Source organism: Cydia strobilella, chromosome 9 (assembly GCF_947568885.1).
Source record: "Cydia strobilella chromosome 9, ilCydStro3.1, whole genome shotgun sequence".
In the NCBI taxonomy this organism is placed as follows: domain Eukaryota; kingdom Metazoa; phylum Arthropoda; class Insecta; order Lepidoptera; family Tortricidae; genus Cydia; species Cydia strobilella.
The window spans coordinates 9,670,289-9,789,103 of NC_086049.1; the positions used below are offsets into that span (position 1 = coordinate 9,670,289).

The following is a 118,815-nucleotide window of genomic DNA, read 5'->3' on the forward strand; positions in this document are numbered from 1 at the left end:
GCAGTATAGTTCCATAAGTCTCGTGAAATAGGTATTGAAGTAGAACTGTGTCACTTTGTACAATTGAAAAAAAAAAAATTGTTAATGATATTATTTTCAAAATTGCTTTCTTGGGGTTCGATATCAAGATATTACGTATCATTTGTGGTATATTATACAAAAAAAATCAGTAAGGTATATCGTAGCTGGAGGATACAACCTTGATATTTTGGTGTCAATAACTAAACAAATTATACCAACTTCATCAGTTGGGCGCAAAGGCGCAGTTAAAGGGTTAAAGAGGTATTTCCCGTTGGATATATGAATATTACGTATCATTTTATGATTAATATGTACCGTATCTGCAGTATAGTTCCATAAGTCTCGTGAAATAGGTATTGAAGTAGAACTGTGTCAGTTTGTAAAATTGAAAATTAAAAAAAAAAATGTTAATGATATTATTTTCAAAATTGCTTTCTTGGGGTTTGACATGAGGATATCACGTATCATTTGTTGTATATTGTAAAAAAAAAAATTAGCCATATCGTGTCTGGAGGAGCCCAAACTTGGTATGTTTCGAAAATTCTTTTTGTTTTAATTAAAAAAAAATGCCCGAAATGTAATGATGTGATATATTTTTAGAATCGCCTCAAAAAGCCCTTTCGTATGATACCACACTCGATAGGTTTTGAAAAAAAATTTTTTTTTCCATACAAAAAAAAAATGTTTTACCACCCCCCAGCGAAATTTTTTTAGGAACTGCGGGTCAAAAATTTTGTTTCGACCTCTAGTATGCGTGTGCCAAACGGCTAACCTGTACATCGATTTGCGGTATTCCTTTGAAATTGGGGTCGAGCGGCTTCCGCTATAAAAAAGGCCATGCGGCTCGCGAAATCGTCGCACCTAACCTTCGAATAGTCGAGCATCTGCAATCCGCTCGCCTCCGATTCGATTAAAAGTCGACTAAAAATGGGATTACAAGTACCGGTGGCCGGATACGTCTAAAGCGAGGTTTAGACTAGCAAGAACTTGCATGCAATTTACGTTACATTGCCGACTACTAAGGTAAACTGCATTCAAAAGTTTGATCAGATACCGCAATGTAACGTAAATTGCATGCAAGTTCTTGCTAGTCTAAACCTCGCTTTAAGTGCATAGCAAGCAAGAACTTGCATGCAATTTTCATAACATTGCGGTATCTGATAAACATTTTGAATGCAGTTTACATTAGTAGTCAGCAATGTAACGTAAATTGCATGCAAGTTCTTGCTAGTCTAAACCTCGCTTAAGAGGCCGGTGTCGATTTTAGTCGCAAAAATGTAAAATTGATAGATTTAGTCCGTGAAATTTTACACCTTTTGTTACCTAATTGAAATAACAAGTACTGGTTTCTATTAGCACGTCTTCTTATCTTACCTTTCATCAGATCAGTTTTTTGAAAACAGACTCACTAAATTAGTAATGTTTGCTTTTCTGATGGACGTTTAGGTAAACGCGCGTAAAGCACTGATTTTGTCGCTCTTACTTGTAAATTTCGTAAAGTTTAGACTGCTAAACATGGTAATTTTATATTACACATATCGTGTACTTGACGTTTATCACACTACATTTTTATTATTATGACTTTAAATGAAAGTTAGACGAAATCAATTTTCTCCAGAAATTTCTTCAAAACAAGTGACAATTTCTCTGAAAATCGACTTAATTTCAACGTAATTTTGATACTTAAACAATCTACAACATTTGCTGAAACTATTCTTATACATCAATTTGTATAATTTACCACCATGATTTTTTGATGAATTTTTAAAAACTGCCCCTTCTCTTCATGCATTACCGGTGACGCACGCTCGCGACCTCACTATTAAAAGGCAAGATGAGAAGACGTGCTAATAGAAATCAATACTTGTTATATAGATATTACGTAACAAAACGTGTATAATTTCAACGACTAAATCTATCAATTTTACATTTTTGCTCCAATATCGACTACGGCCTCTTAATGCTGGGCCTCCACATCCTGCTGCAAGTGTTGGTAGAGCACGGCCTGCCGCCCGCCGGCGGCCATGCGGCCCGCGAAGTCGGGGCGGCGCGAGGGCCGGGGCGCGGCCAGCAGCGCGTCCAGCACGCTGCGCGCCGCCCACACGTCGCCCCCGCCCGCCCCCGCCCCCGCACCCGCACCCGCACCCGAGCCCGCACCCGCCCCCGCACCCGCACCCGCCCCCGCCCCCGTCGGGGACAGCGGCGAGTCGGTCGTCGCTCGAATTACGGATGCGCGGTTGTCACCTGAAAGGTACAAGGTACGGCGGCTTTAAAGTAAAGTACGGCTGCGGCCAGTGAAAATGAGCTGATTAAATGGTGACCCTGAAATTTACACACTTAGGGTCAGTTGCACCAAACCGTCCGTCACCGTTAAAGCGTTCGCAAATTTTTTATTGTATGGGAATTTTCATAGTACTCTGTTGAGTGATGTTGATCAGTCTGTTAAGTGTGGTTGGTGCAAATGGCTCTTAATGCGTTATTCATAAACGCATTAATTACAAGGCTGAATTAGTTTATGAATCGTTTGTCTTTATCTGTTTGTTTTTGTGTTCGTCATTTTGACTTATGTATTTGTATGAAAGGGATAAAACATAAGTTCAGGCTCGTAAAGTTTTATGAATAAGGAGTTAATAAATTCCTACACACGTATCCGTGTCTCAGCAACGGGGGTAGTAATAGTAGAGTATTAGTAGTTGAATACTGACTGTCCTGGTGGTTGTGCGCGCGGCACTCGAGCAGCGTGCGCAGCAGCGCGCGGTGCGCGGGCGAGGCGGAGTGCGCGCGCACGAGCGCCTCCAGCTCGCTCCACACCTGTCGCCACTGCTCCTCGCGGCGGCTGCTCGACTTCCCTCTGCGAGAAGACACATCACGAGTTAAATCGAAATCAAAAATCACTTATTTTATTACACTGCGAAAATTCAGGACCAATTCAGAAGATTTTTCCTTCCTCTTTGACTCAGGAAAATACAGGTTTGTGTTTGAATCTGTAGGTAAAATTTAAATATAGAAGGTAATGAGGGAATTAAATAACAAATTAGGAATACATGATTTCCCCCGAAATAGGGAGTATTACTGCAATGTTCTGCCGCGGCATGCAGGCGCGATACATATAGCGCCTTAGGTATTCAACAAAACAGCAAAGCACATTACAGCAAAGTGGACATTTATATACGCCGACGATGTAACCTGATCCCATCACCTCATCACCATGTGGGAAGAGAGAGAGACGTATTAAACGGATAAAAATCAGGTCAGGGTTCAGAGTCGTACCTCAAGTTTGAAGGTAGTTGTGCAGTGGGGAACTCGTGTCGCGACTCCATTCCCAACAGCGACAACAGCACGCCGCGGCACGTGTCGACCTCGTCCTCCGTCAGTGTCTCTTGCACCACCAGACGGGTCAAGGGCTCCATCACCTTGGAAATAATACGAAAATGAAAGTTTTTGATACACGCTTGTGTCGCTGACTGTATTTTTCTTTCAGCAGGCAACTAATAATACTCAATGAGACAAACCCAACAAATCCAAAGACAATTAGGTTACATTTTTTTTTCACATCAGTCCCTATTATGAATACCCTCCTCTGTCCATAATCAGATCAGCTCGATGGTACGATCCAACCACAGTGCGACCAAAAATGAGATGCAAGTGTGTGCGTAAATTGTCTATGTGAGATCAAAAATAGTGATGTCATGTTAATAATCTATCGGTGTTTGATTACTTTATCGACTACGTTTTCAAATGTGTTGTTCCCTTTGTTTCTTTTATCAATTACTTTTATTTTTATCTGACCATTTTTGAGTTTGACAACGGCCGCGGATGGCCGAGAGAGTATCACAGTAATTTTTAAGTTGAAAAATATGAAGAAATCAGGAAGAAGACTATTAAGTTGGGACAACAACAGAATATTTATGTGGAGTCCAAGTTTCCCTGTTATTGGCACGCAACCTCATTATTAAATTTATCGTTAAACATGTGCACCTTCATAAAGGTATAACAATCTTTATTATTTGAAGTCAGTTATAAAGGTTAATATGTTAATGATATCTTGTGAAGAAATAATAAAATTACATAGCTATTTATATTAGTTAATAAAGTCAGCTCAATCTAATAATGTGAATAGACCCACTCTATTTAGCTTGCAAAATTAGACCCGAACAAACATATATTGCGAGTTAAATAAAACCTTGTAAAACAGATAATACGTATACATAGAGGACATGGACAATATTTATTGAACGGGCAGACGTAATGCGTAAACCCTTTACAGGCCTGAATTGAATTTATTGAGTGACCAAAGGCTCGGCTCGCGTGTATTATTTAATATAATTAATGAATCGTTGGTATACATACTTACATTATCCTATTCTGTATCTATGTATCGCAGGGGCGACATCTGTTCAAGCCTTTCAGTGTGCCTCCTCATTGGTTATCAGAAACCATTTTCACTGTAATAATTCATAATGCGATCGGTTTCACGCTAGGAGGATATAACCAAACGGAGTAGCCATTAACAGGCGTTCCACTCTGTCGAAAATAGTCGGCCAATGGTCATACACAATTATGGACTGACGTTTATCTGACATGGCTATTTTGATGTTACGTATACATTTACGTTCCCCTCCCCCGCAAAAATTGGCAGACTTTTTTGTACAGCAAATTACAGACGTGGCGTCTCCGTTGGTCATATCCTCCTAGGTTTCACGTTTCACTTGATTTTTCACCTGTCCCGTTGTGTATCTGTAATCAAATCTTGCAAGTTAAATTTGACCCACTTCCCGGTTTCCGATGAAGCTAAAAATTTGTATATACATATGTATACAAAGTCGGGTGACAATGCAATATTAAGGTACCATCGAGCTGATCTAATGATGGAGACAGGAGGTGGCCATAGGAACTCTGTGATATGATAAAACAACGCAACCTACTCCTATTGTAGAATGGGGTTTTATGTATAGATGGATAGCGCCATTATAGCTTGCCCCGTTTCTCTAGGTTTGTTCTATGAGATTTGGCTTAAAGGGCCTGGCATCCAGGCCATAATATTAAAAAAAAAACAATACTGACACAATTCTAGGCATTGACAGGGCAAGCTATGCTGGCGCCATCTGTAAAATACATCAACCGGCCAATTTTATTGTCTCGATGAGTATTAGCTGCCTGTGGAAAGAAAAGTACAGCCAGCGATAAAAGCTTGTACCAAAAATTTCATTTTTACCAAAAACTTTTGTATTTGATTTTTAGGGTTACCGTGCCCACAGGGTAAAAACGGGACCCTATTACTAAAACAAAACTCCACTGTCCTTCTGTCTGTTGAAAATTTCACAGACGATGTATTTCTGTTGCCGCTATAACAAATACTAAAAAGTACGGAACCCTCGGTGGGCGAGTCCGACTCGCACTTGTCCGGTTTTTCATATAAAGCCTGACCAGTAATATATGATCATTGTCAAAAGGGCGCTGTTATTCTCATGTATAGGGTGACAGTTCAGTATAGAATGAAAAAATTAGTTCCAGTGAAATTCCGCAACATGGCGCGTGATCATATATACCTGGTCAGGCTTTAATAATAAAGGCCCCGGTATAAAAGAACCGGTCCTCTAAAAAGTATTTTATTTAACATAACAAGTGGCAACAGATAGAAAATTCGATCTCTAATCTAAGGATAAACTGTAAGTACTACAAAGAAGACGACGATTCATAAAATTATACTTACGATGGGCAGTCGTTAGCGTGTTTGGCCTTGTAACACCGCCATCCAGTGGTTCGTCTAGGGATTCAAGTGTTAACGCCCATGGTGGAAATTAATTTTGCTACTATGTGACACATACTGCCTTTCACTTTACCAAAGATAGAAACTCCGTAACAGACAGATACAGTCTAAGGAAAAAACGTGCCTCGAAAATCAAGAAAATTTGATGCTCGAACCTTTGGCCTACTCTCAAATAGATGGCGTTGACGGTTTCGTTTGCTATTTAACAATTTTAACGTTATCAGTGAAAGAACATGGGTCAAAATCATATAAAAATAATTAATGCGAATAAAAAAAATATTTATCCATATATAAATACATTTTATGGTATTTTTATACATCTTCATTTTTAATTGTAATCGTGTGTCGATAGATGGCAGTGAATTTACTGTGGCTACAAAATTTACTATGACAGTACCGTTCTATCCTATTATATCCTCTTTGGTTTTAGGTACTATGAGCCCTCCTAGCAGGGAAGAAAAATGGCCACTTTGATTTCGTCTTAGCGGGGAATAAAAAGCGCTTTTCCGAATAGGTGATGTGACTGATGTGAAAACGCCGTACCTCAAAAGGAAAAAACGAAATCCTTATAGGATAACTTTGTTGTCCGTCCGTCCGTCTGTCTGTCAAGACCCTTCGGGAACGCGTGGAGATTACGAGTTGAAATTAAGACCATATGCACAGGTCTATGGTCCCTTGAAGCTGAGCGCTTAGACTAATCTTTTTAATTTATATCTAGAGTAGACGAAGATGACTCTGCAGCGATTTTGATAGGATAGATTGTAGTGTTATTTTAAACGTCAAACTTCTAGGAAATTATGACGTATAAATAACAGTTGCACAGTATATGCTATCAAAATCGCTGCAGAGTTATCTTGTTCTAACTACCCTATTACCTTTTCTTAATAGCAAAATGCTAGCTCTTAGGATATATAGGGCCAGTGTAAACCTAAACTGTAGATGTGCCTCGGCCGAGGCGGCGCGCGCGAGGTACGTCTACACTGGCCGTTTTGTGCGCGAGGAAATTTCCTCGCGCGTATGCTCGCTCTGTGTGGATCCGATCCGGCATTTAAAATAATTTATTACGATCTCTTGTGTGTGTCTAGTGTATTCGATTCGTTATTTTGAATCTGCTAGTTTCATACAATAACGGCCCCGGTATAAAAGAACCGGTCCTCTAAAAACTATGTGACATTGACGTCACAACTGGCAACACCGTGTCGTAGAGAAATCGATCTCTACGACAACTGTTATGGAAACAAGGAAGACGTCAATTCGTAAAGTTAAACTTACAATGGACAGACGATCGCTAGTTTGGACTGGTAACACCGCCATCTAGTGGCGTTTTTGTTAGACGTAAAAACATGATAGAATCGTGCCGCGTGCAAAACATTGATTGATATTTTTATTCCAGTGGATCGACTATTTCTTGTCGTTATACTGTCCCGTCAGCTAGGGACATAGTAGCATAATCTAGTTGGTTCGAAGGAATCGTACACCACGATTTAGTAACCCTAACCCGGTTTCTACCAATTTACGGAAAGGGTTTATATCTTCCACAAAGAAAGAGTAATTATGGTGACTATAATCGCCTTAATAACCGATTTTAGAGAGTGACCCAGGATAACGATACCATGGAGTGTCGTGCAAAGTCGATTAAATCCAGGGATAGTCCCACAACACGTGTCGCCAGCGACGTCGCGGCACTACTCCCGACGTGTGTCGTGGGACAATAATTGTCTCTAATCTATCCGTGGCTTAACCCTCTAACAAAGTTGTCAATGCCACAGACTACGCACTTACGCAGACACCGCATTATGTAGCATTTACAAAGAGCACAAGGTCACCACACAGGTGCAATTTTACTTGTAAAGTGCTAAGATCCGAGTATTGTATTCTACACCATTTTATAACATTAACAACCCACTAGCGCTTAGACAAATCATTTTAATTTATATCTACCCTATTACCTCTTCTTAACACATTCGCGTAGTTTTTTGTTTCGTTTGGCCAAGTTTGGCCTATGACACATGACGTCACTAGGCGTCCGCGAACGTGTTATTAATAGCAAAATCCACTTATATAGGATCTATTTCTATGTATAGCCATTTAAAAATAGTAACCAATAACGGCAATTACCATTATTAAGGAAATAATTTAATATTTATTACAATCTCTTGTGCAGGTCATAATTATTTTGAATTTGCTAGTTTCATACAATAACGGCTTAACGGCCCCGGTATAAAAGAACCGGTCCTCTAAAAACTATGTGACATTGACGTCACAATTGGCAACACCGTGTCGTAGAGAAACCGATCTCTACGACATCTGTCAAGACTGTCAACGACGAAAACATCGATTCGTATAAAATTAAACTTACGATGGCTAGTCGTTAGCCAGTTTGGCATTGAACACCGCCATCTAGTGGAGTTTTTGGTAGACGTAATAATATATGATTGAACCGTGTCGCGTACAAAAAATGACGTGACGTCCAAATAGGTAATAATTATTTACTTTTCAACACACCAGCTCGTAAAGGCTGTCTTTATTCTTCAAAAACGGATGGTAAAGTATCATTTTATCTACAAGAGTGCCAAAGTAATATGAATATGTCAGAAATTTCGAGTTGCTTCTGAAAAAAAAAACAAAATTTGATGCTAATGCAGGTGTGTCTCACTCTGCGATTTCGTCGCGTCGCTACAAGTACCTGCGGCCGCCTCAGTTTTGAGGTTTTTCCGTAGTAATTGCCGCGCACCGCCACGGAATGCACGCCTGCACGCGCTTGCGCCGGCTTGCGCGTAGTAGACGCGTTAATATTAGGGAGTGAATCTTCTGTACCTAGTACTATTATATATTCTGTGGCTAATGTAGGATTGACAGGGGAAACCTTCGTAATGGCGCCATATGTAAAAAGCTTCGAACTCTTTTATTCTAGGGTCGATCAAGTATTTCTCGTCGTTGTTCTGTCCCGTTAGCTAGGGACAATAGTAGCATGCCTAGTTTGTTTGAAGATATCGTACACCGCGTTTTACTAACGCGCTCAGTTTCTACCAATTTATGGAAAGGGCTATACCTATAACTACCACAAAAAAAAAGTGTATGATGACATTAATTGCCTTAGAAACCGGTTTTAGAGAGTCACCCAGGAGAATGTAACCATGGCAAAGATTGACAAGAAAGGTTGATTAACCCTCTAACAAAGTCAATCAATAGGCGGGTCCACACAGAACGAGCCGCCTCTCGAGGAAATTACAGCGCGAAGCAGCTCGGTCTATGTAGACGTACCTCGCCCGCATTGCCTCGGGGGAGGCAGGTCTCCACCGACCGAGCTGCTTCGCGCGACAACTTCCTCACGAGGCGGCTCATTCTGTGCGGACCCGCCTGCCGCCTGATACTCACGGAGCCCAAGTTGAAGACGAGCGTGGAGGAGATGGTGAGCGGCCAGTAGGTGGTGTGCCGCTGCAGGCGCGCCTTAGCCCGCGCGTTGGCGCCGGCGCCGCGCAGTGGGAACAGCCGGTTCTGTTGCATGAGCGCGCCGAACTCCTTTATTCTGAAAAAAATAATTAATCGAATGTTAGGATGCATCTTTTCTTAAATATATTATATTAGGCTGGGAAGTATATCCTCTCAGGCGCGGCTAGACGAGAGGTCTTTAATGAAATTTCATACAAAGTGGCAGGTCTAGGCCGGTGGTGGCAAATATTTGTGATGCTGTATCATGGCATTCAGCCGTTAAAAAAAACTATAAACAATATTTTTGGTTCGTAATGACATTCTGCCATTACGCTTTTTTTTTCTTTTTTGTATTTCTTTTTATTATTGAATAGGGGTGTTAAAGGATAACCTATTACAATACGACATGAACAATCATCATCATCATTATTTATTATTATTATTTCATTGCATGTTTGAGAAATGCACTATACATACCTCGGCGTGAGATGTGTATTCAGCCGACAACCCCTTACTTCCCGGCCTCTGTAGTAATGTACTATTACAAGCTTTTTTTAGTTTCACCTGTCCCGTTGTCTGTATGTAATCAAATCTTGCGACTTTCTATTATTGGGTGACGATGAGGTGCAATACCATCGAGTCAATCTAATGATGAAGGCCGACTGTAGCTAAAGGAACTCTGTGATAAAACAACGTGACCTTATTATGTCTGGGTTTATTAGAATTGTCTCGATGCCGATGCGTATTAGTTGGCTGTCGAAAGAAAATTACAGACAGCGATAAAGCTTGTAACAAAAAATAAATATTTTACAAAATACTTATTACTCCGAGGAACCGAGTGCGTTGCAATATATGTTTAAATGGAAAAATGTATCTTGATATTTACGCTTCACGCCAATAGGCACGAAAGCTCCCTTGCGCATAGCGTCTGCCATGTAATAGCCGAAATCGAGAAATAAAACTTCAACTCTTCATACTATACTAGTCAATAACCACCACTCAGTGCTGCCCCCAATAGTTCACACACACTGCCATTAGCTTCAAAATGTCTACTACTATTCAATACAAGATGGCGCTAGTAGTAGATCCACAGCTGCCAAGGGCCTGACACTCTTTGATAGAGAAACATAGTCCTATTGTGATTCCTATAAGAGGACAGAGGAAATAGTGCCATGCTTTGTCCTTATCACCGACCGGGTGGCATCATAGGTAGGAGGCGATGGCGAAATACCGAAATTTATAAGTGAAAGAGAAAAAATGCTGTGCTGCCCAAATTTTATATGAATATTCATTTTCTTACCCCCGGTTGCTCGTCGGCGCGTCTATAACTATTTGTATATATTATGTCTATGACAGCTGCCGACCTGTAGCGGGGGGTGGTGTAGTACCTGTAGTCGGTGACGCGGCCGCCGGCGCCCTCGGACAGGGCGGGCGGCTCGTCGTAGGGCGCGCGGCCGCCCAGCGCGCCGATCCACAGCTCGCCGCCCTGCGCCGCCAGCACGTGCGAGGCCGACCTGCCGCCACCCTTCCTGTAAACATGGACGATTAATCATTAAACAGTGTTATTTCAGTGAGACGCAGTGATCGTCACCGGTCATCAGACATGGCGGAGGGCCGCCGCGCCGCGCTACCGGCGAGTCGGTTCACCTGGGCACCTCGAGCGTGACGGAGCGGCCGTTGAGCAGGAAGTTGACGAGGCAGGCGGAGGGGCGCGACGCCACGTCGGCCGGCGTCACGCGCCACAGCGGCCCGCCGCACCCGCCCGCGCCGCCCTCCGCCCCCCGAGGGGTCCACCACCGCAGCACTACCTGGAATGCGCACCACTATACTCAACACATACCCAACTTGTCAGTAGAAAAGGCGCATAATTCAAATTTTCTATGGGAAATCAACCCTCCGCGCCTACATTTTTTTAATTTGCCGCCTTTTTCTAGTGACAAAGTGGCCGCGTCCGAGATACATGATTGTTAATTGTAGATTGTTAACCGACCGACAGGTGTATTATGGATGGCCTTTTATCCGCGTGATAAAATAAATATCAGTTTTCAATACCTTGTGATTGAAAATAAAAGACGCTGTCATAATCACGCTCCCACAGAAAATATTGTATGCTAAACTTGTCAACAGACTTACAGATTCCGTGGCCTCCGCAGCTGTTTGTGCAGCTCGCAGTCCGGCGTGGGCCTCAGCCGAGTGAATAATTTCTACGTCGTAATTTGCGCTGGAGCTCGCGTTTTGTTCTTCCTGTAACAATAACAATACAGTATCTTAACGGTAACTAAGACAAAAGGTGTCAAATTGTCAATACAATGACAATATAACTGTAAGGTAACTATATTTATTGCTAGAATTAATACCGATCTTATTGGGCAATTTAAAGATTCGTAATCAATAATTAATAATATTTTATTTATTAAGGGATAGTCAATTGACTCTTTGGACAAGTCACGTGGTCTGTCACGTGACTTGTCCAACGGATCGACTGAGGGGGTAGACTGGCGGGAACAGCCGGTTTAAAAACACAAGCGACCACCTGCCACCTGGGCAAGGCATTCTGTCGCGAGCCTTGGAACGAGACGGATCTCTCGAAAGAGCGCTGTTTGATAGTTATAAGAAGGATTGGTGGATGTATGTTAGTGGGTAATATAGTGTAAGGAGTATCAGGAAATATATTTGGATAAAAATGTATGTGATGTTTTTATCCTGACCTAAGGACCCCAATATAACTTAGAAATATATTAAAAGTGGAAAAATTCACTGTCTTGGGTGGGACTTATTTCTAAGCTTAATAGCATCGTTCGCAGACGTTTCTGCTTAAAACAAAATTCATTTAGTATGGGATGACGCATCGTTACTGGTAAATTTCCAATATGACTTGGCACTCTGGTAGCCGTTTAAGAAGTTTTATAACACTCTTACGGTAGATGTCGCTAGAGCCTCTCTAGTGGCTAGTGGGTGGTATGGTGGAAATATTCGCTGCATTGGGTACGGTCTTGGTGGCTCAGATTCATGGTAGAGCACTGTACTATGTATGGTAGAGCAGTGGTCGTGGGTTCAAGTCCCACCCAAAGTAGTTTAAAGTACCAAAAGGGCGTGACTTTCGGTTTCGCGCACGCCTCCCAAATGTCCGAAACACCTTTGTTCCGTTCTGTGATGGGTAAAGTAACATATAACTGAAACTAAGTAGTCAATGTTTAGTACCTACTACCTACTCAGTTATTGTCGTATATATCAATATTTATTAACTTTAAAAATGTTTATAGTGTAAATTACATGATGTGCATGTATACTACCTACTCAAAAAAATAAAATAAATTAGAAAACAATAAATAGAAAATTTAACAAATACTCCCAAAAAACGATAAATCAACAAAAAAAGTAAATCGTAGTGAGCGTATTTTTTTATCGCATGATTGTGTTAGAGACACTTCGATACTATTTTAATTTTATTCTGTTTTTACACCATATTAGTGTCGCTACTCACCTCTAGGTGACGTTAGTAGTGTCCTAAATCCTCCTTGATTTTAAGACTAGCTTTTTCTGTTATTATGCTATTTAACCAAGTAAAGCGATTATATGGTACGAACCTTTCGTAAAACGAATAATCGATTATGAAAAAGGGAAAATAGTCCTTACCCCAGTTCCGGCAACGCTCTTACTAAGTATTTGTATGGGCTGCTAGTGTCACATACACCAATTATATTCTGTTGGTTGCTTGACATAATGATATTAACTCACAATATTACCGAAAATAAACACTTTATTGATACGAAAATATTTAATGAATGATAGTGCTAATGAGGACACGCGTGATAGGTTCTATGATGAATGTGTACTGAATCGTATTTTATTGCTTTACGCAATTGTAAGTAATAGGGGGTATAACTGCAACGTTCTTTCACCATTCACCAGGGTGCAGCACTAACCTTTTTAGTAAACCATAGAGTAACTTATACATACTGTGCCTTTAACAGTTTTTTTGACAAGTTTTCAGAGATAATAAAATATGACATCGATGCATCAAGGCGGTTTGTTTACAAAGAACCTAACGGGAAACGCGAATCCGAATTTTCGCTATTTGCCTCTTTATCGCTCGAATATGCAAGAGTGACAGAAATGTTAGATAACGAAATTTAGATTTCCTTGTTTCACGATAGACCCTCAGATTGTGGTAGTGGCGCCCCCTAAGCAGAGTTTCGCGTAATATTCCCTATTTTGCTGAGATGGCAATGTGTGGTATAATATACCGTACAGTATTTGTGAATGTGTTAAATATGTTAATCTGGGTAACGGTATTTCATATAAATATTCATGGTCAGTAAATGATTGAATTGATTAATGATAAGGATGGTATTCCATTCCACCTGTACAATTTATTTTTCCAATGTGCATTGCCTCTCACTCTCTATTGAGCAAAATGTGAGACGCAAATACACATTGGACAAATATATTGGACAGATGGAATACCATCCTAAGTATCTAGGCTAGGTTCTTAGGCCTTCACCCGATGAGGGGTTCTTGTCCACCACAAATAATTAATATTTTGTTGTATTACAGAAAATTACATATGTGAAAATTGACTTAACAAATAACATCATGCAAAATAAAGTTATTTTCTTTCTTTTTTTCTTTCAACAATAAATATATGAAATTTATATATGTAAAACAAACACTTATTATGGTTGATAAAAACTGACTTATTTTGTTGTAATGAAATATAACGAATTGGAATTGAAATAAAAGGCTTTTTTTATTTTATTTTTAAGTAACTAGGTGCCCCTCCGTAAAAAAAGAGAGGAGCTTAAAAAATTGCCATTATGATCGTCTAGTTTAATGGAACAATGGTCTAATAGACCATTGTGAATTAGAACCCGCGAAGTGCATGAAATCTGTAGTCTAGTATAATTTACAATAAACAGTTGTAACCATGAATCGTTCCCAGAACAGCGCCATCTATTGGCGTATTCTGGAAACAAATCTAACAGTATCGTGAAACTTAAAGGTTATATGAATGTTAAACCTTCAAGAAAAGAGCGTACCACTTATCTTCAGGCAATTTTTCAGCTCGTTTACTTCCTACATCATACAAATATGAGCAAATAGTAGTTTATGTGACTGCTACATATCATAATGTAAGCCATGAAAGGCATTAAAACATCCCACGAGAGTACAGTTACATACAGTCTATCAATTAAAACTTTATTGCGTGCTCTTACTTTTATTAATTTTCCTGACGTTTTGAACGTGACATTACGTTCTTGGTCGCATGCAGAATGGCGAGGAATTCTAGACACTTGCACTTGGTTTTGATTATTCGTTTTAACGCTTGAGTGTAAAGTTTAAAGCCCGGTTCACATTTGTCTGACGTGTCGTGTTGTGTGCATCAGACAAATGTGAACGCAACCATATTAAATGTATGAAACCGATATGCGTCACGACACAACACAACACGACACGTCAGACAAATGTGAACCGGGCTTAAGTTCGCTTAATGTATGGAGACGCGCGCGAGAACGCAACATGATAACGAATAAAACCGGCCAAGTGCGAGTCTGACTCGTTTCGTACTTTTTTTTTAAAAACACTATTGATTTATAAATCTTAGTGGGAATTGTATCAGGATGTAGGTTGCACCTATTAATGTAAAAACCATTCTCTTCGTTTTATATTATCTTCCTATGTCTGTTTCTTTCCCCAATAAAGAAAAAAAAAAAAAACAATTTTCGGTGGAAGTTTGCATGGTACATCATAAGAATGGGGAACCCCCAAAATTTATCGTTTTTTTTTCTATTTTTGTGTGAAAATCTTTATGCGGTTCACAGAATACATCTACTTACCAAGTTTCAACAGTATAGTTCTTATAGTTTCAGAAAGAAGTGGATGTGACATACGGACGGACACGGGTTTCGTTTTTTACCATTTGGCTACGGAACCCTAAAAAGGAAAATGGAGTTTATTTAGAAAGATAACTATTGCAGGTGTGGGAAAAAATATCACGAGCCTCTTTGTCCTTCATGCTTGCATTGAGGGTGCTGTTTGCTGGTGGTGGTGGTGGCCTAATGACAATATGACAATGACATATGTAAAATAATACTGCTTGCACTTGGGGGGCCATAATTCTGTAACCTAAATTATATAAAATAAAGTTTTATTCTATTCTTTCATCTTTTCACTTTAATCTTTACCGACCTTACCGTGCTATGAATATTATAAATATTATTATAATAATAGGGAATATTACGCTTTATCTAACATTTCAGTCACTCTTGCGTATTCGAGCGATAAAGAGGCAGATAGCGAATTTTCGGATTCGCGTTTCCAGGTAGGTCATCTGTGAGCAAACCGCCTTGATGCATCAATGTCATATTTTAATATCTCTGAAAACATGTCAAAAACCTGTTAAAGGTACAGTACAGTAACAAGTGACTTTAGTGCGGTGCGGCATATGTGCGATCGTGTGTAAAAGCCGTAACAGACTACCGCACCGCACCGCGATATTGGTGCGCCACACCCATAAGTGAGAGCGAGAAAGAGAATATCTCGAAAAGCCGTAGTGGTGCGGTCAAAATATCTCTTTCTTGCTCTAACTTATAGCTGCGTCCTTAACGTACGTACGGTGACCACGGTGCACACTATCGATACGTGCGCCGCACCGCACCAAGGCCGCGGTGAGGTGTGGTAGTCTCTAACGGCTTTTACGATAGTCTGTTAAATACGGCTATAATATTTCTTTCTCGCTCTAACTTATAGCTGCGTCCTTAACGTAGGTACGGTGACCACCTTGCGCACTATCTCTTTCACGCTTTTTGGTGCATCGCACAATGACCTTGGTGCGGTGCGGTAATGTGTTAGGCGCTTAAGGTGGGCCGCCGTATGCTGAGAGCGAGAAAGAGATATTTTGACGGTACCAAGGTCGCGGTCCAGTCGTTGTACAGACTTTCAGAAAAGTAAATTTAAAAAAAAACTAAATTAGGTCCAAGGGCCTGACACTCTTTGATAGAGAAAGATAGTCTTATTGCGATTCCTATAAGAGGAAAAAGAAAATAGTGCCATGCTTTGTCTTTATCACCGACCGGGCATTTTGTCATGGTCGGGTTATGGCATCATCAGGAGGCGATGGCGAAATACCGAAATTTATAAGAGTGAAAGAGAAAAAGGATTATGCTGCCATACACGAAACTGTCAATACATGAATATGTCTTTCTCTTACCCCTGGTCGCTCGGTTTCATGCACGAATTAATAAACTAGTGGATGTGAAATGACTCCTATTTAGTATGAAAACCAGTGTCGCTAAACTCACACATTCATAGCCACGTTAAAATACGTCACACACTTACAAAATTGCTCTGATTCGTAGCAACTTTCCATACCAAAAAGTTATTACCGGTGGACATTTCTCGAACGAATATCAACTGTAGGCTACATGAGTGACGGTTTAAAATATAATGTCAAAGCTATATGACATACGACTCTTTCATTATCTCATTCATCTCACAAAAGCTCGCTCAACGTTCACCTAATACAACTACTCAACACCAGATGGCGTTATTTTATATAATTTTAAAATCACTTACTTATTACAGGCGAGAAAAGGGCGAAAAAACCAGTATAAGTAAGGTCTAATTACGCATGGTTTGTTACGGATCTCACGGTCACGTTACACTGGTGTTTTCGAGACCTCTACAGGCCTGCGAGTAGCTAACCGTTGGAACTTCTTTCCATTCGACGATATAGGGAGGGGACAGTGTAATCGGAGTGTTTTATCGATATTTGTGTGTTCAGTTAGGTATTGATATTTCATTACCGTATGTTTTAACACATTTAGATGATACTTTATTTATGATTATAATATAGGTAGTGATAATCGTGATTGTATGAAAAATAATATGTAGTACAGTACAACAAATTTCTAACTAGAAATTTGTTTCTTATTAATTGACCGACTAGGTTGTTAATGTGAACATTAAATATATCTTAAAGTCAAACAGATAAAATCATAGTTCTTTAAAGGTCTATTAACTCGGTATTGCTGTTATTTTGTGATCACAAATCTGCAATTACTTACATAGGTAAGTATTCGTCTTTAACAATATATTTACTTGTAGCAGCATTTAAGGCCAATCTAGACGGGACAACCTGATTAAATTGTCAAATTAATTGTATGGTGTGAAAGCATACATGAAACTGGCTCATCGATCCCACTTGATTTGATTGTAAGATTGTGACCTATCAAATCAGGAAGGGGGGCGGCAAAATTCCAATATTTGACGCTAGTTTGCGTGGTACGGAACACTTTTTATTAATTAAGTGAGGCCGAATGTCACTAATAATTACTAAATTAGTAACTAAGTTTTAGGCGTGTGGACGCTAGATGAGATGTATGGCAATTTTATCCCCAGAAATCTTTCTCTAAGAAATGCTCCTAGCAAATGGTGCTATATTTTTGCGGAAACTAATTTTCTTGCCCAGTAGCATTGATCCATTTATTTTTAATATCGGCATCTTGTGGTAACCTACAATAATTAATAATAAAGAAATAGAAAATATAAAACGTTTATTCATGGCACATTGCATGCATTGTACGCATAAGTGCATTAAGTACCTAGTCTAATTATATTAACGATGAAAATATGATGGGTGTAAAAAACAAAAACGTATGTAAAGGAATACGAAGGTTTGAAAGGTTGCCATGAAATGACCCCGACTTAACTTAGTGCTTGATGACCAGAGCTGCCATATTTACTAAGACATTGATTATCCCAAATAATAATTAGAAACGTGTCTAAAATAATAATTTATTACCGAACTACCAAACATCAAACTTGAAATATCGTAACTTTAACTTTATCGATATAAATATCGACATTGCGCAGCATCTGAGTAGCGTAGTTATTTGACATTTAGGATAGCGAATATTCCAGATAAACGTAAAGAATAGTGACAAAGGATTGTGAACTCTAAGTTCTAACTGATAAAATATAGATTTACTTAACGAACATTCGTAAATAATGCAAAAGAAACAGATTTTTCGTATTTATCGGATTATATTTAAATAAATAACCACCGGTGATAGGAAATACCTCCACGTGAAAGATTTTTTAAACCGCTGTGATTTCTGCAGCTTAATACTGCACAATACGGCATTTTAAATTTAATTATCAATTTTTGTTAGACGAGCGTACGTACGACGTGAATGTCATTCGAGCATGAAGTTTACACAACAACTGAGCATAGTCTGTGCATAAAGTGAGTCGGTCGCTACTAACTGTCGGATAGACGGGAACGCCCACTTGCCATCTCCATCCTACTCCGTGGTTTCATGTCTATAACTACGTGTATATACTATGGTCTACCGCGAAAACCGAAATTCGCAAATTGCGGGGATCTCTCTCTTTTACTCCAATGAAGGTGTAATTAGAGTGACAGAGAAAGATGCCCGCAATTTGAACTCCGATTTGCGTTGTTATAGCCCAGACACGGAATGTCACGGAATGTTTGTAAAATGTTTGTAAACTTCAGTCTCATGAACTCGCGCACCGAGGGTTCCGTACTTTTTAGTATTTGTTGTTATAGCGGCAACAGAAATACATCATCTGCGAAAATTTTAACTGTCTAGCTATCACGGTTCATGAGATACAGCCCGGTGACAGACAGACGGATAGACGGACAGACCGACAGCGGAGTCTTAGTAATAGGGTCCCGTTTTTACCCTTTGGGTACGGAACCCTAAGCACAAGTGTTATAATATCTAGGATTATGAGCCAAAAATCGGTGGAATAAAAACGTCGTTTTGAGCAAGTGTGTTGAAAATATAAAATTATACATTAGCCCTATGAAATTTTAGGCATGAGAGCCAAATGGCAAGACAAGAAAACAACGCGCAGAAACCCAGCGAAGGCCGAAGGCCGAGCTGCGGGAATGAAGTGCTCGCATGCGGATCTTTTCTTTCTACCAAAAATACAACTTCAATACTTTTTCCCTTTAGAAAACAAAATTACTGCACCAACAACAGCACCAACAACTACTACACATCAACAACAGCACATGGATGCCTGAATGAATGAACATTTTATGAATCTTTTTACATGTAATGTTTTGATAGGATACTTTATGTACCCATTTTTATTGCTCTTGAGTTTTTTTTATTTCATTAAGCGTTCAGTCTTAGGCTGCCTGTCCACAGGAGCGGAGCGAGGTGGCGGAGCGATGAGCGAGGAAAAAATCCACCGATTGAATGGCATAAAATCTCCGCTCTGTAATTTTAATGAAATTCTATTGCTGGATTTTTTCCCCGCTTACCGCTCCGCTCCAGTGGACAGGCAACCTAACTTTTAGAACCATACTCTAGCGGCGTTTTGATGCCGCAACGGGTCTCTAGTATCCCCTATTGGCCTGGCATAAACGCCGGGCTTCTAAAAACTAGGTGACACTAAGTCGGTCACCTGACAACACTGTGTTCGAATAATTCGAAATTATAAACTTAAATCTTCGTTCAGTGTTGAATTTACGGTGAACAGTCGTTAGCTAGTTAACCTTGTTATACCGCCATCTATCGAGGAAACTAGGTATTTCTTTCACACATAATGTTTAATACCTGTAGCAATGCGTCAAAATTATGAGAGCAAGCCAAAACAACTTTATTATTATGTCTTACAGTAATATTTTTTTTATGAATTTGTCAATTGATATCGTTAAATTTGGTATAAATCGATTTTTTTTCTCAATTGCTACCTATGACAAGGGTCGTTCTCAAATTATATGAGTGCGAATACTGCGATCAGCCTCAACTCTAAAAAAGTAAGCTCACTTATTTCTCTATGACTCCGTCAAACTTTTCATACATTTGATTTGATGGAGTTTAGACGGAGCCACAAATCTCGAGACCCGAGAAATAAGTGATGTTTGATACATTTGACATCTATATTATTGGTTTTAAAGATACTTAGAGATAAAAATGTCTTTATTGCACATAAAAAAAGAGAACAAAAATCGCTTTAATTGAGGCCCAGTAGGTTCGTGTTCTTCTCTCACTCTCACTGAGCGTGAGCGAGATGGATGTGCATGCTCGGTAACATGGATATCATGTTTTTGAATTTTAATTTGTTAGAAGTTTTAACAAAAAAAAATATACCGGCCAAGAGCATGGCGGATCATGCTCAGTGTAGGGTTCCGTATATGGAGTGTATAGCGTCCATAGTTCCGTAACTTCCGTAGTTACACGTCCGTCAAAATATACATTTTGCAAAAACTCAAAAACGGCTCAACCTATAGTTTTCCTTGAAAGTCTTTACTATGCTTTACTTTCACGATTTTTTTTTATATTTGTTTGGATCCATGGTTCATAAGTTAGATACATTTTTTTTTCTTGCACGGTGATTTTTTTCCGAAAATATTATGTTTATCAAAAACGGTTTCTTGTAGACTCATATTCGTTTTGTAAGACCTATCCAACGACACCCCCCGCTTAAGCGAAAAAAAAAACATTAGTGGGGGGCAAAAGGGCATCAAACATCAAAAAATCATCCCTGCATTTCGTTCAATGTACACTGCGTCTCACGCTCTCATTAAGCAAAATGTGAGACGCAAATAAACATTGGACCAAGATATTGGATAGATGGAATACCACCCTGAGCGATTATGACTATTACAACGTAAAAACATATAGATAAATAAATCGTTTCATAATATTATGATGGCTTGGCATAAAAAAAATATACACCAGGCCTACCAAAAATTCTATTTGAGGCCAAGCCTTAGAAAAATTCGATTATAAAACAACACTGGATGGCGATGGCATACATCAAGTGTAGTCGTACAATTTAACGTTAGCTAGTTTCGTTGTGTTATAACGCCATCTATTATCGTAATCATATAACGTTCAACAGAAGTGAAGTCTTGCCAAAGATAGATATAACTCCGTAATAGATGGATACAGTCTAAGGAAAAAAACGTGCCTCGAAAATCACGAAGATTTGATTCTCGATCAGATGGCGCCACTAGCTTTGGCCTACTCTCGTATAAAGGGCGTTGACGGTCTCGTTTGTTATTTATAATTTTAACGCATACCAGTATTACCAAAGAACATGGGTCAAAATCATATAAAAATTCTTCATTTTTAGTTCTAAAGTATGCCGATAGATGGCAGTGAATTTACAGTGGTTACAAAATTTACTATGACAGTACCGCTCTATCTTATTATATCCTATTTGCGTATTGCGCAAGGATGGTATAGGGACTATAGGGGATATTACTGTGCTGTATTATTACATTAAATAACAATGTTCAATGCAATAAAATAATAATGTGTGTTGCAATGTTCTGTCACCAGATCAGCACAAGCCTTTTTAGTAAACCATAGAGTAACTTATACATACTGTACCTTTAACAGGTTTTTGACAAGTTTTCACAGGACCTACCGGGAAACGCGAATCAGAAATTTCGCTATCTGCCTCTTTATCGCTCGAATATGCAAGAGTGAAGAGATGTTATATAACGAAATTTCGATTTTCTTGTTTCGCGATAGACCCTCAGATTGTGGTAGTGGCGCCCTCTACGCAGTTTCGCGTAATATTCCCTATTGTATGGAGGTCGTCGATCTTGAATATATATTATATTATTAAGTATTGTTTAGATAAGTTACTTTAATCACTGTGCACTGGGTTTCTTTTTCGCACCGATAGGGAATATCACGCGAAACTCTGCGTAGTGGCCGCCACTACCACAATCCATCACAATTTGAGGGTCTACCGCGAAACAAGAAAATCGAAATTTCGTTATCTAACCTCTCTATTACTCTTGCATATTCGAGCGATAAAGAGGCAGATAACTCAATTTCGATTTTCGCGTTTCCCGGCCCTTTGTAAACAAACCGCCTTGATTTAGGAGGATATAAACCAACGGAGACGCCACGTCTGTAATTTTCTGTACAAAAAAGTCTGCCGATTTTTGCGGGGGAGGGGAACGTCAAATGTATACGTAACGTAGTGGTAATAATAGCCATGTCAGATAAACGTCAGTCCATACATTGTGTATGACCATTGGCCGACTATTTTCAAAAGAGGGGGAACGCCTGTTATTGGCTACTCCGTTTGGTTATATCCTCCTAGGCGTTGATGCATCAATGTCTTATTTTATTATCTGTGGAAACTTGTCAATTTAAGGCACAGTATTTATAAGTTACTCTATGGTTTACTAAAGGGGCTAGTGTTGAATTCTGGCGGCAGAACATTGCAGTAATACCCCCTATAGGGCGTTTGACTGTATTTAAAATAAATTATTTTACACCATGCAAGAAATAAAGCACCAGAAGATAAATAGAGAAATGTAGATAGCAGTTATTTTTAGCAAAGATAGATATAACTCCGTAATAGATGGATACAGTCTAAGGAAAAAACGTGTCTCGATAATCACGAAAATTTGATTCTCGATCAGATGGCGCCACTAGCTTTGTCCTACTCACGTATAGAGGGCGTTGACGGTTTCGTTTGTTATTTATAATTCCGTTAAAGAACATGGGTCAAAATCATATAAAAATAATTAATGCAAATAAAAAAAACATTTATCCATATTTAAATACATTTTAACGTATTTTTATAAATCTTCATTTTTAGTTTTAAAGTATGTCGATAGATGGCAGTGAATTTACAGTGGTTACAAAATTTACTATGACAGTACCGCTCTATCTTATAATTATATCCTCTTTGTTTTTAGACACAATTTCAATTTAAAACCCGTTTTAAACTATAAAGAGTAGGTAATTTTATTGTGACGTCACATGCTAGTGTTTCATATAAATTCCACTAGATGGCGCTAGTAGTCACTAATATGTAGTAGCAAATCGTTTTGACAGTTCGAAAAAAACCGGCCAAGTGCGAGTCGGACTCGCGCACGAAGGGTTCCGTACCATTACGGGAAAAAACAGCAAAAAAATCACGTTTGTTGTATGGGAGCCCCACTTAAATATTTATATTATTCTGTTTTTAGTATATGTTGTTATAGCGGCAACAGAAATACATCATCTGTGAAAATTTTAACTGTCTAGCTGTCACGGTTCATGAGATACAGCCTGGTGACAGACGGACAGCGGAGTCTTAGTAATAGGGTCCCGTTTTTACCCTTTGGGTACGGAACCCTAAAAAGAAACTGATTTGACTAGTAATCAAATACCCTATTGTAAGTCTCTGTTTCACCCAAGGGCCTGACACTCTTTGATAGAGAAAGATAGTCTTATTGCAATTCCTATAAGAGGAAAGAGAAAATTGTGCCATGCTTTGTCCTTATCACCGATCGGGTGGCATCATAGGTAGGAGGCGATGGCGAAATACCGAAATTAATAAAGAGTGAAAGAGAAAAAAATCCTATGCTGCCCAAATCTTATATGAATATTCTTTCTGTTACCCCCGGTCGCTCGGTGGCGCGTCTATAACTACTTGTATATACTATGTCTATGGTTTCACCCAATAGTTGACTGGCCCCCTTTTAAATCTACGGATTACCTTCATCGGTATCCCGGTGACAGTGGTGGTGACCAGCTTGTAATGTGGCAACACTAAACGCCCGAGCAGTGTTGCCAGCGCGCTTGCTCTGGAAACTATCACTTCGACGCCCATCAGGCCGTTCCCCATCTGAAACGTATGTGGCGAGCATATTGAATTATCGTCGTTTGGTATCAGGAAGTGTCATGTTAGAAATTATATTTTTTATTTGCGTTTTTACGTAAAGGTACGATTGAACAGGTATGACGCTAAGAAAATAAAAGTTACTGTAAGTCATAAAAAGTACACATAAGATTCATACACGTCCGCACTCCGCACGCCCGAAGAGTCATAGAATTTATTGGTTCCCTTATATTCCATGACTTCTCTTTCCGCACAAATTCTAATTCTGAAGAATGTTTTGTACCAACTGAAGTCAATGGCAAATCGGGGCCTGTGCTTGGTCAAATTGGGATAGTCTCCGTCAAATAGTTATGCCACTAGCAGCCTGTGTCGCGGTGAGTATTTTGGTACCAATACATAAAAAATGTTTCAATAAAATGGGGGTTCTCAAATATATTTTTTATGTGACACTTTACGTGTTCAAATTTTTTGCGACTCGCTTGTAAACTGGACGTAGCTCTACATATATAATCTAGACTTCTAGAGTATAGAGTATAGTAAGAGTAAACCCCTGGAATAAAATATAATTTTATCAATGTTTCTTTATTGTCTTACCTCTGTTAATGGTTGATTATTCACTCTGATTTCGGCTTTCTCTGGAGTAACGTTTATTATTACTAAATGGCAATATTGGATAGGGTAGGCCCTGAAATTTATTAAAGTAGATGTTACATTTACATTTAATGTACATTATTGCAGAGGCCAGGAAACTGCAATTTGTGGATGATTTTCGAGTTCACTTCGTCCGACAAAGAAGACAAATCCACGAATTGCGATTCCTGTCAAGGCATATATAGTGCTTTTCTCCAAACATGCAAGGAAATAAGGTATAATAGTCATTATTTAAGCATCAAGCATCACTCAAATCGAACCTTCATATCAAAAATAATATCCCACTTAAGTCAGTCGATTTTGGAGCAAAAATGTAAAATTGATAGATTTAGTCGTTGAAATTACACACGTTTTGTTACGTAATATCTAAATAACAAGTATTTGTTTCTATTAGCACGTCTTCTCATCTTGCCTTTTAATAATGAGGTCGCGAGCGTGCGTCACCGGTAATATATGAAGAGAAGTTTTTAAAAATTAATCAAAAAATTATGGTGGTAAATTATACAAATTGATGTATAAGAATAGTTTCAGCAAACGTTGTAGATTGTTTAAGTATCAAAATTACGTTGAAATTAAGTAGATTTTCAGAGAAATTGTCACTTGTTTTAGTTGTTTTGAAGTAATTTCTGGAGAAAATTGAATTCGTTTAACTTTCATTTCCTCGAACTCTAAGTCATATAACAAAAAAATAGCCACAACCGAATACAGAACCTCCTCCTTCTATGAAATTGAAGTCGGTTAAAAATGTAATCTGATAAAGTTCAAGTACAGAATATGTGTAATACAAATTTACCATTTTTAGCAGTCCAAACTTTACGAAATTTACAAATAAGAGCGACAAAATCAGTGCTTTACGCGCGTTTACCTAAACGTCCATCAGAAATATAATCATTACTAATTTAGTGAGTCTGTTTTCAAAAAAATGATCTGATAAAAGGCAAGATAAGAAGACGTGCTAATAGAAACTGGTACTTGTTATTTCAATTAGGTAACAAAAGGTGTACAATTTCAGAGACTAAATCTATCAATTTTACATTTTTGCGACTAAAATCGACACCGGCCTCTTAAATTATTTTTTAAGCCGTGTAAAGTAAAAACATCCTTAGTGATTGGGTAATTGGCCAGAATAAAACTTCAATAGACTCGTCCTACAAACCGGAGCTGCCTCGAGCGGCAATCACATCGCGAGGCGGCTCGTTCTGTGTGGCTCGCCTATTGTTTATTTTTAGGGTTCCGTACCTCAAAAGGAAAAAACGGATACCCTATAGGATCACTCGTGCGTCTGTCTGGCTGGCTGTCTGTATTTTCTCCGAAACAACTGGACCAATTAAGTTGAAATTTGGTACACATACGTAAATGAATTTTAAACATGGGGGGGGGGGGGGGGGGGGTTTAATGAAAAATGTAATTTGAAAAATATACAAAATAGCTCTTCACAACAAAGTTTACAGAATAGATCACAGGAAATACTATGAGAAATATGCAGTCAAGCGTGAGTCGGACTTACTTACTTAGTTTTTGATCTGACCCCTACGGATTTTTCACATAAAAAATAGGTACATTGTTAAAAATTGTGTTATGTACGGAGCCCTTGGAACGCGAGTCCTACTCGCACTTGGCAGGTTTTTATGTTTATGATACAATATAATTTACATCTTTATAATAAAACTTACTGTGGCTGAGCAGTGCTCGTCGACTCAGATGTACTAGGTTGACTGGAAGCTTTCTTGTTCTGCTGGATGAGAGCATTCAACGCTATCTCTGCCAGACTCCTAATAGAGTCATCATCTCGTGCGCTCGTTATGCAGATTATTCGACCCCTAAAACAGCAAAGTTAATGTAATGTTAGTGTAATTTTATTGCCTTGCTACTGCTTAAAATATCAACATAGTCCAATATAAAATAACATGTTAATATTTTTTGTACAGAAAGTCACCCAGTAATCCCAGTATATTCCTTTTCCAAGCTTACCTATTTTGAAAAAGTGCTTCCGAGTTTGGCCTAGCAGATTGTGTGGGTGATGGCTCACTTAGGGCTTCAATGGCGGCGCAGAGACCCACGACGTCACCTCCAGCACCACGCCGCACCACGCCAACAAGGCACAAGCCATTAAGGATCTGAGGATTAGTTCACTCACAGTTTACTACTTAGAAGTGAAGTTTATTTTTAAACTTTTATATAAAATACAGATTAACTAGAATATTCAACCATAGAAAGATAGATTAAAGGCATTGCGGTGACTTGATAGAAAAATATAAAATACTTACAGGGCACTACAACGTATCCGGATTAAGCGATATTATTACTCGTAACATAAATTACAGGGTGAGAGGACACTCTCTGAAACTGACACGGACGCAGAGTAGTAGCAAACTCCAGGCGACTCTTCCTATCTAACCGCATAGTGAAAGTGTGGAACAGTTTGCCTGAGTCAGTGATCAGTGAACCCTCAGTAAACTTTTAAAAACAAATTCAATGAACACTTTCAAAGAGGACAAAACACAAGTGGACATTGATGTCCATGTATCAGATTTAAGCTGCCTGTACATTCACATACAATAATAATAATAACACTAATTATGGTATTAACCGAAATAAATGTCACATATTCACCATTACTGCAGACACCATTGCTACTTAGGAACTACATGACATCTATTTTAGTTTTTAAGTTACATAACTCTCAGATACACTATTAGTCCATTAGGAGCTGTTCCTGGGTATTGTTCCATTTATTCTCTGGCATAAAATAAGAAAAGGTAGAATAATCAAAATAATTAGCCAGTTGCTCTCTAGTTTATTCCGTCATGTTTCATTACACAATTCTTCAGGCAGACCAAAAACAATGTGAAGTTACCAGGTAGCTGCATTATCCCTCAAATTAACAGGCCACTAAACTCAACTATTCTGCTGCCCTGTTACGCAGATTTCGTTCTCGTCGTTGCTTTTAGTACGCTAATACGTAATAAATAATTGCTTAGTATAAATTTTAGATTTATCAACTACTTACATGGGTTAAGTTCTGTTGTGCTGCAACCCAAGTATTAAGGATGTGGGCTGCAGAATCACTGACAACAAATCGGACCTGAAATACAGAATATAAAAGCAAATTCAAGTAATTATAAAAAGAGTAATAGCTAGGAGTAAATAACCCTTTTGAGGCTCTGACTTATACACTCAAGAATATGAAACCTTACCAGTTTGCCTTCAGGAAATAGATCCCATACTATTCGGCAGTATTCTACTGCAGCTTCCACACTGCAAGTCCATAGCGACTTGCAAACAGGCGGTAAAGGGACATAGCCAGGGCCCCGGCTTTTAGAGACATCGAAGTCTATAGGATTGTCCGATGATATACCAAAGTATGGCGTATGATCGAGTACGAAAATAGTTTTATGATTTGTAGGAAACATTTTTAGAACATATACGGTTAACCGTTTGTTTTAAGACATCGCTTAATTTATGAAATTTATAAAAATATTTGTTCAAATCCAATGATATGATCCAGTCACTTTGACTTTGACATTGACAATTTTCTACAGCACAGCACAGACTATGTAATGAATGAATGTATTGAATGATAATCACAAAGTGAATGATTTGCAGTGTTGCTATAAAGCAATATATTTCTCGGCCTAATTTCACTAAATAAATTACAAAAAAAAATTGTTGTTGTGTGTGTGTGTTGTGGTTGTGTGAAATCATTCGGGTGTAGTCAAAAAATATGTACATTTTGAAATTAAATAATACTGCAAAATCTTGTTATTCTAGCTGTCAGTTAAAATAAATAACTAAGAGTTAATTCATTGATTAGTCATAAAAAATCTTAATTTAGAGGAAAATATTATATTATGGCAACACCCAATTTTTTAAGCTATTCAAGATGCATTTTTTAACGTTGATTATAATTTAAACAAGGTATACACGATTTAGTCCACAACAAACATCGTTTCTCAATTTGTCACTTTTCTTTTTACATAGAACGAGCGAGATCACTATAGGACGAAATACAAATGACCTCTCGTGCAGAGTCGTTTTAAGTACCGAAAGACATCGAACAGGGGCCATCCCTACGGTGAATGTGAGAGAATGAGAAAATGGTGTATTCGTCGATCAAACCGGGCCACACATCCGAAGCCAGAAATTAAATTAACCACCATTTTGTTTATTTTCGCGTAAATAATTATATTACTGAATACCTTAGTGAACATTTTTACTCGGCCGTATAATGCAGTAATCGATTCATTCTGGCGATGCTTAAAATATTAGGAATGTGCTATTAGCGTACCAGCGACGTCGGGCCCTTGTGTTGATCTTTGCAGACGGCCGCGCCGCTTATAAACGTTACTTCGGCGCAGAGCGCATTAATATCAGAAAACAGCAGTGCAAGACGAAAGGATTGAGAGCAAACGAAGTGGCCCGTTGCGATTCTGTCAACGACTCCTCAGGAAATCCAAAGGGAGCGATCCCCTGGTAGGTAGGTGTAGTGCAAAATTCGGTGGTCGTGGGTTGTGTAATGAGCGTCGCGCGTTGAGTTGCTTCAATCTTTAATCTGTCCAGGAAATATCGAAGAGTCGTGGGCGAGAGTCCCCCGTGGCGCGCCCGGCTAACATGAACCACACGTCTGCTGCGGACAGGCAGCACGACACTAATGTGAATCAAGTGGAAGAGATGGAGACACAAGACGGTCAGTACCACCACTAACTCGTAACCCTGGCAAACTTATCTGGCACGCTAATGACGTATAGAGTAGGCTTAATTTATCATTCAAATGCACTTATATTATTCAGTGGTTATAATGGTCGGATTAACGTCATTGTCACTTCAAAGTAGCTGTTTTGTTCTATTTGCCAGATATAGAGGTTAAGCATGGGCTGTTTATCATTCTGATTCATAAATTTTAAATATTTACACTATACTTAACCTCAAATGTAATTAAACATAGTATTGGTAGGTATGAAAGTGACCATTTGTTTATGTGATGTCCATCTCATGTTCTTGGTAATGGCAACAACAATATTTGATTGTTTACTTGCATTAGGTTTATTCATAAAAATGTACATCTTCCTTTGTTCTAAAATTGCAAGTCGTCCTCTGAGTGCAATACTTTCTAATTTTAGAATTCTTTGTGTTTAATACTTAATTAAACTTTGCATATGATATTTACTCATGTAATATTAATTATCATATCAGATGCATGTTATTGATTTGGTCATATACATTATCCTCTATCTGCCCAGAGACCTATAAAAAAGTCTCCTGTTCCATTCTAATTTGAATCTTTGTTTTGACAAATCAAAATTGCATTTGTCTTGGCAAGTTTTGACGTCTGGGTGGCTAGAGGTTAAAAATGTTATGTTTATTGTATATGTATATTGTATGGTCCATATTTTTTTTTTAAATGTTTGGTCACATGGTTCAGCAATTTTGCCATACTAAAATGTATAAAATGAACTTGACCAAAGAAAAAAAAAAACCTGGAGCATTTTAATGGTTTTATTATATTTTTCCCTATTTTGCTACAACTAAATAAAACATAAACCGGCCATTTTGTTATTTTTGGATTCATGTGTTTTTATTGATTGTATGAGATATCAAATTTTAAAGCAATGTTGAACAATCAGTAAATAATGAGAAAATGAGTCAAAATTTGGCACATACATACATTTGGCAGTAGTAGATTGGTATAGGTAACTTGTCTTGTTCATTGTAGTTTGTGAGTCTTATTGAGTGATAAAATGCAAATTATTACATGAATTTAATACAAATTTGAGAGATAATTCAAATCTATAAATAGGTTGTCTTGTCTTGAGAAAAAATTAAAAGTACATTTTAATAAACCATACTTGCAAATAATAATATCTAAAACTCAGTTCATACCTTACTTCATCTACTCAAATACTAAACTATGCAGTCATTTAAAATAGTTTTCCCACCTCCACATCTATTTGAAGATCAAGTCAAGGCTTCATCTTTCAATTGTGCTGTTGGCATGTGAATCTAAAATGTATAATTCTGAGTACATATTATGTACAAGGTATAAATGGGATGGGCCACTTTAATTAACAAGTCAAATAATAATAATAAAAACTGATACCTGGGGAGTTGGGGACCAAATAGCTAAAATAGAAAATGTGTTTGTGCCAAACACCAGAGAACAATAATTTATTTGTTATATTTAAGAAATAAAGATTTTAAGTAGTGTCCCTCTGAAACATGTTTTTTGCCGAAACCGAAGGTTCGGCTTTTGCTCTAGTTTCGGCCGAAACCGAAACTTCTGTAGACTTGAAATGTCATAAAACCGCTTTTATACACATATTAATATATTAATAATAACTCCTCGGCCGACTTCGGCCACGGCGACTGCTGTCAACTCCGTTGTTGTCGCTGGTGTGCTCGCAATAAGTGGCTGATAAAAGTTCGCAAACATTGCGGGCATGTGAGCACACCATAAGGTATTGCCGCGGGTCGTCAGGCTTTTATTCTATCACGCTTGGCATCAAGCCCTAAACGCCGCCGAGATTCAAACTCTGTTATCTTGGCATTTATTGCAGCCCGCCATTCCGTACGCAGGGCTGCCTGCTGCTCCTATCGCGAGGGTTCTATGCCACACTTATTAAAACTGCATCGACCGTCCAGTGGCGCCCTCATTTGGGGCGCCCTAATTGTGTATTCTAATAAACCAATTAATTTCCGTATACATAAAATATATTAATATTGTTGTCCTAGGTACTTGTTCCCCAACTTTTGGTCTTTGTCACATATATTTAGTAAGTTTTGGCCCAGCCGAAAGGTTCGGCCGTTTTTTGGCCGAAACCGAAACTACGGCCGAAACATGATGTTTTGGCCGAAACCGAATCTTCGGTCGGACACTAATTTTATTTAAGTGTCCATTTGTGAAATTAAGCTCCTATTAAGGTCTTCAGCAATTTTGGAAAAGACACTGGCAACATATGTACAGTCAGCAGCAGAAGTTGCTGAGCGGACGAGGTGTTCAAAATGATCTTGACGCGAGTTTATTGTTAAGAGAATAAGAGCGTGTCAAGGTCATTTTGAACACCTCGCCCGCTTAGCAACTTTTGCTGCTGACTGTATATATGATACAAAAAAAAATCATCTATACTCTAATTACTAATTACAACATGGACTTGTATAAAACCTGGATGGTACTGTGACTGTTATGCCAATCAAAATTGACCCTTATCAATGAGCAAGACAGGTGATCATAAGAGCACAGAATAAATAATAGTACTACCGTACAGAAAGGAAACTTCCTACAAAACCGATGTTTGACAGCGGTCCCGGGTCGAATCATGCTGTCCCTTTCTAATATGGCACTATCCCTTTCGGCTATTTACGGTTGTCAAAATTCAAGTCATTATCTTATCTGTGGTCGTGCACGCAAAGGGACGTAAAGTTGTGCCAACCCTAAGCTAAGCCCTAAACCCGAAGCTTGCTCGAAGCAATGCTAAGCCGAACGGAGCCGAGTTTGCCCGAAGCGAGGAGTTTCGCGTCCCTGATAAGAGTATGGTCTAAAAGAGAATTAAACTAGAGGGCTGTATCTTACTCGCATCAGTAATAACATGTTGACTTATTGTCATGATTGTATTATGATGTCATTACTCCCAACAATATGTGATGTGTCTAGTTTACTTCTATTTTGGCCACACTCAATGACGTCATTAGACAATAATGCCAACATTACAATAAAGCGCCATTTAGACAGTCCACGAACTTGCATGCAATATTTGATACATCTCTAACTACAGAGTACAGTCCCCACCAGATATATTGGAGTGGCCAAGGTGCTCAAAAATATCTGACCAAGCTATTTACACCTTGACAATGGAGGTGTGTTCAGATACTTGTGAGCGCCTTGTTGTTGTTGTTGTTGTTGTCCTAGGGCACCCCGGAGGTGCATAGGGCCTCCACGAGATCAATGTAAACGGGCCCACTGACTATCAGTCCACCGGACGATATCGGCCTGTCAGTTGTTCGGGGCTGTCAAATTTTTGTTCTAACTGACAGGCCAATATCGTCTGGCGGACTGATAATCACTGGGCCCCTTAAGAGGCCGTAGTCGATTTTGGAGCAAAAATGTAAAATTGATAGATTTAGTCGTTGAAATTATACACGTTTTGTTACGTAATATCTAAATAACAAGTATTGATTTCTATTAGCACGTCTTCTCATCTTGCCTTTTAATAATGAGGTCGCGAGCGTGCGTCACCGGTAATGCATGAAGAAAAGGGGCAGTTTTTAAAAATTCATCAAAAAATCATGGTGGTAAATTATACAAATTTATGTATAAGTATAGCTTCAGCAAATGTTGTAGATTGTTTAAGTATCAAAATTACGTTGAAATTAAGTCGATTTTCAGAGAAATTGTCATTTGTTTTGAAGTAATTTCTGGAGAAAATTGATTTCGTCTAACTTTCATTTACACTACTTCAAAGTCATAATAATAAAAATGTAGTCTGATAAACGTCAAGTACAGGATATGTGTAATACAAAATTACCATGTTTAGCCGTCCAAACTTTACGAAATTTACAAATAAGAGCGACAAAATCAGTGCTTTACGCGCGTTTACCTAAACGTCCATCAGAAAAGCAAACATTACTAATTTAGTGAGTCTGTTTTCAAAAAACTGATCTGATAAAAGGTAAGATAAGAAGACGTGCTAATAGAAACCAGTACTTGTTATTTCAATTAGGTAACAAAAGGTGTAAAATTTCACGGACTAAATCTATCAATTTTACATTTTTGCGACTAAAATCGACACCGGCCTCTTAACGAAAATTGCATGCAAGTTCTTGAACTGTCTAAATGGGGCTTAAGTCAAGTGAAACACAGGTATCTGGTTACATTCTCTATTTCAGATTATTTTCTCTAGTTTCCTATGTCCTGTCTTGCTTTGGTAATAAAGGGTCAATTGTAACAAACAGAAAAGTAACAATTAATAATAATAAAGCCATTTATTCTGAACAATATAAATTACAGATGATTGTTTTATAATTACAAATATTATAATATATCTCTCAGTTCGGTGTGCCGTAAGGCATAGGCCTCCTCCAACTGTCTCCATTGGGCTCTGTCTGCAGCAACCCTCATCCAGTATGGCCCCAGAGTCAGACGAATGTCATTTTTCCATCTTGTAATTGGATGTGCTTGCTTTCTAGTAAAAGTAACAATTATACGAGTTCTATATAAATCCATAGTTGTCGTTGAACCATACATTGGTATGGTTAAGTATACAAGTATACATGATTATATCACTATTGTATAAAATACTATATTGCATTATTACACAACTTTTTATAACTGTGCCCGAAGGATAACATCCTTTTTTCTCTACATACATGAGTGACCCACCCTAGTATACAAGCAATCTCACATCACCAGTAGGACTTTGTCTCTTTATTTTGTACTACCACCTGTTTGTGACTTCATCTGCATTGAATGATAATGATTGATGAAAACATACCTTCTCCCAAACTATCTCCATATCAAATTACATCTAAATTGGTTCAACAATTAAGCATGAAGAGGTAGCAGACACACAGACAAAGTTACTTTCGCATTTATAATATTAGTATTCCACCCCCATGTTGGAAATATGAAGAAGGAGGTATCAATCAGGTTTTATAGACTACATTTTAACCTACTTTGAAAGAAAGAGAAATATTTAAAATTTACAGTTATTTGGGTAATATTTTTCTTAGGTACTGAAAAATAACATTAAAAAAAGCTGGCCAAGTGAGAGTCGGACTCGCGCACGAAGGGGTCCGTACCATTACGCAAAAAACGGCAAAAAATCACGTTTTTGTATAGGAGCCCCACTAAAATATTTATTTTATTCTGTTTTTAGTATTTGTTGTTATAGCGGCAACAGAAATACATCATCTGTGAAAATTTCAACTGTCTAGCTATCACGGTTCATGAGACAGCCTGCTGACAGACAGACGGACGGACAGACAGACAGACGGACAGTGGAGTCTTAGTAATAGGGTCCCGTTTTTACCCTTTGGGTACGGAACCCTAAAAAGGGTAATTCATAAAAATGTTGCAAGACCTCTTTTACTCATAATAAGTTTACAGCTGGCTAGTACCATTCTCTATTGTCCAATATGACAACTTGTGGCATATCGTGTCACTAGACATTAAAGAGTATAAGCAATTATTTTGGTCATAATGAATGCAATATTTATTATGTAAAGAATATTTATTATGTAAGGTTACCTATAGGGAATTTAATATTTAAAAAGAGTGCAATTTTATCCTAAATGTCTTTACCAAAACTGGATACTAAAGGTGAATACCCTCACTCCACAACCCCATACAAAATACAAAGGCTCATGAATAACATAAATAATCAAATCACATCTTATAAAATTATTTAAAAAGTAGTTTCTGCTAACAGAGCTCTCATAAGTATGGCTCACAGGCCCGAGTAATGAGACAAACCCGGCATTTAATACAATACGAGTAGTCGTGATTCGTGACCCTCGCCTCGGGGTCATAAAATTCGGAGACCCTTGTGCTAGCAGAATAACGTTATTATTACTTACATATAACACTTGTAATGTTATCAGAACTGCTAAAAGTGTAAGCTGTACTCGCAGAAATATTTTGGGAATAGACCTTACAAAGATGGCCCTGTAGCAATACTGATTCCTATTCTAGTGTTTAGAAGCCTTGCCTTGTTTGCTTCAATTTGCACACATAAATCGTGTGCCAGCAGTCCTTGAATGTATCATTATTATTGTTTACTTTATCACATGTTATCCATGCAATCTGATAAACAAAGTTCGTCAGTTGAGTAACAGTATAAAGTATTGTATGTTACAGTGGAGACCGTTGAAACCGCCACAGATAAAGACTGTGACGAAACGGAGACTCTTCTTATGAAATGGTCCACTGATCAGGTGGTCATGAGTGAGGTTATGAAGAACCAGGAAACAACATCTACAGCTATGGTTGTAAGTATATTTCTAATTATTTTTAAGCATTCTCTGACCTCTCTTCAATAGGGGTGATGACACATGTTGAAATGACAAAATCTAGTGACATAGATAGAAAATAAGCAATTTATCACAATAATGTAAATATTAAAATAATATATGGATATTATACAAAAATACAGGACTTGAAAGTTTCAAAATTTAAGTAATTTTTTAACTTCCAAAAAGAAAAAAAGTAAGGGTACCACTCGATTCCTTACATTTGATCCATAAAAATATTGTACGTCAACTATATACTTAAACGCAACATTTCACCGACAAAAATGCAATTTTCTTGTTTTGTCCATATATTCAAGATGGGCTCTCAGTGACCTTGACGTCACGTTCACTTATCGTTTTGAAAGAAAGAAAGAAAGAAAGAAAAGACATTTATTGTAAAGACCTTCTACAAACAGCGCCACCTCAGTTACAAAAAAGAACTTACTCACTAAACACTTAAAGCTAGGTACAATGGTAGTTATAGAAAAAGGAGTAAGGTAAGGTAACAACAAATTTTGGCGCCGCTATAGTGGCTACAAAAGGACGCCACTCAGCATATGCTCTGGTATAAATAAATACCACAGCGCTGGTTTTCTGTGGCACCCCGGGCCGGAGGGTAGCTTAGAACTATTTGGGATAAATATAAAAATACAAATAATATAAATACTTACTATAAAGATACAGATAGGTTATAGATTCATGTAGGGTAAAATGTTATGATGGTAAGGGTAGGTAGATATTATTAGTATTATAGACATTGTAAGAGGTAGATAAAATAATAACTTTATGTATAACTCTGGTAAAAAAAAAAAAACTAAGTCCGACGATTTGAGAAATCCATGGGACGCAACGAGCACGGCAATTGCAGGCTAAAAAGATATTTTTTAAATTGGAGTTTAAATGTGAATAGTGTCTTAGAGTTACGTATAGGCGGAGGTATGTTGTTCCAGCATTTCGTGGCAGAGTAGCGAAAACTGCCACGAAATGCTGCTGAACTGCCGTGTCTCGGGCAGATAAGTCGAATGGCTTCTCTAGTCGGGCGGGTGGAAAACTTTAATTTGTTGAAGAGGTACAGAGGTTGTTGAAAATGGACAACACCGAAAAGCAGTGACGCAAAATGCAACGAACGTCGTGCATCCATTTTCAACATCCTACCACTATTAATATAGGGAGTCACGTGAGTCCGTGGAGGGATGGGGAAGCAGAAACGGGCGCAAGCATTTTGGATACGTTGAAGGAGCGCCTTAGAGCGAGCTAGTAGGCAACCGTTTATAACAGTGTCGACATAGTTAAGCCTGGATAATATTAGCGTGTCACATAGTTTTATTCTAATGTTTTGTTAGGAGCGTTTCGCGAGTGAAGTACGATTGTCGGACTTTGACTATAATTACTGACTTTTCTGTTCCTGTTAATGCAATGGGTCCCACATAGACACTCGATCCTAAAAAAAAAACCTGATCGATTGATACCATTAATGAAAATTTGTCATCTAGCCTATTTCATTGAACGCGGTTAACAATTAAATGCATAGTGATGGATGCAGCCTACACAATAAAAACATATAATTTTATGCATAATGCTGAGTGGGGTCCTATTCTAGCGTCCAATGTTTTTTATGTCTGTATGTTTCCTTTTCCATATGTAATATGTTGTGGCATTAAATAAATGGATTTTCTTTCTTTCTTTCTTTCTTCTTCTTTCATAATTAGATAAAATCGATTTGACAGTTTTGAATGATTCACGGTTAGTTGCACTAGACTTATATTGACCGGGATATGGACCGTGATTACCTTTTGTATTGCTTTCGAGCTCCCGATATTTCGACGCAGTTACATGCATCGTGTTCACGGGTAACTGAAGATAGCGGGTGGGTGTCAGTTGTCTAGGAAAATCGATTTGTTCCTTTATAATTATTTCGATAGTAAATTAATACATTTTCCGCTAGATTATTCAAATTTGCGCAGTATTTGTTTTAAAAATAAGTACCTACAGCCAAAAGTTGATTATATTTAGTAGGTATATGATTTAGGCGGTTTTTTTGTGGGTTTGCAATTATTTTATATTTACATCATTTACCAATAATTGTATATTTACATGAATTATGATTTACCCTATGTAACTTCTAACACTGATTTAGCAGTGTAAATCGATGTTTTAACTTTATTTATTATTTTTCCCAGAATTAGTATACCATTACGTGACACATATGTATATTAATTTCGTGCAAAAAGAAAAAAAAACATGCATTTAAGGGTAAATACGTGTGAAAATTAGTGTGTTCGGTTTTCTACTGGTTAATTATATCGTTATGTCCTGCTTTTCTTTTGATACTTTTGTTTAATAATAATAACATGACTGAAATGCGTAAAGGAATAAAAATCACAGTTTAAAAACTTAGCAAATATTTTTAAACGCTTCTTAGTTTTTTTATGAATAAACACATTATTTTGCCCATACAGCAAGACACCGAAATGGAAGACGACGAAGCGCGGTCCGAAGCGACCTTCCGCTACACAGTGCAAAACTTCCGCAGCCTCAAGGACTCGGTATTGTCTCCACCCTGCTACGTGCGCAACCTGCCCTGGAAGATCATGGTGATGCCCCGACAGGCACCCTCGCCCGACCGGCAGCAGCAGAAGTCGCTCGGCTTCTTTCTGCAGTGCAACGGGGAGAGCGAGTCTTCCAGCTGGTCGTGTTACGCCATGGCAGAGTTGAGACTCATCTCGCATAAGCCGGACTGTGAACCGTTTTTTAGGAAGATACAGCATCTGTTCTACAGGTAAGTTATTTCATCATTGTTAAAGTGTTAGGCTAAGCGTATCCTGAGAACAGGCAACCCAGTTCCATGCAGCGCAGATTTTGTAAAGTATGGAGCGTCCTATAGTTACGTACGCTGCGGCGCAGGCACGTGTGACGCAGACATGTGTTTGTTCTGCTCTGCGACTCGTAGTGCCGGCACAGATTGCTGCGCGACGCGTGCACGTCGTAACGTATTTTTTTAACAATATTTCATAGTTTAACCCCCACGAAAACGAATTGTTGCCAGAAATCTTAAATTAAATACATTTCCGATTGCTATTCAGAAAATATACAGATTTGCTAGGAAATGTGTCTAATATAATTCATTTCAGACATTACCGGGCGATTTTTGGAAATATATTATATATTTTTTCTCAACAGTAAGGAGAATGATTGGGGATTCTCCCACTTCATGGCGTGGAATGACGTCCTGGATCCGGAGAAGGGTTACATCAAGGACGACGCCATCACCCTCGAGGTGCACGTGACGGCGGAGGCGCCCCACGGCGTGTCGTGGGACTCCAAGAAACATACCGGCTATGTTGGTAAGTGGCTCATACTTGTCACGGCCCCTATCAGGGACTCTCCTGATCCTGGAACGAGGCTGGATGCCTGGATGTGAAATGTCAGGATGAGTGATAAGAAGGCTATAGAGAGGTTTAAACTCGATATTGATAGGTATCATGTTGCAATTTCCAAAATATCAATTAGTCATTTTCTCGAATGTATAAAATTACTAAATCAATGTTTCGTGGGAAGACTGTCTGTAACCCGTTAAGAATACATACCATGTAATAAATACTCCATGCACTAGGCATTCAAGGCACTAAACGTAGAATTACGGTAATAAAGCAAAGGATAATTTAATAACTTGACGTAATATCAATCTCATGAACATATTAGAAAGCTATATGGATATAACCAGTGAACGGAAATATAACAGTTAGTGCTGTCTAAATACGTCGAGATGTGTTAACACTCGTTGACGGTTCGTCACCACAGTGTATATAAATGGTACGATGATTCACCTAAGTTAATGATATTTTTTTATGCTCTTATGTAATTTCGATCAGGTTTAGTACGTTTTCTCCAACATGCTCGGGAATAAGAAATATTACGCGAAACTCTGCTAGGGGAGGGGGCACCACTGCCACAATCTGAGGGTCTATCGCGAAACAAGGAAATTTCGCGTAATATTCCCTATTGAACCTGTTAATTAACCGACTTCCATATCTCAAAAGGAGGTTATCAATTCGGTTTTTTTAATGTTTGTTACTCCATATCTCCGTCATTTCTGGACCGATTTTGAAAAAGTATATGTTTATGAACTACGAATATGTTTGAAACTGCTAAGGCAGTCGTAGTAAGGCTACTGGTGAAACCCCAAATAAAAGTAGTGTAAAAAAATACATAGGTATGCTAATTTTGATGTCTTGCAATATATATATATATATATATGTAAAACTAACACTTTTCTACAGGCCTCAAGAACCAGGGAGCGACTTGCTACATGAATTCCCTGCTGCAGACCCTCTACTTCACCAACCAACTAAGAAAGGCAGTCTACAAAATGCCTACGGAGTCGGACGATAGTACAAGGTAATTATTACCATTTAACAATATATTGGCAATGTAATTTTAGGGGTTAGGTATCCCATGTCGATATTATATTTCTCAATCTGAACATTTTGTGAAAACACTTATTTACAGCATAATACGGATTGGACAAGATGATAATTTAAGAAAACTGACTGACTTGTAACATTTCGGTGTAAGTAATGTAACGATACAACCCGAGCAATACAGCAGTCAGTGCAGCGAGCCGAGCGCGCTCCACTCTGTCGGTTTTTTCGCGAATCCCTTTTAGTGTTACATTACAAGTCAGTACAGGCGGCCTAGCCAAGGTGACAATCGCTTGCGCTTCGCCATCGAATCGCTTTGTGTCTCTCTATCACTCTTCCATATTAGTGCGACAGTGACAGTAGCGTTTCGAATTCGCAACTCTTGATTTCGAAAAATATTCATTAAATTCGTATCGTTGTTTCTTCTTTGGTACAAATTGGATACCTAATTACTATACGTTTTTTTTTTCAAATAGCGATAACTTAGTAAAATATGTGAAGCACAGGTAACCTCCATGTACGACATTTTGAATGATCTAGAAATGGAGCACAAGTGAGCAGCTCGTTCAAGACGAGCGTTCGCCGCGTAGCTGTTGTAACTATAATGTAACACGATTGCCGTGAATACACTAACATTACACCGAAAAGTTACAAGTCAGTCGCCACCTTAATACGCAGCCGAAGTTTGCTGAGGCCTGGCAAAAGGGCAGACTCAGAAATGTATATTACATAGAAATATCTGTTCACCAGATCCGTCGCCTTAGCGCTGCAGCGAGTATTCTACGAGCTCCAGTTCTCCGACAAGCCCGTCGGGACTAAGAAGCTGACAAAGAGCTTCGGCTGGGAGACGCTGGACTCCTTCATGCAGCATGACGTCCAGGAGTTCCTTAGGGTAAACAAAACACAAATACACACACAAATCGGGTTGGATCAAGCTAACTCTGTTTGACATTTGCAATGATGGCAGTATGGATATTTCTAGGGAAAAACGACGTGTACCTATAGTGTGTGGCATGTGACAAGAGCAAATATTCTCTTTAGTAGATACCATAAATAAATTCTTATCAACAAGTTATAGATTTGAAGTTATATCACAAAAAATTACTTTTGAAACCATTTTCAAGAAAATATTAGATATTTTTAACTAACCGAGCAGTTAAAGTGACTCAAAATAATATAATAATTTAGTCATTGTTTGAATTTGAAACCAGTTTTGATACATATTCTTAAATTAAGGTTCTACTGGACAAATTGGAGAGTAAAATGAAGGGCACGTGCGTGGAGGGCACGGTGCCCCGCCTGTTCGAGGGCAAGATGACGTCGTACATCAAGTGCAAGAACGTCAACGTGTCCAGCACGCGCGTCGAGACTTTCTACGACATACAACTCAACATAAAGGGGAAAAAGAACAGTAAGTCACTACCTAATTATTTTATTTTATCTTTCATGTTGATGGGTCTTGTGCTTTAGTGAAGGTATATTCGAGGAATAAAATAAAATACTCCAGAATTGTATACCGTTAGAATGGCGGCCTTGAAAATAAAAGTAGTGTTTCTCTTTCTCTATTACTCGAATATCTCTCTCTATCTATCATCCTGTTGCAACAGGGATAGAGACGGAGGTAGGTTTGCGGTAATATTTTTGTATGCGGCTCAAATAAGGACTAGCTAAGCTGGTGAGATGTATCAAATTGTCAGCACACACTCTTATTCTATTGATCCTTTGAACGCCACGTGGGCCTATCGTGAGTATCGTGAGTTTAGTGAAGGTATATTCGAGGAATAAAATAAAATACTCCAGAATTGTATACCGTTAGAATGGCGGCCTTGAAAATAAAAGTAGTGTTTCTCTTTCTCTATTACTCGAATATCTCTCTCTATCTATCATCCTGTTGCAACAGGGATAGAGACGGAGGTAGGTTTGCGGTAATATTTTTGTATGCGGCTCAAATAAGGACTAGCTAAGCTGGTGAGATGTATCAAATTGTCAGCACACACTCTTATTCTATTGATCCTTTGAACGCCACGTGGGCCTATCGTGAGTATCGTGTGCGACGCGTCATGTGAACCTTTACTTGTGAATGCACGAAGGTTGATATTGGCAAAGATTTATATAACTCTGTATTAGATGGACACAGTCTAAGGAAAAATGTCCTCGGAAATCAAGAAAATTTGATGGCGCCACCACTTTTTACCACCTTTGGCCTATTCTCGACTAGATAACGTTGACGGTTTCGTTTGTTATTTGTGATGTTTTCAATCAAATGGTACCACATTGTTGCTTACCATAAAGACGAAAAAACCTGCCAGAGCGTCCTTATGGCAAGCGACAATGTGGTACCTTTTGCTTAAAAACGACATATTTAACAATTTTAACGCATATCAGTGAAAGGACATGGGTCAAAATCATATAGAAAGAATAAATGCAATTATTTATCCATTTATAAATACATTTTATGGTATTTTTAACCATCTTAATTTTTAGTTTTAATTGTGTCGTGTGTCGATAGATGGCAGTAAATTTACTGTGGCTACAAAATTTACTATGGCAGTACTCCTCTATCCTATATATCCTTTGATATTGGACTGTAGCCTCGCGCGTCAGTTGACGTCTTTGGGGGTTAAAGGCTTATTATTAATGAAGTGTTATGTTTATTTCACACACCTCGGCCGCTTAGCAACTTCTGCCGCTGACCAGTTTACATGATTGCAGTTGACGAGTCGTTCAAAGACTACATCAGCACGGAAATGCTGGACGGCGACAACAAGTACGACGCCGGCGAGCACGGGCTGCAGGAGGCGGAGAAGGGGGTGATCTTCGCCACTTTCCCTCCCGTGCTGCATCTGCATCTCATGCGGTTCCAATACGACCCCATCACTGATAGCTCCGTCAAGTTTAACGACAGGTGAAAGTTTAAACTGTTTCATACAAGTGAAGATCAGAAATATATTAAACCTAACAATGTATAAGACATTACAGATGGGCGCCTGGGATCTGCTTGGCAGCTAATCCCACTAGTTTTGACTCTATAAGCGACGCAGGGGGGAAATTAGGTCTTACTGGCATTAGTCCGGATGGTCCAGTTTTCTTACGATGTTTTTCTTCACCAAAAAGCGACTGGTAAACATCAAATGGAACATGAGTTCCGAAAATCTCATTGGTTCTTACCGGGCTTTGAACCCGCGACCTCGTCTGTGATACTGGAAATTTAGTTCATAAACGGATAAACTGATCCTTCCCCTCATTGACCTCATAGCTCCTATTATCACCTGTATCCTCAATAGCTCCATTTCTTCTAATGTTTTCCCGTCGCTTTGGAAAGATGCCGACGTCATTCCTTTGCCTAAAAAATCCAGTCCCTCCGCCTTCTCAGACTACCGTCCTATTTCCATTCTTCCTTTCCTCTCTAAAGTTCTAGAGCGTCTAGTACATCAGCAACTTACTTCTTTTTTGAACAGACACGCGCTCATGAACCCATACCAATCCGGATTCCGTACAGGCCACAGCACAACTACTGCTCTTGTAAAAATTACTGACGATATCCGGGCCGGTATGGATAATCGTAAGATCACGGTATTATCGCTTCTGGATTTCAGTAATGCTTTCAACACGGTTGACTTCGACATCTTGTTAGGCATATTGCGTTCACTTAATGTATCTCCTGCGGTAGTTGACTGGTTTCACAGTTACTTAGTAGGGCGTCGGCAGCGTATAAAGGCGGATTCCTATCGATCTTCGTGGTGCAACACGCTTGCTGGTGTCCCACAGGGCGGCGTGTTGTCTCCTCTTCTTTTTTCTATCTTCATAAACTCTATCACTTCCAATATTTTGTCCTCCTACCACCTTTACGCTGACGACCTTCAAATCTACTCTCAGGGCTCTGTTACCGATCTATCACAGACTATCTGCGCCATGAACACTGATTTGGAGAGTATTTTAAATTGGAGTAAACGTTACGGTCTCAAGGTTAACCCTACTAAAACTCAGGTTATAGTCATAGGTAGCTCAAAGCTCACTGCCCGGATTGATTTAGGTTCTCTACCTGCCATTGTGTTTGACGGTATTCAGATTCCCTACTCTCTCCAGGTAAAGAATCTCGGTGTCATGATGGACCAGAGTCTCTCTTGGGTACCTCAGGTGAATGAGGTTAGCAGGAAAATGTTTGCTGCAACTGCATCACTCCGCAGACTCCGTAATTTCTTGCCTTACGCCACTAAGATTGCGCTAGCTCAATCCCTCTTATTGCCCATATTAGATTATGCCGACATTTGCTATCTGGACCTTACGGAGGACCAGCTGAATAAGCTCGAGCGCCTCCAGAATCTCGGTATAAGGTTTATATTTGGTCTGCGCAAATTTGACCATGTGTCACAGTTCCGTTCTCAGCTCAAGTGGCTTCCTATTCGTCTTCGCCGTGACTCTCATGTTCTCGCCCTTCTCTATGGCATTCTCTTTAACCCCGCTACACCACCTTATCTCAAAGAGCGTTTCAAGTATCTCTCTACTATCAGATGTTCTCAGACTCATATTCTTGCTTCTCCCTCATCTACTTCTAAATTTTATAATAGCTCTTTTACCTTCAGGGCTGTTCGGCTGTGGAATGCTTTACCAGTAGAATTAAGATTAGCTAAATCTCTCCCCATATTCAAAAATCAGCTAAAACTATACTTTCTATCTCTGCCTTAAGTTGCCATTTTATATATTGTATATATGCTTGTATAAATATATATTATATATATATATATATATTGTATTGTATATTTATTTGTGTGTTAGGTTTCGTTTTAATACTTATATGTATAAGTAGTAATTGTAGTATGTGTGTTTGTGTTTAATAGTCTCCATATTTAGCTCTTTGCACTACCTGTTGACTTTTGTATGAGTTCTACATTTCCTGCTACCCAAAGGTTGTCTGGAAGAGATCGCTTTTTAGCGATAAGACCGCCTGTTGTTACCTGGTTCTATTTTTTCTTTAAATATTTCTTTGTAGTTTTACATGTATGTAAAATGTATAATTTTGGTGCAATAAAGAATATTTACTTACTTACTTACTTACTGATATGGACGCGTGCGATTTTCTATTTCATTTGTTTATACGATATATCAGTTGTCTACAAGAACTTTCCGCTTAAATTAAACCGCCATTTCTTTTGAATTGATTATCGTAAAATTAACCCTTTCTCTATTGTAATAAGGTTCGAATTCTACGAGCACATCAACCTGGACGCGTACCTGCAGGAGAAGCCCGAGACCCCGGCCGACTACACGCTGCACGCCGTGCTCGTGCACTCGGGCGACAACCACGGCGGACACTACGTCGTTTTCATCAACCCTAAGGGTGACGGCAAGGTACGTCAACAGAACCTTATGTCTATAGCGGTAAGGTTTAAAGTCGATAGGCACTCGAGGTGCGGGTTGTATACACGCTGCAAGCTTGTGCAAGCAGGCAACAATCTCGAAGGCCCGTACGTGTCTCCATGAACCCTAATGATGGTGGCATAAGCTAATTAAACCTTGTGTCAGATGTGGTAAGGTTTGAATTCGACGAGCCTAGCAGTAGCTTGAGACGCTGGGCTAATATATGTACTACTGTGCAGGGTGATAAGTTACATAGACATCTGATCCATGTTCATAGCAATAAGGTCTACATTTTATGAGCACCTCAAACTGGGCTGGGTTTTTTTTATTAGTCAATCACAATAATGTTCTGTGCAGTGGTGCAAGTTCGACGACGACGTGGTATCTCGCTGCACGAAGCAAGAGGCCATCGAGTACAACTACGGAGGCCACGACGAGGATATGGCACTCACCGTGCGCCATTGCACCAACGCCTACATGTTGGTTTATATTAGGTAACACTCGATTTCGAACCTTATTTTTTTTAAATCACTAGTGTTAATAAGATACGCCATTCGCAATAAAAATGCGGTATACGGCGTACTAAGTAATGCACACAAGTAGTTAGCAAAAGTTTCGTAAATAGACTCATTAATGGCGTGGCGTGGCGTGTTTGACAGATCTGGACGCACGATATTTTAAATATGTATGCTTAACAGTTTTCAGCATGTTCTGATTTAAATTACGATATTTTCTTATCGCAATAGCTTCACGTAAGGATGGTATTCCATCCGTCCAATATCTTGGTCCAATGTGTATTTTGTCTCGCATTTTGCTTACTGAGAGAGTGAGACGCAATGCACATTGGACAAAGAAATTGAACAGTTGGAAAACCACCCTTAGTCACTTCACGTAGCCGCTGACATGTTTAAATTTTTGCAGGGATTCTCAGTTAAAAACAGTGCTGCAAGAAGTAACTCAACCAGACATTCCGTCTGAGCTTAGCGAGAGACTGGCAGAGGAAAAACGAATTGAGACTGTAAGTACACAGACTTATCGCAGCGTAAGTCCAGTTAAACTTTGGTTTCCTAGGAAAGCGGACCCAAAAAGACGGCCGTGTTTACGGTGACGATAGGTTCGTGACGGTTTTTAGGATAGCGGTGAAGTCATTTCTATAATTATATTATTTAGATTATAGATATTGGGGTTTTTTTTGACCGGATCGACGTGCAATATGAGTTCCAACTCCAACTGGAGCCGAGACTGCCGCGAGGACGACGACATGTGAAATGCACCACGAGATTTAAATAAATAATTATACGGCCGTGGAACTTTCCACTTGTCGTCACTGTAAAGACGGCCGTTTTTCTGCGTCCGTAATATTACGGCCGCTATATGACGGTACCGCTTTCCCAGGAAACCAGAGCTTAACATCTCTTTCTAATAAACACACGTGTCAAAATGACGGATAGGGACAAACGATTATTGTTAAATTTGACAGAAAATGAAAAACGCAAAGCACGTTTTCAGATCCGTCGCAAGGAGCGCAACGAGGCGCACCTGTACATGACCGTGAACGCGGTGCTGGAGGACGACTTCGACGGGCACCAGGGCAACGACCTGTACGACCCGGAGCGCGCGCACTACCGCGCCTTCCGAGTGCGCAAGCAGGCCACCGTGGCCGAGCTCATGGAGATGCTGGCGGAGAACTTCCGCTACCCGCAGAAGCATCTCCGCCCGTGGCCGTTCAGTGCGCGCTCTAATCAGGTTAATATCGTACATTTTCACAAGCTTTTATTATTATTTATTTTGCTTGCAATGTACCTATGTAAGTAAATATGTATGTACCGGTCAAATTTTGCAAGTTAAATTCGACCCACTTTCCGGTTTCCGATGAAGCTGAAAATTTGCACACATATGTAAGTCGGGTGACAATGCAATATTATGGTACCATCGAGCTGATCTGATGATGGAGACAGGAGGTGGCCATAGGAACTCTGTGATAAAACAACGCAACTTAATTGTGTTTCTGGTTTTTAGAGTTAGAATTGTCTCGATGACTATTAGTGGCCTGTGGAAAGTTGCCAAAAACTTAATCATAATTAATCGTCTGATAGATTTTTGTATAGATTTGGAACATTTTCTGCGTCCTTTGCGCTGAGGTAATGTGTTCAAATTTGGAATCTACATTTTTATTTTTTTATACCACTTCGGTGGCAAACAAGCATACGGCTCGCCTGATGGTAAGTGGTCACCGCACAGTGCTATACATATACCTAGTCGGCTCATAAGTTCTGTCACTGGCCTTTAAAATTTAAATTTGGAACTCTTAAAACAAAAACCGTTCTGCATTTGAATTTCGAATCTTTATTAAATATTTGAGTAGTATAATTTTGCAATTTTCTGTTTTCTTCAACATGGAGTGGACGCTTAAAGATAGCCGTACCGCAATAATTGCACTATATCGTTGTGGTCACTCGCCGACTAAAATTTTTAAGCTACTTGAAAATTTAAAATTCTCTCTAAGATTTGTGTATCGTACCATAGAAAGATACAGTGAGGTCTCTAGTTTAAATGACAAGAAAAGAAGCGGTCGTCCGCGTACAGCTAGGACTCCAGCGGTTGTACAAGCAATTAGGGCACGCATTGCCAGAAATCCCGCTAGGAAACAAAAAGTTATGGCCCTCCAGATGGGTTTGAGCAAAAACACGGTGAAAAGAGTGCTTAATCAAGACCTGAGACTTCGTGCTTATAAACGAAAAACTGGCCATCTTCTCAATGGTCGGCTTAAAGCTTTAAGGCTTAAAAGATCTAAAGCTTTATTGAAGAAGTACGCTAAAAATAAGCACCGTTGTATACTGTTTTCGGACGAGAAAATTTTTGACATAGAAGAAAACTGTAATAAACAAAATGATAGAGTGTACGCTCGCAATAGTAAAGAAGCGTCTAATAGCATTCCCCGTATTCAAAGAGGTCATCACCCTTCATCTGTGATGGTTTGGCTGGGAGTTTCTTATGCGGGCGCACTAGTATGCATTTTTGTGAGAAAGGAGTAAAAACTAGTGCCAAAGTGTACCAAGACACGGTGTTGACTAATATTGTGAAACCACTATCCCATACGATGTTTCTAAACCAGCATTGGGTTTTCCAGCAGGACTCTGCTCCAGCCCATAAGGCAAAGTCTACACAAGCCTGGCACGCCTCCAATAAAATCGACTTTATACGGCATGAAGATTGGCCCTCCTCTAGCCCAGATCTTAATCCTTTAGACTATAAAATATGGCAGTATTTAGAGGAAAAGGTGTGCTCAAAACCTCATGCAAATCTAGACTCGCTGAAAAAATCTCTTGCTACGGCAGTGGCCAATATCGACATGAAAGTGGTGCGTGAATCCATTGACGACTGGCCACGAAGACTTCAAGCCTGTGTAGATAATTATGGCGGTCATTTTGAATAAATGTTATACATTTAGATTCTCTAGTTTATAAGCTTTTAACCCTTAAATGCATGATTTTTAGTATAACTTTTTAATAAATTGAAATAGATGTGTCATGTTGTATAAATTGAGGGAATAATATTTTGGATAGCTGCATATTGAGCCACGGACCATCAAATATACGATGCATATATACATCATTATGCATTTAAGGGTTAAACGCTGTACAAATTATACGGAATAAACTTAAACTTTTGATTTTATTTGATACTATGTATATGACAGAACTTATGAGCCGACTAGGTACAGTATATACTCGGTTACAGTTACAAACACATCTCTTAAGTTAGAGGGGTGTGATATGAGTATGAGCTATTATTTAGACAAGTTTGATGTTAAAAATAATGTTGGCAGATTCATAAGAAATATTTATAAAATTGATTTTTGCGCTTCGTCTTGCCCGATGTTTTAAAAGTAAATAACTTATGTGTAACTAATGCAAACAATGAATGATTTAATACAATAATGTAACATTATACGTTTTTCAAAGATTATATATTTCAACAGACTTGCAGACCAACCTGCTTAGACATAATCAACGATCAGCACAAGACCGTAGCAGACGTGTCTGAGAACACAAACCCCTGGAACATCTTCCTCGAGATGCTCCCCCCGGACTCCGGCCTCAGCACCCTGCCCACGTTCGATAAGGACAACGATGTAGTGCTGTTCTTCAAGTTCTATGATCCGAAACAGAAGAGGATCCATTATTGCGGACACCACTATTTACCGATTGCGAGCAAGCTGCCCGATCTCATACCGATACTCAATAAACGTGCTGGTGAGTGTTATATAAGTTACTAATATAAAAGCTGAGATCCTTAAACACTTTCGCGGGTATCATTCACCATTACATTACAAGTTACATAAATATTACGGCTGAAACACACATAGCTCGACACTACCTAAGACTTTCGGACGCTACATGGCCGCCATTCAGAAAAAGAGATTCATTTCGATACCTTTGATCTAAGCAAGAACATTTTTGCGTCCTCATACTAATATAATTATGTATAAGCACATTGCTTAGGGTGTTATTCCATCCGTCTAATATCGGTCCAATGTGCATTGCGTCTCACTCTCTCATTAAGCAAAATGTAAGACACAAATACACATTGGACCAAGATATTGAACAGATGGAATACCACCTTTACATAGATTCTGTCTTCAATTATAATGCTGTTCTTTAACATATATTTTTTTCTATTCATAGGTTTCCCAGCCGACACTCCCCTAGTACTGTACGAGGAAATCAAACCCGACTTTGTGGAGAAGATCAACAATTACAACGATCCTCTAGAAAAGGTATTATTAATTAGTCTATCCCTGTTTCTACGTGTTTTCGACCAACTTGTTGTATTAGTAACATTAGTATTGGAAAATCGATGTCATACCACTTTTTTAAGTTACATCGATGCATCTGGGCGTTATGCATCTTTTAGTTGTTACGAAAATATTTTGCCCGATAATAAAATTATAGCATAACTCACCATATAAGAGTGTCAAATCGCATATTGGTTTTCCATACGCGGATACGCGTTATGATGTCGTATTTAATTTACCTGTGCTTACTAATAAAATGAGTCGATCATTTTACAGTCTAGTGCACTCCAGACGTTAGGAATACAAACACTTTATTCTTGAGTGCTAGTAATTTTTAACAGAATAATTAATGATTATTCATGTTGAAATCTTCTGTACTTGTAGACAATTACTGTTATGTACTCTTTTGTGAACAAATCAAATCAAAGACACCTAGTCTTTCTAAGATGGCTTATAGTCGAGAAATTGCGACGGGTTCCGCCGTGGCGAAGTGGCCTAGTGGTTCATGGCGTTAGCCGCGATAGCTAAAGACCCCGGTTCGAATCCGGCCTTCACCAGGAGGGCTTCGTCACTTTTTCTTTAGTATATGACGTCTATTTCAGTTTATAATTATGTCTTGGTCAAATGCTGTTGATGTAACTTGTATTTGTGGTTATGATGTAATTGTAAATATCTTGAAACAAATAATTTCGTCAGTAGGATGTGAATGGTTTACAGTTTTTAAGAGCAGTATGATTTCAAGTTCCTAAGCCCACTCTGTTATGTGTCGTAGACATTATATGGTACTTGGACGATTGATTGCTTTGTAGTTAACATGTATGGCCGGCACAGGTATGGTACGTGTCATTACACTTATCTTTACACCATAGACAACAAACATAACCATAGCTTTGTAGCTATCACCTACTTTTAGCAATGGAATAAAATATATATAAAATTTGCTTTCAGCCAAATATTCATTGATTGTATAAGATATGTAAAGTGTAATAAATATTCGTGCCACTGAATTTGACAGCTGAATAAGATGGGTGCGTCTCATAATCAGGTATCGTAAACTGCGAGCGAAATCCATTGAAGTACTAGGGTTGTTACTTAGTCAAGTCAAGTCAAAGTACGTCATTTCAATGGATTTCGCTCGCAGTTTACGATGCCTGCTCATAATATATACAAACTCTTGGTATAATTTCAATTTACAAACGTCCAAAACGTATGATACTTGTTTGATATAATGAACTAAATATCTATTTAGAATTCGTATAACGTAAAAATAATATAACACACATTTTAAATATCGTCATTTCGACTAACAGACATATTATCTAACTTCGGTTCATATAACCATCAAGTTGTATAAAAAACCGGCTAAGTGCGAGTTGGACTCGCGCACAAAGGCTTCCGTCCGTACCATTACGCAAAAAGCGGCAAGAAAATCACGTTTGTTGTATGGGACTTATATTTATTTTATTCTGTTTTTAGTATTTGTTATAGCGGCTACAGAAATACATCATCTGTGAAAATTTCGACTGTCTAGCTATCACGGTTCATGAGATACAGTTTAGTGACAGACAGAGAGACAGACGGACAGACAGACAGACGGACGAAGGAGTCTTAATAAAGGGTCCCGTTTTTACCCTTTGAGTACGGAACCCTAAAAATAATATCGAAAATCCGGACAAAAGTGCGAGTCGGACTCGCCCACCGAGGGTTCCGTGCTTTTTAGTATTTGATTTGTTGTTATAACGGCAACAGAAATACATCATCTGTGAAAATTTCAACTGTCGAGCTATCACGGTTCATGAGGTACAGCCTGGTGACAGACAGACGGACGGACAGTGGAGTCTTAGTAATAGGGTCCCGTTTTTAACCTTTGGGTACGGAACCCTAAAAACTAACGATTAAACTGCGGGACTGTGACTTCCCACACTAAGAAACTGCTGCCAGAAAAGTAATTTAGGGTATAAATGAGACCCATAACAAAATACTGCTAGCAGAAAAGTTGGTAAGGTTAGGTTAGAACTGCGATACCCCACACAAAAAAACTACCTGAAAAGTGGGTTAGGTTAGAATTGTGACTCTATACGAAGAAACTGCTACCAGAAAAGTGAGTTAGGTTCACTGCGACCTCCACACGAAGAAATTGCTACCAGAAAAAATGGGTTAGGTTACAACTGCGACCTCCATTCGAAGAAACTGCTACCAGAAAAGTTCGGTTAGGGTAGAACTGTGACCTCATAGATAAAAACTGTTATAAGAAAATGATTACCTATTATGTTTTTCCCGCATTGGGCCAGCGTGGGGCCTGTGCCCAGCAGTAGCACGTATAGGTATATGCTGTTTTTTTGTAAATTATTTACGTTATTTCTTGAGTATATTAAACAAAACTGACATTATGCTTAATAATATTTATCGTAAACGATTTTATACCTGAAGTTCATTATACATTGTACATTTTTTTTTATTATGCATTTCGCACGTTCTTACTGGAACTTATAGAATATAAAATTATACCAATTGAAAATACGTCTTCTGAGCTAACTATTATAAGTTTGTATACGTTCTATTACTTGCCCGAATGAGATGGTGCTATACAGCGCTATATGTTTTGTAGTAGAATTGTCACACTTAAAGTTTTGCCAACAAGAGTTACCGCATAATGTACGGAGCCGTACAGCGTCATCGACATTAGCTGTCAAATTCTAAGAACGAATTAGTCGTACACTTAACACATCTGAACAAACAGTGAATCTTTGCTTTCTGTAATGAATCGACTATTTCTCTGCAGTCTAGCACCATTGAAGTTTAAGATAGTCATAGATCTAGAAGTCTTTTACACATTTAAACTGATAGGAGCTTTGATTCCTTTATTTGAATTAACATTAACGTTAGCGGAAAGGTGGACATGAACTCACGCTTTTACGTTGTTTGCCGTACATTGCTTTGCCGCCAGGATAGAAAAAAAAACTAAAAAATATTGATGTTTGTTGTTAGTACCTAGATTGCCTTTCACTATACTGTCTTATAAAGCTATTACCATTACTATCATTTCGGATTAATGATTCTGATAATGAAGCTATAGGCACATGTTTCAAACTGCCAAAGCGAAAATTACGTCAAAAATGTGCAAACGATGTGCCATTAACGGAGTCCTTTATCCTGATCTTACATATTTGTTATATTGGAATTATGTGCTGATTCGTTTTATACCAATTTTCTGCAGTTGTTTCCTAATATTTTAATGAAACTTCGAAATGCTTATAATATGCCATTCAAATTTTAAAACGAATCTGCATTAAATATCATTTATAGGGCATGCAATGTTGAAATCATAAACACCTTGCAAACATTAACAAATAGCTTAAAAAGCACTAGTTTTACATTTTGTTCGAATTTGAAGATACGAGTCGTACGCGAAGTTACCAAAATCTTTCAAAATTGGTATGAATCAATTGAGGAGTGTCTTTTCAAAAGGGCTTATTTTTGTATGGTGTTCATAGAGAAATAAGCCCTTTTGAAAAGACTATCAATATTTTTGTAGAAGGCGGGTTTTATCAGACTTACCATAATTTTAGCGTATCCAAGCGACTGTATCTTTTAACATAATATTGATTAAAATTGTACCTAATCGTTAACTAGTCGTCGCGTAATATTGCATGCCCTAAACCGTGTCCGACCCGTGCGGCGGGCGGCCTCAAGGCGGCCGTCGCTCGGGTTGAGTCGTGTGCACGCGGCCAGGCTTTGGACGAACTGATGGATGGCGACATCATCGTGTTCGAGCGAGCCGACCACCGGCACGAGGAGCTCGAGCTGCCCACCTGCCAGGACTACTTCAAGTACATCTTCTACAAGGTCGAGGTGCAGTTTGTGGATAAGACGCTACCCAATGATCCGGGGTGAGTCGAAATATTGTTTTGTAACCTTTCAGAATGGTTCACTATGATCGTGCGTGTTGAATTTTATTAAGCTTGTTTTTGTACCAATCATATAATAAAGATAAGGTACCATAACAAAAGAAAAGAAAAAACTTAGAGAAGTGGAAAGGTTGACACGTCGAATCGATTATCTAGAGACCCCGGGCTCAATTGCTTGTCGTGTTTAAATTTTTTTTTGTTTTTTCTTTACATGAATGGTACAGTGTTTCTATTTTATATTGTCTTCTGAAATGTATCTAATTGATAATGTTTCATGGCAAATAATCAGATAAAAAAAACCTTTTATTTTAATAATATTTTATTTTAACCTATTTGAATAATATCAATTAATTATTTATGATGTATATTGTATGTATGTCATTTGAGGCAGCCATTTGGTCTATAAGAGTAAATTTTTGTCCTGCTGGGGGGACGGGATGTCTGTATAGTGATTATGACTAATGAGAGAAACATTTGCAGATTCACAATGGAGTTGTCTATGCAAATGCGTTACGAGCAAATGGCGAGAGCGGTTGGCCAACGGCTCAACGTCGACCCTTACTTAATACAGTTCTTTAAGTGTCAGAAGTAAGTACTATTTAGTAAACATATTTAACTAGGTAGTTTAACCTATATACGAAATCAGACTTCGGTTAACGCTCAATTTAACAAACAGGCTTATTTACTTATTGTGTTAGTATTTACACTCTTAATTATCGTAATAAACTAATATTTCCTGTATCTCTTATTCAGGTTTTTTGACTTCTAATCACTGACTCATTTTAAATTATCCTGTATGCCGTATAGAGTGTCATCGCCTTTTTTGCCGACGCAGGGTAAAGGGTTAAATGCCTGACATTTGGGCTAAATGGTTCTATATTCCCTGATACCACAGCTATTATTTTCTTCATGCTCCTGGTCGCTTTTAAAAACCCCTCTCTGAATGGTCCTTCGACGGGGTATATACTAAAACAAATCTGGGGAAACCCATATATCCGGCAGCCAAAAGTAACTAAGACTCGAGTAGATCTGCCGAGTTGTTTCTTTATTTTTTTATTTAAATGTTTGTTTAACATCGTTGTTGTTGCCTGTTGCAGTTACAAGGATACGCCCGGTTTGCCGCTGCGGTACTCCTACGACGGGATACTGAAGGATCTGCTAGTGTACTGTAAACCAAAGTGCACTAAGAAATTGTTCTACCAGATTTTATCTATTAAAGTTAACGAATTGGACAATAAGAAACAGTTCAAATGTTTATGGGTAAGTGTGTACGCTTAACTTAAAAAAAAAATAAGCAAGTTTTTTATTCGATGACTGTGTTGTCGCATCATGTTTAAGTCATACAAATATGATTCCAATTGAGTTATTTTATTAGTTCCTATTGGTAAGAATTGGGATTAACTTGTTCCTCATGAGCTCGTAACTTAAAAAAACTTATTTAATTTTTCATTACAGGTTGGTCCTAATTATAAAGAAGATAAAGAATTAATTTTATATCCAAACAAAGGTGGCAAAGTAGCAGACATATTAGAAGAAGCGGCTAAAGTTGTTGAAATGTCTCCCGACGGGTCGGGCAGGTGAGCGCCTTTACATTATTTTGCTGGAATGAGTATTTAGTTCAGTTTTATAGTCCAAAACAAACTTACATAGGTTAAACTTGGTTATTTGTTGCACATACTTACAGTATCAATATACTCGCCCCCCAGACTCATGAAAATATTTGTCGGCAGATTACGGATCGTCGAGGTGTCGTGTCACAAAGTGTTGCCCGGACCCGACCCCGAGCTGACGCTCGACCAGGTCACCATAGCGCCGCCCAGGCTCTACAGAATAGAGGAGATACCTCAGGACGAGTTGAATCTACAGGTTACTTGTGTTTACCTACTGTATCTTTACTTGATTTGTGAGTGCAATATGTGCAATGTGCGTTCAAATCTCATCGTACCTTTTTAGCGATTTTTTTTAATGATATAGGAGGCAAATGAGCAGACGAATCGCCAGAGGATTTGTAAGTGCGTTGCCGTATTTAAGATGGGAGTACGCTCTTTTGATGAAAGTTTGAAAGTTGTATCGGTCTGGATACCGCTGGCGACAGTTCATTCCACATTCAGCTGTGCGAGGCAGGAAGTTTCTGGAGAAACGCACAGTTGAGGGCTGCCAATCAACAAAGTGGTGAAGATGGAAATGTTGTCGCGTAGAGCGATGGCGGATAGAAGCTTTTAAATTTAAATGGTGTTTACCACATAACCATTAACAATCATTATCTACCGCCGTACTAATCATGATCCATCTATTAAAATGATGTGAAATGCAGGTTGTACGTGCAGCGTATTATCAACTTATTGATTTTTGTACATTATATTGAAGTGTCACATCTTCCTTTTGTTTGGTACTATTTTAAATTTGTTAATGTTGTTTTAGGAGGACGAGGCGTTAGTGCCGTGCGCTCACTTTCACAAGCAGGTGTACGCGACGTTCGGCGTCCCGTTCTACACGCGCGTGAAGCACCTCGAGCCGTTCCAGGCCGTCAAAGACCGGCTGCAGGCCAAGCTCGACATACCCAACAAGGAGTGGGAAAAGGTAACTGAATACCATTGGATATCATCATTATCATTCAAGTCTAACATCTTGACAGATGATTTAATGACAATGTTATTTAATAAAGGGGAGGTGTAGTTATGTTAACACGTGTGTTTTTTTTGTTTCAGTACAATTTCGCTATAGTGACAAATGGCAGACCTAACTACATAAGTGAAGGAGCGACAATAAACATATTCGACTTCAGGCCGAGTAGTAACGCAAGTAAGTACCTCCTCCTACCGTCTCAAACTTTACATTGGCATGCTACTGGTGTTTGGACATTTTCATGGGAATACTCGTATATCCGTTCTCGTCAATACTCACATAATGTGCTACAGGAACGCTAGACAGCACCTCGCGTTCCTGTATCACGGTTTGGCCTTTGACACCGATGTACAGTCAGCAAAACTTAATAGTTAATACTTAGCACCCCTGCATACAAACATGTATACTAACAGTTTTGCAAACTGTTCATTCGGGCTGTTTAATAAAAAAATCCTGCATTCGGTTACCGAATAATAAGTATGAATATGTCAATTTAACGTAACGGATCTCTTCTCCGGAAAATGTGTTTGAAAAATTCAAAATTGTCGATGGTCATCGCTCGTGGTAGTCCCGGAATGCGTGCTAAAATGTAAGAAGATCTGTCGCTTCCAGACGCGACGGGGCGGCCGTGGCTGGGGCTGGACCACATCAACAAGACGCCGAAGCGCTCGCGCGTCAACTACCTGGAGAAGGCCATCAAGATCTACAACTGAGCGTGTGCCGCATGCCCCGCCCCCGCCCCCGGGCCCCGCCCCCGGGAGCCGCCCCCGGGCCCCGCCCCCGGGCCCCGCCGGGACCGCGCTAGGGCCCCGATACTTATGTAAATACGATTTAATTACGTTACCGACTTTGTCTGTTATCTATTTATGACGTTTGGAAACAGATCGATATCATTTCCATATTTTTGCAATGCGGTGGAGTCCATGTTTTATACATTAGTAGATTAGACCATATTGTATGTACATATTTTGTAATTTTAAAACGCATATTTATATGGGCCCTAGACGTAACCGTTTTTCGAGTGAATGTAACTTAGCGCCGGGCGAACGAATGAGATTTCTTTTTTCGAGGAATTCTGTCTTGAAAATAATTGTAAATCACAGGCTCCAACTCCTAAACTAATAAACGTGCGGCATCAATCAAGCAAAAGAGTGTGCTCTCATCAATAGGTAAAGCGGTCACAGCGCTAGACAGCGTTGGCGTTAGACAATTTAAAACCGTGAAATGATATCAAGCCGCATTTGCGGCATTTGATGATACTGTGTTTATAACGTCGGTTTTCGTTCATAACTGTCTGACTGACTGTCTATGCCTATTTATTTAATTCAGTGTTGATGCCTCCCTGTTAAATTTATAAAATAGGAGGAATGTAAAGCTTGAACTCGCCAAAATTTGGGCACACAAAATTACAAATAAATAGAAAACAAAGGTCTACTGGAGCGAAATTATATTGAATATAGTTCAAAATATTATAGTTTATCATACTAATATCTATTCTGATATTATTAGAATTTAATTTCAGCCTCAGAATTTGACATGTTACAGACTTTTTGATGACCGACACTGGCTGGAATTAGGTTGTCAAATACTAGGACTTTTAGTTAAGTAAAGTAGACAGTACGGCCTACGAAATGTCGTGTATGATAGCAGCTGGTACGGTCCGCGACGACATAAGTTACATTCATTCGACCGTTAACAAACACCAGTTCGACCTGTACCGCGCTATTTATTACGTATTTATATATATATTTGGACCATAGGTGACATTCATTGTAGTTTAATAATTGGAATCAGTAGTCCTGCTAGCAGATGTGCGTAACATTGTTTTTTATAATTGAACGATTCGCCGAATTATTTTTCGAAACATTGTGTAGGCTAATCATTCTATAAAATATATCCCTCGTTAAAGTTATGTTGTAGAAATAGTTTAAACTAAAATGACGGGCTCCTGGCGCAGTTGTAAGTTTGTTTTAAAGAAATTACTAAACCATTATCAAAAATCTAAAGGCTAAATACAATTAGTTTTAAAACGCCAGACATCACGAGAGTTAAAGTGTGCTTAATGACTGGCTGAGCTAAAATCAGAGGGCCTAGCGCGATCCACTACCTTAATATTTTCGGGTATTTGTCTTTCTATCGCTCAAATATGCAAAAGCAACAGAGAGGCAGATAACGAGATATCGATTTTCGATGTTCGCGGTAGCCCTTCAAATTCATGATAGATATTCATTAACATGTATATGTTTCATCCCCTAATTACTATTGAATAAGTCTACTAAGAGTATTCATGTACTGTTAATTCATCAAGACTATCTTTTACGTTTAAATTTTGAAAATAATGCAAAAGGAGATCCGTTTCAGATGGTATTTTGGTTCTCACTAGACGTGTAAGCGTTGTGAAGCATTTTATTGTGCAGCTAAATGAAACTTTTAACGGTCGGACAACGAGTCATTTTAGCGTAGACAGTATCGAACTTGGTAAGTGAATGTCGGTTATGTTCAAAGTATCTCAGTTTGGTATTGCCTTTTAGCATTTCCAGTGTCGAAAATCGTGTTTGGCCTCCCCCAATACTTAGAATGTCGAATATAAACTACTTTATTTATACTTAAGCACGGACTGGTCGGTCGGTCGAACGTTGCCGGACCACCGGGGGCGACAACTGACCGACCGGTAGCATTTTTGGTGATTCGACTCGAGCTCAGCATTTCTACAGAGTATACAGCATTATTTAGATACGAGTTTGTACTATGGAGATATATTATAACGATGTTTAAGGGTATTATTATATGTATATAGTCAAATGTGCCTGTGTGTGGTCGCTTTTCGGTATACGTGGCCTATAGTCGTCTGCGATAAGCCGGCGACACGCATTTTATTTACGAATTCTCGGTGGTAAGATGTAGATGTTCCTTATCTCTGGGTGACCGTGCATTAAAGTGGAATATTACAGATGTAGTGAACAATCCTTTGCCGTCGTAATCTCTCGGAAACATTCGTATTTGTCATACTACTACTATGACACTGAAGTACTGATATATACTAGTACTTTTTATACTGAGACTGACTGAAATAGCATAACATGTTCGTGCGTTTCCGTGAGGAAACGTTAGTAAAGGATTGTTTACTACATCTGTACATAGTATTAATTTGAATTGAATGGGGGAGGCACCTGTCAATTTTAGCGTCTATGGCATTGTCGAATTCCCTGCAATAAAAGGAACCATCGTCGAGTGCGTTATCTACAATTAGCTTTTACCAGCCTCTCCCATTCAACATGGGTTGTATTGTTATTATCATTCAATATAAAATGCTTCATATGGCAAGAATAAGATCATGTATGTTATAATCAATTTTATTGAAAAAAAAATAATATTCGCAATATCAATGAAATAATAGGAAGTACTACGGAATGTATAATTTTAGTAGATAATTTGGAAAGTATTGCTCGAAGTATTGCCCAGGCAAGGCAGATATGTGGTCTAGACAAAGGTCTATAAAAGTATTAAATTAAAGTGGCATTTACGGTAGCTTTGGTAAATATTTTATACCATTTTATAGATCCAATTGAATTTACTAGTGCCAAACTGCATTAGGTAATAAAAGTCCTGTTAAGAATGTAATAAAGATGCATTTTGGTTTTCCTTTGTTTGGTAGACGGTCACCCATAGTCGCGCTTGATCTGCATACTTTAATAACAATAACATAGACTAAAATAATATTGTTATCATTATACTGTCTGTAATACTTAATTATTATGTTACGTCATATTATCATGTGTTGTATCTTCACCTTTGAATGCTCATGTTCATATAATAGATAATCCTTATAAAATTAGGTACATTATAGTTTTTTTTTCTGTTAGCATCATCTAATCAAATTTAATCCCTATTGTGATTAAATAGCAACTATTATTGAGGCTTGTACATAATAGCTTCTACACATACCTATCGAGGACCTGTAGGTTTCAGCTTTTTTCTAACCTAAAAAAACTAACGATACGTGAATTCTTATGTAACCTGTTTTATAGAAAATATTGAAGTGTGAATAAAATAAAATGTTTTGATTGTCGAATCACCAAAAGGCGGCGCCGGGGCCCGGCGCGGCCGCTGCACCTAAGTAACTAGCACCACATTGTTAAGGCTGAAAGCCGCTCAGAACATCCGAACGTGTATAATGTTACTATTTAATTTTTAACTAATTTTTTGCCGGAAATAATAGTGGCAAATGGGATTATAGTTTCATAGTTGATTCACTATTTAGACCAGTCTGTAGGATTCGGACCTCGAGCAGAGTTCCGTGATAACTTACCTACAAACTATTGGAGGGAAATCCAATGTTTGTTATGTTGGATGTGAATGTTTCACTGAATATAATCCTATATTTGTTTACACTTGTTTGTTTTTAAATTTAATACCTTTTTATAATGTTGTTAACCTTTTGAATGCTACTGGATCAATAGTCAATGTTAGTTGAAATGTGATAGTGGTTTTGATATAGTAGTACAGTCACCCACCGATATATCGGAGTGGCCAAGATGTTCATAAATATCTGAACATACAAAGCCTCTATACTGAAGAAGTTAACTGACCTTGGCCGATCCGATATCTGATGGTGACTACATACAATCTTGTTAGCGTCCAAAAGGTTAACAATTAAAATCCTTGCCAGTTTAGCACTCCAAAATCTAGTGCTGGGAGTTTATATGTTATGTAACATAACATAACATAACCGTATGTGTGTACCTTCAAAGATTTTGATGAAGCAATTTTTTTGGTGCTTCAGATCGAGTCCATTACAAGAAAAGAAACACATGTTTCTTGTAATAGACTAAGCTAATGCACATGCACTTCCAAGCATTCTTGCGAAAGGCATTTATTAGTGATCCAGAGATACCATGACACTTGTTACCGTGACGGCCATAGACAGCGCAGTGCTAATTGGGCGACTGATTACTTCGCGGCACCGCGCGATTACTGAATGCTAGCAAGTGGGCCGGGTGAGCCTTGGCGAAAAAATGCAATTCCTTGGTGTATTCCCATTTGTCCCCGCCCCTCGTGACCTCCGGCATACATGAGGCGGGGATAAATGTGAATACACCAATTCCTTTTAGATGGCTTGCCGTGTGATATTTTGCCATATAGTACCTATTTATTCTCATTTTAAGGAAAACACTAGAGTAATAAAAATCGTTTTCATTGCTCTTGTTTGTAGTTTGAACCTGTTAATAATCCAAAAATAAGACATTGAAAAGAAATAAGATTTTTCAAAAGTGACGTAGGTATTGCAAAGATAATGAGATTATTGCCCCCGGTCCATTTAATTAACTAGGAGAGCAAGGGCATATTTGTTAATTAATTCTCAAAACATCCACAAGATAACTCGATTTGCGGATAACGGGATCATCGAGTGGTCAATGATTGGAAATATCCGAACGAAATGGAACCCTTTCATAATAAATACCCAGTGTTCGCGCTTACTGCGTAGTAAAATGTACTTTGGCGTTTCGATTTAGTACTCTTAAAACTGCGCTCGAATAACTTGAGAGCTCTAGATATGGGTGAATAACTTTGAATACTTACTTATACCTACTTGTTCTGTAACGATATCGAAATTTACGGTTGATTCGAAATATCTCGAAAAGAGCATAAGTTACAATTTTATATTTGCTTTTGTTTCCACAGTAAATTTCTTGGGGACTAGTATTCCTAGCGGTCTCGGCAAGAGTTCACTGCGCTTTCACTCACTATGTTGCACTCGGGCGCGAGGTACACGGTCTAAGCCAGCAGATACCTACTTACGAGTCGTAGCTAATAAAAAGTAGGCGATGGAGATGACGTGTCATGCAACTAGCAAAGGTGCTAGGTGGTATGATACCTATACGAGTCGTAGCTATCATACGACCTATAGCACCTTTAAGGGTCCCCGGCAAGCTCGGTTCTCCATAAAACCGTAGTTCCGCTCTCATTTTAAAACTTTGTACCTACTTACAATAGGATAAGGTATAGGTATCTATGTCTGTAATGTTATGTAGCTTCAGATACTCATAGTTAACCTTTTCGACGCCGTGTCAAACACAAAAGCTGTCACTCGGACGCCACGTCACCGAAGTGTCAAAACTGAAATTGAACTTTATGCACATGCACGTAGGTCTATGTTGCTCTGTGGTCTTTGACCGATTAATCCGTCTTTGGCGTTGGACCTGCGGTGCCGATATATCCGTCATTGGCGTCCAAAAGGTTAAAAAAATACAGCGAATTTAAGTCTTTCATACAAAACTTGTTTTATAAGCTGGAGCTATATAAACTAATTACAGACATAGATATACCTCATATCATTGTATAAGCAGTTTCATTACAATCCAACACGTAGTTTTAAAATGAGAGCGGAACTACGTTTGTATGGGAAGGTGCAATTCGGCCGAGCTTGCCGGGGACTCTGACCTCATTACCATCACCTACTTTGTGTTCTCGGAATTACAACGCTTTTTAGGGTTCCGTACCCATAGGGTAAAAACGGGACCCTATTACTAAGACTCCACTGTCCGTCTGTCTGTCTGTCACCAGGCTGTATCTCATGAACCGCTAGACAGTTGAAATTTTCACAGATGATGTATTTCTGTTGCCGCTATAACAACAAATACTAAAAACAGAATAAAATAAATATTTAAGTAGGGCTCCCATACAACAAACGTGATTTTTTTACCGTTTTTGCGTAATCGTACCTACGGAACCCTTTGTCATACCTAAGCTACCTACTGAAACCGTTAAGTAATCTACTCTACCTTATTAGTTTATTCATTAGCTTAATGAGAGTAAAAGTAAGACTTGGAAGCAATTTCCGGCCATAATTAAAGTAATCGCCGGCGGCGGATAGCTGGTAATTCGTTTTCTGGAGACAGGCGATTTACCAGGCCGATGTAGTAAAAATAAGGGTGTAAGATTTGCAAAAATAACTAAACAACGAATTGGTCAATCTGGAAATGATTAACGCTGATTAGATATATTACCTTAATAATATAAACATAAACATACGATATAAGACGATGTATACGATATACATTTTTTTTTGTACATTAAAGTGATTTACTACTACTAATACTATATAATAACAAACAAAGATCAATTTTTGGTATTATTAAGATTTTTTCAGGCGATAACTCGCAAAGTGGTAAAGGAAGATTTATCATAAAGCTTCGTAAACGTCATCTGCCGCTCCGTTGGCGAACCACCTAAAACGTAGAAAAAGAAATAAGTATATGAACTATTCATTTCCTCCTGATATTCACGGTTGAGAATTTGTAAAAAGACAACCAACCCAATGACTAAAAGAAAATACCTACAGTACCTACCTTCCTACTAAAATTTTGACTGTACAGTAAGGTTCGAAATTGCATAGAGAAATTATGAATGAATTCTATTCATAATATTTATCAGTACGGTTTTTACTCACTGTTATTTTTAGTCGCTTTTGGCGACGTTTCGGATTCTAGCGACTAAAAATAACAGTGAGTAAAAACCGTACTGATAAATATTTTGAAATATGTCTCACGATAGTTTAAGTGTGATTAATTCTATTCATAATTTCTCCATGCAATTTCGAACCTCACTGTACCTATCTAAATAACCATTGAAATTAGAACGCGACCAAGGACGTAGCGACCGAAGAATATAATACTCATGTAGCGACACTACCTATCCTATAGAAACATTAGGACCAATAAATGATACTTAGTTATTTCTAGGTAAAAGAGGTAAAGGAAGACCAGAACAACATGGAGTAAAAATATTTGGGATTGGACTGATGGTACCAAAGACGACGCTACTCATTCTAGAACGGCAAAGAGCAGAGAAAACTTTTTTCTCCGACGATAATCGCCGACATCCGATAGGATATGGCACCATAAGAAGAAGTTATTTTCACCACATGCTCGTAAAGGCACTTTAGGTATTCTTCAAAAACTGATGAGAAAGATGCATTTTATTCACAAGAGTAGGTTAATTATGCAAATTTTGAGTTAAGAATATCTAACGTAAAGGTTTAACGTTAAATAGTCTAAAAATTTCGCGCTTAAATGAGGGCTACCGCGTTTAATTTCGCCGCTAGGGCCGCTAGTGTAGATGGTCTTTCAAAATGTCAAATGCATAGAAGTTTTGGGGGTTTCAAGCTTTTTTTTATCGGGAATTTTCACTCCTTATTTATAAGTGTGGTAAATCTTTGTCCATCTTTGATTAATCATGGTAAACAATATATATAGCTCAAAAAATGTTAGTGGTTTAAAAAAGTGCCAACTAAAATATATGCAAAATTAAACAGGTTGAAATGGCACATTTAGACGTTAAAATACCTTTGTGTATATTAGAACGTATTGATTTTATAAAAATAAGCAGAGGAATTTTGAGTTCTGTTTTTCTGGACCTACATCTACAGTGGCGCCAACTGGTGAGCACAAAAACGGTAGCCTCATTTTCGCATAGTGAGAAAACTCAGTTCGTTAGTCCATGTTAATCCTTCTGACCGTGCAAAGGATTCACGTGTCTAACTTGATTTGGCCCATCGCAGTCGGTACAGTTTATCAGTGTCGGCGCCCCGAGAATGCGCCGCGGCCGTTCAATGGCAAGTCGTTAGCTATAATCCGATTCGGGCATTCGAGTATTCATCGCATCGCTCGGGCACAAGGAACACAGGTCAGTAGTTCAACACCTTACGTGGAACAATGATATTATAACTATAGATGGGTAGGTACCATATACGCGGTCTAAAAGTAAGGCACTTGTGTTTTGTGACGATTGTACCATTTGATCTTAGTCGTAGCAGTTTAAATATGACGTGCAAGCGCCAAATACTAGACGTCTCTTTTTTACTTAGGTATTCTTTTAATTATTTTGTCTTTTTACGCCTTTTACGTATGTAGGTGTATGTATGTAAACAATTAACATAAATTGTGAGTATGTAAGGGCTTGTCATATCCATGGTTATAATATCATTGACGTGAAAGCGAAATATCGCTACTAATTTATCGCGACGGTTTTTCCACCTATCCAATATCTTTGTTCAATGTGTATTTGCGTCTCACATTTTGCTTAGTGTGAGAGTGAGACGCGATGCACATTGGACCAGGAAATGGACAGTACTCTTATATCTTGAGTTCTTGACGCGTTTTGCAATTAAAAGGTTGGTATTGTCCACATTGCCAAATCAAATCCTACATATTTTTATTGGGCGTCTTAGTGCCCCTATGTAATTGAATTTCTAGGTGCCTACATCCTACATTAGTGTTCCCATCTTCATCAGCGGAGGCGAAGGTGTGTTCGTTACATTTAAATGTTGTCAATTTTGCACCTAAGGTTTTCAAAAAGTGACGCTGTTAAGTATTATATTTCCAAAAAGTATAATTTCCGGATGATATGTATTGTATATATCTATGTTGGTCGCTTTTTATTTTAATTGTGTTATCAGAAGTAAACACACGCTGTATACAACGGACCTTCTGTACCTTTGACACTGCTGTCCGGGCTTTCGGCATTTCCCCATCGCCCTAGTGCTGCAGAGCCCAGGAATTCGAATGCAAATGGAAAATGCCATTAGACCAGCAAACAGTTGCGATCAAACGTTGCATTGTGCACACACAAATCATTATCGCACACCGCCACATTGCCGGCCCGGTGTATAAAGTTTAATCACCATTGTACTACAAACACAAGAGCAATGAAAGCGGGTCGATTTGTATAGATTTTGTAAATAGATTTTGCATTGTTCTCAAGAGTTTGAGTCGAAAAAGTATTGGTTGTTTGATTTAGCGTTAGCCAATCATGTGAGAGCTCAACGCACTGGTTCAGCAATCGATGGAACCTCTGTGGCAGTCGGATACTTTTCAATCGACGCAAAATATCTAAGTTTCTGTAAGAATTAAGATATCTCTCGATGTGGCATACATACAACATACCAACGTAACTAAAATCAATTTCAGCATGTAACGTTAACCTTAAAGCCGTTTATTGACGTCTTGAGAGAACTATAAAAAATGTTATAGGGATATAAATTTGGTCCACCTTTTATTGTATTCGCCAGTTGAGTTTAGATATCAATATATAAGCATGCATTTTCGCCGTTGTTTCGTCGTATTGGGAATGGTTGTTCGTTTGCTTGATGGAAATATGATCACAATGACTTCTCAACCAGAAGCACCTTCGGACGACACGACACCATCAGTAGAAGTAGAACTGACCATGGCTTCAAAGAGAGAAGCGACTTCGGCGCGGCCTACAACATTGATGAGGAGGATAGATGTACGAAAATCAGATTATAATGTTGAACATACTACAGATATATTTCAAAGGAGTGCACGGAAATTCTTTAGTAAGTATGGGCTAATACTTACGATGCTCTCGGAATAGATTTCCGTATTTACGGGCAATCATGTTTTGAGTAGTGTTCAGTAGCCTTAGCAGACGCAGCGAAGAGCAACTTTACTGGCAGCCATTGTTATGTAAAGTACCTACTTGTATAGATTTTCCAAGAGGCGAAACGGAAGGTCCTTTAGTGGGTACATACATAGGTAGGTACAGGTCGATTCACATAAGCTGGCACGAATGGAATTAATGAGTGATCGAAAATATCTGTGTGTATCACATTAACCAATAAAATCATTGGCTCTGACTGTATACCGATACAGGTTTCACTCATGCAATGAAAGTTTCGTTCATTCCATTCGTGCCAGCTTTCGTGAATCGACGTACTTTTACCTAACCGCTGTACAGTATAAAACGTGATGGAGTGCTTACTTGCATACCTAATCGTAAATTTCTGTCAGTATTTATTTGTAAATTTTAGGCCACATGGGAGGCGGACGCTTCGATCAAATGTGGAAATGGGATTATTGGTGCATGCTGCAACCGAAAACTGGCGACTGCGGAAATAACAGAACAAAGTAGGTATAGTTGAGATCAGTGGAGAGGAAGAGAAGTGTTACTAGGTAAACACCACTCCTTAGCGCCACTTCCACCATCCTACTAACCCGGTGTTAAACCGTTAACCCAGTGTCAAATTTGTACTAGTTACCATGGTAACTCCAGGTTTAACCGGTTAACCCCGGATTAGTGAATGGTGCAAGTGGCCCTTAAAAAATAGTGTTTCTGTGAAACAAGGGGTTTACGTTAAATTACGGTAGATGACGTCTTATGAAAAAAATAATTGGACTAAGATGATATTTGTAGATACATGACAATTTAAAAGTGCTTGTTGCTAGGCCTACTTGAATATTTTTTTGGATTGAATCGAAAATTTACCTACATTACATTCGCAGATACTACTACAACACGCAGCTAGATCAGTGTTTGCCGCATGTGTTCTCTGGATGCAGCACAAAAAACAACAAAAACCAATTCGAGTCGATCGAGGAGTGCTATAACCATTGCAAAGGTAGGCAGTAATGGTGACTGATTACAGAGTTTAGAGGCAGCATGCAGCACCACGCAGCGTACTACGTAGGCGAACAACACGCGAACGCGAAGCGGCGCGGCACGGCGCGGGATGATCAATCCTTTGAGAAGTGTCCTACGTAGGCGATTTCGTTGCGAACGCGAACACCGTGGGTAGCCGCGCCGCTTCGCGTTCGCGAGTTGTTCGCTTACGTAAGACCAAAGATAGATATAACTCCGTAATAGATGGATACAGTCTAAGGAAAAAACGTGCCTCGAAAATCAAGAAAATTTGACTCTCGATCAGAGGGCGCTACTAGCTTTGGCCTACTGTCGTATAGATGGCATTGACGGTACCCCTCTATCTTATTATATTCGCAGCGTTAGGGATTTTGTGCTTAAAAGAGCCAGATCATTATACCCACCAAAATATTATTAGACAGTGACAATTTGTTAAAATAACTATTAAATAAAATTAAAAAAAATCCTTACGCTTAAAAAATGCCTTAAATGATTTTGGAAGAGATCTGACACTCTTCAAACTGCTGGATCGATTTCTATAAAACATAGCTAAGAACCAACGAAAAAAAACTAGCTTTCGCGTTAAAAAAAAACCGCATCGAAATCGGGCCTTCCATCGGAGAGCCACACGATGCCAAGACAGACAGAGATATTGGCGTCAAACATATAACAAACCTCTTTTGCGTCGGCGATTAAAAAATCAAAGTGCAATACTATCAGAAAATCACACTACACCACAGACCAGAGATTATGTTCATTTATTTAAGAATTTATATTTGAAAAAAAAAAAAAACGAATAGCTTTAGGCTCGCAAGAAGAAATATTCTACAGATATACCTATAGGCACCGTAACAATCCTTGTTGCAAAGCAGACAGGCTAACTGCTGTGGTACTTTAGGCATACCTACACTCTGCTACGCAACCCATGTTTTCAATGATCACATGTCCTGTGAGTCCTGTCTGCGTAAAACAATTGGTGATTTATGATTGAAATCCTTTAAAGGAGACTAAAGTATCTTGTAGTACTTAACTAGTATTTTTTTTTCCCCATGATCTGATGATGTACGTACCTGACCATACACTGAAGGATAATAATTATATACCTATGTGTCAGGGGGCCAATCCCAAAATCGCAAAAAAAATCTGCCGTATCATTGAATAATCACATGTCAATGTTTTCTATGGAACGGTAGATTTTTTTTACGTGATTTCGGGGTTGGCTCCTTAGTAAAAAATGTTCAGAGTTCAACCTACATCGAGTGCGCCGACTTCTGGCCGAAGGGTGTCGTGTTCCGGAGGTTCCGGGGCGAACTGCCGAATTCGACACAAGACCAGACGATTCAACGGAGCCACGCCGTTTTGTCGACTAAATAGTGTTTAGTTTTTAAGTTATAAAATGCATATATATGTTAGTCTGTAAGGTATTTGTGATATGGGCCTTGTTGCCTGATTTAAATTTTTAAATAAATAAAATAAAATAAATATCCACCTCATAGAGAACAGATAGGTAAGACATAACAAAATTACCCTGTATGTGTTCCATATCTGTATCAATATTTGCGAGTGAAATTGCGAAAGCCTTTTCAACACGAATGCGTTACATTGTCCAACTGTAAACGAAGCGCCTAATTTATTTTGTGCTACAAACGGAATTCAATTGCCACGACAGTCTGGCGACACTACTGTCCCCGTAATGGCGACTAGAACCGCTTGTTTCGCAGTGATATGGCTTTCTGGTTTTGGCGGCAGCCGGGGCGTTGAATGGGCAGGGTGGTCGTCAATATCACAGCTCATTCGCACAATAATCGTGTCCACGCGGCGTGAACACGTTCACACGATGTCAATCAACGCTTACTATTAAATTTTATCGTTTTAAGGGTGGTAGTAGTACAGTCAATTTTAGTGAAAAACTGCTTGATATTTTTCACGAAATATCGCGTAACGTGTACTTTGTACAATAAATATTGCGACATCCACCTTATTCTATTGTAATAAGGCAAAAAATGCAAATATATCTATAACATCGACTGTACAATAAGTACAGTCGATGTCATAGATATATTTGCCGTTAGCCTTTTCGCCGCCATTGACTTGATATAAAGTACATAGTACATCTCGTGCCCCACACGCCACGACTTGATATATGTTATACGGGTTGTTTACGTGCAGTTTGTGGCTTGGTGTGACACTATTATTACTTCATTGACGTGACGGCGAAAAGGTTAAAACTACTACCTACAAATATTTAATATTTCTATAGGAACTGCACTCATGCCGGCGAGCCTCCCAGCTAACATAGATATTTGTAAGCTTCAGCCCGTGTCTGGGCGATGTCTGGGTCATTTTACAAAGTAAGTAACTTTTAACTTCCGCGTACTTAATATTGATATTAAAATTAAATACTTTGAGGCACTGTAGGTATTTTCAGAAATGGGAAAAATAGTTTATAAAAAGTATTTCAATACGAAATAGAAAATACTTCCTTGAATAACTATTTCAAATGCAAAATACAAAAGAGTTTTAAAATTTCTATTTAAAATACAAAATAGACATTTTTAAAATACAAATACTTGCAATAACAAGAACAAGTACTCTGAATTAAAAAGTACTCTGAAGTAAACAGTAGTTGTAAATTAAGGCTCTCTTTATTCTTCGAAAATAGTGTGTCAATCAGTCAAAATTTTGTGCAGCTTTAACCTCGTGTTAACCGGTAGAATGGACTTATTAAGTCCCCAGCAAGCTCGACCATATTTCACCTTCCCATACAAACGGAGTTTCGTTCTCATGTATAAAACTACGTGTTAGATTGTTATATATGTAATGAAACTTTGCACATACAATGATATGAGGTATATCTACTTCCGTAATTAGTTTATATAGCTCCGGTTTATAAAACAAACGAAATAGAGCAAAACCGAGTTAATGTACCTACGTACGTATACGTACCTTTGGGCATGGTGCTTTACGTACACTAGTGCCCCCCCCCCCTGACGCAACCCCCCTTTTATCATGAAATATGTCCCGGTTGACAGTTTATTTTTTTATTTTTTGGGGGATAGGATACAATATAGGAGTCTTACCAAAAATTTGCATATGACCTTTTTACGTTTAAAATTTATTAAGGATTATTTCTTACCTAGCCCCTTTTTCCTAACTCTTAATACTTTTTACAAAAAAAAAAAAATCGTCAACAGGGACATGTTTCATGCTAAAAGGGGGGTTGCGTTAGAGGGGAGGGGAGGGACGCTAATGTGCGTAAAGCAAAGGTATCATATCATACTACATTCATTTAATGCTGGCTATTGTTTGTCTTCCCCATACATTAGAACATAACTTGATCGAATCATATAGAAAAGAATATATATACAGTAAGTATGTATATACAGTTTCAGAGCAATCTAGCTAGTCTTAAGTCATTAAAATATTTATCAAACTTTAAATTAAAGGCACAATGGAAAAATTTACACCTCCGGCAGGACTCGCGCCTGCGACCATTGGAACACCGGTCCACGCACCGGGTTACCACATTGTTACTGACGGATTCTCAATATAACGAGACTCCGGTGCCTGTTAAGATCAATTCTTACAGGTAGATGTTGCCATACGCCACCCTTTAGGCGTTGAGGGTAGGGATGGAAAAATTCGCACACATCTGGTAGGCCTCCGTGGCTCCGTTGGCAGAAGCGATCGGACCGGTGTTCCAATGGTCGCAGGTTCGAGGTTTGCCGGAGGTGTAAATATTTCCTTTAATTAAAAATTTTGGAGTAACGCCCGCAGACGTTACTGCTTCACAAAAAAAATATTTAAAAGCATTAATTTTTTTATATTTGTAATGTTTTACCGTTAGTATTTGCCGCTCCTTGCTGTGGTGAAAATTTTTGCGTGTTTGGGCAGCAAAGCTTGGTTATCTCTCTTAAAACCCTCGCAACGTTCAAGATTCCACTTTTTTAATGTGCGATGTTACTAAATCTACATACCTTATCTACTGAAATTATTTTGTATTTTAAAAGTAGAAAATAAATAGGTCCCAAGAACTATTTCAAATATAAAACGAAATGGTTTTCTTAAAAAGGTATTCAAATACAAAACAGGTATTGCTGTACGCAGCAATAACCTTTTTAACTTCGACTGACGTTTCAGGTTCTATTACGACGTAAACGAAAAGGTTTGCAAATCGTTCGTGTATGGGGGTTGTGCCGGCAACGAGAACAACTTCGAAAGAGAACTGCTGTGTCGTAACCGATGTCGGCAGAAGTGGGCCGAGCCAAACGAGACACAGGTCCCGCAGGACTACGAACAGGTGGAGAACCCACAGGGTCCACAGGACTACGAACAGGTGGACGAGGCCATGGACAGAAACACGCGTCCACCATCATAACTACATAATCACGTTCAGTGATAATCAGTTCTACTGACTGATAGGTACGAGTAGAGTATCCTGCACTGAAGTTTGTTACGCGTATTTCATGAGATTAACTTTTATCACGTTACAGTACCTGTAAATGAATTAGTTTTATATGAATTGAAAGTACATTGATTTCTTTCTTTTTACGAAAGAAATCTGTTTTTTTTAAACGGCTTTCACAAATATAATTATTAAAAATAAAGGTGTGGTTGTCCATCACTTTAGTCTTTACTGTTAGTAGGCGCGTCATTGTAAACTACAAAAAAAGGCACAACCGATCACAGAACCTGCAGTTTGCACCTTCTTGATATCGGTCAAAATCTGATCAAAACATGGTATTCATCTCAGTGAATCCTACTCTTCGCTGACGACGTCTTTGTATAACTATAGCAACTATAATCTAGTATTATTTATATTCCGATTTCTAAGTGTAGTCTAAATGGACTGAAGTCAATCACTAACAACAATACGGGTGAAGTCGGAACAATCGCAATCGCTATTCAATACCCTTGGCGGGTTTAAATAGCTATATAATAGTTGGGTGTTCAGTGGCTCTCGAAGTTTCCATTCAGGGTAATCGTTTCTAATGGAAACATTACTCCTCGGGGAGGCTTCATTAAGTGTAACTCCTAACGGATGGCCCTGATAACATTCAGCACCCTCTTTGCTGAATTTGAATTTACAAAGGACTTTAGTGATATAACCTAACGTAATTAAAGTTTAGATATACATATATGTACATGTCCCTGAGCCCGAAGTATGGAAAAACCTAGGTTTTTCCGCTAAAACCTAAGATTCACCAACCCGTATTGGTAAAAGCACACATTTTGGACATTTACGGACGTTGACTTCGTAACAGTGTGGATAGTTACATATACATTATACTAATTAACAGTTCACGCACAACATGTACAGTATAACCCACTCTGGAGCATCCTAAACGACATGGCTGGTAGTATTATGGTTTCGTTTCGATCATTTTGCTAGCCGTGTAGGTACCTAAAGGTCTCTCAGTTCTGCTGAAGGTGTTACTCCAGCAGACTACACTCGCCTAAGATATACCTTTTTTTTAATTCGTCATATTCACAATTATTTTTTGAACCTGATTTATAATTCACTTTTATTAGTATATAAATTGTATTGTAACAAGTATCAGCACTAACTTCTTACCTGCTGGGGCAGGGGGCCGGTCGGGGACCATGAATACCGGTGGTCCCCAATAATAGATTACTGCGTTGGCTCACACCATATCAAGTGTATTAGGATAAAGCTCATATTCAGCGAGTTTAAACTTTCAGACGAACTTTGCTAGTAAAATAAACGCTTGTAATCAGAACAAATCTAGTGTTGAATCTAAATCGACTCTTAGAGCAAGGAAAATCGACTGATAACATTTAATTAGTTACTTACTAACTGAAGTTTATACATTTCATGTCACACAAGTATAAAAACATGCCTTACCTCTAGAAGGCGTGTGCCTTGAAACTTGATTCTTTTGGGATGGAAGTGATTACCTTCCAGGGTCCAATTATCATTATGAAAGTTTCTCGTTTCGTGGGAGGGAAGAGCGAACTGGGGCCCTATTCGAGATGCACTACTGTTAGTTTCGGCGTCCACGGGTCCTATTCGGAATGTTTATACTGTATAATTATTAAATTGGAACCGGATAATGGTGTTGCTAGAACTTGGTAAATATCCTTTTTTAGGGTTCCGTGCCCAAAGGGTAAAAACGGGACCCTATTACCACCTATTACTAAGACTCCACTGTCCGTCTGTCTGTCTGTCACCAGGATGTATCTCATAAACCGTGAAAGCTACTACAGTTGAAATTTTCACAGATGATGTATTTCTGTTGCCGTTATAACAATAAAAACTAAAAAGTACGGAACCCTCTGTGGGCGAGTCCGACTCGCACTTGGCCGCGACTACGTACAGTGTATACCGCGTGGATTTGTGTTTTGGTTATTACATAATTATTCTTCATGAGCAATGATCACAGAAAATTGTGCAGCAAAAGGTAGCAGTAGGGTTCATAATTTGTTTATAATTTTGCAACGCATGACATTTATTTTATTTGTGTCTCCTTACTGAAAAAAAGTTTTCGATGTCCCTTCTCAAACCCAGGGGAACGAAGAAGAATTTCCTAACCATGATTTTTCTCATCCTTGCTCTTATTATGATGAAAATTAATAACAATGATAACCGAGTATCCGAATCGTAGTAAAATTGTAAAAAATGGCCGCCAACTCGAATTTCCCCATTTTTTATTCAAATCCTGTCGAAAATTAAATAGATATCTATGAATCTGCATGCACTATATTTATAGTTTTTGGCGAACCATGAGTTCTCAGTTCGGGGCGAACTACTAGTATATATAATTAATGAGTGCTCCTAAATGGTGTCGTTTGGAACTATTCTTCTACGAAATTTATCTATAAATTGTAACACCTTCGTATAGCTACTTAATAAATATAAGTCGGTCGGTGTACAATATTCAAATTAAGTCGGTCAGCTACATAAATTTCATATAAATAGTTTTTCTTTTACCTAGAATGTTATCCCAAATTGTTATTTCTCCATATCAACGTGATCTGCCAGCTTCTTGAGTTCTAAGCATGTTCGTTTCAAGTAGTAACGTTGAGGATATCTCATTTCCCCGTAGCAGGGTAAAGTTAGCTCAATTAACAATTCTTAAACAAGAAGTGGATAGTAATTACTAATGCAAGTTGGTGCAATGCAATAAAGTTTCGAATTAATCGACCAATTTTACTTAGCCAAAGACAAAACTGTCTTGCATAGCGGCTTAGCTTGCATAAAACTTAGATAATTATGCTCGTTCTGAGGCATGAAATGCGTAAAAAGCCGCGCTAAGGCTAGACAGCATGGAAAGTTTAACTTTTCCGACAGCTTTAATGATAGGTTTGTTAGCCAGCTGAATTCAAATAATAAAGAGTGGCTGGAGATCGGCACTAATTAATCCAGAAGCTGTACTATTAATTAGGAAGAGTTTTTCGTCGTCCGCCGGATTACGCCGTCGGGACTCCCGGTAATTGCCGTCCGGAGAGACTTAACCGTTTTTTTTTATTTCAAAATCCGAGGTCTAGTTTTATTTGCATACTGTTCTAGCTATAACTAACGCTGCAGCTTTAAACTCGAGTTCAATGATATTCGGGACGGATGAGTTTGTAGTGGATCGAGTATGGAAACTTTTTGCTTGTGTTATGACTAAATAAAAAGTAAAAAGCAAACTAGAATTTTTAGGTATACTATACAACTGTAACATACATTAAGTGTATATTTCGTGACAAATTAGTGGCTACGGGTAAATCATCAGCCTTAAGAACTACACATTGTAATGTCTAGTAGGAACTAAGTGTAAGTACCTATCTATATTAAAACATAGAGAAACTTATACTAGAGCGGTACTGTCATAGTAAACTTTGTAACCCCAGTAAATTTACTGCCATCTGTCGACACACTTTAAAACTAAACATAAATATTTATAAAAATACGATAAAATGTATTTAAATATGGATACATGACTTTTTTTATTTGCATTAATTATTTTTATGATTTTGACCCATGTTCTTTCACTGATATGCGTTAAAATTGTTAAATAACAAACGAAACCGTCAACGCCATCTATACGACAGTAGGCCAAAGCTAGTAGCGCCCTCTGAACGAGAATCAAATTTTCTTGATTTTCGAGGCACGTTTTTTCCTTCGACTGTATCCATCTATTACGGAGTTATATCTTTCTTTGATTAAAATAAACCGTAGAGGCCTGATTTACCAAAACGGAAATAAGTACTTAACTACTCTAAGATTTAATTTAAGAAATATCTGAACTAAATAACCTATGCTTTCTATACACGATTTGTTCAACTGACATTCAACTGGCTTACGAATGGCTTACGAAAAACGTAATAATCCGGGAACTGTCTTCAAATAAGACAAAAACTAAAAAGAAATGAAAAATGTCCAACTCAGTCGAGTAACGTCGTTATTTTTGATTCGACTCCCCGTGATTGGATTAGCCTGATTGATGCGTCATCCTGGGCTGTTATCCTTCGCTTTCTATGCGTACCACTTCAAGAAAACCAGTATAATGGTGTCGTCAGGTCCATAACAACTATACACAATCGGAGACCTAGTTTATACTGGCTTTCTTATGATGTACCCTGTGACCGATGGGAACCGCCTACCCGTTTCATTACTGGGACAAAAAGGCCGAAGACAGAGGCGGCGCATTTGTAACCATCGTCTATGATTTACTTTGTATATTTGTTTGGAAAAGGGATGGCTGTAGATATCTAATACTATGTGGGGTATTTAGAATTCAATCCATTCATTGCAAATTTATCTGTGGGTAGTAATAAGTACCCTCATGACTGAGGATCGTCAGTCATGAGGGAGCGACCACAGAGAGAGAGTAATAAGTACCAATACATTTGATACATAAATATATATATATATGAGACATATACATATATATATGTACATGAGAAAAATAGTAGGATGGATACTACCTACAAATTGTAAAAGCGCTGGTAGCTAAATAAGTGGTTCTAGAATAGCGCCGGCAGCCGAGTAAGTAAATTAGGTACTTTAGTGTTTACGTAACCAGACCAAGGGATTTTACCAGACAGTAATGGACCATTTATTGGTACGAAACCGGATTCAAATTCACGGTCTCCAGTTTGAAACTTTCACGTCCGAACTAGGCTAATAATAGTTATTTTTAATACAGTTGCTCAAAAAGTGCTACTTTCGTGGCTGTTTAGCGTGCGGAAAGTTGGTTTTCGCGAACTAGTGCTTTTTACTTTTCCAATTTTTTTAAATTTTTACTTGTTCCAATTCATGACTACTTATTGATGAGTGTTAATATTAGTTTCCTTTAAACGTCGTAATCAACATAAAAACCTACTGTTAATGTAAGAATACGAAAAATATGCATATTTCTTATTTTATTACTTACCTCTTCATCATTATAAGTACAAGTAACACGTTTATTTTTTAATGTTAAAAACCATTCTTAATAAGTTGTCTGAATGGAACGGAACGCCTGTTAAAGAAGAGGCGTATTTTCTTACTGCCAGAATGTTTTAAGTTTCCAAAGGCAACATTCGATATTGTTTTTATAAATATACGATACACAAATAATGGTAAATAACGATATTTAGGTAATAATAGTACAATGTTTTAATATTTACTATTGTTTCTGTCTTATAGAACATGCATTTGAAAAAAAAAACATTCATTGAAGTGGGTTCAATAATAATAACAAAATCTATTCTAGTCGAATAAAAGCTAGAAAAACACCTCTTCATAATGTCAATATCAATGATGTCAGTGTCACAGAATTAATAATATAAAAGTTTCGAATAGGCTATTTGACTAATTTTTGAAAATGGTTTTAATTGATTGTTTATGACTTAATAATTACACTACATTGATATTTCCGTGAAATTTACTGTATTAAATATAAAAAAACAATGTTAAAGTTTATTTATTTTGAACGCGCCTTAAACGCTGTTTTTGCAAAGGGGCTAATCACGTGACACGTGTGACGTCACACGCGAGTAGACTCAGTCAATGACCTTAGTAAATCTTATGGTTTATGTGCATTGAATTGATTATTTCACTGTAAAATGGTATATAAATGGTGTATAGTGCCGCAATGTTCAAGTACGACTATAAAAAATCCAGACAAATTGTTTGTTTCCGTTCCAACGAATCCCAAAAAAAGAAAAATGTGGTTAAAACTAGCGCGAAGAGACCCAAAGAGCATTTTAGCGCATACAAATGTTTTTTCAGCATTAGTAGGTAGTTAGTAGCATACTTTTTCTTTCAAACTAAAGTGCAGTATGGAGATACTATTCTTGTCATCGTATTCTATATATATATCGTCGTCGTATTCGTATCATCGAAATCGAAATGTTCGTAAATAAACAATTTCTACGTATACTCACACAGCTGTTTTTACATTTCTAAGTTCCGCAGCATAGTAATCCGGATTATCTTTAAAGAAAAGTGCAACCATTAATGCGTCTAAGTCTGGTAGGTTGCCGCTATCAGCTTTCACATATTTCGGCTCCATTTTGAGATTTTTATGAATATTGCGCTACTAGATATACGGATAAATCGGAATATATCAGAAAACTGTGGAACAATAACTAAAATTAACTAAATACAAATAAAACAGTTAAAACACTCAAGGCAATCAAGAATGTTTACCCGCGTGTGACGTCATCCGAGCGTTGACCAATCACAGAGCGTTCACGTCCCTGATGAAATTTCAAAAAATATTTAATTTTCTTTCGTTTATTTTCCAAAAACTAAACATAATTTACATTCAAATATTGTGAAATATACTTTATTAGTTTATTATCTTTCAGGATGACAGCAATTCGTTATATATTTTTAATGTTGTCAAATACCCTATTCCATTCCTTACTTGTTGTTCTTATTTTTTCGCAACTGTATTAAAAAACGTCGTTCGATACACGTGCGGATATGTCATTCTTCACTCGTCCCGAGTCTTGCCACTCGCCTACGGCTCGTGGCAAGATATCTCGGTACTCGTGAAGTAATGATATACTTTCCGCACTAGCATCGAAATGTACTACTGTTATACAAGGTTGCAAATTTGTATTTTACCCGCGAGTGTTGAATTGAAACACGAGAAGTAAAATACATTTGCGCCCGTGTGTAACACAAAACTTTTCACCTCACTATAGCGAGGAAAGTGCAACATCCACAGGCGTTAGATCATCTTCATCACTGGAATCACTCATTTCTTTACGATATTATAACAGAAAACTCTGGAAGTTGTGTATTTTTACGCGAGTCGGTAAGAAAAGGTTTTCTTCTTTTAAAATTATGGCTTCAGCCCAGTGGGACTATTTCGCCAGTATCAAGGTATTAAGAGGTTTAAAAACGACAAAAATTGTACGGTTGTACAAGACAGTGTACGGTGATTTGTTAGCTCTTGTAAATCGATAGCTAGACTTTACAAGAAGCACGTGGACTACCGGCCGTTGACTCCAAGATGGTGTTTAAACGCGCTTCAAAATTAATTCTCCATTCACTGCACACTACCACATTAGTTTACTGTATAATAAGCTATCGATATTACACTTTAAACAATATTAATGAGCAAAAAACAAAGTAATTAATCACGATGCTAACTATCAAGATGGCGCTCGAACCGGAAGTCCAGAAAAGGTTTTAAGTAAAAAAAATGTTGACAATGTTGACATTTCTGATGTATGAAATGTCAACGATGCGTTTTGAAATTGCATATCGACTCAACTTGTGCGTTAAGAATTATATTTAACATCATTATAAAAAAACAGACGTTTCTTATGGAATTTTAAGGTTTATGACTGAAAATCATTAAATAAAGCTAAATTTGGTATTTTTTATTAGATTCTCAAACCATTTATTTAATGATAATTAATATCGAACGAACCATTATCATGAGCGTTTTACGTTTTGTTATCTGTCAAGCTACTTAAACACGCTCCATCCAAGGTCAAATTACTTTCCCCACTAGTGGATAAAACGCGTTTTTCCCCGCTTGTATTGAAAGATAAACGACAACTTTCCGAGCTAGTGAGGGGAGAAATAATTTAGCTGCCAAGGATAATATACAGTGTGTATCGATTGCACCCAGATTCGCAGTCAATTGCATATTGCAATTGTCCCGGCCACTGTATTTAATGGTAGCGGTTCGTCGCTGAAATGAACCGACGATAAATAAGCTGGTTTGATATTTTGTGCGCGGACACGGGATAGCGCCTAATTTATCACGTGTCAAGCCGATTTATGGCTCTAGCATGAACGTCGCTGTTTAAAATTCTAGCCTAACTAGCTGAAAATAGTATCGCTGATATGTTTAAGCATAGTTTTTAATTAGCGTTAGGTTGTGTTACGTAAAGGGGCCCACTGACTATCAGTCCGCCGGACGATATCGGCCTGTCAGTTAGAACAAAAATTTGACAGTTCCGAACAACTGACACGCCGATATCGTCCGGCGGACTGATAGTCAGTGGGCCCCTTAAAACATAGTTAAGTTTAATAAAAAATCAAAACAGGGTATTACGGCTGGCTTAGAATGAATTACAAAGAGATGTCACGATGAGCCGAAACTATAGAGGTTTTTGGTTAGCGAAAACTTCGGTGATATGTATAGGTATATACTAATACGATAAAATTATTAGTAATACCAACATTTACGCCCTCGGACGATATCCAATTTGTTAAAACTAATCAAATGGAAAACCAGAGATTAGCTGTATACCTTGAAACCTTCCTCAAAGCTGATATTAACATGCCTTCTAGGCTTCTAGTAAAGTAAGTAGGTACCTAATATTCCAGACGGTTTAATAATACGAATAATTCATCAAAGGCCCTCTGAGAGAGAACTTAGGGTTTAATACTACGAGTATTAAGCATGAATAGCTTAGAGTTTTGAATGATTCACGGTTAGTTTCACTAGACTTATATTGACCGGGATATAGACCGTGATTACCTTTTGTATTATTTGTGAGCTCCCGATATTTCGACGCAGTTACATGCATCATGTTCACGGGTGACTGAAGATAGCGGGTGGGTGTCAAAGTTGTGTAGACAGCGCTCTGTCTACCCTCATTCTTGCGCGTCGGCTGCGTTCACTTTCAACGTTACCAACGGTCGCATTCACACTTGTTGGTCCGGTCGCGTTCACACTCGTTGGTCTGTCCAAACACACTACACTCACGGTGTCACTACGCGTGTTTGATTCGGATATCACTGGTTTTTTACACAAACAAATCACAGGATTCCACACATTTGACAGTTTAAACCCATCTTCACGATTAAAATTTTTGTATTTGTGAATTTCAACGGCTTCTCTTACCAATCTTGGTATATAGTGGCGTTCTGTCGAAATGACCTTGGATAATACAAAAGGTAATCACGGTCTATATCCCGGTCAATATAAGTCTCATGAATAGCTTATTGTTACGATTTAGATTATTATAAATGACCTACCTATGTGAAGTTTTTGTATATCTACACAATACATTTCATTACAAGCTTTTAATTAACTTGCCCTATATATATATTAATAACGGGTCACTCACGTGTTTTAAGTCGAAAACGCTCGACATGTTTCACTCCGTACCGAGGAGCGTCATCAGGAGCTTGCGTCGACGGTGACGGACCGGCGCAGACTGACACATTATTAATATATTTAATATGTCTATGTCTCACGGAAGTTTTGTTATATATTATATCTATATATCTTGTATGTAGGTATGTTAATTTGTAAGTGTGGGTCAAATCTTGAAAGCTAAATTTGACCTACTTTCCGATTTCCGAAATTTTGCATACAAATGTAAATCGGAGACAATGCAATATTATGATGACATGTGCTGATCTGATGATGGAGACAGGAGGTGGCTATAGGAACTCTATGATAAAACAACGCTATGAGTATTAGTTGCCTGTAGAAAGAAAAGTACAGTCAGCGATAAAACCTTGTACCCAAAATGAAATGTTTTCATAAAATGAAATAAAACTATGAAAACGGATTATATCGCGTATATTGAATTTATAATACATCCCGACGTTCACCCGTTGACTACGAACGCTGTAAAGGGTTCGAAACTTCGGGATGTATTATAAATTCAATATACGCGATATAATCCGTTTTCATAGTTTTATTTCATGAGTAACTATCGCGGTAACCGAAGACAATATTATGTTTTCATAAAACTTATTTAAAATTTTAACAAATATGTATGTATACAAACGTTTTAATGGACACAAGTTGAAATTAGAAACATAACAAAACAACAAAGGCGAAGGGATCTGTTCCAGTTAATCTTTGAGGAATTGAGAGAAAAATACAGCATAAGATAAACGAGTACTACTCGTATATAGGTATTCAGAAAGCAAATGTGTTTTAATTGTGTTATAATGAAGATTATTCAATTTGGTTGGCAACAGTCAAAGGTGTATAGGTTTACTATCATAGGTTTTACTTGTCTTTAGTTTAGTTCTATGAGATTTGGCTTCAAGGGCTAGCATCCAAGCCATTCCCAAAAAAACATGAAATTAATCTGCAATTATTAGCAAGCTATCTCAGTTCCCTTTGTTCGTGCCCCATCCAATCTTCGTATGAACTGTTCATAACCAGTCGCCTAGGGAAGCTCTCTAAAGTCTGAGCATCACACGTCTTGTTTGTACGTTTTAAAATTCATAACAAGCGGCGGGTACTATTAAAACTGCTCTAAACAATGTTTTCCCACGGGACTACAGACACTGATGGGTAGCAAGAATGGCGGAGGTTTTACCAGACTCCGAGGTTGCAGTTTGATAATAAGGTTAGGTTAGATTACCTTCCTACCTATTATTTCCTTCTGTGATTATGATTCGCGTCATGTATAAGCCGGGAATAGCTTTTACCTACTTAGGTTCAATCTAACAGAGAAAATGACCAAGATACCTAGTAGACGAACAGTCCAACACAGTTGAAGAAATGTTAGTATGTAGGTAGGTGGAGTCAAACCAAGAAAAGTCCGCAAAGATTTTGACGGCACACGCAGTGCAGGTGTTATTTTAAACGTCAAACTTCTATGAAATTATGACGTATAAATAACACCGGCACTGCGTGTGATCTCAAAATCTCTGCAGACTTTTCTTGGTCTAACTCTATGCATGTTCGGGTCAAATTTTACAAGCTAAATTAGACCTACTTTCCATATGTTACTCGATTGAGCTGAAACGTGCACAGGGTGAAATTTTAACCACCAGCTCTGCGTAGTGACTTTATACTGAACAACTTTTATAACGAGACCAATGCCGAAACGCAAAAAAAAATGGCTGTGCCATAGATATCAGCGGCATCATATCAGCCGGAATGTATGAAATAGCGAAAAGTGACAGGTGACAACCAAAACTCACTAATTACTACTTAAAAAAATATTAAATGAAAATCCACCTTGTTTTAGTACTAATATGGTTCTCTGTGACCTGTTATGAACTTATGGTGGTAATTAGTGAGTTTTGTTTGTCACCTGACGATATTATTAACCCTCTACGGACATGCAGAAGTATTATATAGTTTGTCAAATGACTGTCTTATTTCAAACATAGACAGAGAGAATCATACTATCTTTGTCTTACACTAGTACTAGAACCCAAAAGAAAAGGATGAGTATAGTTTTTTTTGTTTTTATTTTCTGACAGTTTGGTTTGACCAACTATAGCTTTCAATTGTTTTATCTGTATGTTGTAAGTAGTAATAAATAAATAAATCAGTTGCTGGATTAAATCGACGCATTTCATCACATGTTGGCAGCGGTGCTTACCGTGTACATATCTGTCTGTCTGTCTGTCTATGTGCCAGTGTGTGCGCAGTAAAATCGCGTGTAACTAACGCATGAATCGCATCAGATTCACCACAAATACATAGATAAATAGTCTGCTCTTAGGTACAAACATTAGGGACGAATGAAGATATTCAAATGTCGTATAACGTTAGCAAATATGATAGAGTATTAAAGTGGGCTGAATAGGTCGCGTGGGAGGGACAGATGGCTTATCCATCAAGGGTCTGCCAGCATACGTGACAAGCATTGATATTTTATGCCCATTCTGTTCACTTTCATGCGTATGTGTATGCCTAGCATTAGGTATGCCAAACGACGCTTATGATTGCTTAGGATTCTCGAGATGATCTATTGACAAATAAAAATGTATCCAGATGAAGATTTACAAAAGCTGGCGTGATCTGATTGAATGCGAGTGATTGATATTGATTCAATTGATTGTATAAGAAAACTTAGTGGCAGAAAATATTATATCCAAATTAAGTCAGTCTAGTTAGTTTTATGCACAGATCTATACTACAAGACTGCCTGTCTAATATCAAGAGTGCGATCAAAATCGGAATGATGAAGGGTCATAGGAAGTATTGAATTCAGAAATAATACGTTATTGCGTTCTAAGAGTATATTCCAAGAAATAATCGCCCAGCATATCCCTTGAATACAGCTTTTCGTATTTCCCGGGCTGCTAATCTTACGTTTCGGTACATTCAAGCGGCCGTTAGCGGCCGCTATGAAGCTCAAAAGTGGTGACGTTTTTTCATTTGTAGTTTGCCTCTTTCGCACTTATGAAATGTTTATATGTGACGGCTTCGCTTTTGCACACTTCAATAATATTTAAGCGTGAGCGACATTGTAGATCTCTGCACGAATCTGATACGCCAACAGAATGGTAGATGTCATTAACCCAATACCGGTTGAAGTTAACTAATGACTCATTTGTTAACGTTAACCGGTATTGGGTTAGATTTATACCTAAATACTAAAAATACTATATAAATAATTGTGCAACAAATTTTATTAACAACAATACAAAAATAGTAACAACAGATACGGTAAATACATTACATTTATAATAACCTACATTCCAATTTTATAAGTTCGGTAGACTGCACAGTTTTAGCAACTAGGTATTGTAAACTTTTATAAAATCCAGGTTTGCTACATTTAAAAGACTCGACGACTTCATTATCTGCCTTTATACTTTGAGCCAGCTAGGGCCTGCAAAGTGAAGAACTGTTTTAGTGCGTTGAAAATCCTCGCGTAGTACTTTGCTGAACTGACTGAGGTGTCAGATTTGATTTTTCTGCATTTTATTTTTCTGCCGCCTGAAAGCGTAAAGCTTAATGCTTATCCGTTCGAAAAAAAAAGAAAAATAATGGATTGCAAGCGGTAAATCGATATTTACATGTTCTTACCATCTCGTATCGCACCTCGTCGTTGATTCGCTCGCACAGATCGGCCGGGATGTCGGACTCGGACACGTCTTGAAGCACGTATTTTAGCTGGGAGGTCCTGAAGACAAGAGATCTACGTGGATTATTGACTCTCGAGACAAATCAAGTAGGTTAATTATTGCATTGTTCATGTACCTGTTGGATGTCGAGTACAAACGTATTGATTACCGTTCACTGTCTTGCGCCAGAGCAAAGATACATTGATCCAGTAAGATGTGTAAAATCTAAGACAATTTCGTGCTTCGAATTTGACAGGTAAACGAGATGTTGGTGTACAGCTCCATACATTATGCGGTAGCTCTGATTATCAAAAGTTGACGTTTGATAATTCAGTGACCGCAAACCATATGGCGCAGTACAGCGCCATCTGTTTTGAATGTCAAACTAAGGGCCACGTTTTTTCTTTGACTTTACCTCTCTATTACAATCAATTCTCTTTGGACAGAATATAGCAAATAAAGAAAGCTGCCAACCCCCTTAAAACGTCGCGAGAACCGTCAATGACGAGATGATGTTAAATATTATTTTATATCTTTTTATTTACGTATACGTCCGTTTTGAATAATTACTATTTAGTCTCTGTTTAATTACGCTAATAAATTACCCATTTTTTTTAAGTTCATATATAAAAGTTATCAATATACATGACATCAATCGAAGTGTCGGTAAAGTTAAAAGCTATCGTATGAGCTACTCGAAATGTTATTGCCGTTCTGTTTTGAGCAGAGGACGCTGGGCGCACGCAGCGCATTAGTCAGGTCCACAGATCTCATACTTTCCAGATAGAGCATGTTAAACTACACACTAAATTAGTATGTCAGTACAATCTCTCGCTTCAGAGAGCCGGACGCTAAGATAGGCCTTGCATATTCAAGTGACAGAAAGTAGATATCGAAATTTCTATTTCCGATGTTCGCTGCAGGCTCTCCTGTTTCCTGAACTTATTAGGTAACAACCTGAACTCAAGGAAATAGCACACTATTTATAGGTTAACGTTTTAAATATAGTCTGAAATTTGGATACAACTGAACTGTACATAGGGTGGTTGGTTAACGTCGAATTAAATAGGGTGGTAAAAAAATTTTTTCGCTATTTCGTGGTTGGTCCCATAGCAAAAGTTGCTCAGTATACTCCCAAAACCGCCCTTGCAACGGGATTGCACTTATTATTTAGCCACCCTGTATACGAGTAATGCAGTTTGTGAGCGCGGATACTCTATGGTTCAATCAGGCCGGTCATCAATCATATCCGTTATCACGGTTATATAGGATTGCCAATCGACGGACGATTTTTATAAGTAAATGGGAATAAAATGAGATGAGCTGTAATTTCAGAGTTTGGTACAGTGGAAAAATCCAGACAAATGGGCAATTTTATAATACATGTACACCTACCAGTCATTCGCTGGTCAATAGAGTAAATGAGTCAACTATTAAGTAATAGTTTTTTTGGTAACGTTTAGATAGTGTACCTATAAGTTGTACCTACAGTTCTGTCCGTGTGGTAATCGGTCTCGCCTGCATGGTATTCGATCTGTCATTTTCCTTTCTCAAGGGGATCGATGATCGAAAAATACCCCATGTTCACCCTATACTCCCCCCGGGCCAAAGGTGCAGTGAGTCAGGATCTTCTACGAACGCAGCTCGATGAGCACTGAGCGGAAGGCCGTGCGTTTCCGGGATCGCGGAAGAAGACGCTTTCCTTTCCACATAGATTTTCGTACATTGACCTGCCTGGTATTATGTCTATTGCATGCGCATAATTATATTGCTGTTAAGCGGGATATACATTACGAAATAAGTGGCGTGAAATTGATTTCGTGACAGTAGTTTTACCAACAGTTTCACGTGTAATTTAATATTTTCGTAATACATGCATCAATTTCATGAAAGCAAATCAATTTCGTGCCCTGCACGATTTTTTGGTGAAATTATTGTCATGCAACTAATTTCGTAGTGTAAATGCGACGTGAAAAACTAGTGTCGCGAAAGTGCTTGCGCTGTGCGGACGTGCGGATGCTGATGGGGCCGTGGTTACTGCGATACTGTGAACTTCACGACACTAATTATTTCATGAAATTACTTTCGCATATACCGAAACCACTTTCGTGAAACTGATTTCAACATGTATGACACTAATTTCGTTATGTAAATCCCGCTTTAATATTCGCACAGTGAACCGGCATCATGGGTGGGACAAGAGATCAACAGGCGGTTCAATATACCATTATACGAAACTCGATGTGGAAAGCGTCTCTGCTTTATCCTTTTTATCGAATGGTTACTTTTAACAAAAAAAAGTAATCGATGAGTTCTATCAAAATAGTTATTTGTTATACAAGGGTGCAAAGTTGTATTTTACCCGCGAGTGTTTTAACACACGAGAAGTAAAATACATTTGCACCCGTGTGTAACACAAAACTTTTCCCCTCACTATATCGAGGAAACTGCAACATCCACAGGCGTTAGATCATCTTCATCAACTCGAATCACTCATTTTTTTACGATATTATAACAAAAAACTCGAAATTCTGTACATACTTTTACGTGAGAAGTTTTAAAGTAAAATTTTTGTTGTCAACGTTGACATTTCCAACGTATGAAATGTCAATGATGCGTTTTGAAATTGCATCGACTTAACTTGTGCGTTCAGAATTCAGAATTATATTTAACATAATTATTAAAAAACAAACGTTTATTATGGAATTTTAAGGTTTATGACTTCAAAACATTAAATAAAGCTAAATCTGGTATTTTTTATTAGATTCTCAAACCATTTATTTAATGATAATTAATATCGACCGAACCATTATTATGAGCGTTTTACGTTTTGTTATCTGTCAAGCTACTAAAACACGCTCCATCCAAGGTCAAATTACTTTCCCCATTAGTGGATAAAATGCGTTTTTCCCCGCTTGTTTTAAAGGAAAAGACGGCTTTCCGAGCTAGTGAGGGGAAAATAATATTACGCACTTTTAGAAGCAATTTTCATGTTAAATTTAAAAAAATTGTAAAAAATAATGATGCGTTTTAGAGCTATGTTCGTGATTGCTATTCATATTTTTTGGCAACCGTATTACCGTATTATATTATGATCTAAAAAACTGCTACGATATTTCAAAAACTCTGCTGGCCCACTGCCCCTTCGCTTACTATATGAATTTTCATCACAGCAGTTTGGAAAGGAAAGTAACTAGTAGCTGTGAAAAGGTACCGCTGATATCTACTTTGTAGATTTTGCTTGGATTGGTTTTGAAATATTTACTGTATGTAATATTTTAAGAATATTATCAATGAATGAGTATGAGTATGAGTATAAACTTCATAAGCATCTGTGACAATTGACTTCGGTCGTTGACTCAGAGATGGGGTCGTTTGACTAGGGGTAGTCTTTGTAACTACGTTTTTAATTAGTAATTAATATTGACAAACCCTGTTACGGATTTTGTCATTAAGGCCGTTCCGTCGGTTTGCCGCTGTCTCTGTCACATTTCGCAAGAAAGAACGGGAAAGATCATGCGCGCCAAGTGTCAATTTTGATCGAATTTTGTCGATTTTTATTTAAAAACTGTAATAGATGTCATATATTAAAGAAAAAGTGACGAAGCCCTCCAGTGGTGAAGGCCGGATTCGAACCGGCGTCTTTAGCTATCGCGGCTAACGCCATGAACCCCTAGGCCACCCCGCCACGGCGGTGCCCGTCCGAATTTCTCGACTATATGCCATCTTAGTAAGACGCCTAGTCTTACTAAGATGGCATATAGTCGAGAAATTCGGACGGGCACCGCCGTGGCGGGGTGGCCTAGGGGTTCATGGCGTTAGCCGCGATAGCTAAAGACGCCGGTTCGAATCCGGCCTTCACCACTGGAGGGCTTCGTCACTTTTTCTTTAATATATGACATCTATTACAGTTTTTAATTTATATATAGTAGTGTGACTACTTTAAAAAACACAAATCAAAATATTTAATAAAATAATTTGATTTGTTCCCAAACTTGTTGATTTTTATTTATTTTAAAAACGTTACCCTACAATATCGAAATTCGAAAGCTATGAAATGATTATTTAAGTTAAGATTGTTTTTTCTTCTTTTTTTATATATAGTATCACATAATAAATAACCGAGTAAAGTTGGATTAAAAGTCCGAGTTAGAGGTTACTTTGGGAATTAATTGTATCGAGCGAAGTTTCATAATTCGTGTATCGGAAGCTATGTTGTTAAAGATAATATAGTCAAGAACTACATATATTTTTTCCACGTCTACGAATATCAACGCCTCTTAGAAAAACAGGATCATATAAGGAGATTTTTCGCCTTCTGGCTCAGGGAACCGCCTTAATTGCCTTGTTCGCACTCTGTAGCTGATCAGCAATTCAGCACATGTATCCACCTGACGAAGAGTGCGTTGCGGATTATGAATGTATGGATTATTATAACTTGTTGTAGATACTATACTGAACTGTATGTAGATGAGCATGTAGGCACTGGTAGCGCGCCGCGCGAGATGCGGCGCGTCCTCTTTGCCCCCGAAGTTGTACTCGATGGCTTCCCGCTTGGTGCAGCGGGACACCACGTCGTCGTCAAATTTGCACCACTGAAAAACAAAAACATATCTAGGTACTAGAGTTTTACTATTAATTATTAATATATCTTCAATTTTCTTGAAATTTTCAAATTTCTTATAAAAATATTTCAGCTGAAATAGAAATTTACTGCGTACGAAAGATGCATTGTGCTCGTAGTTAAGCGGTTTTTGAAGTTAAATCAGATCGGAAAAATAAATTGTATCTTGTAATGCTCGAGTATCTCGTTGAATTTAAACCTCACCTCACCTCACCTGCCTTGTACCTTGCCGTCACCCTTAGGGTTGATGAAGACGACGCGCGACGTAGTGTCCGCCGTGGTTGTCGCCCGAGTGCACGAGCACGGCGTGCAGCGTGTAGTCGGCCGGCGTCTCGTGTGCCTATCGACTTAAAACCTTACCGCTATAGACACAAGGTTCAATTTAACGTACCTTGCCGTCACCCTTAGGGTTGATGAAGACGACGTAGTGTCCGCCGTGGTTGTCACCCGAGTGCACGAGCACGGCGTGCAGCGTGTAATGCGCCGGTGACTGCGGGGTCTCCTGCAGGTACGGGTCCAAGTTGATCTCCTCGTAGAAATCGAATCTGTAAACATTGTTTGTGTTTAAGTCCAGAGTTTTGAAACACATTTTTCGCAATCCGTGAAGCCGGTATCGAATTTCATCAGCTGCTGCTGTACTTAGTCATTACGTGAGATCACCAATTAATTATTGCTGCTGTAGTCTAAACTGTTTATAAATTTAAGGTGTGAGGACTGGTTTATTACCTGTTATAAAACCCAAAAGACACAAAACGTTAGCCCCTCCCCCGCTACGATCATGCTAACATAGTTTTTAGTCTCTGCATATTTAAATTGTAGGTAATACCTATCATTGAACTTTACGGACGCGTCCGTAAGCGGGTCGTACTGGAAGCGCATTAGGTGCAAGTGCAGCACAGGAGGAAACACGTCGAATCGCACCCCCTTCTCGGCCTCCTGCAGCCCATGCTCGCCCGCGTCGTACTTGTTGTCACCTTCGAGGAGTTCCGTGCTGATGTAGTCTTTGAACGATTCGTAGACTGAAAAAATCAAATTATAGGTACATAAACCCGCAATTTGTGTTTCTCTAAGCTGTGTAAGGTGTAACTCAGGACAGGTATGATATTCTACAATATTCACACTTTCAGTGCTCCGTAGCTGGCCAGGGTCAGCGGTCATCGTTTAGCTACCTTCTACATGTGTATGTTAGAAAAGTAGTGGCGATAGTAGCGGGAAAGTAGTTTACCCAGGATGTTGTCTAAGACAACATTCGGTCTGCAATGTTTGCCGGTGAAAACTTAACAAACATGCCCACTCACTTGACTAAGCACAAGCTAATTCTGCTAAGCAGGTCAGTGGCAATTGCTTCTAAGAAAAAAATGTCAACGTTAATATTTAATATGTACGACACACCGCATGACCGGGCGCAAATATGAAAAAAAAAAAACAATCATGTTATTTTACATCAGTTAAAATACAATTATATTAATAACATATTAATTACATAAATCAATCCCTATTTCCCTTGGTCACGGCTTCACGCGTGAACGGCTGAACCAATTGTGTTTGTTATTGTCAGGACAAGGTTCTTATGAGAAAATTAAGAAAGTGCAAAAAAAGATAGATATAGGTGAAACGAAGTTCGCCAGGTCATCTAGTTAATTATAAATCTAATTCATGCCACTTGTTCCACGGAAACCAATAACATTAAAAGTTCTTCACTTAGAGTAGTTAAAATGTCTAACTTTTCTCAAGATATAGCATTTCATGAAACTTACTGTTGCTCTTCCCCTTAACGCAAAGTTGGATGTCGTAGAAACTTTCGACGCGCGTGCTTGTGCAGTTGACGTTTTTGCATTTGATAAAAGACGTCATTTTTCCTTCAAATAATTTCGGTACGGTTCCCTCTACTACTGTCGTTTTCATCTTATTTTCTAACTTATCTAGTAATACCTGGAATTATAAACTACTTTGAGATTAGGTATAACTTGTTACGCTTTTTCGAATTTATAGTAAATCAAGATTTTGCGAGGTAGGCATTCACTTATGGACCCAAGTTAAAGTTGGTAAGAGTAGCGTATCTTTCTCGGAAGAATTGCACTATGTAGGTACATAGGTACAACTTACTCAGTTTCTAGCTTAAAACTGTAATTGGAAATCGGAAGGATACATACCCGAAGAAATTCTTGGACATCATGTTGCATAAACGAGTCTAGCGTTTCCCAACCAAAACTCTTGGTTAGTTTCTTTGTCGCAACAGGTTTTTCAGAAAACTGTAGGTCGTAGAACACTCGTTGAAGAGCAAATGGCACAGAACAGGAACTGTCATCTCCCGTCGTCGGGATTTGGTATACGGCCTTGCGAAGGACATTCGTGAAGAAAAGGGTTTGTAATAATGAATTCATGTAACAGGTGGCGCCTTGGTTTTTCAGTCCTGGAAAATAATATAAGTATTTCTAATAGAATTAATATCCCACAATTGGTCGCCTATCGTAAATTTAAACTATCTTAACTGATGTTGAGTACGACTTATTTTATGTTTGATGGTGCAAATATGGTGCAAATGATACGAGTTCCTCAGCAGATACCACGTACGAGAAGATATGTACTATGTTAGGATAATTTATGGAAACATAGCATTAATGCATCTTCTTGCGCAGTGTACTGGGTAATTTCATGATAGACACAAGCACAACGTAGTTTACTCGGTCAAAATTTAGCGGGGACCAATTTCAAGTATCTACTGAATCTCACAAAGGAGTGAATATTGGGTAAGTGTGATCACCCTGACGACGACGGCAACAATGGCAGGATATGACCATAATATTTACCAACGTATCCGGCGTGTAATTTCTTACCAATGTAGCCGGTATGTTTTTTGGAGTCCCATGACACGCCGTGAGGTGCTTCGGCGATCACGTGGGCTTCTATTGTGATGGAGTCGTCTTTGACGAAGCCGTTGTCAGGATTCATTAATTCTTTCCATGAAATGAAATGTCCAAAACCCCAATCATCTTCTTTGCTGTCAAATTTATTTCGATATCATCTTATGGTATATGTACTATATTATAAGCTTACATATTATTTCAAATATCGGTGACATGGCAAAAAAGCAAAAAAAAGCGATGGCTAGATGTCGTGAAAGCCGATATGAGCGTAAACGGGCTCATACGAGAGGACGCCCAGGATCGCGCAAAGTGGAGAAAGGCTAGTAGGAAAGCGGACCCTGGCAAAGGCCGGGATAACGCTAGGTAGAAGAAGAAGAAGATGGGCGAGATGAGTTCTGTTCATATTTCGTAAACACTATACAATAATCTTACCAATGATACATGTGATGCAGTTTTCTACACAGGTGTTCCTTGTCAGGATTGTACGTAAGCAACTTCAGTTCTCCGAGTCCATAGCACGACCACCCCGGCGAGTCGCTCTCTCCATTGCACTGGAGAAATACTCCCAGTGCTTTCTGCTGCTGCCGATCCGGAGTCGTGGTCAGACGCACCATAGCGAGGATCTTCCACGGAAGACATCTCACGAAGCACGGCGGGGATAGTATTTGTTCTTTAAGCTGACTGATGTTGGTTATGGTGTAGCGAAATGTGGCTTCTGACCTGGCTACGTCTTCATCTTCTACAGTTATTTTCTGTGAAATATGGATAGTACTTATATTACCTATTACGTAATAACATTTTTATTCAAACTTTGATAAAAGACGATGATGGGTGTGTGAAGATGTATTCTATATGTTCAATTATAGAAAATCCGCTAGCTTTTTTGCATAGGTGGTGGTTAAAATAATATATTTAAAACTTATTTAATGTTATGAATAAAAAGTGATGGAGATATTTGTAGGGTGCTTGGGCGGTCGGTGGTTGGGTCGAACTAGATGGCGCTGCACGGTCTTCGTTCGCTTTGGTAGAGTTATGCCGTTGCCGAGAACGTTCTCAGTTCTGTATGGAAAACGTTGTCAATCGACAATTGATCCATAGTCAAACGTTCTCGTAGGTAGGGTAAGCGGGCCCAACGCGGGTAAGCTAACAACAACCGTCAAAAAATCTACGATTTTAGTGTATTTGAGTAACGAATATGCAGTCATTAGTAAGGAAATTTATCGAACTTCAATTTAGTAAGTACATCATTATTTAAGTTACCGCTTAAAATCTTCACATGATAGTAGAAAAGCGAAGGGTCTGCTAAAACTCGCCTTGCCCAGACTTGGGCCGGGTTGGTGCTTTGGGAAAAACTGGTAGGGGTTGGGCAAAGCGGGTATTTTTAAAATTAAACTTATATAACTTATATTTAAACTAATAATATAAACTCAAAATTGTTATATAAACAATATTAAGATAATTACTACCAAACGGTATCATGAAATGAAATTTAACGTCATTTAATGTCCCAAACTTCTAAAATACTACCTTTTGGAATTTTGATTTCTGTGAGGTTACGATGCGAATCTTTTACAATTGTATGTTACATTGTTATATTTTACTTAGTTAAATTATTAACAGTCGTATAATCAGCATTTCGACATATTTTAGAGATTTTACAATCAATATAAATGTGTTGCTACATTACATGTAAATATAGTAAGTGGGTGGCTACCCACTTTGCCCTACCCACTTTGCCTAAAACCACTTATTATGTGATTGACAAGATATAACTTAGAAATACGAACAGAGACGTGAATGCATTCGATCTCATTTAAATGGTAAATCTAGCTAAAATCATACAGTAAAACTGTTAACTAGTAATCTGCTAAGATATCTGACTAATCAGACAATACTTACCTTGATTTTTTAACCACTTCAAAAAAGGAGGTTATTTATTTGTTTATTTATTTGTTTATTAGGATCACCAACAGAAGATACAATTTACATACTAGTATTAACTTACAAAAAGGGCACATTTTTTATTGATCCCCCACTTACAGGCAATCACAGCATGCATTATTATATTAATTTAAACATTAAGTCAACAGTAACACCTAGAAAAAGACTTAGTATACATTACAAAAATCTAGAATAAGTTATTTAACAAAAACACCACAAAACTTTAACAGCATAGCGCAGCGTCCGCTGCATAGCGCGGATTGCTGGGACCTAATTGAAATGAAACTCGTTGACGGTCGGTCTCCGGACGGACCTTACGGCGCATGCATACATTCACAATACTGTTACATACAACGATGTATAGGCGCCTACCCGCTTTAGGCGGCCTACCCGCTTATGGCGTGGTTACCCTACAGCTCTATTCTTAGTTCTACGTTCTTTGTTTTGACGACCGGTCTAGCCTAGTGGGTAGTGACCCTGCCTGTGAAGCCGATCGTCCTGGGTTCGAATCCCGGTAAGGGCATTTATTTGTGTGATAAGCACAGATAATTGTTCCTTAGTCATGGGTGTTTTCTATGTATTTTAAGTATATATACATTATATATATCGTTGTCGGAGTACCCATAACAAGCCTCCTTGGACTTACCGTGGGACTTAGTCAATCTGTGTAAGAATGTCCTATAGTATTTATTTATTTCTAAAAATAACAAACATTTGAAGCTTAATAGAGCACAGAGTGCGTTGCAGTGGTGTTGGATTTTAATGAAACCGATACCATCTTGGCCTCTAGATCCGATTCCAGCTCCTGTACCTGCTCGACTGGAGCAGTGGATAGTGCTTCGGCCGCAGCATTTTCTGCACTGCCTGTCCCAATCATCTCAGGCACTGCTACAAACAACTCATCAATTTAACTAATTATATAAACACTAATATCTCAACTAAAAAAATGAAACGACTTAGTTACCTTATTTTTAAGGGTAAAACATGTTTGTGTTATCAAAATATAAATACAAATTTGGTGATTTTTTAACTGATGACAAATGTCACCATATGAAAGTTACGTCAAGTGAACTGTTCCGTATTTAAACCACTAAAAAACAAATAGTAGCAAAACCTTCATTCAACGCATTTATAATTTAGAGTGATTTAGAGTAGGTAAGGTAATCCAACCTCAGACCGACTGTGCTTGTTCTATTAAGTACTATAATCTGTAGTTCTTTTTTTTCAAAATTCATGAGTTTATAACATAGAGTATATACAAGTAGTTATATAGACGCGCCACCGAGTGACCGGGGGTAAGAGAAAAAATATTCATATAAAATTTGGGCAGCATACGCAGCATAGGATTTTTTCTCTTTCACTCTTATAAATTTCGGTATTTCGCCATCGCCTCCTACCCTTGCTCCTACCTATGATGCCACCCGGTCGATGATAAGGACAAAGCATGGCACTATTTTCTCTTCCCTCTTATAGGAATCGCAATAATACTATCTTTCTCTATCAAAGAGTGTCAGGCCCTTCGTTTACAAATTGTTTATTTGTCACAAGTTCGATTAGCCATATTTCTATGAGATGGCTTCGTTTTAGGGACATAGTGTCGTAAACCTTTATTGTGTGGAATTAAAACAGCTTTTACTTTGCCATACAGGATAATCATATCCATAAAACCCATATCATCCAATATAATCCATATAATCATATCCATATAATCCATATAAAATCCATAGCTACAGAGAAAAAACGAAAAAACTAAAAAATATATTTATTCATATTCCGTCTGATCCTAGGAGGATATAACCAAACGGAGTAGCCATTAACAGGCGTTCCCCTCTGTCGAAAATAGTCGGCTAATGGTCATACACAATGTATGGATTGACGTTTATCTGACATGGCTATTTTGACGTTACGCATACATTTGACGTTCCCCTCAACCGCAAAAATCGGCAGAATTTTTTGTACAGAAAATTACAGACGTGACGTCTCCGTTTGGTTATATCCTCCTAGGTCTGATCCCCGCGGTCCCCGACCCTACGCAAACAGGGATCCCAGAAATTGTGGGTGTCAAATTTGATTACTGTCATTATTGTCAAACCCCATTTAAGACCTAAAATCTGTTTTTGCAATCACATTATTTAGCCCTAAACATTTTTTCTCCGTTAATTTTAGTAAATTTGTATTGCATAGCACTCGTTTAGCAACTTATGGATCTACTGATGTCTATTTTATTGAAATTAGTTCAATAGTTTAGGCGCTAGAAGAAAAAGTATGATTAATATTCGGCGTCCTCTCAAGATTGTGAATTGCAAGAGGAAAATACCGATACGTCATTTAAAAAAATCCGAGATCCAGGTATCCTAAGCTACAGGGTGTACTGAATCACCAGTACTTAAACCCACCCTCCTTTACTTTACTTTAAACAAACCCTACTTTCTGGTTAAGTCGCAGTCGAGTAAAATGTTGAGATTGGGGAAGGACGTGTACAAATGTACAGAAAAAAGTGGAATTCACATTCAGCAAGTATTTTCTATAACAAAAATCTTATAACTTTAAACAAACAATTCTTGTATATATGTACATATATTTCGAGGATCTCGGAAACGGCTCTAACGATTTTGATGAAATTTGCTATATGGGGGTTTCCGGGGGCGAAAAATCGATCTAAATAGCTAGGTCTTGTCTCTGGGAAAACGCGCATTTAGATATTTTTCTATAACAAGATGTATTTTTTCCGCAAAGATATCAAGGACTCTTTTGTGTAGAATTAAATGAGCTTCAATATTGCCTACACCATATTTACATAGGAAAACGTAGATTTAGAGCAAAACGCTAATTTCTCCAGGATGGTACACATTTTCTAAGATTGCTGCGATTTCTCGAGGTCCCCAAATGTCAAATGGCGTGGACATGAAAAAAGGGCCTTTAATTTATACATACCAAATTTCAGGACTGTTCTAGAGAATTCGTAGTTAGTCTTAATCCGATTGTGCTAGTTAATTAGAGTGTGTCTATAAAATTTAATTACAGGGATATCCGCGTCAATCTGTCAATCTCGGAATTATGGCGGGCGGGGAAGATTTAATTAAATCTCGGCGTAGCCTAGCCCCAATTATGAAGCAAGGATGGCAGCCCAGTATACGTGAGTACATGCATCACTTGCTAAGTTAATTCAAATCATCCGTTTTGCAACGTCTTTGCATGCATGCATGCATGCTTCGCGTTAAATACTGTTTTACAAACTTTGGAATTTACATACTACATTTTTAAACTCATCAGCCTATAATATACCTACGTCCTACTCATGGCGTAGGCCTCACACTGTATAGGGAATTGAGCTATTTTCCATGCTAGTGTAATGTAGGCTTCGCACACACTTTTTGAGTTTTTTTACAGATATCACAGGTTTATGTTCCGTTCCCAAAAGTATGGCAAATTATAATTAAAGAAACTGATTGGATTGGAAAACATGAATTTCAGAGCTGAGCTGAACTTCTCCGCTATAATAGCTTCTGTGTAGTTACCTAAGTATACCGTTTTTAGAAAAGGCCAAAATATTACCTTACCACCAAGAGTTGGCAATTTGACTAGGCCCGGAGGCGTTTATTTACTCTAGAAATATTTGTTTTTGCAAGACTAAAAGGAATATTGTGTTTGTATAAGAAAGTGTAGCCGGACCAGCGAATAATCGCATGATTCGAGAAAGCCAAGGGATCCAATCACCCATTAGAGCCAGCGGATTAAGTCCATTAACCTTAATGGAAACATCCAATACCTAGTAACGAATCATTGCCGGTAAATAATTGGTATGCGATTATATATACAAGTAAATAAGAAACTTCATCTATTCTATGGGATTCATTTAGTCTTTGTTACTAAGTATCTTTTTACATAAGTACAATAGTAAGAAAACTTTCTGCGCTATGGATGTTACTACCGATAGGAGTCTCATGTAAAAACGTACGTTGCGTTGCCGCGGCTGCCGCCTGCACTTGCGCTGCGAGAGCACTGCATATTGGAATCGAATTGGTATATAACCCTTCTTAATTACACAGCACTCATTCTTGTGCCGAGATCGGTATCTTTTGGTCTACAACTTTAGAAATACTTAAACTCATTTTTGCCACACTACTTCGTAAAGGCTCGCTTTATTCTTAAAAAACGGAGGAGAAAGTTCCATTGCATTTTATCCCCATTAGCAAGTATTTTGATGCCGTTCCCTCATTTTGGCTGATAGAATTGACTTTTAAGTAATAATTTTCAAAGAAAAATATTTAATAGCGTGCATTTGGATTTGATTTGTAATGTTTTACAGTTAGTATATTTTCCTCGTTTTGTTTCATTCGGTAGCAAAGTTGGTTTTGAGGCCTTGAAACCCTCGCAACGCTCAAGATTCCACTTTTCGAACCAATCTCTACGCTCGTGCTTCAATTTTGGAATCTTTCGCTTGTTTGGCACGAGATATTAGCACGAGGGTTTAAATAGAAACTTTGTCCCCTTGTAAAATTAAGAAGTAACTATTTCTTAATGTCCTTTTATAGGCTCAAACTAAATCTAACTTACTATATAAATATTAGGTCAAATAGCGCTGGCTTGATATACCTATTCACATAGATGAATATTATTCAAATACTGCAAAAACATTTTTTAATGTAATGAGCAGGTATCTATCTCTGCTATCCGTTCTTAATCTAGTGAACCTGTATCCCCAATCTCCTTTAACAAAATCACTTCCATCGTAATTACCGTCCAAACATCGCAATACCTAATGGCTTGTGATAAATGGACCCGAGTACGGAAAATTGCTTCCATTTCTTGGCCCGACGTCTGCCGAGCAAAAAAATGTACCATCGGATTCCAATCAGACTCACTCATTTATTGCAATTGGCTGATGGAAGATTCCGGAAACGCGGACAATTTCCCGACATGCCATTTTTAACATCGACCACCGTTCTGCGATTACGGAAACCGTTTGTTTCGTTACATTGTTCCGTTCTTTTTTTTTCGAAACGCGGTGATTTTTAGCATTTTCGTTATCACAGAAATTTAAACTGCATGTGTTCATGTAGTGAAGGGACACGCATTAATCATTATCAAAGAGGATATATTAAGATAAAGCGGTACTGTCATAGTAAATTTTGTAACCACAGTAAATTCACTGCCATCGATCGACATACTTTAAAACTAAAAATGAAGATTTATAAAAATACGATAAAATGTATTTAAACATGGATAAATGTTTTTTTTATTTGCATTAATTATTTTTATATGATTTTGACCCATGTTCTTTCACTGATATGCGTTAAAATTATTAAGAACAAACGAAACCGTCAACGCCCTCTATACGAGAGTAGGCCAAAGGTAGTGGCGCCATCTGATCGAGAATCAAATTTTCGTGATTTTCGAGGCACGTTTTTTTCTTAGACTGTATCCATCTATTACGGAGTTATATCTATCTTTGTCAATATTAATGTCAGTTCTTCCGATAATGCTTTTAAATTCACAAAGATAAACAATAATTGACACCCAGCTCACTATAGTATTTTTCATATAGCTTGGATATGGTGACAGCTGTTATCTTTATGTATATAAAACACTAAAAAAAAACACAAAATATGTACCTGTTGAGATGACAGCTGACACCGTACTCGAAAAATACAATATTAACTTACAATTATCTTGTAATGAAAGAAATATGGTTTTGTGGTCTTTGGACATACCTACATAATATAAATATGTCACACAATGTAAAAAAATGTCCTTGAACTTTAAAAGGAAATACTTGAATAAAAAAAATTATGAATATAAAGCCTATCTATAATTTTTTATTTTTTTTGTTTATTAGAGATAAATCACAAATTTTACATGATATTTGATAAAAGTGAATGCAGTGGAAATGAGAGCGTTGAGAAGTGTGTGTGGTGTGAGATTACAAGATAGAATTAGGAACAGTGTGATAAGGGAAAAGTGTGGACTGAGCGAAGATGTAGTGACAAAAATTGAGAAAGGTATGTTGAGATGGTTTGGACACGTGGAAAGAATGAGTGAAAGAAGGCTAACAAAGAGAGTATATATGGGAGAGGTAGAAACGGGAGTTGGAAGGGGCAGACCTCGGCGGACTTTCTCTGATCAGATCGGGGAAATCCTGAAGAAAGGCCAGGTCAAGAGCACCCTAAACCGGCGAGCGTGTATGAGGAATGTTATGAAAGTGAAGGAAGCGAAAGAGGTATGTCAGGATCGTAGCAAGTGGAAATCCGTGGTCTCTGCCTACCCCTTCGGGAAATAGGCGTGATTATATGTATGTATGTATGTATGTATTTGATAAAAAGCATCGTTAAACCAGAATGGTTTGTCTCGATACTCCATTCCGCAGTTCTTATTATTAAAATTAGTAATTAAAAGACCTTTTAAACTGCACCACAAATACCACAATTAGTAATATTAATGATACCTACTGCTTATACAAATATATACCTACATGTATAGTTACTACGAGTATAATTATTATGATTAATGAATGTTTTGTTAAAGTGTTGTTGTTATTTTAATTAGCCTTGTGTTTTTAACATCCAGCCCAAACTAGCAGCAGTCGGTACGAGTTCTCTTTGAATATTGTGACCAACAAGTATCTAAAGCGAGTGCTTAACTTTTAACTTTTTTGTTTTTAACTTCTTTGTGGGTACTAATTAAAGAAGCAAATAACGAGGCTCCAAATTGCAAACTGTGTTTTTACTCCCCTATTTCTTTGTTTTGAGGAAAATGAGGAATAAAGTAAAAAATAGGTTTATCGCATTTTTATTTAGTAAAGAAATTGGTGGATGGTGGTAAAGAGTAAAGAAAATACTTACTGCATAATTTTATAAATATGACCCGTAAAACAAGTCTAAGTAAAATATTGTTTTAAGGTTGATATTGATAAGGTTGTGGATATTATATCATATCATGTTAGAGTTAAGTAGCTATGATAGCTTAAAGGATGACTCACGCTAGACCGGGCCGGCCCCGGACCGAGGCGTCCGACATGTCATTTTCTATGACGGCTGATCAGTGATCACGTGGTGCTTTTTATAGAAAACGAAGCCTCGGAAGCTCCGGCCCGGCCCCGGCTCGGTCTAGCGTGAGGCATCCTGAATCCAGACAACAGTAACACAACCTACTTGTGTTACTTCATGGTACAAAAATATTAATTTTTCGATTGTATCTATGTAGAGCCGACGGTCGGCAAAAAATTATATAATAAAAGGTTCACTCAGCGCGGCACAGTTCATTGAAATGCAGGGGCACATCCTTGCATCTGAACCAATATTATAATGTTTAAGCAGACCCTTTCACGGGTCTGGCTATATGTGCTATTACAGCTAAGCCCGGAGGCTTACGAGGAGTGTCCAGAATTTCCAACTTATTAAATCGACCTTTTGACCCCACTCAGGAGATTTAAATATACATTTTTATTAGCTATCCGACATAAGTACGGTAGCGGAGACTTTTAAGCGCCTCAGCATTTTTGCCACACTACTTCGTAAAGGCTCTCTTTATTCTTTAAAAAGGGATGAGAAAGTTGCATTTTATCCCCAAGATAGTCGACGAGCGCTTCTCCATACAAACGAAGTCCCTATTTGACATATGACGCTTACGCCATTATAAACGATGCTCCGATATAATACAATGCCGCGCGACGCTGCGCGGCGTAAGCGCTATCGACAATAAGGTCCCTTTTCATAAAAAATGCCCCAAATATGCATTTAAAACTATAATTTTTCTAAAACCATTCCAAACAACGTAAAACCAACGTTTGTTTATCAAATGAATAATGAATATGTCCTTTTTACCTTAACATTATAAACTCAATTACTCAACTTAATTTTCTTCTACAGTAAAGTGAATATTATTAACTTTACGGCGTACTTATGAAGCCTTTCTAAGTCGAGCGAAGTAAAATGCTACTTTATGTCTAGTTCCGTGGGTCAGGAAGTCGGCTTTCATTTCGCACCTAAGGGTTGTCAAGACTGTCCTTTTATTGTAGCGGGAAGAGTCTGACACGGCACTAAAGCGATGTGGCGGAAGTTTAATCTTAGCAATAGATGTATAGCGTTGAAAAATAAACTGAGAACTGCTGTTATACTATACCGCCAATAATTGAAATAAAATTGTAGTGGGAGTCTTGACAATTTCATTAAAAAAGTGCAAATTCGAAATAAATATTTATTTTATCAGCTCTCCTATATGTCCTAACGATACCTGTTTGACATGCATGCTAAAAATAAATCTGGTAATGTATTATAAAATAAGTCACACTTTTTTTGAAGGCATGTTTTAAGTTTCCTATTTGGGCAAATCTTCCGGATTCCCCTTACCTATTAAGAGGCCGTAGTCGATTTTGGAGCAAAAATTTTAAATTGATAGATTTAGTCGTTGAAATTATACACGTTTTGTTACGTAATATCTAAATAACAAGTATTGGTTTCTATTAGCACGTTTTCTCATCTTGCCTTTTAATAATGAGGTCGCGACCGTGCGTCACCGGTAATATATGAAGAGAAGGGGCAGTTTTTAAAAATTCATCAAAAAATTATGGTGGTAAATTATACAAATTGATGTATAAAAATAGTTTCAGCAAATGTTGTAGATTGTTCAAGTATCCAAATTACGTTGAAATTAAGTCTATTTTCAGAGAAATTATAACTTGATTTTGAAGTAATTTCTGAAGAAAATTGAATTCGTTGAACTTTCATTTCCTCGAACTCTAAGTCATATAACAAAAATGTAATCTGATAAAGGTTAAGTACAGAATATGTGTAATACAAATTTACCATTTTTAGCAGTCCAAACTTTACGAAATTTACAAATAAGAGCGACAAAATCAGTTCTTTACGCGCGTTTACCTAAACGTCCTTCAGAAAAAAAATCATTACTAATTTAGTGAGTCTGTTTAAAAAAAAATGATCTGATAAAAGGCAAGATAAGAAGACGTGCTAATAGAAACCAGTACTTGTTATTTCAATTTGGTAACAAAAGGTGTATAATTTCATCGACGAAATCTATCAATTTTACATTTTTGCGACTAAAATCGACACCGGCCTCTTAAGCGAAGGTTGATATCATCAGGTTGGTATGGTTGGTACACATTGCGTAAAAATGAGTAAGAGTCACGTCACACTAAACATCCTAGTGTTCGACACCCTAAAAGCAATAGTTAATTAGACGACAGGAATTTTAAATCTTATTAGACCGTGGATTAAGTAGAGCTATTTGGAAATACAAGGATTTGTAATTTACACGAGCTTGTAATATTTTAAATGTATTGTTATATTTGGAATAAAAAATACTCTCCAAATGTCTACATCGTCTCAAAAATATTCAGCGTTTTATTCCATTTTAATTAACCTAGCTAGCTAGTGTAAACCCCACGCGTGCGTGTGGTCGATAATTGAATCACCTTCTACTATTCGCCCCGAGGATTTCGGTGGAAAGCAAAGTCCTTTCACGTAGCGTCAGATTACTGGGGCCTTATTCCTGTAAATTTAACGTATCAAAACAAAATAATATTGAAAACTTATTGAAACGTACGCTTGGTTGGTTTGAAGCATAGCTTCATGTGTGAGAGTTCATTATAATGACATGATTCATATTTCTAGTTTGTTTTTATACTATGATTGGGTTCCGACTTCTGAATATAAACATACTTACCCCGAACTGTACGATTGGCAACTGCAAACAGAATATAAGAGGCTTAGCCGCATATTAATGAAGCCTTGCGATTTAGCGTGATGATTGATGAGACCTTTAAGTTCTTTGTATTTTAAATAAAGTCTACTATGATTTGACTATGTGCGCTGGTGACGAAGTGCAGTATTTACCAGTTAAAATAGGGGCACCAAAGGTTTTCACTAATATCTGAGCAGGTTCTCAATTGCCAAAACATTGGGCTGGAGTGCTTGTTCAGATATTACTAGATGTAATTTTTTAGGTGATACAGTAAGTCTGTACGCACAAAAAAAATCCTGGTCTCCATAGAACTGTCGAATTGAACTTTATTACGGTATGGACCACCTGATTTTTGCTGTTTCAGGGTTGCTCTCTTAACAGAAGTTGTCACTATTTGGCAATTTTGTTTACAACGAAATCAACAATTTTAATTAGCTTTTATTATTTTAACCACAGAAATAAATATACCATAAAAGACGCAAATGCATCTACTTCGCGTGTCCGAACCCCGGCCAAGCGTCGAGGATGACCGTCGCTTTTTACAGTCCACGCGCGTCAGTTGTTGCAGCCTTACGTCCGTGAAAACTTAAAAAATGCTTCGTTGCATGATAATTAACTGCAACAGCCCAAAAATTGCGAGCACCCAAAGGCAAAAACATATTTCCTATCGCAGATAAGTCATATTAAATTTATATTATGCGTAAATTTTGTATGAAAAAGTCGGCACGCTTGGTTTCAATACAAATCGTGGTAGTTCAAAACTCTAAATCGTGGTATTTGCGTCATCTAGCGTATATAATAAATCTGTGATTTTAACAAAAACTATTTTTTACAAAAGCATGGTTAGACATTTATAACAGGAAGACGATTAGGAATAAAAATTCATCCATAAAAAAGATTATCATTGCAAAAACTATAGTTATTTAACTGTTAACAGTGAATAAAATAAAAAAAATTACAGATGTAAGTAGTTAAAGTGACGTCACAACGTTTGTGACTCCCCCTCCCCCTTGGCACAACATGTCACATTTTCTTGAAATGAAATGAAATGAAATGAAATGCGTTTATTTGCTTAACATTATGTACAGATGGTAGAGTTAAAAGTATTATGACCAGATAATGTCAATACCTTATAATAGTAGGCATGCAAAATAATTTAAAACTTAAAACCTATTAACATTATATTACATATTTACACTATCAATTACAATAATTTATTAAACATTTACAAATTGAAATTAGAGCCAAGAATAAGCGAATTAATAAATAATAAAATGTCACAAGATTAATAAAAATCTACATTTAAATATTCCTTAACGCTATAAAAATTGTGCTCGCTTAAAAATATTATAATTGCACGTCTAAATTTAATAAATGGCATGTCTCTTAACAATTGGGGCAGTTTATTTTATTATATATTGTGTATGTCATCCCATCTACATTATTTCGATAAAGAGCCAAATTGTTTTTTGTACTAAGAAGTTGGTTCAATCGATAAGCTCTAGCATTTGGATTTACTTGAGCTATAAAAGTAAAGTATTCGTAATGTTTTTGACACCCTCCCTCCCCCTAAACGTGTGACGTAATTAATGAATGAGCCCTAAGTTAAAGTCGAGTTACACATACATATAATCACGCTTATTTCCCGGAGGGGTAGGCAGAAACTACGGATTTCCACTCGCTACCTCCACTCTCTCTACATATCTCTTTCGCTTCCTTCACTTGCATAACATTCTTCATACACGCTCGCCGGTTTAGGGTGCTCTTGACCTGGCCTTTCTTCAGGGTTTCCCAGATTTGATCAGAGAAGGACCACCGAGGTCTACCCCTTCCAACTCCCGCTTCTACTTCTCCCTTATACACTCTCTTTGTTAGCCTTCTTTTACTCATTCTTTCCACAGTCGAGTTAATTCTAATATACGTATTTATTTATGCAAACTTACCTGCACGGAAACACTAACCGCGTTAATAAGGTAAGTGAGGCCTAATAACGGTTTAAAAGAAATGTAGTAGTACCTAGTTGACGTTCAGAATCTGTAGCTTTCTTATAATTATAGGTATATTATCCTAGAGCGAGGTAAATCGTATGGCCACGAATCTCGTTAGTGTCACCCCACTGTAAAAACTGAGTTACCACTTCCAAGCTATTTAGTTCCTTGTGCCCTTAACTCAATCCCGTGCAAATGGCCGCCTCGAGCTCTAGCCGCGGTATTACGTTACAGAGGCGACAGCGGACGTCCATTTCCTCGGGGCAGGCGCTAACTCAATCACCGCTCTACAGGATTTTTCCTCCCGACGAATTCGTCTGTTAACACAGCGAGAAACGTGACCGAAGGACCGGACTGTCTGATGTCACCCTAACAAAGTTCCCTTTGCTTTGTCCCTGAGTGGACCTTTCAGCTATTTGCTTTATACGGATTTTGGCAACGGTTTATTTGTTTTTCCTGCTAAGTGTGTACATATTGGGTGCTTTAGGTAATCGTAAGCTTTGCAATACGATGCGATACAATAAGTAGTACAACTTGAAATGTATGAACCGATTTGGAAAAAAAAAAAAAATTTTTTAATGTATATATTCCCAAGTCCGTTTTTGTCAAAACCCAGTTCTGATGATGGGATCGGTGAGGAATCTCTTAGGGAACTCCTCAAATCTTTTAGGCATATATATAGTAATTTTAGTATTTTCATCAACAAACCAAGCCTTTTCATACAAAACAGTGCCATTTGATGAAGTGGAACTGCTGATGATGACCAGAACGGGACTTTTTAACAACGCATATTTCAATTTTGGCGATTTGTCCTCTTCGTTATGTTTTTTTAAGCAAGTAAGTTCTGAAGGAACATTTGTATTAAGATCTAGTTCTAATGATGGGTTTCATGAGGTCTAACTCCTCAAATCTTGATAGCTTCAGATCCAGACCTTGAACATTGATAGTAATGACTATACTATACTACTATTGATACGTACCCGAAGCACAAAAATGTTTAGTGACAGAAAAACTTAATACAGATGTATAGTTTGTCCAACGACTGTCTCATTTCAAACATAGATAAAGAGAAACATACTATCTTTGTCTTACACTAGTACTAGCACCCAAAAGAAAAGGATGAATATAGTTTTTTTATTCTTATTTACTGACAATTTGGTTTGACCAACTATAGTGCATAATTATTTTCCATCGTATTTTCACGGAAACGCACGAACGTGTCTTGCCATCAGTCAGTCTCGGTACAAAAAGTAGTGAGGTTGACTGAAGTAGCATGACAAATACGAACGTTTCCGAGAAAACACGATGGAAAACAATTACTTATGCACTACATCTGTACCTACTAAAAATGGAAAAATAAAATTAATCTTTAAAAAAAAAGCAAAACCGACTTTAAAAAGGATAATATAAAATATTATCCCGTTTTATATGCGCTAGTAACTGAAACGTTTGAAGTCGGTGATAAGCCAAATTTTAAAAGCGTCAACACCCCGTCAAATCGAATGCCAACCCTGGTGTACTCGTAGCTTGATAAGGAAAGAACCAGTATATATTATAAGTATTATAACCAGTATTGTAACTATTTGGCTTGGCACCGACTTCGAACGTTTCAGTTGCTAGCGCATATAAAACGGGATAATATTTTATTTTATCCTTTCCGAAGTCAGTTTTACTTTAATTTTATTAAATGTTAATGTTACCCCACAAACTCCTTTGTTATTAGAACTCTTCTCTAGTCTTGTTGACGGATTTTGACTTATAATATTGTTAAAATTATATTAGATACAAAAGTAAGTTGTGTCGCCAGACACTATTATTATTTTTCAACCACTTAATTTATTTCAAAGACACGGGCGGATTTGCGTATTCAATTGTAAAATATTGAATTCTATCATTCATGTAGGTACTCTAAAAGAAGGGCGCCTTTTCATCGATTCCGTGACAGAGCGTGAATTTCTGGTCTTATGAGTTGTACGATCGTCGTCTATTTAAAGAGGCCCACTGACTATCAGTCCGCCGGACGATATCGGCCTGTCAGTCGTTCGGAACTGTCAAATTTTTGTTCTAACCAAGGGCCTGACACTCTTTGATAGAGAAAGATAGTCTTATTGCGATTCCTATAAGAGGAAAGTGAAAATAGTGCCATGCTTTGTCTTTATCACCGACCGGGCATTTTTTCATGGTCGGGTTATGGCATCATAGCAAGGAGGCGATGGCGAAATACCAAAATTTATAAGTGAAAGAGAAAAAGGATTATGCTGCCATACATGAAACTGTCAATACATGAATATGTCTTTCTCTTGCCCCTGGTCGCTCGGTTTCATGTCTATAACTACTTGTATATACTATGTCTATGGTTCTAACTGACAGGCCGATATCGTCCGGCGGACTGATAGTCAGTGGGCCCCTTAATATGGCACAGGGTGGAAGTGACATAAAAAATTATTAACGTTAATTACGTTAAAAGTTTTACCTTTTTAGTGCAAGGTCTCTAGAATATTGTCCTATGCATAAATTATTAGACCGCAGCGCAGTTTGACTTGTGATCCTTGTAGTAGGTCTCCCAGTCTTCAAGAAACCTTACGTTGCCAGGATGAAAAGTGGTGCCGATGCCGTGCCGTTCGTAAGTGACTCTTGGCACAATTGGACTATTTGATTGATATTAGTATGAATTTATAGTACGCATTTAATTATCTTTACATTAATATATTTTGAGTTTGATATAGTTGAAAAAAGTTGCTGCAGATACACGTTTGAAGGGCGTTATGTATGTTTCCAGGATTATTATTACCAGCCTGCAAAAACGCAGTTTCCTCTAAGGAATGTGCAACATCTGAACCTACAGTTAGGAGCAAAAGTGAGTTAATAGTAGTGTACCTTAGTAATATACAGATATATTAATAACAGTCAAGCACGACTTAATTACTTTAAATACAACTTATAGATTATGAAATGCTCTATCTATCAGTTCACAAATGATCTGTCTATCATTTATGGTTTTTTACTAACTCAAAAGGCTAAACAGTAAAATTCATACTTTTTTGTATCCCTGATATAATTACTAGAATATATTTCTGGTTTAAGAGAGTTGCTGTTTATTGTAAAGAAGCGTAATTAGTTTCATGTATTTTTTTATTTTATATTACGTTGGTGGCAAACAAGCATTCGGACGACCTGATGTTAAGCAGTCTCCGTAGCCTATGTACGCCTGCAACTCCAAATAAGTTACATGCGCGTTGCCGACCCTAACACTCCTCTCCCTCGTTGAGCTCTGGCAACCTTACTCACCGGCAGGAACACAACACTATGAGTAGGGTCTAGTGTTATTTGGCTTCGGTTTTCTGTAAGGTTGGGCTCTGCTCTAGATCTGGAATGACATCCGCTGTCCTGTGCCCACCCTGTGCCCTACCTCACAAGCGAGATGTCATTCACAGTGCCCATACCTATCTTTTGGACGTATAGTTTAAGGACATACCCGGGTCCGGACGTAGTTTAAGGACATACTCGGGTCCAATTAGAGATACATCACAAAATAGTAAATATTGGTTCAGTTATGCTACTAACTGTATTTTCTTAGTGTGGTATAACTTTTTAGTGTGGAATTTAATAAGCTTTCGTTTCACCATACACAGTATTCATTCACATTAAACCCAGATATTCCGAGAAAAACAGAAAAACCAAAAAAGACTTATACTTTTCAAGATGGCGTTTGATCCCAGTGGGCCCCGAAGCTCCAATTTCATGACACGCAAACAGGGATCCCTGAAATTGTAGGTGTCAAATGGCATTACTGTCACTATTGTTTAAACCCCATTTAAGACCTAAAATCTGTTTTGCAGTTACATTTTTAAGTCCTAAACATTTTTCCTCCATTTATTTTAGTAAATTTGTATTGCATAGCACTCGTGTACCAATTATGGATCTACTGATGTCTATTTTATTGAAATCCACTCAATAGTTTAGGCGCTAGGAGTAAAAATATGATTTAATATTCGGCGTCCTCTCAAGGCGGCAGTATTGATTTTTATTTAATAAAACAAGTGTAAACAGGTTGTGAAGGGCAAGAGGAATCTACCGATATATCATTTAAAAAAATCCGTCCAGTATCCTGAGCTACAGGTTGTACTGATTTTCAGTATTTAAACCCATAACCCTACTTTCTGTTTAAGTCGCAGTCGAGTAAAATGTTGATATTGGGATAGAACGTGTACAAATGTATAGACAAAAGTGGAATTCATATTCCTCTAAGTTTCATATTAAGAGAATATCCCGAAAGGGTATATGCGCTAAATCTGGATTCAGCTATTATTTTCTATAACAAGATGTATTTCTTCCGCAAAGATATCTAGGACTGTTTTGTGTAGAATTTAATAAGCTTTAATGTTGCCTTACACCATATGTTCATAGAGAACGTATATTTAGAGTAAAATGCAAATTTCTCCAGGATGGTACACATTTTCTAAGATGGCTGCGATTCCTCGAGGTCCCCAAATGTCAAATAGTGTGGACATGAAAAAGAGACCTTTAATTAACATACATACCAAATTTCATAACTTTGGAAGGATTTCGAGGTTAGACTTAATACGATTGTGCTAAAAGCCTGACCAGTAATATATGATCATTGTCAAGAGGGCGCTGTTATTTTCATGTATAGGGTGACAATTCAGTATAGTATGAAAAAAATAGTCCAGTGAAATTCCGCAACATGGCTCGTGATCATAAATTCCTGGTCAGGCTTTACACTTCGACAGTTCCTATGACATTAGGTATAATGAATTAGTTAGCCGAAACCCAACACAGCAGGTAAAATTTAAAATAATGACTATACATAATTATCCCAGTTTTAATGAAATGCTTATTGGAATATTCAATTCAATAAGTCGCTATTCAAAAACAAGTAGCAGGCACCATTATTGTAAAATAACAGTCGCGTCTATTTCGGGATATCGTAAGAAAAACACCAAATAAATGTTTTCGATTAACGCGCCTACTTAATTTGTTTTTGCGCGAAATCTCAAAGCAAATAACAGACGTTTTTTCAATCACGCCTGCTGTTGAAATAACACATCAATAACATTGGACACAAAAGGAACACATTAGTAACAGCATTCAGACGTAAAATGATAAGAATAATAAATGTAATGATACTTTCGAAATGCATGTTCCTGATATATGGGAGGAAACATATGTATACATAGACATTGAAACATTGTAAATATATCGGCTAGCGCTGATGTGTACCAAGACACCAGTTTTTGTAGAATAACTAAGATAAACATAAAATAGTAGTTTATGTGACTGCTACAAAATGAAAGGTACTAAGTGTGGGCTTATGAAACGAACGAAGTGAGTTTCATAATAGGATCACACGAGTATTTTAATGCCTAATTACGTACAGTTACATACACTTGCTTTATCTACACACATATTACAAACTTTCTATGATATATTTCATGATCTACGCTGACCGCTGTTCGTAAACAGCCAGATAAAAAAAAACTAAGGCAGAGAAGTCTTTCTTCAACCAGTAGTTTAAATAAGTAAAAAGAACCACTCTTTTGTTTTTCTAAAATATTAAAAATGACTAACAAAGTAGTGCTTTGTAAATACATAAATTTAAAAGAGCGCAATTGGTTCCCTACAAAAGATATGAAAAATTCACTAGTTGTTACAATAGGGTAGGGAGCGTCGGTACGCACTACTTTGATGTCGGGCACAAAGCTCGAACATTACTAATTAGAAGTGCAGTTACTGCAGCAGCGTGGCGGAATGCACAGTTACTGCACAAAGTTACCACCTTTCATATTGCTGCACTTTACCCGGGAATGGCAAGCATTTTTACATGGCGGCTGCGGCGTGCCGGTTTGCACCGGCTTTTGTTGAGCTATTTGAGGCTTGAGACACACGAGTACATTGCGTGGTAAACATATCACGTACGAACATTGAGTACAAGACACGTTATGCATGATCCTTTAAAAATAGTAGATTGTACAACAAGGGCATAAAGCGATCCATTCTTATCCGAGGCAATTTATTAAATATAGTCGAGGATAAAAATGGACATTTATGCCTGAGTTATACGCTCTGCTTTTCACTTCAATTGTGAGTAAATAAATAAAAAATTGTGAGTAAAATATACATACAAAACTATCCAATATTTTAGGTTCAATTACCGTATTTGTAGTCATACTTGATATGGCCATTTTTTGCCCGGATGCTGCACTTCATGATAAAAGCAAGCCGCTTTGCACAGTGATAGTAGGGACCAAATTGAGTGATTTGACCCGCAGCAGCGCAAGTTTCACCCCTTAGGAACAGAGATGGCGCCACTTCTTTAAAAAATATTTCATAAAATTCTACAAGCTAAACCAATGAACCGTTGTAAATATTTAATATCTCAAATGAAAGCTCATTATATAAATTACTTTTAAAAATACTCAAAAAATATATACTGAAAAAAACAAGCTTATGACAAGCCTGCCACTTACATCAGCTGCTCTTTATAAACATGCACTTCGAGCAGCTTACCAAGCGGGCCATATATAGGGAAATGCTCTGAAACCAGGAGTTTCCATACCATGTCCATCTTCTGGGGATGGACTAAGGAAAAAGAGAGTTGGACTCCAGAATGGTCGGCAGTTACAGCGATTTGGTCGCAATTAAGCCTCTTGGACCATTGTGGCTGCAAATCTGGCTGCGAAACTATGCGTTGTGGGTGTCGTCGCGTCAGCTGACCATGCACAGCCCAGTGTAAATCATGCAAAGGTGGCTGTAAAAATCAAAAGTAAGTTAATGTAATTTTCAATCCAGGATTATTTTGCATGCTGATCACTGATTATAGGTCTGGCACAAAATTATAGGTTTAATGGTAATCAATTAGGCACAAAAACAATTCAACAGTAATCTACAGCAACCAGTTCTGTATGATCGGTGATTTTGTAGTATTGGAATGGTACTAGTACTTCAAAACGACTTTTCTTTTTCAGTTCTACATCCACCGGTGAACCCGAAGAAGACATTTAAGTTTCTTGTTTACAAATCGCTGCCCCAATATTACAGGGTTCTATGTTTCACTTTGAACGAACTGAAATTTGAACTTTATCATAGTGACATTAAGTCGAATTTCAACTATCTTGAAAATGTTACATAGAACCCTGTAATATTGGGGCAGCGAAATGTAGTCACTTTAAATAAAAATAATTTCTAATTTTAGATTTGTTATATTTTTTTTGTAATTCAGCACCAGGAAAAAACTTTATTCAGTTTTTATTTAATTTATTAAAGTGAATTGGGTGATTTCTTTTCATATGACACATTTTATATTAAAATCAGTGCAGTTACTGCGGTTGAAGATTTCTTTTGAATAAATTTATTTGTCAGAGCGTGCATAATTGAACTTAAATATTTCGTGAATAATGAAAGGTATCGGTGTCGGTTTTTTTTTGTAATATTTTATATATACTTAGTACTATATATATAAATATATATTTATTAAACTATTCATGTTCCATATTTTTTTTAAGAAATCAAGTAAAAACTATCAATCGAGTAAGAAAAAAAAACTTAAGATGCCGTTTTTTGCCAAAAGTATTCAGTATATGTTTTTTGAGTATTTTTTTTATAAGTAATGTATATAATGATTTTTTATTTGAGATATTAAACATTGAAATCGGTCAAATAGTTTAGCTTGTAGAATTTTTTGAAATATATTTTTTGAGTATTTTTTTTTATAAGTAATGTATATAATGATTTTTTATTTGAGATATTAAACATTGAAATCGGTCAAATAGTTTAGCTTGTAGAATTTTTTGAAATATATTTTGAAGAAATTTACACTCACATTCAAACTTTCATATTTCATGAAGTATGAGAGGTATCGGTGTTGGTTTTTTTTTATAAAACTTGTTATTTATTCAGTAATATACACATGCATTAAACTATTCATGTTCTGTACATTTTTTTTGAGAAATCAAGTAAAAACTATCAATCGAGTAAAAAAAAAACTTAAGATGCCGTTTTTTGTCGAAAGTATTCAGTATATATTTTTTGAGTATTTTTTTGAAAGTAATGTATATAATGAGCTTTCATTTGAGATATTAAATATTTAAATCGGTTCATTGGTTGTTTGTAGAATTTTTTGAAATATTTTTTAAAGAAGTGCCGCCATCTCTGTTCCTAAGGGGTGAAACTTGCGCTGCTGCGGGTCAAATCACTCAGTTTGGTCCCTACTATCACTGTGCAAAGCGGCTTGCTTTTATCATGAAGTGCAGCATTTTGTTCATAACAAGTATGACTATTATTCAAAACTAAAGAAAACTGTACTCGGTTGTGTCGGGAGCGCGCCAGTCGGGGGCGCGCCGGCAGGGCTGGCAGTTTATATGGCAGATTTTGGACTTTATTGCTAAGTCAATAAGGGTCGTAATAGATAATTCTACTTTATGCTCTAGAACATAATATGCAACTTTTTGTAGTCTACGCACGACTTAAAGTCGAACTTTACGAGCATGAGAAGTGAAAAAGTTTTTTATTTGCATTGTATTATTATTTACATGAGCATCAACTGATCATGGAGATGATGAACCAGCCTAAATTTGACACGAGTGGTTTTAATACAAAGTGTCTGAGGAGATCGTCTAGCTAGGTCTATTATCGAACGAGTTACCTAATACATAGGTATTTACTGAACTTAAAATGGTCATGTGACTTATATATTATATTGCATATATATAGTTAAGTGTGCCCATATAATATTACTAAGCCCAAACTAGTGACATTTTTACCCGATTGTATACCTAAAGTTTGCTAGCCGAACATATCGGCTTCACTTCATCACACCATAAGCGCCCTAAAGGGGCCCACTGATTATCAGTCCGCCGGACGATATTAGCCTGTCAGTTAGAACAAAAATTTGACAGTTCCGAACAACAGACAGGCCGATATCGTCCGGCGGACTGGTAATCAGTGGGCCCCTTAAGAACGGTTCAATATTCGACGATTTCAATACACGTATGCCTCTGACGAGTGCTTTGGCATCACACACACATTTGTAGGCATCTCACATGCACGCACATGTAACACCTTTTGCCTGAAACTTTTTGCTCTGCATTGATATTGTTCCTGTTTGTGATCCTCGATATTGTATAACATGTTGTTTTTCAGTGTTGCAAACGATAATAACAACATACCCGCATTGTTAGGACAGCATAAAAATATAACAAAGCGACTGGGAATTCTACAGTCGCCATCAGATATATCGGAGCGGCCGAGGTGGTCACAATATCTGAACACGCACCCTAACGCCCTGACAATAGAGGCGTGTTCAGATATTTTTGAGCACCTAGGCCGCTCCGATATATCTGATGGCGACTGTACATGAGAATATTGAGAATACCTACTGTTGAGGTTTCCTCGAGGGACTAAAGTATGGGGTTCTTTAAAAAAGGAGTGTACGGGATTTTAAATTATTGGTAATGCCAAAGATAGATATAACTCCGTAATAGATGGATACAGTCTAAGGAAAAAACGTGCCTCGAAAATCAAGAAAATTTGATTCTCGTTCAGAGGGCGCTACTAGTTTTGGCCTACAGTCGTATAGATGGCGTTGACGGTTTCGTTTGTTATTTAACAATTTTAACGCATATCAGTGAAAGAACATGGGTCAAAATCATAAAAAATAATCAATGCAAATAAAAAAAATCATTTATCTATATTTAAATACATTCTATCGTATTTTTATAAATCTTCATTTTTAGTTTTAAAGTGTGTCGACAGAAAGGGTCGGCAACGCGCGTGTAATATCTCTGGTGTTGCAGGCGTTCATAGGCTACGGTAACTGCTTACCATCAGGCGGGCCGTATGCTTGATTGCCACCGACGTGGTATAAAAAAAAAAAAAAAAAAAAAAGATGGCAGTGAATTTACTGGGGTTACAAAATTTACTATGACAGTAACGTTCTAGTATCAGTTACTCTATGGTAATGCTATGTGATGACACCTGGAGTTGCGGGTATAGACTACAGTAACCGTTTACCATAAGATGAGAAGTATGCTTGTTTACCATTGAAGTGATATAATATAAAACAATCTAAAACAATCAAAAACAATCAAACATTTATTTCGGACCACAGAAATCCATAACAGGTTAGTCGAACATGTACATGCAGGAACTTAAAACAATGTTAGATACAATTAATTATTACTTAATGTACTACTCTTACTAGATATGTACATTACATACGTAGCTAGGGAACGATGCAGGTTCGACCAGTGCTGCATAGCGACTATCGAGCCTACCCGCTATCACACTCAGGATACTGTTGCTACTGTCAAGCACTGCGACGTGTCGCGGCGGCGCGCTTTCTTATTGTAGCCAAAAATCCTCTAACTCCATTTTACATGTTAAGTTTTTACTTGTTTCATTCATAATAGTATTATCATTCATATACAGGATGTCACTTTTCATTCATATACAGGGTGTCCCTAGCCATTGGACACAGCCGAAATGTACATATATGTATTAGGGTATTTAGAATCAGTATACAAAGTATCATAACAACCGGTGGTTACGAATAAATTAACAAATTACGATTTTTTACTTTGGAGCATCCTGTATGTGTTAGTAGCTCCTGAGATAATAAATGGTATGAAACCTTCTTCGAGCTTTTTGATTATCTTTTTTATTTATGATACTAAAAAGATTCTGACTTTGTTATCAGTGTCGCACATTTTCGAACAAATTGACAAAAGCACTGCCAATTATTAATACAGTATATTTCTTTTTGTTGTCGATTATTGGAAATAACTTTTATTTGAAAATTTATTTTTTTATCTTTACTTCTAATAAAAAAAATATTAACGTTAGAGCATTCCTGAGAAGGAACCCTACGTGGGATTTCAGGGTTTGTCCAATGGCTAAGGACATCCTGTATATCATTCAGTATTAAATAAATTATTATTTAATCAATTTATAGGGTTCCCAGGCAACTATTAACTATTATTATTCAATCAACGAAGAATATGCAACTACTTATTAATTACATTCCAAACAACAACTATTACAATACGAGTATATTTCACCCTCAAAACTTCGTTCCTATAATATTCCATTAAATCACTATAACGAGAAAAACTTTTCCCATCGGATACGCATAAATAAACAAATCCAATCAAAACCTCTCTCACTTATAAACTAGAGCAAAACAATTCATGTAAAAAATATGCTTCAACGGTTATACACGCCACGCCATGTTGATTTTTTTGTAAAAAGCTGTTCGAGCTCGCTCCACGTTACCCGCTGATCTTTAATCTCTTAATTACATGAGAGCTGGGTGCACGGGTTTCACCAAAATAACTACCTACCTATGCAAAGTGGATGGCCTCCCTCCACCCTCCTGAATATGAATTATTCTTTCGTTACTACAGCGTGAAGCTGCGTACACGTTTTGCTAGTGGCTTTATTCTCGAACGTGAATTTGATGTACCTAGCTTATTAATCTTATTATGCAGTAAACTAATGTGGAAGTGCACGGATAATAAAAAATTACTCTTGGAAAGCATTTAACTACCATTCTGGAGTCAACACCCGGTAGCCCGCGTGCCTACGAGACTTTATTGAATATTTATAACCAGATAGGTAGTGGGCTCGAGGCTTTTATAAAGTGATTTATTTGCAGAAATACCCGTATTTGTAAAGTCCAGCTATCACTTTTACAAGCTCTTTACCGTACAGCGTACACTATCTTATTACTAACCGTATAATAATCATCTTATAATTTACTCTCAATACCTTGACACCGGCTAAATTTTCCCACTGGGCAGAATGTAATTAAAAAAAACTGAACTGAATTCATATTCTAATATTATTAAAATCAGAACAGGCCTGATTATTTAGATAAGAGATTTTGCAGTATTTTATTATCAAATTACTAACAAAAGGCAAAATGTAATATTTCAAACCCAATAAATTGAAGTAAATTATTGTAATTATTGAATATACAATTTTCATGAAGTACGCGGACAGTCCGGACGGAATATTTCAGTGCACCATTTTGCGAACCGATCGGAGTGATGACAAGGGGGGTTTATGACGCTCACTGCTACTTTCACCTCATTGGGGATATTTTTCAGTTTAGCACCGCGCTCGCCGTCCGTCGTACACGGAAGGACGCGTTTACACTGAGCGGTCTTAGGAGTTCGACAGCCGGAAACACAGCAGCATCAAGATTTTAGCAGGCGATTCTCGAGTATTGAATGCGGCTAACGTGGCTGATAACCCATTATAAACAAACGGAACGAAGCGATGACTAGGGAGGTTTATGACGCTCACTCTGCTAGGAGTTTTGCACTTTCATCCCATTGAGGATATTCTCCAGTTTAGCACCACGCTCGTCGGCCGTCGCACACGCTAAGGAAGCGT

General features: G+C 37.9%; 4 protein-coding genes across 15 annotated transcripts; 2 read left to right on the forward strand and 2 right to left on the reverse strand.

Annotated features, from left to right (window-relative positions):
* Window positions 1–1,603: 1,603 nt before the first annotated feature.
* LOC134744226 (protein asunder) lies at window positions 1,604–27,983 on the reverse strand. Its single transcript, XM_063677964.1, has 13 exons — window positions 27,691–27,983; window positions 27,504–27,578; window positions 26,465–26,610; window positions 26,167–26,313; window positions 24,437–24,527; window positions 23,720–23,848; window positions 11,357–11,467; window positions 10,871–11,031; window positions 10,612–10,752; window positions 9,170–9,320; window positions 3,292–3,434; window positions 2,727–2,872; window positions 1,604–2,265 (listed from the first exon to the last, which is right to left on the reverse strand). Exons 1-13 carry the CDS (start codon window positions 27,904–27,906, stop codon window positions 1,979–1,981), a joined length of 1,944 nt encoding a protein of 647 aa, XP_063534034.1. The 5' UTR covers window positions 27,907–27,983; the 3' UTR covers window positions 1,604–1,978.
* Window positions 27,984–28,501: 518 nt separating this feature from the next.
* On the forward strand, window positions 28,502–60,995 carry LOC134744224 (ubiquitin carboxyl-terminal hydrolase 7-like). 6 transcript variants are annotated; one of them, XM_063677955.1, is made up of 24 exons: window positions 28,502–28,970; window positions 29,054–29,180; window positions 35,343–35,473; window positions 37,954–38,273; window positions 38,675–38,838; window positions 39,775–39,892; window positions 40,666–40,807; window positions 41,152–41,326; window positions 42,628–42,820; window positions 45,111–45,264; window positions 45,631–45,767; window positions 46,195–46,291; window positions 46,783–47,019; window positions 49,256–49,529; window positions 49,962–50,053; window positions 50,881–50,905; window positions 53,817–53,961; window positions 54,460–54,567; window positions 55,077–55,239; window positions 55,435–55,556; window positions 55,710–55,845; window positions 56,401–56,559; window positions 56,688–56,781; window positions 57,202–60,995. In XM_063677955.1, the coding sequence occupies exons 2-24, from the start codon at window positions 29,105–29,107 to the stop codon at window positions 57,315–57,317; spliced, it is 3,378 nt and encodes a 1,125-aa protein (XP_063534025.1). In that variant the 5' UTR covers window positions 28,502–28,970; window positions 29,054–29,104; the 3' UTR covers window positions 57,318–60,995. The 6 variants fall into 6 exon arrangements, with proteins under 6 accessions (XP_063534025.1, XP_063534026.1, XP_063534028.1 ...); XM_063677956.1 differs by having other exon boundaries at window positions 28,502–28,966; XM_063677958.1 differs by having other exon boundaries at window positions 28,503–28,970; window positions 57,217–60,995.
* A 5,634-nt stretch (window positions 60,996–66,629) lies between these two features.
* On the forward strand, window positions 66,630–72,421 carry LOC134743992 (tissue factor pathway inhibitor-like). Its single transcript, XM_063677624.1, has 5 exons — window positions 66,630–66,961; window positions 67,436–67,532; window positions 67,908–68,023; window positions 70,304–70,394; window positions 72,184–72,421. The coding sequence occupies exons 1-5, from the start codon at window positions 66,700–66,702 to the stop codon at window positions 72,419–72,421; spliced, it is 804 nt and encodes a 267-aa protein (XP_063533694.1). The 5' UTR covers window positions 66,630–66,699.
* Window positions 72,422–84,828: 12,407 nt separating this feature from the next.
* On the reverse strand, window positions 84,829–95,792 carry LOC134744220 (ubiquitin carboxyl-terminal hydrolase 7-like). Of its 7 annotated transcripts, none has more exons than XM_063677949.1 (11): window positions 95,679–95,792; window positions 95,526–95,602; window positions 93,206–93,525; window positions 92,744–92,907; window positions 92,060–92,319; window positions 91,664–91,838; window positions 90,733–90,925; window positions 90,298–90,451; window positions 89,744–89,877; window positions 85,235–85,341; window positions 84,829–85,154 (listed from the first exon to the last, which is right to left on the reverse strand). In XM_063677949.1, exons 2-11 carry the CDS (start codon window positions 95,589–95,591, stop codon window positions 85,015–85,017), a joined length of 1,713 nt encoding a protein of 570 aa, XP_063534019.1. In that variant the 5' UTR covers window positions 95,592–95,602; window positions 95,679–95,792; the 3' UTR covers window positions 84,829–85,014. The 7 variants fall into 7 exon arrangements, with proteins under 7 accessions (XP_063534019.1, XP_063534017.1, XP_063534020.1 ...); XM_063677947.1 differs by having other exon boundaries at window positions 90,733–90,907; window positions 95,490–95,602; XM_063677950.1 differs by having other exon boundaries at window positions 84,829–85,047; window positions 85,245–85,341; window positions 95,490–95,602.
* Window positions 95,793–118,815: the final 23,023 nt, after the last annotated feature.

Excerpts from the sequence above, each read along its gene's own strand:
- LOC134743992 (XM_063677624.1), top strand. The coding sequence starts at position 66,700 with ATGCATTTTCGCCGTTGTTTCGTCGTATTGGGAATGGTTGTTCGTTTG. Across the intron at positions 66,962-67,435 it reads GAGTGCACGGAAATTCTTTA|GCCACATGGGAGGCGGACGC; the intron begins GTAAGTATGGGC and ends TGTAAATTTTAG. Across the intron at positions 67,533-67,907 it reads TGCGGAAATAACAGAACAAA|ATACTACTACAACACGCAGC; the intron begins GTAGGTATAGTT and ends TTACATTCGCAG.
- LOC134744220 (XM_063677944.1), bottom strand. The coding sequence starts at position 95,591 with ATGATTGGGACAGGCAGTGCAGAAAATGCTGCGGCCGAAGCACTATCC. Across the intron at positions 90,452-90,732 it reads TCCGTAAAGTTCAATGATAG|ATTCGATTTCTACGAGGAGA; the intron begins GTATTACCTACA and ends CAATGTTTACAG. Across the intron at positions 89,878-90,297 it reads ACCCTAAGGGTGACGGCAAG|TGGTGCAAATTTGACGACGA; the intron begins GTACGTTAAATT and ends TTTGTTTTTCAG.
- LOC134744224 (XM_063677955.1), top strand. The coding sequence starts at position 29,105 with ATGAACCACACGTCTGCTGCGGACAGGCAGCACGACACTAATGTGAAT. Across the intron at positions 29,181-35,342 it reads AGAGATGGAGACACAAGACG|TGGAGACCGTTGAAACCGCC; the intron begins GTCAGTACCACC and ends TGTATGTTACAG. Across the intron at positions 50,054-50,880 it reads ACAACGATCCTCTAGAAAAG|TTAACATGTATGGCCGGCAC; the intron begins GTATTATTAATT and ends ATTGCTTTGTAG.
- LOC134744226 (XM_063677964.1), bottom strand. The coding sequence starts at position 27,906 with ATGTTTCCTACAAATCATAAAACTATTTTCGTACTCGATCATACGCCA. Across the intron at positions 24,528-26,166 it reads ACGAGCACTGCTCAGCCACA|GGCCTACCCTATCCAATATT; the intron begins GTAAGTTTTATT and ends AATAAATTTCAG. Across the intron at positions 11,468-23,719 it reads TCACCGGGATACCGATGAAG|GAAGAACAAAACGCGAGCTC; the intron begins GTAATCCGTAGA and ends TTATTGTTACAG.